This window comes from Ictidomys tridecemlineatus, chromosome 10 (genome assembly GCF_052094955.1).
Source record: "Ictidomys tridecemlineatus isolate mIctTri1 chromosome 10, mIctTri1.hap1, whole genome shotgun sequence".
NCBI classification, from domain to species: domain Eukaryota; kingdom Metazoa; phylum Chordata; class Mammalia; order Rodentia; family Sciuridae; genus Ictidomys; species Ictidomys tridecemlineatus.
Window position 1 is genome coordinate 71274754 of NC_135486.1, and position 143688 is coordinate 71418441.

Below are 143688 nucleotides of genomic sequence, written 5' to 3' on the forward strand. Positions count from 1 at the left end.
AGCAACTAGCTTACTAAATTGCTAATCAACTAGTGAGACCCTAAGCAACTTAGCAAGATCCTGTATCAAAAAGGACTAGGGATGTGGCTCAGTGGTAAAGTGCCCCTGGGTTCAATCCTCAGGACCATACACATAAGAAAAGTGAGGGAAATGCCAGGCATGGTGGTGCACACCTGTCATCCCAGCAGTTCTGGAGGCTGAGACAAGAGGATTATGAGTTCAAAGCCAGCCTCAGCAAAAGTGAGGCATTAAGCAACTCAGTGAGATACTGTCTCTAAAAAAGACATACAAAATAGGGCTGGGGATGTGGCTCAGTGGTAGAGTGCCCCTGAGTTCTATCCCTTATACCCTACCCAACGGCCACCAAAAAAAAAAAAAAAAAAAAAAGTGAGGAAATATTTTTCATTCTTTTTTGTTTTGGAGATGGGATCTCACTGTGCTGCCCAGTCTCGTCTCGATCTTGAAAGGCAAATATTAAATCCTCTTGCCTCAGCCTCTCTAATAACAGACTGTTGGTGCATACCACCACACCCAGCAGATTTTTTTTTAATTTTTAATTATTTTTTTAAAAAAGTTTTTAGATGGATTCACTGCGTTGCCCAAGTTGCCCTTAAACTCTAGATCTTGCTTTAGCCTTCTGGATAGCCGGGGTCACAATCTGACTTTACCTGAGGAAATGAATAATTTCTACTTTAATAATGAATACCAGATTTCCTGTAGACCTCATATGGACAATTGCTTTATAAAATTTATGAATACACTTACCTCAGCCAGAAGGGTGGCATATAATTTCTACATTTTGCTACATTTCACCAATTATTATTTTTATAACAATGACTCTGCAGGAATCAGTTGATAACAGCATTTGGACAAAGCATATTTTTTTTGACAAAAATAAATCTTCCTCCTCACATGTCCTTTCAGGCTTCCCACCAGTCACCCACACAGCCTTTCATTGTGCATAGCAAGTCCCCTCCTGCTAATGACAACCTTTGGGGCAAACCCAGAAGTAGTTTGCAAAGACTGAAATAACATCTCTAATTGGTGGTGCCATCAAATTTGCTGTGCTCTTCAGTAGCCCACCCAAGTTTGTGCTAAAACACATCATCTTCCCAGGGTGCAAAGGGGAAGAAGAGGCTGTGGTGTGCTGTTGAGCTTTTTGATATTTCAAAAATATGAATTAAAAATCAGGTTAAGGGAGACAGAGATAGATAGAACCTGCTTTTCCCAGTTGTTTCTTCTACATAGAGCAAGGGAAATTTTGTGTGTGTGTGTATAATTGTTTTATACCAGTTAACATCAAAGAAGTTTATTAAATGCTTCTATGAGTTTTTTTTAAGTATTAGATATTACAAAACTATGTGGACATGGTTCTAAAATATGTGAACATTGATGCTAGTAAACAGATGAAGGTCTAATATATTTGGCCTGAAAATACACATTTGGGGCTTAGAGAAATGATAACTTTTTCTCCTTACAACTTGTATCACCTTAAACAAAAAATTAAAATGAAAATTCCAAAGCACAAATGCTTTATTGAAGCCATTTCCATACCTAAACTTCAACTTAAAATGTGGGGTTTGCATGGTTTCCTATCCCCCCCCCTTTTTTTTCCTTTTGGTATTAAGGATTGAACCCAGGGGTGCTTTGCCACTGAGCTACATCCCCAGCCCTTTTTTAAATTTTAACTTATTTACTTGGTACCAGGGATTGAATCCAGCAGTGCTTAACCACACTGAGGTATATTTCCAAACCTTTTTATTTTTTATGTGAGATAGGGTCTCACTAAATTGCATAAAGCCTTGCTAAGTTGCTGATGCTGACTTTGAACTTGAGATCCTCCTGTCTCAGACTCCTGAACCACTAGGATTACAGTTGTGTACCACACCCAGCTTATTTTTTGTTTTGAGACACAGTCTCACTAAATTGCTGAAGCTGCCCTCCAACTTGTGATCCTCCTACTTCAGCCTCTAAAGTCATTGGGATTACAGCATGTGCCACTGTGTCCTGCAGTTTTCCTGATCTTGAAAGGCAAATATTAAGCCAAAGGTAGATCCCTAAGCATCCTTGATCAGGTGGCAAAGACATGACATTGAACTGACCTACAAAACAAGTAAGTTCATTTAGTAAAACGTTTTAAAATTTACTCAAAGCAAATGTTTTAGACAAGCATTTGCTTTGAGTAAGTTTTATGGATCAGGATAAGAGAGCACCTTAAATATACCAGCTTTGAGTCATTTTGAACAGGCCCTAAAAAGCCATGAGAGCTGTTCCTTATCACACAGGTGGCCATCTCTGAGCTGGTAGCATGCAAACCCAATCGCCTTCTTGTTAGCCCTCTGCTTTTCCAGCTGCTCCAACACGATATATTCTTTTTGTTGAGATAAAGTAGAAATAGCTGGGATCTTGTGGGAAAAGTTGTTACCTTCCTGGTAAAAAAGGAATGTATGGCTGGTGCTACTTCTTTATTCCCAGCTTCAACCTTGAATGTGTGGACTGATGCCTGGACACACAGCAGTGATCTGACAGCGACTTCCCAGGTCATCGTGGTTAATAGAATAGCACATAACTGAGCCTCGCTTGCCTCTGGGCTTCTTATACAAGAAGAGACACCTTTTGTTAAGTGACAGTAAATTGCGGTTTCTATTACTTTAAAACAAAGAATCCCTAACTGATAATGGAATTAGCTGTCTGAAGAGTGTCTTCAGTGAACAGATCCTAAAATGTTGCATCAGCTAAGTGAAGAAGGTGATAGGCAGGGGAGTTTCTACTGATTTGAGGATGGAAGTTTAGGAAACCTTGACATTAGATGGTAAATAGTTACACTGTCACCTATTGACAGACCCAGAAATTAAAGCTACAGTGTAAAGGGAAACAGAAAAGTTAGATTGTTGATTTATTTATTAAGTGAAGTCTCTGCTATTGGCCTGCAATCTAAATTGACTAAGGTCCCAAGTATGGAGACTTGCAAAGAGTGAGAAAAACCTCAATGTGTCCGAATATGGAGCCAATTTAAACAAGGTCAATTAAAAGTTGTCATTCTTTATTTGATGTGTTGGAACAGACTACTTGTCTTTTAGCTGCAATTGACTGAATCACGAGGATCTAAATCTAGCCTTAAAGAAGACTGAATAGCATCCATATATGTAAGAGTCAGTAAGTTGAACGGATTAACTTGCCACGACTCTGGGCTAGTCTTCTAAACCCTTAAGGAGGTGGTGTGTTCTATATAAAGAGGACTTGGACAGGCTTCTGAAAAGTCCAAACCAGTTCTCTTTCCAAAACCTTTCTGTATTTTACTTTTTAGAAACATTAAGTTTCTAAACTTTTGCAACAAATCAATAAGACAATCAGAAATCTACTGGAGGAGGGGTTCCAGGAGTTCATCCCTTTCCAAACAAAAGGGACAGGCTGCTGCTATGCATAGGCCAAACACAGATGTGATGTTTGTCACTTAGCAACCATGTTGTAATCTTGAGGGAAAGGTCAAGTGAATCACAAAGAGGATAGCCTTGACATTATTGAGTCTCAAGCAGTCTCAAACTGTTGCTACCTCCAGACTTTCACCTGTGACAAAATACATCACAATTTGTTTAGGCCTCTGTAAGTTAGAATTTTATTTACATGTTGCCAAAAGCATTTCTGATACACACACACACACACACACACACTCTCACACAATGCAAGATTCCACTCTATTGGCAAAGACCATTAGGTTAAGTTAGTGAACCTCTCTGAACCAATACTGGTTTCACATCATAAGCTTCTTACCCTGGAGGGAGGTTTGGGATGAATGAGGAGGCCGCTCCCCACGCTCAAATAATCCCCTCAGTCTGATGCCTGAACTCCTGCCTGCAGAGCCGCACAGGATTTGGGTGTGGTGTCTAAACAAACACACAGCCAGAATGGGGTCCTGCAGCTGCTGTCAGAAGGTTAGCACCCCAAACCTTGTCCGACTGTGGTTTATCCAATACTGATCCTCTATCCCAGAATCCTTATCTATTTCCACAGATCTCCCTTTCAGAATTCTTATAGTCCTCTTCAAGCATTCCATTTTTGGTGCCTTTAAAACAACGGTTTTCTCTTCGCCTTATCTGCAAGTCACTCCTGCAAGTCTCTGGCCTTTTCTACCCGACCCTTCTCCACCTGCGTCTAGGGAGCCCCTCAGTGCTCGCACAGTGCAGACCAGTCTTCAGCATTCCTCTCCCCGAGCTGGGCTCCGCCTATTGCGGTAAAAGCAGCGCTTTTGCGATGACTGCGCGACCAGGAAGACATGCGAGTGCCGAGCAGCCACTGGTGATCTCTAGGACCAGCAGAGTGTGTGGTGCGGACCTTTGTTCTTTACCTTTTTTTGTGGGCGTGGCGGGGTGTATGTGTGTGCTGAGAATTGAACCCCGGGGATGCTACTGCTGGGCTACATCCCCAACCTTTTAAATTTTTCTTTTCATTTTTCTTTCTTTCCTCTCCCTCTCTTTCTTTCACTCCTTCTTTCTACAAGTCTCTGGCCTTGAACTTACCATTCTCCTGCCTCAGCTCCCCAAGTCGCTGGGATTTTTTTCTATACCTTTTGTTCGTCTGCATTAAACCCAGTGTTTCTGGTGGGGCGGGGGATGTTTTTCTTTCTCTGGAACAGAGAGAAAATCATATGATGTAAAGATATAAAGATCCCAAAGATGCACAGGCACTTTACCATCACATCCTTCCCACCTTTGGCCGCCTTTGCGCCCGACTCCCTCACTTCCTGTCTCATTTCACTGTCTAGTCAGTAGTTAAATTGGAAGGGTCCTTTCCTAATTCCAGATTAAGCAGAAGGAAAACGCTGCTAGACTGATCTCTTTAGCTGGAATTTTGGCAATGATTTATTTGCATACCAGAATTAATGAAGCCCCGCAATTATTCTATGAGGAAAGGAGCGATTTGGTTTTCTTACATCTGCCCTAACATAGCTGTGGGGCAAAGGTGACAAAGAAGGTTGCTGTTCACTTTTCCACACTCGGTTGATGGTAGCCTGAACCAGGGCATGGTCGAGTGCAGTGATGACTATAGCAGGCACCCACTAGTTAACGCCTCCCCCATCCTGACACTGAATAAAGGTCGGTGGGTCTGGAAACCTGAGTGGCTAGGGCTTTCTCCAGTGGGTGACAGAACTCCTGGCATAGTGGCTCCAACACTATCCTTTTTTGTCAGAAAGTATTAATTTCTAGGTAAACTCTTTTCCTTTAAGGGTCCCTCACTTGTTGGTAATGACATAATTGTTTCTTTATTGGGTAAGTTTCTTTTGATATTGGAGAAGTTTCTATGTAAGTAGAGAAATGTGAAGTAAACTCACTGTTGATATTTTAGGGTTAAATTTAGATCATATATATGTACTTGGCTTTTGTGTCGCCCTGGGATTGAAACCAGGGCCTTGATCATGTTAGGCAATGTGTTACCACTGAGCTACATGCCCAGTCCTGTATTTTGCATTTCAAGAATTTGAAATTTTAAGAGAATAGAGCATATTGGAGTATGCTACATTTAATTTGTGATTCCAATTTAAATTGAAAAATTGAGTAATTGATATTGATTTGTGATTTAAACTAAAAAATTAAATATAATTTAAATATTATGAGCAGTATGGGATCAAGAGAAGTTAAAAGTGACCATATTTAATTGATTAAGTATAGTTTGAGCAAACTGAAGTAATTAAAAGGACAAAAATATTATTTTCATAAATGCAGTTAAACTCTTTAAGGAAGTTCAAATAACTAAATTTCTGATAACTAAATTTCAGTTATCAATGTTTCCCTTAACAGTGACTATTAATTTTTTCTATTTTATAAAATAAAGTTATAAATACAATCACAGAGTTTTAAGTTGAACATAGGAGCTTAAGAAAAAGGATTGGGGGCTGGAGATGTAGCCTAGGAGTAGAGTGTTTGCTTGGCATGCAATAGCATGCACAAGGCCCTGGGTTTGATCTCAAGCACTGAAAAAAAAATTCAAATTTTGAATTTGAATAAAATGAATATTGATCAAAAATTAAAATAATTCAAGCAGTCTTTTGTATATATAAAAGCCACCCTTAATTATAATAAAAACATAAAACTTGATTTTTTTTTTACAGTTTTTAAAAGTCATTTGATTCTTACATTTGGCCAATGTCAAATACTCTGCATTTCATGGGGAAGGAAATCGGTAAAGGAAGGAAAAGAGCAGAAGCCCCGAAAGGACAACAATGGCCTGTGTTGGATTTGGTCATCTCCTCTCCCCTTTCTTTCTTTCTTTCTGTTTTTTTTTTTTTTCTTTTTAATAGTTTTAGTTGTAGATGGACATAATCCTTTGTTTATTTGTTTTTTTTTTTTTTTTTTTTAATACTGTGGTGCTAGGGATTGAACCCATTGCCTCACGTGTGATCTACCACTGAGCCACAACCCCAGCCCACATCCTCTCCCCTTTCACACACTGGCCTGGCTCTTGTCTGTTGTTGGTTTGGCCGTTGTTAGTACAGGTAAAATGAAATGCTATAATAATTACCTTTTTCTTCTGGAAGTGTCCTATGGTTTGGATATGAGGTGTCCCCTAAAACCTCCTGTTATGCAGGAATATTCATAGGTGAAATGGTTGGATTTTGAGAACTGTAACCTAATCAGTCCATCCTACTAGTTTGAATGGACCAAGTGGGTGTAGGCAGTTGGAGTGTGGCTGGAGGAGGTGGTCATTGAGGGTGTGCTCTGGAAGGGTGCGTCTTCCTTGTACCCCCTCATCCCCTCTTTTCACTCTCTTTGCTTCTTGGCCACCATGTCTTGACAGCTTTCCTCTATTACACCCTTTCCCAACAATGTTCTGATTCCCTTGGGCCCAGAGCAATGGACTAGGTTGACTATGTGCTACACTCTGAATTGTGAGCCCAAATACACTTGCCCTCCTCTAGTTCATTGAGTGTTTTGATCACAGTAATGAGAAGCTAACGCAAGATGACTATATGGTTAATTTGAAATCACTGTTTGTCTTCAGAAGACAGTATCCTATTCTTGGAAGTAAGGCTATGGAAAGCAATCACTTAGCCCCAGAGACTGATCCTGATTGGTGGGGAAAAGCCAGCCAGGCTCCTTAGCCATAAACAGAGAACTAAGACTCTATTCACAGAGGCCAAAGGCCCTGGGTTCCCAGCTAAGCTAACACCTGAGAACTGTGATGTCGTGACCTTAGGACATGGCTGGAGGAAAAAACAGAGTTGCCGGGAGAAAGGCCTAGACTGAGGGCTCTGTTCTGTCCTTGTCTGGCTGAGCAACCAGGGCAAGTCACTCCCCTAGCTGAGGCCAACTTCATCCTGAAATGGGGTGAATGTTTGCCTCTCCCTGAATCACAAGTTTGTCAGGGTGCTATGAAAAAAAAAAAAAGACAATCATGAAATCTCTCTATAACATTAAAAAGAAAGAGAAAACTTCACAGCAAAAGAAATGAGAGAAGAGCCAGGTATAATGGTGCATGCCTGTAATCCCAGCAGCTCAAGAAGCTGAGGCAGAAGAATCGAAAGTTCAGAGCCAATCTCAGCAATTTAGTGAGGCCCTAAGCAACTTAGCAAGACCCTGTCTCAAAATAAAAAATAAGGTCTAGGGTTGTGGCTCACTGGCTAAGTGCCACTGAGTAAAATCCTTGGTACAAAAGAAAATGAAGAAAAAACAATCTACAGAGTGGAGGAAAATATCTGCAAACTATACATCTGACAAGGAGTTGATATCCAAAATATATAAAGAGCTCCAGAGAGTGGGATTGGAGGCAAAGAGAAGAGGAAAGAATGAAAAAGAAAAACATTTAAAATTAGATAGTAGGCTGGGTGTGGTGTTGTCACCTGTAACCCTTGAAACTCCAGAGGCTGAGGCAGAGGATCACAAGTTCAAGGCCAGCCTCAGCACCTTAGCAGGACCCTGTCTCAAAATACAAAATAAAAAGGACTGGGGATGTAGCTCAGTGGTAGAGTGTCCCTGGGTTCAATCCCCAATATCAATCAATCAATCAATAAAAAAGAAAAGAAAGAAAAATAAGAACAAGAAAGCCTGGTTTCCATACTTAATGCTAGGACAAGCCTTCCAAGAGAAGACTGGTTCCAGTTGAGAGTCCCTCAGAGCTCTGATGCTTTCAATGGCTCCATCTTCAGTGCAACCCTATCCTTTGGTTCAGTGGCTTCAAAGGCCCCAAGCAAACTGTGTGAACAGCTTAGAGCTTTCCACTCACTTTGAAGCCTCCCAGGAGTTACTCTTCCCCTCTGCGGTGTGTCAGCTGAGGGGCATGCATTCCCAGCTGCCCTGGCTGTGGCTGCTGAAGTTGCAAGGACAGCTGAACAATAGGCACAGCGAGCTCCCCTCCATCAGGAACATTAATCACAGATTTGAACTACATCCTGATCCTGGAAATTTCACCTAGGGGCAGGAGAAAGGATAATTGATTGCATTCCACCAGAGCCAAGGCTGTACATAGAAGCTCAGTTCAAACAGGAAGATTAATTGGGAGAAAACTGATACATTCTCCGAGAGGCATCTTTCATAGAGGCCAGTCAGGCTCTCCTGGGTGTACTGGGGAGCCCACACACTCACTGCTTGGGCTCATTCCCTCCCAAGGTAATCCTGTGTTATCAATTAACAGCTATTTATTTGGTTTAAAAAATTATTGTGTATAGTTGGGTGTGGTGGGCATGCCTGTGATCCCAGTGGCTTGGGAGGCTGAAACAAGGGGATCACAAATTTGAGGCCAGCCTCAGCATTTTAGTGAGGCCCTAAGCAACTTTGCAAGACTTTGTCTTAAAATAAAAAATAGTGCTGGAGATATAAATTAGTGGTAAAGTGACTCTAAGTTTGATCCCCAGTACACCCTTCCGAAAAAAATTCTCTCTAGTGGCAGAATTCTAATAAGACTCCCAGATTTACAGGGAGTTCTTGTATATAAACCTCTGCCTGAGTATTTAGTCCAGTGCCAACTAGGTCTGGCCCTGAAGGGATTTGCAGATATAACTAGATGCCAATCAGGTGACCTTAAGATAGGAAGAAAATATAGGTGCCTGAGTTCTGTAAGGCTGAGTTTTCTCCAGCAGGACCCAAAAACTGAGGTCAGAGTTCAAAGTACAGGAAGGACTCAACTGCCCCTTGCCACTTCAAGAGGGATGGTGCCACATAGCAAGGAATGAGAGTGACTTCTAGTAGTGAACCCTGATAATAGCCAACATGGGAAAAACAGAAGAGTGAGGGGAATAAGGTGTTCTTTTTTGTGATTTGTGGTTCTGTGGGTAGGTCTACCAAAAGGGAGGACTGCCCTGTATAGGGGATCTTGAACCCCATGCATTTCCTCTTTAGTTCTCAAAGCACCAAAAGTAACAGAACTACTGCTCTGGTTATCTGGGAACTCTGCCAGAAGGCTAGAGATGCAGATCCTTGGGACCTACCCAGCACTTACTTACTCAGTGAGAAACCAGGGTGTGGCTCCAGGAGCTGCTTAAACAGCCCTTCAGGTGATTCTCATGTCTACTCAGTTTTGAGAGCCTCCGTAACCAAATCACTACTTAAGGTGACCATTTGTAAAACAGAACAAAAGGAGGTAGAGGTTGGGGAGCCCGTGTTGAGCCTGACCGGCCATTCTTGTAGCTTACCCGCACTTCCTAGCAATTATGTTAGATTTTAAAAACACTTTGATATGCTAAGAGTGCCTTAGGAGCAGAGGAGTATTCAAATCAATATCCATTAGAGTGAGAACAGAAATGTCAGTGGGCATATGTCAAAGTTCGGTGAGTAATGGTGAAATTACATGGTTCTGTGACTCATAGCATATTGTTGAAGAAGCCTCGGGATATATTGTCTTCTCTTTCATTTCTTTCTTCTTTTCTGGTACTGGGGATTAAACCCAGCCGTGCTTTACCACTGAGCCACATTCTTAGCCCTTTTTATTTTTTATTTTGAGAAGATATTTCACTAAATTGCTTTGAGCCTTTCTAAATGCTGGCTGGCCAAAACTTGCAATCCTCCTGCCTCAGCCTCCGTAGTTGATGGAATAACAGGTGTGCACCACTGTGCTCAACTTGGTGAGATACTCTCCATTTAAAATGGTTTCAAATATTTTTCCTGGCTGCAAATTAGAGGAACTTCCCCACCATCATGTCCACTTCCCTCCAGAACTGGCTGTGAGTAGATGGGTCTTCAGCCCTGGCTAGCCCTGAAGACTCAGTTCTCTACTGCCTGCCCATCACAGGGTAAATCTGCTGAGGCTGCTCCTTCCAGGAAAAATCTGTGTGCTGTTATCTGAACAGGGAAGAGAAAGAAGCCAGCAAACAGTTACATTGTTATTTTTCTTCCACATGGAATTAAACAGATTCAAAGTAGAGAGATCAGAACACAATAGTCTGAACTGTTTTTATTCATAACTTTTCTGAAACCACATGTGTAGGTTTTTTACTTACCGATAACCAGTTCTGGAGCCCAGACAGACAGCCTACAGTCCACTCCAATTCTGACCCAGCCTGAAGTAAGATGTCACAATTTCAAAAGTTCAGTACCACAAGACCCAAGGAAATATTGGTACCCAGCTTACCCTCACTTCTGTCCAATTTGGCTACAAACTTCCTTCACCCACCAGCCTCCCACCTTTTGCTTCATGTTTAGTTTTGCTAGAACAGCTCACAAAGCACAAGAAATCATTTTGCTATTACTTTGGTTTATTACAAAGGACACAACTTGGGAGCAGCCACCAGGAAGAGATGCAGAGGGCAAGGTAAGTGGGAGTAGGGCAGGAGTGTCTATGCCCTCCAAGTGTTCACCAACCATGGAGTTCTCTGAGTTCCCTCTTTAGGGTTTTTAAAATTTTTTTTTAAGAGAGAGAGAATTTTAATATTTAGTTTTTAGTTTTCAGTAGACACACATCTTTGTTTTGTATGTGGTGCTAAGGATCGAACCCGGGCTGTACACATGCCAGGTGAGCACTCTACCACTTGAGCCACATCCCCAGCCCCCCTCTTTAGGGTTTTGAATGGAGGCTTCACTGACTATGCATGATGGGTCAAACCATTCACTGATGGTGATTAAATCCATTTCCAGCCCCTCTTCCCTCCCCCAAGTCAGGGGCTTGAGCTGAAAGTTCCAACCCTTTCATTAGGCCTTAGTTTTTCTGGCCACCAGCTCCTATGCTGAAGCCACAGTTCCCAGTTCTCACAGGAGCATATAAAGGACACTTATCACTCTGGAAATTCCAGGGGCATCAGAAGTGTTGGGTCAGGAACTTGGATCAAAGACCGAGTACCATATATTTTTCTTCCTGTATCACACCAGCCACGTTTTTCTGTGAACAAGTGAGTCCATGGGGGCAAGGTGCCAACTAGAAGGAATGAGACCCACCTACATCAGAGGGCAGTACTGTGGCTTTACTATATCAGCCACTGCAGCACATCTGACCCAATCTTTATCTAGACCAGGTGGCTTTAGATAAAATTTGCATTCTGTGGCTACCAAGTCCCTGGAGCTAAGTCCATGTTCACTTGACATTATAATTCAGCTAGGGAAAAGGGCAGAGGAAGCTGATCATCATTGATAGCACTGAATCTGGGTCTGGCTCCAGGAAAACCCACTTCCTGCTTTGTCACCCACATTCTCAATGAAGGTGGGCTGAGAGCACATGACCCAGCTCTCCAGCCAGGTCCAGGAGGCAATGTTTGTTCAGAAGGCCCTGCAGCTGTATTCCAGGTTAAGTAACAAGATACTGTCTAAGGCCATATTATTTCCTTCTCATTGGCATTATCTTTCTTCAAAATGTAGGGAAAGGTGGTGCACACCTCTAATCTCAATGACTCAGGAGGTTGAGGCAGGAGGATTGTGAGTTCAAGGTTAGCTCAGGGAATTTGGCAAGATTCTGTCTCAAAATAATAAAAATTTTTGAAAAGGGGCTGGGAGGGATGAGGATGTAGCTCAGTACTTGCCCAGCATGCCTGAGGCTCTGGGTTCAATCACCAACACTGGGGAGGGGGGAAGTAGGGGTAGTACCACAGTGGTAGAGAATACCTGGGTTCAATCCCCCATAGGCGAAATGCAGGCGAGTCATGTCAATGGTTACCCATAAAACATCACAGGCTAAGAAACCAATTCTAATAAAAAAGAAGAAAAATGCCACCATGCTTACTGGCTGTTAACTTTCTAACTCAGCTCACCAGGGTTGTTCTTTTTTTTTTCACTACATGGAGAGTGGGCCAATTGCTGTCTGCATGGGCGTTTTAAGTATAAGATGAGGACACTGTTACTAAAATCACTTCTTCAAAGTGCAAAATATAATAGCACTCCTCACAGGAATTAAATTACCTCTTAACGGACCCAAAAGAGGATTTATCTTTGAGACGTTTGGGTTCCCTAAACCATAAGACATTTCCTCAGGTGCTGGCCTTTACAAAGGCAAAATAAGTCATAGGGTGAGGGCGACCCCGCCCTCCCCGCTGAGCCCAAGTGACACTAATAACTTCTCTTGATGGATTTACTGAACCCCATAAGGGACTGTTTCAGGCTCTGGGGAAAGAGTAGTGACAAAAGAGAAAACAAAGATTCCCTTCGCGGGTCTTAAAAACAAGCAATTGTTAAGTTTATTGGAGTGGCAAGTGCCAGGGCAAGATGCAGAGCGCCGGGAAAGTGCTAAACGGCTGAGGGAAGGTTACCCATTAGAAACTAACGTCCTTTCTTGGCTACTCCCGCCAGCCCTCTAATTTGAATACGAATTAGCCATTTGGGTCCCCTGTGCCCGTCTTCTGTGCCCAAAGAATAGGAAGGTAACAATGGGATAGAATTCCCCAAGTCCCTTTCCAGGATGACCGCCCGAGGGAGACTATGAAAAGTGCTGGTTTTCTTCCTGCGCAGGAGGGTTCCTTCCGTTTTATAGCATCTGCAAAGACTGGCAGCAGCTCCAGGACCCCAGCGATTCCGCTTCTGGGGGTGTCAGGGCGGGACCCAGCGCCGCACCCCGGCCTCACAGCGCAGCCTGAAGGCGACCGGAGCGCACGGGTGACGCCTCCCGCGCTTCCTGCTTCGCCGCGGGGCCTCCTCCGCGCCGTGACGCGCCAGGCTTTGACCAAATATGTTCCTTTCCCCTCCCTCGTCTGCCCCATCACCCACAGGCACCCCGAACCGCGGGGTTGCCGTTTGGACGTAGGCTTGCCTGTGTGTCGCGGGCCAGCCCCGCGGGGAGCGCCCCCTGCGCGATGCCTTTCAGGAAAGGTAGGGTCCCCCCTGGAACACCCCGCCCTCTGCTCCGGGGACCTGCGTGGTGCCTGCGGGCAAGGGCGGGCTCGGGTCCCTGTCAGGTGCGGAAGCCCGGCTCTCGGGGACAACATCCGTGCAGGGGCTGATGCTGAGACCGCGCCGCTCTGTCCCCGCGGGTCCCACTTTGTCCCCTCGTTTCTGCACTGTCTCTCCAGCCCTTGCCTTGCCTTGCCTTGGCCCTTTCGCCCCCTCACTGTCCCCTCCGGCGACTCCGCGGCGACACCACGTGCCGTAGCAGGCGGCACACAGCGCCGGGAGTGAGTCGCAGCACTTTCAGCGAATCCCGAATCCCGGAATCTCGCTGCTTAAGTCCTAAGATGCAGACGGAATAGAGGTCGGGAATTTTAGGGTACTCGCTGCGGACGGTTGATTCTGGTGGCTGGAGCTGTGCCGCTTAGTGCGGCTTAGAGCTGGGCTGCGGAGGGGAGGTGGCCACTCAGATGCAAAGCAGATCTGTGTCAGTCCCGTCATTGCCCGTTCTCGCCTTCGGACCCCGGGGAAGTCCACCTAGGCTCAGTGCCTTCCTTGGCAAAAATGAGCGCACGAAAAAGGATTGCTGTGTAAGGACCGGGCGACAGGGCACAGCGAAGTAGACCAATGCCCGAGTGAGGTCAGCCTGGCAGCCGCAGGCAGTACTCATCTCATTCTGTTTCTACGGGCGCTGCGTTCTGCCGTGGCCCCTGCATCTGGACTCATTCCCCATGGCTTTCTCTGCACCTGGTGCAAAGACTCCCAGAAAAGCCCAGAAATGTCTATAGGCTCCTGGCAAGGGTCTCCTGTGCATTTGGCCCCATTTTAAGGTAGGGCAGTGGAGACCCAGTGACTCCCTCAATCACAGCTTAAGAGCTGGGCTGGAAAAGGTGTATCAGGGTGAAATTACATAAAAAGAGAAGAAATATGGTGATAGGGTAAAAGAGAAAAGGAATACAACCACAGAGCCACCTTCAGAGCACAGCCCAGGGATAGATGTGGGGGGCAACAGAAATGCTGGAAGAGGGGGGCTCCTTTCACATTCAAACCAGGTCTGTGTGACTCCTGCGTTTTCTTTTTGTGTTGAGAGAGCTTAGGCTCAGGTTACCCTTTGTCACTCAGGACCCAAGACTCTCCACTCTTCTGGGTACTTAGTGAGTTCTGGAACTGTGTCCTGTGACTCTCTGATCCCTCCAACCAACTTCTTTGTCTCTTATAATTTGGGTCAGTTGTCAGGTTAGTTAGTGCTTTGGTTGCTGGGAAGCTGTATTGGCCTTTGTCCCTTAAGCAGAGGGTACTAAGGTACCATTGTAAACTCCTGGCTGTGAACAGGGCTGACTTATGCTCCCTGGAGATAGGGAGTTAGGGAAGGTGGTGAGAAGGCAAAGTGCTGGTCAAAGAGCAGGGGTGGAGTTCTGTCCCATCCTCAGTCAGCTGTTATACTTAGGCCCACTGTGACTGAACTCAGTGCCTCTGTTGTTCCATGTGTAAGGGGGGCACCTGGTCTCTTGGCTGTCCCCAGGCTCTCAGAGTCCTGCAGTGTGAAGAATCACTTGTCAAGGAGTTCATCACTTCTCTTGCTAGCTTTGACCTGTGGTTGCTGGTTGCAAACTCCTAGAAGGCAAAGACATCTGTTCACTTGTCACAGGGTTTGGGGGTTTGCCTTATGAAGATGTCACTTTATGAAAGTACATCTTAGAGTATTATTAGATTACATAGGTCAGAACATGTGCAAACTGCCCCATGAGTTAAGCTTTGCTTCTGTTTGTTGTTTTACTGAAAAGGATTGTAGCATGGTAAAGAGAGGATCACCTTCCCTTCCATGGATGCTACTTCCTGAAGGTCCTGGCATGTGAGAAACAGAGCTTGCTTGGAATCAGTGCTAAGTATTCCAGAAACTCTGGTGTGAGCCAACGCACAAATTCTGACAGGCTTTGAGTTGGAAGTAGCGCTTCCCAGATTGATTGAGTGGTGAGCTCTTATTTAGCAAGTGGGAATTGCAGGAAACGAAGGTGTGGTTCTCTTGGTGTCCTGAAGCACTGTCCCTCTGAAGCTGCCTGGAGGGGACAGAGCCCATAGTGAGAGGGAACACAGCACCCTATCTCTGTGCTGTTCAGAGGATGGGGAGGTATATGTATACATACTCTTCTATGCTTTTTGAGTTTTGAGCCCTCTGAATGTATTAACTATTTAACATGTGATTTAAAAAATAGGAAATGAAAAGACTTTGCTGCCTTCCTCCCAAAATCAGCCAGATGGAGAAGGCTTCCTCAGTGGGACAGAAGCCCAGAAGGATGGCTGCTAATCCCTTTTCATGAGGCATTTCTGTGTCTTGACAAGCCTTAGACTTGGGATCAGCTTTGTCAGGGGCCTGGCAGAAAACACCAAGTAACGGGCAAGCTGAAAAAAGTTTAATGAAGGGCATATTACAAAGGACTGGGGAAAGTATAGGGAGGCCCCAGGGGTTACTGCAGAACCCTGGGCATTCTGTCCCATGTCTAAAATGTTGAGGGGCAGAACAGTTACTGAGGACAGCTGCTTGATGGGAGCCTTCTCAGAGAATGCAGGCAGCTTATAGGCCAGAAAGTAGGAGCTGGGAGAACTGACACCCATACCTTATCCTCTGCCCCTCTGATCTCATGGCATTGACAGTCAGAGGGCCAGAGCCTGATGGTGTTGTCCATACAGGTTAGCCTGCTGGGACATGGTGCTGGATACCGGAGAGTGGATCTGGTGGGACAACAGATAATTACTCAAAGATCTTAGGTCCTGGCAAGGCATGGTGGCACATACCTATAATCCTAGAGACCCTGGAAGGTGAGGCAGAGATGAAGGCCAGCCTGAGCAACTTAGTGAGACCCTCAAAAAATTAAAAGAACTGGGGATTTAGCTCAATGTTTTAATCCCTTGTCCCAGGGAAAAAAGAAAAAAATAATTATGTCCTGTGCCTTGCCTTTGGAACAAACCCAATGACATCTACTGAATTTCATTAGAGCATTCATTTATTTATTTTTTTTTGTGAGAGAGGAGAGAGAGAGATAGAGATAGAGATAGAGAGAGAGAGAGAGAGAGAGAGAGAGAGAGAGAATTTTTTTTTAATATTTATTTTTTAGTTCTCAGCAGACACAACATCTTTGTTGGTATGTGGTGCTGAGGATCGAACCTGGGCCGCACGCATGCCAGGCGAGCGCGCTACCGCTTGAGCCACATCCCCAGCCCTCATTCATTTATTTTTTCATTCATTCTTTTTTTTTCCACTGGGGATTAAACCCAGGGGTTTTTTATAATAAAGTACATAACCAGCCCTTTTTTTAAATACTTATTTATTTATTTATTTTTGTGTAGTGCTGAGGATGGAACCCAGTGCCTCACACATGCTAGGCAAGTTCTCTTTTTTTTTTTAAAGAGAGAGAGAGAGAATTTTTTAATATTTATTTTTTAGTTCTCGGGGGACACAACATCTTTGTTTTTGTATGTGGTGATGAGGACCGAACCCAGGCCGTACTCATGCCAGGCGAGCGCACCACCGCTTGAGCCACATCCCCAGCCCATAACCAGCTCTTTTTAAAAGATATTTTTAATTTTGAGACAGTGTCTTGCTAAATTGCTTAGGGCCTTGCTAAGTTGCTGAGATTGGTCTAAATTTGCAGTACTCCTGCCTCAGCCCCCCAAGATGCTGGGATTACAGATATGTGCCATCGTGCCCAGCTCTCATTCCTTCACTCTCTACATTGAGCACTTACTATGTGCCAGCATGGGCCAGACACTGGGTGAACACAGAAATATGGGGTCCCTACCTTGGAGTTCATCTCCTATGTTCCCCTACAAGTGCCAGGAAGAGTTATTCAGAACACAGAAGTTCTGAGTAAAAAGGTCCCAGCTAAGGAGACTGGACTCTGGATTGAGAGGGATGTGGCCCTGGTTAACCTCACTGGACTGTTGCAGACTGTGGTTCTGGTGGCTGGAACTGAGCCAGAGGGACTTAAACCTGGTATTCTATTTTTCCAACATGGACCAAAATACTGTGGTACATGCTAGGTAGAAACTGTAATTTGGGGCAGAATAAATGGGAGCAGCTGGAATCGAGCCACATTGCCCTTGCTCACTTAAGGCTCAAGGAGCAGCTATGGAGGAAAGATGATAGGACTCCGTGTTCAGTGCGCACTTCTTTTACTGTCTGGTCTTCAGGGTGACCTGGGCTGCAGCTGGAGGGAAGGGTGCCTCCCTGGCTGAGCTGTCTGGGAGAAGTGGGTCTCTAGAAGTTGATTCAATTGGTTTGAATACCGAGAAGTTCGTGTCCTAACATGAAACATGAAAGAGATCCGAGAGAACAAAAAGGAGCAGGAAGCACATCAACTAGACCTGGAAGGAAAGCCATAAATGTCATGATTCAGTCTGGGAGGCTGTGAGGGAGGCTGAGGCACTTTGTCCTCTATGAGAATTTTGCCCCTTAAAAAATGAATCTCTTCAGTGGTATAGGTGTGGCTCAGCCTGGGGACAGGGGTCTTGAGGTCTTTCTCATGTCTAGAGTTCTATAAAAATATCTTTGGAAAATGATTTTCTAAGTTTTCTTTGTATGTCCCCACTGTCATAAGGAACAACATGGAATAATAGCTGAATGTTCTAATATTGTTCTAATAACAATAAGAAAACTAAACTTAGGCGATCCCTTCTGAATGCTGGGAACTGTGCAAAGTACTTTATGTGTTTCCATTTACCCACCCACCCAGCAGCCCTCAAAAGTTCTTAGTATTATTGCTTCCGTTTGAATGGTAAAAGGAGACTGAAAGACATTAAGTAACTTGCTGAGGTACCTCAGCAAAATCATGTGATAAAAAGAGGTGGGGCTTAAACCTCTTATTCTGCCTTTCCAACAAGGACCACACTGCTATGACATAACACAACATGATATGACATGTGATATCAGGCAGAAATCATGTACAAGAATTCCGCCAATAACAGTCAGCAAGGTTTTACATTAGGGACAAGCAGAGAGCATTCAGACGCCTCAGTCTTCTGGATCTGTGGGAGGTGCATGCAGATGGAAGCAGACAGAAACAGCCCCGTGTTCTGCATCTTCCTTGGCAGGATGAGGGGGTCCCCAGGCACTGCTGTCATAGGTGCTAAACTCATAAACCCCAGTTGGGATATTGTGGAGAATGAGCCATCTGAATGTCAAGGCCATGGCCTCACGATGCAATAACTGGTCACCCTTTGACCACAGAGGTTCGATGGTTGCTAAGGGAGCATGAGGGACAATAAGTGACAGTGTCACCTCCAGGGATGTAGCATTTCTGGAATTTCCGTAGGCCAGATGCTTGCAACAGGAGCTCAACAAAAGCTATGCCAGCATTTTTGGACCCCCCCAATTTTTTGTTTCCTCACTGGTGCAAAGAGCAGATCCTGAAAAGACATCCTTGAGAAGGGAAGCAGGCCAGTCACTGATTTTCTCACCCCTTTCCTGGGCCCTCTGCAGTGCCAGGTACTGTCCTCCACTCTTTTCCTTAGTAGGGTATGTTCTGGGGACTCTCTGTTCTCTTGGTATCTAGGAACCTGCTGGCCATGAATTGGGTTCCTTGGTAATTTCAGAGACTTTCTGTAACACCAACTTTAACATGCTCCCCTGGGAAAGGATACCCAAGGAATGACATCAGTTTTGGGAGGGCACCTGACTACCCAACTTAGCCAAGTTTCTTTTCAGATCAGGGTCTTCTGTCTCTAGGTTTCCTTTCCGCTGCTAATCACCTGAATTCCCTGCTGACAATGTCTTTCCAGGCCTTTAATTATTTAGCTGTGTCCACCTAACATTTCCTCATCACTCTGAAGTGTTCAGGTAGATTCCTCAGTGTCTAACAGTATGCACCCAGGACCTCCACTGTGTGTGCTGGCTCACCTGTTTCTTCCCTCCTCAGACCCAGCCCACCTTACCAAGTGCCTACCACACGTCATGCTGTATTACATGCACACACAAATCCATGCACATACACGCTTAACCCCCTTTTTAAAAATATATTTTTTAGTTGTAGGTAGACACAATATCTTTTTATATTTGTATGTGGTGGTGAGGATTGATGCATGATAGGCAAGCACTCTACCACTGAGCCACAATTACAGCCCACATGTGCATACTTCTGACTACTCCTGAAGACCCTTCCTAAGTCCACATCTTTTCTGACACCTTTTCTGTTTACTCTAAGCATATGGCAGCTTTTACAAGTATATCCTATCCCATAACCATAATTTAATATTCATTTGTTCTCAAAATGCTTCCTGCATCCAGTTTTGTAAACTATTTTAGTTGGGGTCCCTAACTCATATGGGCCAGGTGGTAGCGAGTGCTTCATAAACTCTGTACTTTGTTAATCTTTATTAATCCATCAACAACTCCATTTTCTTTTGGAATGGGTAGCTGCAGAGCCAAGTTAGGATCTTTATAAGCCCTAAATACGGTGTCATGTCCCCAAATATAATTTAAAACAAAGACAATGTCAATAAAAGGAGATGTCAAGTTCTAAACGACATCACTATCTGGTGCCACCAGCATGAGCATGGCCAGCATGCTGGTTAATTCATACTTGGGGGGACTCCTTCAGGTTGGTTTCTTGTAGAGAGCTAAAAATACAAGCTGCTTATGAAGTCCTCAGGAACTGCAGATGTCTGAAATTCCCAAGCTCACATTACATTCCTTTCACCCCTGCAATGAACTGTGAGTCTCTCCCTTAATTTCCTAGGCCAATGGAAATTCCCTGGGTAAGGCCGCCTCTTCATCTGTGATCTAGTACCCACCAGATAGACACTAGTGGTCTTCCTGTTGCATTAGTATCTGTTGTTAATGCCCCTTGGGATTGGAAGGCTCATCACTGTGTTACCCATCTTTCCCATCTGAATGTATGTAGATGAAACTGGAAGTGAATACAGGGGAGATAAGCTACAAAAGTCAATTCAAGAAGGGCAGGGGCTGCTGGGGCTGGGGCTCAGCAGTAGAGCACTTGCCTGGCATGAGTGGGGCACTGGGTTCGATTCTCAGCACCACATGTAAATAAATAAAATAAAGGTCTATCAACAACCAAAAAAAGTGGGGGCTGGGGATGTAGCTCATTAGTAGAGTGCTTGCCTCGTATGCACAAGGCCCTGGGTTCAATCCCCAGCACCACACACACACACACACACAAAAAAAAAAAAAAAGAAAGGCAGGGGACCATAGAGGTGGTGCCAGCTACTTGGGAAGCTGAGGCAGGAGGATCACAAGTTCAAGGCCAACCTTAGCAACTCAGCGACTTCTTGTCTCAAAATAAAAATAAAAAAGGGGCTGGGAGTATAGCTCATTGGTAGAGCATCCCTCAGTTCAATCCCTAGTATTGGGAAGAAAGGAGGAGGAGGAGAAAAGAAGAAGAGGGGGGGGGCTGGGGATGTGGCTCAAGCGGTAGCGCGCTCGCCTGGCATGCGTGCGGCCCGGGTTCGATCCTCAGCACCACATACCAACAAAGATGTTGTGTCCGCCGAGAACTAAAAAATAAATATTAAAAATTCTCTCTCTCTCTCTCCTCTTTCACTCTCTCTTTAAAAAAGAAAAAAGAAAAAAAAAAAAAACAAGAAGAGAGGGCACAGGCAATGGGGTGAGGTCATGTCTATTCCTTAACACCAGCCCTTGCTTGCTCTTCTTCAGGAGTTATGTTTTGAGGGAATGAAAGAGCCTTAGGGTTTTTTTTTTTTTTTTTTAAATTTCATCTGCCCAACATAAGGAAGGGCTCCTGGGTGACCAAATGTAGAAGCCACTCACTCATTCCACAGGCCCATGGTCATGTTTGCAGATCAGTCAGTTTACAAGTACATTAATCATTTGCCCTTGTGGGACAGTCCTGGAAGCTGCTCAGGCAGGTTGGCACAGGCAGTGGAGGCTGTGATGCGCCATGAGAGGCTGGCTGAAGCACTGGAGCAGTGTCAGGAATGTATACAAAGGTGCCATGGTATCAGGGAGCAAATAGTGGCCTGGGAGCCAGGAAACCAGGTCATGACAGGTTCACCATCATTGGGTGTCAGTTGGGTGATCTCAAGAAAGCCACCACGGTCACTGGCCTCTGTTTACCCATCTATCAAAAAAGGAGGTGAGCTAAGATTCCCTTCAGCTCTGGTTGTGACACTGATGTTCCCTAGTTGTTTGGATGCTTGTTACATACACCAGATGTCCATCCTCCCAACTTTGTGGCTAGGCTGCAGGAGACAAAAGGAGTTCCATTTGCACCTGTCCTCCAGAGTCTTTGTCCTGGGCACTTTGTCCTGGTATCTGTTGGTATCTCCAGGTGAAAGGTTAAGTTCTCAGGCAAGTGGCGAAAAAAGAGGTCATGACTGCTTTGGATTCCATGTGCTTGTCTGGCTTTGACTTGAGGACTGAAATTTACATGAAAAGGGCATCTGTTTAGTCAGCTTTTCATGGCTGTGACCAAAAGACTGACAAGAACAACACAGAGAAGGAAATGTTTATTTCAGCTCCCAGTTTACAGATTCAGTCCATGATTTGCTGGTAGTTCTGGGCTCGAGGTTGGGCAGAACATCATGGTGGAAGGATGTGGCAGAACAAAGCAGCTCAGGATACGGCAACTAGGAAGCAGAGAGAGTCTTGCTCACCAGGGACAAAATATAAACTCCTGAGTCATACCGCTGGTAACCTACTTCCTTACAGCCCAGTGAATCCATATCAGTAGGTTAATCCACTACTGAGGTTTCACCTCATAACTAATCATTTCACCGCTGAAAATTCTCACATTGTCTCTCACAATGAGCTTCATGGATGCAAAGCACATTATCCATATCTCTCTTACTAAGCCTTGTGGAACTGTCTTTTTTGTCAGGCCTCCCCAAGCATAAATCTATAGTTCTTCAGATGGCTTCACTGAAAAGCATCTTTTTTTTTTTTTTTTTTGCCTTCAGTACTGAGGATTGAATCCAGGGGCACTCTACCATTGAGCTACATCCCCGGGTTTTTTTTTTTTTTTTTGAGACAGTCTAGTTAAGTTGCTCAGGCTGGCTTAGTACTTTGAACTTTTAATCTTCTGGCCTCAGCCTCCCAAGTTGCTGGGATTACAGGCCTGACCACTGTGCTCAGCAACAAAGCATCCTTTGATAGATTCAAAGAATCTAAAGTCATCTAGAAGCAGGTCCCACTTGCCTTTCTTCAGGAGGGGATGACTATGCATTTTTACAAATGGCTGGAGGAAGAGATTTAATTATTTTTGAAAGTTGGAAGCCTTAGTATTTTCTTTACATGCTTAATTTGTAGGTAAATTAGAAAATACAGAAAATGAAGATGAACACAAAAATTGCTCATCTTTTTATGACCTGCAGAGGAATAATCCCCAAATTTCCTGCTGGGTGATTAAGACAGTGGAGGGGAACAACACTGAGGAGGGCAATGGAGGATCAGCCTCAATTTGTTGACTGTCCCTCTTCCTGTTTCCCCCAAACCTGTGTATGGCTCCTGACTGTTTTGTGTGCAGGGTCTGAGCATGGCAGCCAGCTCCAGTCCAGGCCCTGGTGGAGGAAGCAAAGGGATGTGTGAAGAACAGAAGGGTCAGGGGGTTGTCCTGCTGCTCCTGGAGTGGCCTCTCCAGATGTTCTCCCAAAGGCATTCTGATGTGACTGCTCTGCAAATACTTCTCTGGCCTGAGGGTTAACTAACTTTGTCAGAAAGGAGAGCCCCTCTAGCCCTATCCTTGGCCAGATGGATAATAAGTGGATTTCCAGAGGCACCAGGACCCTTGTTTTGGCTCTATTCCCTCACATGCCTGCAGGCTGAGGTGCTGCTGGTGCTTTTTCTTCTTTTTTCCTCACAGTACTGGGAATTGGACCTAGGGGTGCTCTACCACTGAGCTACATCCCCAGCCCTTTGATTTATTTTAAAAGAGGGTTTCATTAAGTTGCCCAGGCTGGCCTTGAACTTGCAATTTTTCTGCCTCAGCCTGTGTACAAGGTGAGAGTACAAGTTTTAACCTGATTACTGGCTCTGCTGATGCTTTTGATGAATTCTGCTCTCTCCCAAGATACTGGTTTGGTGCTTTGACTGTCTGCTTAGGATGTTGACCCTGGTAATGGGATCCTGGAAGCTCTCCCCTTGATGATACATAAGCCATCCTAGAGGCTTGTCCAGTTCAAGGGGTAGATAAAAAGTCTAATCAGTCAGTGGGTGGTAAACAGGAAGTTGAGTAGGTACCTCAAAGGAAGTATGGACTTTGAAACAGGAAGAGAGAAAAAGAAGGTCTAGCCTGGGCACAAGAAAGAACGCTGGATGCTGACAGACTTCAGAGAAAGGTTTGCCCTGTGACTGTCAATGTGGCCAGATGCTGGCTTAGATCCATGGGTGCCAGACTCCTGAGGCTCTTGTTCTGTCTGTACATTATAATCAACTGGAAATCTTTTAAGGGAGTTCAGTTCCCCGGAAATTCTGATTAATAGTTTTGGATTGATGCTTGGACAAAAAAGTTTCATGAAATAATACTTAGACTATATAGTACACTCTGACATTTTCTAGTTTATTCAATTTCATTGAAAAAGAGGCTGCTTCTATTCCAGTAAATTGACCTCAAGATTGCTAATGGACTATAATCCACCATCTGAAGCTACTCTTCTGTGTGTGCTAATTCTGCAGAGGCTGGGAGCTATAACCTCCCTCCTCAGGCTCCCCTGCATCTAGGACTCTGTATGATTTAGGTCTGTGGCAAGTTCTGGAAGGTCCAAGGAAGATAGAAGCCCTGCCACAGAGCTTTGCTCCTGACCCTCCTGGAAGCTTTCTCAACCACGCTGTCACGGGAGGGAGCAGTGGATCTGGGTAAAGTGGGAGTAGGTACCACAATAATCAGCTGTCTGCAAGGGCCAAATTTCCTTAGGATATTTACAAAAAAGAATTTTGTGAACACACTAAGAAAAAGAAGGTTACAGACCAAGTAGCTGAGAAAATTTGGTAGAAAAAACAAGAAACACAACAGGAAGCCACTCGGCTTCTCTTTCCTGCTAGTGCCTACCCTAGTCCGTGATGAGACTGAAGTCACTTCCCTAAGTTCTGCTATGAATTGGGTGTTTCCTAAAGTCCCATATTTTGAAGGCTTGGTCCCCAGCTCGTGGTACTATTGAGAGGTAGTGGGGCCTTGGAGTGAGTTAAGTCACTGGTGTGCCCTTGAAGGGGATATTGGGACCCCAGCCCCTTCCTCTTCTTATCTTTGCTTCCTGGCTGTCATGAAGTGAACAGTTCCTTCCCCTACATGCTTCCACTGTGATGTATTATGCTGCCACAGCCCAAGAGCCACAGAGCCAACTGTTAATGGGCTGACCAACAGTCAAAAATAAACTTTATCCTTTTTTTTTTGGTGTTACAGGGGATTGAACCTATAAGGTCTCTATCACTGAGCCACACCCCCAGCCCTTTTTATTTTTTTTGCAGTGCTAGAAATTAATCCCAGGGCCTCATGCATGGTAGGCAAATGCTTTACCAATGAGCTGTATAAAAAGCCCTTTATTTTGAGACAGGGTCTTGCTAACTGCCCAGGCTGGCAACTGCCTCAACCTCCCAAATTGCTGGGATAATAGGCATGCACCACCTAGCTAACCTTTCCTCTTTATAAGCTGAGTATTTTTCACAGCAACAGAAAGTTGACTAACACACCTACTAATGGCAAGTAATCCAGGCCCAGGGGTAAGTGTTGAGGACACAGAAGTGAATAAAACAGATAAACACCCTGGATGACCAACAGTAAACAGACAAGCAAGTGAATACAGTGTGTCCAGTGGGTCCAAGTACTAGGAAAGAAATAGCAGCAAAGAGGCGGGAGAGGGAGAAGGAACATTGGGGTGGGAGGGCTGCTGTTGTGAGTAGGATGATCGCTGCCAGGTGGCAAATAGGCAGAGACTGAAGGGAGGAAGTGGACAGTGTCCAGTAGGGAAGCGTGAGGCAAAGGCCTGTGGCTGGAGCAGGCAGACTGAGCATTGGAGGCATCTGTGCAGCAGCAGCACAGTGTGTGTGGGAGCTGGGTGGATGAGGGCTTAGGGAGGTGGTGGGCAGGTCATTTAGGTCCTCATCTGCCATGGTAAGGCCTTTGTTTCTTACCCAGAGGGCAGTACAAAGCCCTTGGAGGGCTGTAGTGGAGATATAACATGAACTAACTTGATGTTGTAAAACATTATGTTCATGGTTATTCTCCTGAGCACAGATTGTAGGGTGATGGCAGTGAAGCAGGGTGCGCAGGTAGGAGTCACTAGGCATCATGCAGGTGACTTTGATCCGAAATGACGTATCTATGGAAATAATTAGAAGTGGGATGAGAGGGAGTGCATCAATATGAATTTTAAAGAAGCTGAGAACACTAGTTTCTTTCTAAACAGCTGCACAAGAATTGAGGTGGCATAGTGCAGAGAGACCCATTGGCTATAAGGGCAGCAGCCACTTCTTCCATCCATCTTTGGTGGATTCCTTGAAGAGCCTGTATGAGGTCACTGTGACCTCCCTGAGCACCAGTTCAGGGTCAGTGCATAGTTCAAAAGTATTGGACTCAACAAAATAGCCTTCCAGAAAGATCCACTATGCTGAGGGACAATTACCAGACAGACTTCATTTTAAGTAGAAAGTGGCCCCTAGGCTGGGTCCTAGCAGTGTACAGTGGTGCCATCCAGCGGTGGGAAAAAGGTGGGTGGGGAGGAGGGGAGAGAGTGAGAGAAGGAAGAAACTGGTTTTCGAATTCAGGGCTGATGATCACTGCTACACATAAGAACCTAGGAAAGTTCCAGTGTGGTTTACTTATAGGTACTGAGCATGATACCATCCAGTGTGGGAGGAAAGCATTTACTACGTTTCCCAGATTCCCATGTTTCTGTGTATTGTCAATTAAATTTCTGTTCTTTCCTTCATTTCCATAAACTGTGAAGGGCTCCATTGAGGTGAAGGGTAAAACCCCCCTCAGGAAGGCTTCCTGAGTCAAATCAGCCCAGCCTGGAGCTGACTAAGACTCCAAACTGAGTGACCAGTTTATTCTGGTTTCCAGGACTTGCCAGATTTTAGCACCAAAGTCATAATTCTAGAGACCCTTTTTTTCCAGGCAAACCAGGGCAGTTGATCACTTTGACCTCCAGCTAACCTTTGTGCCACAGACTTGGTGACAGCTAGATGTCCTGGGAATCAATTAAAAACCTCATTCATGATTGAAAAATAAAAAAGAAAGAACCCAAGTTAATTTTATGGCTGTGGACTACCAACCTGAAATTATGGAAGATATTTTCCTAATCAATTTTGCTAGACTGGATTTATTAGAAAATCAAAACAAGAATTTTTATCATCAACTTATTGCTTCATAACAGCAAAGTAATCTCAATCTGATTTTCTTTGTAAAAAATTTAGACTCGAATGTCATCCCTTTATAATAAAAATGAGTCAGCATGTACTCCCTCAGACATCAAATCTGCTATTGTCACATCATTTCCTGTGGCCTAGATATAAATGGAGAATGATAAAGGGAATCTACTTCAAGCTGAAATCATGTTTTGTTTAAATCCTGGATTATATATAAAAGCTTTTTCATGGAAAGTATTTGAATGAAGTGAAAAGGTCATACTGTCACTACTGCTTTATAGGAATAGATGTCTTAACTGTATAAACTTTTAAAAATCCATTTTGGAATGAACACCAATAAGTAAATCCTAATCCATATTATAGAAGAGCCAACTCTACTTAGCAATGAGACAGTCCTTTTTCTCTCCGAGGCAGTGTACTTTCTCTGTTTTTATAACAACTAATGAGTGACTTAGGTGACTTAATGCCTTTTGAAAACTAGGCAGTGAAACATAAAAAAATTTGAATGTCATAACATTGGAGTTTAATAAATAATAAAGAAATTTAACCTCTTTAGTGACAGGAAGATGAAGATCAAGACTACAATGAGAGACACATTTGACCCCTATTTGGCTGGCAGAAATGAAAAGGTGAGATAATTTCACATCTTGTTCAAAATGTGGGTTAAAAAGGTCCCTTATAAATTGTTAGTGGGAGTGGAAATTGAGTACCTTGGAGATAGTTTGGTATTATCTTGTAAAATTGAAATTTACACATCCTAAAATCAGCAATACCATTTGTAGGTGTAGGTGGGTTACTGAGAGAAACAGATGTTAGATGTGATGTTCATAATAATAATAATAATAATAATAAACACTTTGATAGGAGGATAAATAATTCTTGGTATGTTAACTCAGGGGACATATGTTTCTCTTTATTTTGTAGTACTAGGAATTTAACTCAAGGATGCTCTACCATTCAACTATACCCTCAGCCCTTTTTTATTTTTGAAATAGGGTCTCACTAAATTTTGGAGGCTAGCCTCAAACATGCTATCCTCTTGCCTCACCCTCCCAAATAGCTGGGATTACAGGTGTGCACCACCATGGCCTTTATTATTTTTTGCAATACTGGCAAATTGAACCCAGGGGCGCTCTGCAACCGAGTTACATCCCCAGCCCCCTCCCCCCTTTTATTTAATATTTTTAATATTTATTTTTTAGTTGTAGTTGGACACAATATATTTATTTATTTTTATGTGGTGCCGAGACTCGAACCCAGGGCCTCACACATGATAAGTGAGCACTTTACTTCTGAGCCACAATCCAGCCCCTCCCCAGCCCCTTTTTAATTTTTTGAGACAGGGTCTCAATGAATTGCCCAGGCTGCCTCAAACTTGTGATCAATCCTCTTGCCTCATCCTCCTGAGTACATGGGATTACATGCATGTGCCACTGCACCTGGTTTGCATCAGCATTTTAAAAAAGGAAAAGCCACTCAATCCAGGAGACATGCCTTTAAGGAGATGGAAAATATTTTAATGCCAGCAGTTGGCATTCTATTGTAAAGAAGAGCTTTCCTCCCCATCAACATTTTGACATGTTAATTTTGTTATTTATAATAGTAGTTATATTATCAGCATGGACTCAGGGATTTTAAAAATTATTGTTCCATGTGTTACAACTTACTTGGGACATTATTCCTTTTGATGCTCAAATTGTTCCAAATTTGGCTGGGAGCTTCTTCGAGCTGGCTATTGTGCTCTTTTGGTACATCCTCATCATTTTTTTTTAGCTCCCCTTTATTTACTTATTTTTGCGGTACCTGGGATGGAATACTAGGGTGCTCTATGACTGAGCTATATCTCCAGCCCTTTTTAATTTTTATTTTGAGAAAGGGTCTTACTAAGTTAACAGAGCTGACCTAGAACTTGTGATCCTCCTGACTCAGCCTCCAGAGTCTCTAGGATTACAAGGCATGCCCACCATGCCTGGCATTGAGCTCTTTAATTCCTGGTGTAATCAGATGTTGCAGGCTTGACTTGCACTTCCCAGTCTCAGCCTGGGATCAGCCACTCTTCAAAGAAACAGCTTGCTTTTAGTGGAAAATGATACTTAGAAGCCAGGATCTGGGCTTTCTTGCTTCTGGGATATCTTTGCAGATGTAGAAGATATATTTTTAAAAAACATAAATTCACTTATTAGAATAAATAAATCTTGAAAAAGTAAAATAGTGTTAAATTCATACTGATCTCTTATTCCAGTTCAGCAACACACAGTTTACCAACACACAGTTCTTGTTCTCTCCTTTCCCCTTTCATATCTGTATTTCCATTTATTTTTATGTTTTCCCTCGGAATATTGTCTTCATCTTGGATCTCCTTTGCTGCTGGCTGTATTCATTAGAAAAATAACATTCCTCAGGATAACAGCTGACCCCCACCCCAATGAGCGATGGCACTGCGTAGAGAGAGATCACACATTCAGTACGTCTTCCTGGGACTTTATAAAATATACAGGAAGGAGTCTGGAAGTACCACTAGCAATATTTTATGCTCTTTCAATTATGGCATAATAAGCGTATAAAATTTTGATACTTCAAGGCAAAAGAGAGAGAGAGAGAAAGAGACGTCTATACAGACTGAATGTTAACCCTTAAGGCCTACCTATACCTGTTGGGAGTCGGGCATTGCGGGGAGGGAGATGAAGAAATATTGGAGACGACCAAGGACCAAGAGATGGGCACAGCGCGGGCGCTCCCGCAGAAGGTCAGGACGCTGTCTGTTCAGGGACCTCCCCCCTCCATGCTATGGGGATACTGAGGCGCCCCCACTAAAGTCTCCCGCGATGAAGTCAGGGGGCCTCACTGTGCCGCACTGCAGAGCATCCCTCCGGAGGTCAGCCGAGGACTTGTGACGGCGGCGGCGGCGGCAGGAAGGGGCGGGGCCTGGAAAGGTTAATCCGCGCGGATTGGCTGCGGCGCGCGGTGCACGAGCCAGTCATCGCGCGCCTCGCCCCGCCGCGGTCGCGCCGCACGCCGTGTTCACGTGCTGCCGCGCCCTACCCGGCGTGCACCGCGCCGCCTGCCGGCTCCGTGAGCACGGCGTGGACCTGGAGCGGGCCTGGCGTGGCCTGCCGGCTGCTTGGTCTCCACGCCCTCCTCCTGCGGTCAGGTGTTTTCCTGGCCGGGGGTTATTTTCTGAGAACCCTTGGGAGCGACTGTGCTTTGTAAACACTCTAAATGAGTCGCACAGGTGCCAAGTCCCCGAGTTGGATGGGGCCGGGATGGGCGTGCGAGCCGCGGAAGAGGAAAACAGTTACTCTGAGTTTCTGTTGTTGCGCTGGGCGTCTTGGACCGGGGAGGTTGCGTAAGAGCACGGAGTGTGTTTATCTTCGGCTTGAGAGTAATACAACTGTTTGGATCTAGGGTGATGCGCATCCGCGGCTGGTGGACACAATGTTGTGAATAATATCCGTGTAAACCACCCACTGAGACCCCCGGGAAGAGAGTGGGGGCCAGAAAGCACAGCTGTGTTCTGGGTGCAAATTCTGAGAACCCACAGACTGCTCCTAGCCCTGGTTTGGGGTCCAGACCCCCGCCAAGGACCTAGAATGAATTAGGTTTGTGGCAACACCTGAGTCTTCTTAAAGAGGGCCTGAAGTTGATTTGGGGAGAGTTGCTAAGCTGGGGAGGGGTCAGGAGATGTCATGTGAAGTGTAGTTGAAAGAAGTGGAGATATTTAACCCAGACAAGGCAGCACTTAGGGACATGTGACCTATGTCTGCTAGTATTGGAGAGACTGTGTAAATAAGAGGTTAGACTAATCTCAAGAGGTTAGACATCTTGTTCTCCCTCTGGACAAAACAGATTTTTAAAATTATTTTACAAGAGGTGAATTTGAGGTCAGTTATAAATACTGAGTAGAAATGAACACTTAGGAAGTTAGATCCTGGAGCCAGGTACTGATAGATGTTTTTACTTACTAGCGAGAGAATAGTGGAGCTGAGATTCAATTTTTTTCATCTGCCAAACTCCAAAGCCTTTGCCTTTCCAGGATGCATCTATTTCAATAGAAGAGGTTACTTTGTGAATAATGAAATAGCAGAATGGTTTCTGGATTGATGATCTCACTGTACTGGAGGATTTGTCTGCCTCTGTTAACCTGTGTGATGTTTATCTCAGGTAAAGAGGGAGATTGTCCTGGGCTAGGGGAAGATGCCAGGGCTAGTTACTTAGATGGAAGAGGCATCCAGTCTCACTAGAAAGTTAGACCTTCATTGGTGGATATCTTGTTCTTATAAGTCTTGTAGCAGTTACTAATCTTGACTTTGAGTTTAACAAATGTGATCATAGTTATCTCATTGCCTTCCATTTATCTCATTTCCTCCTAGCCTACTCCTCAACCCTCACCCTGACACTTCTTCCCTTTTTCCTCCCCATCTGCCTTTATCAGACTAGAAATGAGACCCATCTAAGGACCAGAGTGAGTAAATTTTACCTGACTACAGTGTAGCCTTTAGGTAACACCATATATAGCAACCTGTAAATTCAGGGAGAAATGCCCATGCTGGTTTGATTCAGCTCTGTGGTCCCCAGGGGTGGGACATTTAAGACAGCCTGAAAAAAAAAACAACAATGAAAAAGTCATAATAGAATAAGAGCAACTAAAAAAAAAAAAAAAAGACTTAGCCTGTATGGATGCATAATGGAGATAACCTTCTATAAGGGTTTGAATTTAATTTGTTTTATGAATTAAGAGCTTCATACTTTGTTTTTTTTAATTTATTTTTAATTTTTTTGTGGGGGCAGTGGGTGTTGGGGATTGAATCTGGAGTTGCTCTATCTTTGAGCCACACCCCTAGCCCTCCACCCCTTTTTTTGAGACATCATCTGACTATGTTGTTGAGGCTAGCCTCAAACTTGCTATCCTCTTGCCTCAGCATCCCAAGTAGCTAGGATTGTAGGATTACAGGTGTGCACCACTGTGCCTAGCTAATAGCTTCATAGTTTCTGAAAATAAGCACTTTAGAAGTCTTTTTCTCAAGGGGAATCAAACTCGGGAACACTCAACTGAGCCACATCCCCAGCCCTATTTTGTATTTTATTTAGAGACAGGGTCTCACTGAGTTTCTTAGCACCTCGCTGTTGCTGAAGCTGTTTTTGAACTCTTGATCCTCCTGTCTCTCCCCTGAGCTTCTGGGATTACAGGCCTGCACTACTGTGCCTGGCTAAAAATCATTTGGTCTCTACTGAGGTTAATTAAATTGTCAAATATAAACTATTTTAACATCCATTGGAAGAAGATGGGAGTTACAGTATGTGTATAAAGAGGAAATACCTGTTTTTTTCTTGGTTCCTGGCAGGCCTGGTTACAGTTTCTTATCAAGGAAATGCCAACTAATTCCTTTTCCTCTGGAGGGATGTGCTCAAGGCAGTTTTGGTGTCTAGTCCTGTCTCTGCACGGAGCACTACTTTAAGAGTTCCATAAGATAGTTCTGAAGATTCTCTTTCCTTCCTTTCTGGAGGTCTCCTGTACTATTCATTCCCCTTGGTCTCTTTCCTATCCTCTGCTCTCAGGGTATTAAGGAAGTAGAGATACTGAGGCAGCCACACTCAGCCCTAAGCAATACTGTAGAGAAGGTGAAATGGTGTTTCTGTTTCTACTGCCTCTTTCTCCCCTTGGAAAGTCCCAAGATTTTTCTTCTTTTTCTGCTGTCAAGAGTCCATATTCCATATTTGTATCATCTTTGAATAGTAAATAGTTGTTTAGTTTGCAGATTGATCTCTAAGGTTGTTAACCCTAAGATGATGTTAATGATGGGCTTAAGGACATCAGCAGTTTAGAGGTGTTGGGACCTAGGTTTAGTCACATTGTGTTATTTCCCTTGCCTGACCCAGTGTTCATTTTCATACAAAAGGGCAGCTCAGGTAGGGACAGCCATGAAGATAGTGGGAGGCCTAGATAGTAATGAGTCAGCTGAACTGTAGAATCTTCTGCTCTGCTCCCACTTACTGAGGTAGATTTCTGGTCTTGCTGACCATTTTGTATTCATGAGACATCATGAAGTGTGCTGCCTCATACATGTATAAAGGTAGGGATTTGTTCAATAGGTTTGAATTCCAGGCTTTGTGGTAGAGTGCATATAAAAGAGGCAGAATGGTGGAATGTTGAATATAGGCCTGGAGTCAGCTTCCTGAGTTCAGGTAGGGCCCCACTTCTAAGCAGCTGTGTGGGTTTAGAGAATGTCCCTAGTCTCTCTGCTTCAGTTCCTTAATCTGCCAGTCTCACAGGGTTGTGAAGATTAAATGAGCTACTATACACCAGGTGCTTCAGCCTCCTTGCAGATGCTTGGTGCTTTCTCAGTGGTTATTTCCAGTCTTAAGAGGAGTTCACAGTCCACCAGTGACAGTTCTTCAGTTTCTTCAACCACCTTCTTTATGTGAGTTTAATAGCTGGGAAATAAAAAGACAGGATGGTGAGCACAGCAGCTGCCCCTGCCCCTAGGTATGAACTGTTTTTTCATTTAGCCTCCTTGAAGTGGGGGAAAGGGGTGAATCAGGCCATCTCTAGTGTCTAAAAACTTTCCTCACTCCTCCCAAAGTGCCTCTTCTTGTCTTTCCAGAAGTTTTCTAACAGGATCTCCATTCCTTTTTTTTTTTTTTTTTAAATTTATTTTTTTAGTTCTCGGCGGACACAACATCTTTGTTGGTATGTGGTGCTGAGGATCGAACCTGGGCCGCACACATGCCAGGCGAGCGCGCTACCACTTGAGCCTCATCCCCAGCCCAGGATCTCCATTCTTGAACTTCTTGAAACACTGACCTGCTTGGGCAGTAGATAAACCAGGCGTGGGAGTGGAGAGCGAGCATCATCTCCATTTTTTCTCTTGGTCTTAAAGAAGTGTAATGTGGTCTTCCTGGCTACAAAGCAGGGCAGGATCTTAGTTTTAATGAACAGAGGGATACAGGTGGCTTACAACTTGGCCATGATAGTAGGAGATAGGTGTCATTGATGAGTACATAATAGACCTAGTTTCCTTGGGATATTTGATTTTGATCTTGGGATATGCATATCTGTTCCCCAGACTCCTCATGTAATCCTTGGGTTGGATGCAGATGAGCTTGCCATTGCCCTTTGGTACAGTAGAGACAGTGGGCAAGGAACAGGGAGTGTAACCAAAAGCTTGGTCCTCGCCCTCACACCAATCCAATAATGAAGACAAGGTCTTGAGAAAAAGGAAAAAGAAGATTTATTGCTTTGCTAGGAAAGGAGAAACATAGGGGACTCCTGTCCCAAAGGCTTTGATTCTGCCCATTAGTAGAAACAGGGTGGCTTTTATACAGGTGATTCAGAGAAAATGAGATTAGGGAGGCGATATCAGGAAGGAGAAGTTTAGGGAGAAGAAGATTGGGAAAAAGTAAAACAAACATACAAACAAACATATAAGCTTCAAAGCTACAAGGGATATAGTCTAAGCATCAAGTGAACCCCATTACAGGAAGAGGAGGCTGCTGGTGTCTGGAGGGGCTTATAAATATGTGGAATCTTTAAAAGTGATCCTAAGCATTTGACATCTCTAAATGTTTATGGGCTAGGGAGAAATTCTAGTTATTGAGCTGTGTGAATAAAACTGACCGTGTGGCTCAGAGACTGGAGGAGACTGGCTCCCGTCTAACTCCCAATTTTACAAAGTTTATTTCTTGCATATGCATTTCCTTCAGTTTTTCCCAGCTTCTTTTATTTCAGGTTCTTGGATATTTTTTTTTTTTTAAGAGAGAGAGAGAGGAAGAGAGAGAGAATTTTTAAAAAAATATTTATTTATTTATTTAGTTCTCAGCGGACACAACATCTTTTGTTTGTATGTGGTGCTGAGGATCGAACCCGGGCCGCACACATGCCAGGTGAGTGCGCTACCACTTGAGCCACATCCCCAGCCCAGGTTCTTGGATATTGAGAAGATTGAAGTATTGATAGTATGTCTTACCCTCTAGAAAGACTTTTTTTTAATTTTCTACTTGTAGTGACCTCAAGTTTGTAACATTCTGGGAATCTTTTTTGCATTGAATTTCTTCTGTTTGGGATTTTTTTTTTTTTTTTTTTGAAGTGGGAGTAGGTCTTTAAAGGGCAGTGTGCCTTGGGCCCACCCTATGGTTCTTTAATGAAGAGACTATCAGGGTCTTTTGTTTTTGTTTCTTATTTATTTTTTAGTTGTTGATGGACACATTACCTTTATTTTATTTATTTTTATGTGGTGCTGAGGATCGAATCCAGGGCCTCACAGGGCTAGCAAGGGCTCGATCACTTGAGGTACAACCCCGGCCCTGTTTTTAATTTTTTAAAGCAAAAGAATCTTGTTTACCAGAGCTCCAGAAATAGAAACTTAATCCCCAAACATTAGGTGGTGTTCCTAGAAGCAATTTTAAAACCTGTCCTTTAGGTAGTCACTTTATCTTGAGTGACTTCTAAGATTGTTCAGTGATCTAAAATGAGAACAGAAACTGCTTTAACACTAAGGAAGTGGGGATGGAGGTTGGGTAGAAGCTGGGAAAACCACTTTATGTGAAGCTGAGTGGATGGATCAGAGGAGCAACAGCCTGGCAGAAAGTGCTTTCAGAAAAGCTGGAAGAGATTCCAGATCCAGGGCCAGAATCTGCACAGAGGACTTTCCTCTTAATCCAGCAGCTGGGAAGGCAGTACATGCCTCAAGTCCTTCCTTTGTAGGAAAAAAAAAGATATTACAACTTATATTTTCATTTTAAGTTTACTCCTTTTTATTTATTTATGTTTTATTGTGCACATAAAGTATCAGTGCAGCAGTATGTATATAATTTACAAATAAATATCTTATTTGAGGTTGTAGTTTGTGGTCTGAAAAATTTGGATACCTCTGCTCAAAGTAGTGATGAGAGGGTAGGGAGAACACCAGCACTCCTCAAGCTTTAATGCCTGGGAATCATCTGGAGAATGTGTTCAAATGCAAATCCTTGTTCCATAGGTCCTGGCTCTAGCCCAAAGTTCTGCAGTTGGAGGCTGACTCAGAAAGCATGAATTAGTGCTTTTCCCATTTTTTGCTGTGGAACTCCATTTAGAGTCTTAGTCATCAAGGGAAACCCCAAAACCACTGGGTATCAGGGACAGACGCTATGACGTCTCCTCCTGGAACACCTAGTGCTGTCCTAGAGACTGAGGAAGCCCCTGCTCAATGCTTACTTCCTTAGTGCAGGAGAATTTGCTGGGATCATTTCCCATCAGGGTTGTGTCATGTGCTTCCTCATGTTGATTTGCTTCTTGGTCCAGATGACTTCTTCAGCCTGCTTCGGGGGAGGAGAAGGTACTGGTGAGGAGGAGTGGGCACCGGGCGGCTCAGGGGAGCAGGGAGCAGGAGTCAGGAGCCGCAGCAAGGTTCCTCTTCCACTCTCCGTGCTGGGCAGACATGAGTGCTTTACTTTCCTTCTTGCCTCAGACTTAGTAGTCTGTCACACAGATGCTTCCTGTGGGAGCTAACACTGGGAAAGCACACTTAAACACTTCCTTAAAATTGTAGTTCCACCTGGCTGTATTCTTTTACCATTCTCTGTATGAACTGAGCCACGGGTTACTTCACCGATGAAGTAACTTATCTAAGATCACAAGGCAGAACAGGTACTATTTCTTTCTGGTACTTCTATTTTAATTAAAAACTGCCTCTGTTTGGGAGTCAGATTATTAGATTTGAGTTTTGAGATTTAAATTCTCATTAATCAAGTAAGTACAAACTGTCCAGTACTATCCAAGAATTCAGAGATGATTGTGACATAGTGCTCGGCCTTAAGGACTCATGGTCTGCGGAGAGAGACAGGTCAGTAAGGATGTGTTTACAGACTGTTGAGTGCGGTGATGGGTAAGGTCACTACACCAAAGGAATCTTGGGAGGATTCCATTTCTCAAAGAAGCAGGGTCTGAGAAGATTAGCTGAAGGGAGTGTCCAAGCTGAACCCTGTCAGGTGAATAACCAGCTAGGTACAGATTGGGGAGGGTGTTACCAGCTGGAGGATCAGTATGCAAACATCAGGAACATCTCAATTAAACCAAAAGAGAAATGATGATAATCTGAATAAAGAAGTCTAATTACTTATGCTTGTTTACTGTCTGCCTTCTTGATGTATTGAGCCATTTGCCATGAAATACCTCCCTTTAATGTAGTGAGTATTCTTCGTTTTGATTTTTTTTTGGGGGGAGTGGGGATACTGGGTATTGAACCTGCACAGGTGCTTTATCACTGAACTGCAACCCCAGTCCTTTTTATATCGAGATAGATTCTCACTAGGTTGCTTGAGGCTCTTCCTGTCTCAGGCTCCAGAGTGGCTAGGATTGCAGGCATGTGCCACCATAGCTGGCTGGACTATTTAATGCAATTATTAACTGTCTTCAAGCGCACAAGAAACAAAAGTCCCTGTCCTTCCTTATTCCTCTTGGGAGAAAGGTGAGGGACAGGTGTTAGAGGAAGCTATTTTTTCAGTCTATTCTGAACCCTGCAAGTGTAGGTTTAAGTGTGGCCTGCTTTCTAATGATTTCCTCAGTGACAGGCACTGACCTGATGACTCTCTGTGCATGGAATTCGCAGAGGGGAGTCTTCAGGTTTGGGGTGCTGGTCACCACACTGTTATGTTTTAAATCTTTTTTGCCACCATGGATTGAATCCAGTTGCTCAACCACTGAGCTACATCCCCAGCCTTTTCTAAATTTTTAAATTTTGAGACAGGGTCGCCCTGAGTTGCTCAGGGCTTTGCTGAGTTGCTCAGGTCGCTTTGAATTGCTAAGACTGGCTTTGAACTTGCTATCCTCCTGTCTCAGCCTCCCAAACTGCTGGAATTATAGGTGTGCACCACTATGCCCAAACATTGTACTTCTTGTGGCAGGGGCTGGTGGGGAACAGAGTCAGCCATGGGAACTACTGTACCTGCTCTGTACCTACCATGGGGCCTCTGTTTTTTTCCTCTTTAATCTCATTCTACCCTAAAAACCCCACTGACTTCATGGTGGCATCTTAGGATGAAGAACTTGTCAATTTACAAAGGGTTTACTTATAAAAGAGGTTCATCGGGAAGTCTCTTGAGAGCAGAATTTCTACCTTTCACTCCAAGCCTAGAGTATACTGGCCAGGAGCAGTTTGACACATCCTCAGTGTGGGAAAGGTGAACATCCTCTGTCTACATCATTTGCATGGACAAATAGTCGCATGCCCTCTTGGTGTGTCCTGTCCCTAGGCAGAGCAGTTTCCCCACAAGTTTCTCAGATCCCTAACAAGTCCTAGTGGCCAATAGGAACGGACTCCTTCATGGTCAAGCTGTGAGAACCAATTTCTAACATTCTAAATCTGAGCCAAAGGTGCTGGGTTCTAAGGACCCAGGGCACCATGACTTGGTGATGAGTCACTTAAGATATTAAGGGCATATGCAGGCCCTTTAAAAGGTTCTTTTCCCTTGTGATCAATGGGGAGATAGAATAAAAACATTCATCTTAAAAGACTGAGGTGGGTAAGGACTGGAGCAATTGACAAGTTCATCCAAGGCCAGATACCTTGTCCGGGAAGAAAAAGAGAACTAGATCTTCCACTTGTGACTGAGATGCTGGGATGTATCTGTCCTGTCTCTCCCCAAAAGCAGGTTGCATTAGTCAGCTTTTTGTGGTTGTGACCAAAATGCCTGACAAGAACAACTTGGAAGAGGAAAAGTTTATTTTGGCTCACAGTTTGAGAGGTTCAGTTCATGATCAGCCAGCTCCATTGCTTGGGGCCTGTAGTGAGGCAGAACATCATGGTGGAAGGGTGTGGTGGAAGAATGCCCTTAGCTCCTGATGGCCAGAAAGCAGAGAAGGAGAGGGGAAGAGGCTGCATGGGTAGTTTCTGGGCAGGGAAAAATAGAACCAAAATATTGTTTCAGGAAGATTAGACTGTGGTGTGTACAGTGTATTGGAAAGGAGAGGCAGCAGAGAAGGAGAATGGGAAGAGATGACCTAGGGCTCTAAGTTAGACTTTTTTTTTTTTAAAAAAGAGAGAGAGAATTTTTAATATTTATTTTTTAGTTCTCGGCTGACACAACATCTTTGTTGATATGTGGTGCTGAGGATCGAACCCAGGCCGCACGCATGTCAGGCGAGCGCGCTACCGCTTGAGCCACATCCCCAGCCCTCTAAGTTAGACTTTTAGAGACAAAATATGAGTGGCGATGGCAGGGATGGAAAAACATAAATAACTGATAAAGAAAACATGGTTGGGCAAGGTGGTACACACCTATAATCCCAGAAACTCAAGAGGCTTTGGAACGAGGATCACAAGTTAGAGGCCAGCTTCAGCAATTTAGCAGGACCCTTAATAACTTAGCAAGACATGGTCTTAAAATAAAAAATGAAAAGGACTGAGGATGTGGCTTAGTGGTAAAGCACCCCTGGTTTTAGGACCAAAATAACATGAAATTAAATACTTTAAAAAATGAATAAAAAAATCAAAAAGAATGGGGATGTAATTCAGTAATAAAGCACCCCTGGGTTCAATCCCCAGTACAAAAGAAAAAGGAAGAAAACTAAAAGAAAACATATGAGATAGGATTTGGTGACAAATCAGATGTGGGGATGGGAGGGGCAAGGTACTATGTAATGTCAGACCTTCCTCCAAAGCCTAAACTGTTAGGTCATCCTCGTAAGCCTTAGTTTCCTCATCTGAGGGTAAGGGTGTTGGATCTCTGATTCATTCTGGTTTTCTAATTCTAAACACATCATTCCACTGATCCAGATCTGTTTACCAGAAGAAACTGCGACTTCCCTGACCTTCCCCTACCTAGTTGTTTAGCTTAGTTTCTTAATCCCGGGTAAGAGTTCCTAGAAAAGTTATCTTCAGTAAATAACAAACAAGCTGAGTTCCCGTCGGTCTCACAATGCTCTGTCCACCTGCCTGACTGCATCACCCCAGCAGGCAGGGGACGTGCGGCCGCCAGCTCAAGTTCTGCAGGGTGAGGGATTCCATAGCCCGGGCTGACCTCCCAGTCCTGTTGGCTGAGGGCTGCCGGCCAAGGAAACCAAGACCTGAGCCTTGCTTGCCAGGCTTGTCTGCTTGTGGGGAGCCGGGCGACTGGACCACAGGTACCCGGTTGACTTGGGCAAGAGCCAAAGCCTGCATGAGACCTGATAACCTGGAATTAAGTCCTTCCTCTTCATTTCCACTAGAGAAAATGAGGCGCTCAGCAGTACCGTGTGTTCAGGGTTTGGTTCACTTCAGGGCCTGGGAGGCTACGTGGGCTCAGGGATCCTTTTCCACGAGGCTCTGCTGGTGGTGCTTAGCAGTGGTCCTTGTGAGTGTGAGAAGCATGAGCCTCAGGAATAGCTTCTGTTTTCTTTTCACTTGAGATGAAATTATCCCTGGCTTCTCAGTTTTACTTCCTCTTTAATTCATGTGCACAAAGAAAATGTCTCTTTCTAGAAGGGAGAAATTTGAAGTTGCTATTAACTGGTGATAAATCTTAGAAAATTGGGAGCTTTCATCTCAGTCTTGTTCCACCACCTGTTGAATTTTACAACTCTTAGTGTTGGTGTAACAGTAAGAATCCCCACTTATCAAGTACTTAGTATGTGCCAAGCAGTACTCTGAGCATTTGTGTGTAGGAACTATCCAAGCTCATGAAATTATGGTGCTAATGAATATCACCCCCATTTTACAGATGGCACAGCTAAGGCATGGGTAGGAGTGAACTAGCTCAGGAATATAGCTCATCAGTGCCAGAGCTGGAACATGAATCCAAGCTCTGGCTCCAGAGCCCCTTGAGCTTCTCCTGAAATCTGTCTATGTGTGTAATGCACACTGGGGAAATGATGCAGTGTATTCCATCAACGTGAATAACTAATCTGTGCTGTCTTCGTGCAGTGAAGGTCTATAGAAGGACCCAGAAGAACAAATCAAAGCTGTCAGGCCAGTAGAAGAATCCTGTGGGCAAATTGTTGAGTGAGTGAAGCCACCAGAAGACATAATGTGCAGTTCCACTGATAGGAAGTTCAAAAACATACCAAGGACTCCACATTGTCAAGACCCTGGTTTCCGAACAGATGGTGATGGGAAAGGGCCCCAGAGCTCTAGTGCTGACCTGGTTTTGGAGCCAGGTGAGGGTTTCACTTTGGAGTTATCAGGCTGTGCATTTTATATGGATGTAATACTCCAATAACGTTTATTTAAACAATGAACTGGGGGATGGGGGCATAGTTCAGTGGTAGATCCTTGCCCAGCATGTACAAGGCCTTGGATTCAGTCCCCATTATTGGCGGGGGGGGGGGGAACCAAAATGGGTGACAGGAAACCTGGGTTTTATTCCTAACAAACTTGTCAATGACTCAAACAAGTCACATCTGGGATACAAATGGCTTGGACTATCAATACATTGCAGCTCCTATGGCATCTCTTCATACAAACCTAACCTAAAATCTGACTATCAAAAACAGATCTAAGGTGGTGAAGGGACACAGCCTGTAATTCCAGCTTCTCAGGAGGCTGAGGCAGGAGGATTGCAAATTCTGGGCTAGCCTCAGCAAATTAGCAGGACGCCGTCTCAATACAATTAAAAAAATGGGTTGGGGGTGTACTCAATGGTAGAGTCTCCTAGGTTCAATCCCTAGTATTGCAAAAAAAAAAAAATCAATACAACAAATAAGTAAAAATAAAAAATAAAATTAAACAGCAGATCTGTGAATTCAGGAGGGGAGTTAGCCTGGGCTCTGGCGAGTGGACAGGAACACCCTGGTTTCAGGCTTTTGCCACTGCAAAAAGTGAACTTCTTGCACCAAGAGGCCACCTCCCAGGGCCTGGCCAACTCTGGGACCCTGGGATCTCCTGATAGCCAGTGTCCTCTTTCAGCTCTTAACTGTTCCCTAGGGGTTTCCTGGAGGCGCATTACTTGGCTCTGCAGAAGCATGTCATAGGTGGGGCTTGGCTTACCTCTGGTATTCCTCAGAGGGGACAGAACAAAAACACAGAAGGTCCCTGGTGACAGATCCACCATTCACATCTCAGTATGCATTCCTCTTGTCAGATAGTTTTTTTCTCTTACATATTCAATAAAATGGAGCTCAATAAAGTAGGGCTTTTGATACAGGGATAGTGTGGAGATTGGTTTTTGGAGCATGGAAAGCTACTGGGAAATGGAGCAGATGACGGAAAGCTGTGTGCACCTCGGAGGGTAGACTGAGGGTGGACACATGTGGATGGCCATATGTGGGTTACAAGGAGGGACAAGTCAGGATGGATACTGTGAAGACCTCAGATGGGAGGGGCAAGGTACTCAGAGAAAACCCCAAGTCTGCAAAGTTGGTTTGGTCCCAACCTTGGTAATAATAGGGAATCTAAAGTCCAGTGATGCCCAGACTTCAGGAAAGAACCTTCTTTATTCAGATACTCCTGTGTCCTTCAGTCTCAGTGGCTTTGGACCACTATGAGATCCCACAGGCTCGTGCCCACCTGCACAGCCGGCCTGTCTGCCTGCCTTCTTTCCCTCCTTCCTTCACTCAACAGATATTGATTGTGCATTATGTACTGGGCTGGTTCTAGATATCAAGGATCTGTCTGTGACAGAAACAGATAGAAACATCTCAGTCTTCATGGGGAGACATGAACATAAACGAGATAATAGGCAAAACACCTAGGATGTTACGGGTGACAGGGGCCTAGGAGAAGGGAGTCAAGCATCAGTGAGCGTAAGTTCTAGATGGTGAGGCCAGGAAGCCTAGTTGAGAGGTGACTCATAGGCCAGAAGCCAGAGGACCTACCTGGGAAGATCAGGGATGGGAGGAGCATCCCAGGCTGCTGTAGGGGCTGTGTGGCCAGAGCCTATCCCCAAGGTCCCTTTCCTCTTCGCCCTCAGGACCAAACATAGCAGTGTCCAGAGAGGGCTCTGGAATGCACCTGGGCATTATTTTGGTGTGGGGCCTGGGGTGGGCATCTTTGCCTTGACTTTGATCTCTGTGTAATGAAGAGGTGGACTTGTCATTAAGGCAATGGAAGCCTGCACTTTGCTAGTTGAAACTGGGGGAAGGTTGAGGGGAGAAGGGCCCTCTGGGGCCCTTCTGTGTGTCTGTCCCACCTCCTCTGTCCAGTTGTCTCTCCTGGTCTTCTGCTTCTGGAAAGTGGGTTAATAGGACAGGTACAGAGAGCACTGGTCACTACCTTTGAAACTGACTGCCTCTGAAAATGGCCTCAGTCCCAGTTTCCCACCAGCTATGGCCTCTGTGCCTCTCTGCCATTTGGGTGTCCTTGAATAGGTATTTCATCTCTCTGAAATTGTTTTCTTATCTCCAGAATAGCAATAACCTCTACCTGGTTAGGTAGTTCTGAAGATTAGAGACAATCTATTTAAAGTACCCAACACAGTGCCTGGTACATTCAATAAAAGGCAGCTATTATTAATATATCAGCAATTAATAAAAACAACAAACACTTCTTAAGATCTGTTGTCTCTTGTTTTACCAGGTAGGAAAATGAGGGCACAAAGAAGTTAAGCTATTTCTCCAAGGTCATGCATCTAGTAAGTGGGGAAGCTGGAATTTGAACCCAGGCAGTCTGGTTCTCATTTGGGGAGGGGCGACTGATGAAAGGGGAGCTGGCAAAAGCCTGAAATCATACATGCTGTGCTGCTTTTGAGCTGTTTGTCCAAGTTCTTTATTCTTTGCTTAGACCTTTCTGATTACGTATCAACTAACAGTTTGGAGTGGGGACATAGCTTAGTTGGTAGAGTGCTCGCATGCACAAGGTCCTGAGTTCAATCCCCAGCACCACCCCCACCAAAAAAATTAACAGTTTGTTTGTTTCCTTCTGTGCTGAAAGACTCACCTCTACAAGGAGAAGAAATGGGACAGGAGGCTAAAAAATACATCACTCTGGTAATTGACCAAGAAGTGCTTGGGGAATGATCAGAGAATTTTTCTTCCACTGTGGGATATTGTCATCCTTGGACACGTTCAGAGGGCTGGTGTGGAGGCCCTGGAAGGTGGTAGATAAGGCAGAGAAGAGAAAGAACCCCCCTACTGCCCACCTTCCACTGTCTCTGGCTTTGCTTTCCACAGGTGAACCAAGGAGCTCAGGCCACCTGAGCAGGATGGGAAGGCCTGCTATTGTCTGAGCAGCTGGCACCCAGAGAACAGAGAGAGAGAGTGTGTGTGTTTGTAGAGGGGACAGGAGGCAGGCAGAAGAAACCTCATTCAGGCCCACTGTAACCAAATGTGCTGGCTACAGGGTGGAGCCTTAATCCCAATGTGTGCTCTCATTTGGCAAGTGGTGAGGAGACCATTGAGCCACCTGAGTGACAGCCAAGTATATGACATACCTGGATTCTGCGCTGGGGGTGGAGCTCAGTGGGAGAGTGCTGCTTTCAACCTCCAGCTCTGCAAAGGAGGGTGAGGAGGATGGGGGGAGGAGGGAAGGAGGAGGAGGAGGAGGAGGAGAAGAAATGATTGGACTCTTCATATTCAGATTCTAATTGTTCAGCTTCTAAAAATACCTGTGATTAGTTTGGATGGATGGATGAATGTGGTAGCCCAAATTCCGGGCCCATAGATGGGTCTAAAGCAATCATATCAAAGGGAGAAAAAGTAAAACATTTTTTTGTTGATAATAACAGTACAAGACCTATTGTAAAAAAGGAAATACCAAGAAAGAAAGACATCATCCACAATTCCACACCAGAGGCATACATTATCAACATCACAATTTCATTCTGCTTTTATTTTTAGACCTTTATTTTTAAATATTTATTTATTTATGTATTTATTAGTTCTAATCAGTTATTCATGACAGTAGAAAGCTCTTGAATTCACTGTACACAAATGAAGCCGAATTTTTCACTTCTGGTTGTGCATGAAGTAGAATCACACCATTCATGCAATCATATTTGTACTTAGGGTAATGATATCCATCTCATTCCACCATGTTTCCTACCCTTTTGCCCCCTCTCCCCTGCTCTTTGCTCCATCCAAAGTTCCTCCACTTAGCGCCCCCCCCCCACCGCCCATGGATTAGCATCCACTTATCAGAGAAAACATTTGGCTCCTGTTTTTTTGAGATTGACTTACTTCACTTAGCATGATATTCTCCAACTCCATTCATTTTCCTACAAATGCCATAATTTTATTCTCTTTTAATGCTGAGTAATATTCCACTGTGTATGTGTCTACAGTATCTTTACTCATTCATCTATTGAAAGGCATCTAGGTTGCTTCCACAGATTAGCAATTGTGAATTGTGCTGCTATAAACGTTGAAGTGGCTGCATTACTATAGTATGCTGATTTTAAGTCCTTTGGGTATAGACCGAGGAGTGGGATAGCTGGGTCAAATGGTGGTTCCATTCCAAGTTTTCTAAAGAATCTCCATACTGCTTTACAGATCAGTTGCACCAATTTTCAGTCCCACCAGCAATGTATAAGTGTGCCTTTCCCCCCACATCCTTGCCAACACTTATTATTGCTTCATACCTTATTTATTTATTTATTTTTATGTGGTACTGAGGATTGAACCCAGGGCCTTACACATGATAGGAAAGCACTCTACCACTGAGCTACAGTTCCAGCCCCTGCTTTTTTTGTGGGGGGTGGGGGCGGGTTACCTGGGATTGAATTCAGAGGCACTTAGCCACTGAGCCACACCCCAGCCCCATTTTGTATTTTATTTAGAGACAGGGTCTTACTGAGTTGCTTAGTGCCTCGCCCATTACTGAGGCTGGCTTTGAACTCACGATCCTCCTGCCTCAGCCTCCCCAGCCACTGGGATTACAGGCATGTGCCACCATGCATGGCTCTTGATTTTGTCTTCAAATTGTCATGCTTTTAGTGATTCAGAGGATGTTTTACCCTGGGTATCAGTTCTCTGCTAAACAACAAAAGTGTGGAACATGTGCCTGAAACTGAGACATGCCCTGATGTAATATAGAGGCCATTGCTGACATTCTTTAAAAGACAAACGTTTGGAAGTGAAAACAAGGACAAGAATAAACATTTGCACATCCGTGTTCATAGTGGCACTGTTCACAGCAGCAAAGAGTTGGGAGAAACTCAAAGAGTCCATCAAAGGCCAGGAATGGTGGCTCACATATAAGCCCAGCTACTTGGGAGTGTGAGGCAGGAGGATTGTAAGTTTGAGGCCAGCCTGGACAGCTTAGCAAGACTCTGACTCAAAATAAAAAATAAAAAGGGCTGAAGATGTAGCTCAGTGGTAGACCATCCCTGAGTTTGCTCTCTAATACTTAAAGAAAAGAAGAAAAGGAGTCCATCAAAGGATGATGGGATAACCAAAAGATGATCTGTATACATGATGGAATATTGTACAGCCTTTAAAAGAGAGAAGTTCTGACACATGCTACAATATAGTTAATCCTGGACAAAGTCATGCTGAGTGAAGTAAGCCAGTCATAACAATACTAATATCTTACATGAAGAGATATCATGAAGTAGAGTCACACCATTCACACCATGCTACTGCATCGGTGGTTACCAGGAATTGGAGGAGTTTCCTGTTTAATGGGGATGTAGTTTCAGCCAGGAATGTGAGAATGTTCTGGAAGCAGATGGTGGTGATGGCTGTGTGACAATTTGAATGGACTTAATCCCTCTGAACTATATGTTTAAAGATGATTAAAGTGGTAAATTTTACTTATGTATATTGTAGAGAAATATACATAAGTAAAATTTACCACTTTAATCAAAAAAGAAAAAAGAGCTGGAGTGGGGTTCCTGCTTTCTGCCTTCACACCTTGCCTAGGGAGATTCTTTCCCCTCCTGGAGTTCTTCCTCTAACTCCTCCCCTGGCTTCTCTGGCCAGGGTAGCAGCAGGTGTGTGACAGGTGAGCCTGAGAGTGAGAACACATCATCCTGCAGCTGATACTGGGCAGGAAGAAGGGCAGGGTGGTGCCAGCCTCTATGTCCTGGTGCTGTCCATGTCAAGGGGAAGCAGGAGTCTCTCCAAGATCTCACGGGCCTTCCCTCCGTGTTCTGCTCCAAAGTGCAAAGCACTAGGCAGAGTAGCAAGCACTGATCTAGTGGGCTACACACAGGCCTTGACTGTGTGATGCAGCCTTTTTAAAGGCTGTATAATATTCCATCATGTCACCCTCAGTCAGGTCTCCTCTAGGCTTCTACCATGCCCTGACTGAGAGTCCCTTGGTTGTATGGCAGGGGGAGCCAGCAGAAGGGGAAGCAGGACCATCCTGCACCTCACCGACTCAGCTGGATGATGTCCCAATGTGGGTGAAGTTTGCCATCTAGTCTGAGTCCTGGGGCCAGGGCAGTGGGGGCAGAGGGCAGAGCCTTTGCCAGATACCGTGATGCCTTTCCCAACTCCCCAGGGCCCCACTTGCTTCACAGCAGGGGCAGCCAGAACTGCTGCTGGTCCCCACAGACTCGTCCTGTGGCAGGCCTGGCAGGCGCTGGGGCTCCAAAGCACCATGCATACTCGCACGCACACATGTGCACACTCACCCAACCCCATCACTAGGAGATTCAGTCTTTCTTGGCCTCACTTGCTTTTCTTCCTGGGAACTTCCATTGGGTCTCCAGCAGGGAACTTTCTCTGGAAACTCCCTGGGAGTTGAGTATCTTAAGAATGTATCCAGGGATGGTATATAGCTCAGTTGGTAGAGTACTTGCCTCACATGCACAAGGCCCTGGGTTCAGTCCCTAGCACACACAAAAAAGTAATCTCAACTTTTGGGCTGGGAATATTGCCTCACATACACAGGCCCTGGGTTCAATCCCCAGCACACACCCCCAAAAGAACGTATCCAGGCTTCTTTCAGAAGGTCAGCTCGGGTTTAAGTTCTCCAAAAGCTACAAACAAAAAAGCCGTTCCGTGTTGCTTCAATGGCTTCTCTGAAGCCACGTGGAAAAGTCTCAGGCTCAGCATGGACACCAACCTTAGGGGTCTGCTTGTTCTAGACTTTTCTCACCAGTCTGTAGAAGCCACTGAAGTCTTGTTCCCTGACGGCTCCCAGCACATCGGGCTCTTGTTTCCTCAACAAGGAATACAATCCTTGCAGCTGGTTATCACTGCCCAGCCTGAAGCTCGATGACAAGACAGTGTTGTGGCTGGGATGGTGGATATGCCAGCTTTCACATGGCTAGACTTTCCATTCACTTGAGAAGCTTTTAAAAAATTGCCAAGCCTGAGCCCCTTTCCAGGGATGTGACCTTATTTGGCCATGATGGGCTTTACGCATTTTTAGAAGTCCCCCAGATGTTCCAGGAACAGGGGTTCCCTTGATTCTTTGACTATATCCCTGGTTGCTTTGAAACTTAACATTTTTTTTTCTTTTCCCCAGCCTTCTTCTCCTTGACCTTCTTTTTCCTAAACTTTTCTCTGATCTTCTCCTCCCTGATCTTCTTTTCCCTGATCTTCTCCTTCCTGATCTCTCTTCCCTAATCTCATTTTCTCTGAACCACCTCTTTAAAACGCTTACCCTGTTCCTGCTGATGGGCAGAATTACAGCCTTTGGGACAGGAGTCCCCTGTGTGTGTTTCTCTTTTGCTAGCAAAGCGATACACCGTCGTCTTCTTTTTTTTTTCTCAAAAAAGTGTCCTTGTTATTGCATTGGCATTGGGGACAAGGACAGAGCTTTCTGCAACATCCACCCCCCACCCCCGCCCCCGCCCTGACCTAGGGTGGAACCCAAGGTCCCATGATAGGCAAGTGCTTTACCATTGAACTACATCCCTAGTCTTTTTTTTTTTTTTTTTTGGTGGTGGTACTGGGGATTGAACCCAGGGCCTTGTGCATGTGAAACAAGCACTCTACTAACTACTGAGCTACATCCCTCCCCTGTCCTTTTAAAACAATTTTTATTTTGAGTTAGATCTCACTAAGTTAGTTGCCCAGCCTGGCCTCAAACTTGCTATTCTGCCTCAGCCTCCCAGGTAGCTGGGAGTATAGGTGTGTGCCACCACACTGAGCTTCCCAGATGATTCTTATGTGCCTCTGTCTGGTGTTGGAAATCATTGCTCTCTGTCATGTTCAGCTTCAGTAGTCAGCTTTGCGTGTTCACTCTTTTTCTCCCCCAAGATTTTTTTTTGGGGGGGGATACTAGGAATTGAACCCTGGGGCATTTTATCACTGAACTAAAAGCCCTTTTCTTTCTTTCTTTCTTTCTTTCTTTCTTTCTTTCTTTCTTTCTTTCTTTCTTTCTTTCTTTCTTTCTTTCTTTCTCTCTCTCTCTCTCTCTCTCTCTCTCTCTCTCTCTCTCTCTCTCTCTTTCTTTCTTTCTTTCTTTCTTTCTTTCTATTTTGAGACTAGATCTCACTAAATTGCTTAGGGCTTCACTAAATTGCTGAGGCTGGCCTTGAACTTTAGATCCTCCTGTCTCAACCTCCATAATTGTTGGGATTACAGGCACGTGCCACCACACCTGGTGGCTTTCAGCAAATCAGGCTGGAGCTCGATTTATCCAAGTCCAGACAAAAAAACCTGACTTAAATAGCCAGAGGGCCAAGTTCTTGTTTTCCAGGAGGACTCTTTTGGAAGAGAGTACAGCCAGAGGGCTTCCTAGTGACCTCGAGACACATGGCTATGCCTTCCAGCTCTGTCCATGGATAAACCTCCAAGTTGTTTATCAGTCAACTCATTGATCATTTAACAGGAGTGAGGATTAGATCCTTGTATGAAAAACATGTTTTAACAAGGATGAGGAGAACAGGGCATCAAGGGAGTAAGGAAGACAGGAGGGGGAGATCTGAGTCTCCAATTTGTTCTCCTCTGGTCTCACCAGTCTCCAGCCTGCTGTTGCTGGTCCAGTGGTCCATCCTGAGGCTCAGCTGAGTCACTGTTGGGCTCAGACTGTCACCTGGTTGTATTAGATCATTATTTTCTCCTCCCGCCTGGTGACTTGACTTGACTGGTTTGGAAGTGCTGGAGTCCTGGCCAGGTTTTCTAGGGCAGGTCTGATTGAAGTGCTGGGGACTCCTCTCGATATCAGAGATACAATGGGCCAAAATAAAAAGTTATTTGGTGGTGCCATTTTTGGTGGTAGATGTTAGGGAATTGATTTCAAGTTGAACTGTCTTGTTTTTGAGTATATTGTTAATATTCTAATTGTAAAATACCCATGGATAAATCTACGATATGAATAATGTATTTATGTTGACGGTAAATATCAAGAGTGGCTTAAAAGCTCTGAGCTGACAAAGGAGGGTGGCTCAGTCCCTTCACCACTCATTCCTGCAGATAGGACGAGAAGCCACCTGCCCCGAAGTAGGGGGCCTCTGCTCCCTGCTTCTGCCACACCCAGCTTTAGTCAGCTGACAGTGTGGGGTGGGTGCAGGGGTTGCAGTGACATATGCTAACACGCTGCTTCACCTCCAGAGTTTATAATATGGTTAAATTTACTTTAGTTGTGTAAGGAAAGATAACTTTTTGACAGGTGAATTCAAGAAGGTATTGTAGCTGAGCATGGTGGTGCAGACCTGCAATCCTAGTAACTCCAGAGGCCGAGGCAGGAGGATCTCAAGTTCTAGGCTAGGGTGGGCAAATTAGGGAGACCCTGTCTCAAAATAAAACAAAAAGGGTTGGGGATGTAGCTGAGTGGTAGAGTGTCTGTCCCTGGGTTCAATCCCCAGCATTGCAAAAAGAAAAGAAAAAGAAGAGTGTTTGTTAAAATTGTGCTGTGTAGGGGCTGGGGATGTGGCTCAAGCAGTAGCACGCTCGCCTGGCATGTGCCAGGTGCTGGGTTCGATCCTCAGCACCAGAGAAAAATAAAATAAAGATGTTGTGTCCACCGAAAACTAAAAAATAAATATAAAAAAATTCTCTCTCTCTCTCTCAAAAAAAAAAAAAAAAAAGAATTGTACTGTGGAAAAAGGACATTATAGCAGTGACAGCTAGCATAACCTGAAACTCATTCTGCCATCTTCCTTAATAGTAGCATCCTGGGCAGTTGGCCCGGCTCAGAGGCCACATTTGCCTCCATTTCCCAGCAAGAGGTGACTCCATGGCTAAATCTGATCAGGGACAGAAATGTGGAAGTGTTATGTGGATTTCTGAAAAGTCATCTTCAAAGTGAAAAGGTCAGGGCTCTTCTGTCTGCCCCACCTCCAGCAGTTTCTTGGTATTTAAGTAGTGTTGCATGGACTATATAGTTTATATTCTGCTATGTAATATGTAGTAAAGATGAGATGTCTTAGGATGCTTCTCTACACTACAAATGATGGTTTCACATGTGGCAGGTTTTTGTTTTTGTTTGGTACCAGGGATTAAACCTAGGGGTGGCTAACCACTGAGCCACATCCCCAGTCCTTTTTATTTTTTATTTTGACACAGGGTCTTGCTAAGTTGCTTAGGGCCTCACTAAGTTGCTGAGACTGACTTTGAACTCTCTATATCCTTCTGCCTCAGCCTCCAGAGCTGTGGGGATTACAGGCATGTGTCCCTGCACCCAGCTGTATGGAAGATCTTTCAAGTAAATGGAAAATCGAATTAAGTGTACTTGTCGTTATTTTTCAACATGGGCTATTGAATGATCAGAGTTACCTCAATTCCTTGTTTATTCAAAATCCATAAGAATTTTGACTAGAGCTGGGGATGTGGCTCAAGCAGTAGCGTGCTCACCTGGCATGCGTGCGGCCCGGGTTCGATCCTCAGCACCACATACAAACAAAGATGTTGTGTCTGCTGAAAACTAAAAAAAGATAAAAAATAAAAAAAAATAAGTAAATAAATATTAAAAATAAAAAAAAGAATTTTGACTAAATGTATGCACTTTTGCCAAATCTGAGGGAGAGATTTTTGAGGTGAATGTGCACAATTATTAAGCTTTGATGCTCTGTGTGAACTTTAACATTCTTGAGTTTTGACTTTGCGTTTTGTAATAATTTCAGGCTTAATAAAAAATTGCAAAAATAGTGCAAAAGGTTCCTGGATAGCCTTAACCCAGATTCTGCAAATGTTGACATTTGACTGCATTAGCTTCTTCATTATTTCCTTCCCTCTTTTTCTTTCTTCCTTTCTTTCTTTCTTTCTTTCTTTCTTTCTTTCTTTCTTTCTTTCTTTCTTTCTTTCTTTCTTTCCTTCCTTCCTTCCTTCCTTCCTTCCTTCCTTCCTTCCTTCCTTCCTTTCTTTCTTTCTATCCATCCACCCACCCACCCACCCACCTATATATCTCTGTCTTATCTCAGAGAAAGAGATACAGAAGATGTGTGTGGGGGTATGTGTACAGAGAGAAATACAATTGCTCTTTGGAACTGTTTGAGAGCTGGGTGCAGACATGATTTCTTCTGCTTTAAATAAAAACAAGGACAGTTGTATGATCAAAATCAGAAAAGCAGTATTGATACTGTAATATTATCTAATAAGCAGACTTTCTGTCTCACCAATTTCCTGCTGATATTCTTATTTATAGAAAGAGAACAGCATTTTGACCGACTCAGGATTTTATCCAGGCTCTCAAGTTTGGGCGAGTTGTCATGCCACTTCTGTTTCCTTCATCTAGAACAGCCTTTCCTCTTTCCTGCCTCTCACGTTCTTGGTTTTTTTGAAGAGTATATACATTTAAAAAAAATAATTAAAAATTAAAGTGTGGTAAAACTTGTAGCACAAAATGTACCATCTTGACCATTTTTAAGTGCGCAATTCAGTTGGGCTAAGTATCTTCACATTATTGTGCAACAGACCTCCAGAATTTTCCTTCTTGCAAAACTAAAATTTTTCCCATTAAACAATTCCTCATTTCCTCCTCCCACCCTGACAAACACCACTCTTTTTTTTCTCTATGAATCTGACTAATCTAACTATCTCATAAACATAGAAATCATAGAGTATTTGTCCATTTTGTGACTGGCTAATTTCACTTAGCATAATGCCTTTTAGGTTCATTGATGTTGTAGCATGTGCCAAATTTCCATTCTTTTGAAAGGTGAATACTATTCCGTTTTCTGTGCATTCTATATTTTGCCTTTGCCTGTGCCTGTGGACGCGTGGCTGTTTCCTCCTCTTTGTTATTGTGAATAATGCTGAACATATGTGTGCAAATATCTCTTAGGATTCAGACCACTTGTTCCTTAGAATATCAATTTGTATCTGCCTATAACTTCTTTTTTGGGGGAGGGAGGTTCTGGTTATTGAACTCAGGGGCACTCAACCACTGAGCCACATCCACAGCCCTATTTTGTATTTTATTTGGAGACAAGGTCTCACTGAGTTGCTTAGCACCTCACTGTTGTTGAGGCTAGCTTTGAACTCAATCCTCCTGCCTCAGCCTCCCGAGCCGCTGGGATTACAGGTGTATGCCACCACACCTGGCTGCCTGTAACTTCTTTATGATTAGATTCATGGGCTGTGAGTTCGACAGGCATGCCAGAAGGCATGGTGTTCCCTTCTTAGGTTGGTGAGGTTAATTGATCACTTACTCAAGGATGGCATCTAGCGTGCTTCTCTGCTGTGGGGCTGCTATTTTCCCCTTTATGATTAGTAAGTGTTTTGCGAGGAGACCACTTTGAGACTCTGCAAGTATTCTGGGATTTTTAAAAATCAAACTTCTACCCACTTTATGATTCTTGTGTGAAACAATAATTCCTATGGTGATTTCCAAATGGCGACTTACAAAGCCCAGCCTTCCTTCTTCATTTGTTTATTGGTGCTCCGATAAAGAAGCTTTCCCTTCTTCATTAGTTTGATTTACATTTGAATGGATTTGTGGGTTCTTATTTGTGGGTTATAATTTTTTACTATCATTATTTCATTGTATCAGATTTGGCTGGTGGGAAGTAGGCTCTTGTCATTTTTTGACACATCTTCCTCATCATCTCATTAACTTGTATTTTAGCATCAGTTTTTCCTATGCACCGTACTTTTAAACAGTGACCAATTCTAGGTACACACTAAATAACTCATATTAAATCAGTTGCAAACTCTAAATGGCCAAAGACCCAAGGCAGCTATAGGGAAAAGGCTTAAAGAAACATGTATTAAAAATTCATTCATTATTAGGCGTGGTGGGGTATGCCTGTAACCCCGGTGTCTGGGGAGGCTGAGCCCAGCCTCAGTAATTTAGCAAGACCCTATCTCTAAATTTTAAAAATGAGGCTTGGAAATATAGGTCAGTAGTAGAGCTCCCCTGGGTTCAGTCCTCAGTACTGCTGGAGAAGAAATCCAAGCATTCATTGAATAAAAATTAGAAAATAAAATAGAACTGTCTCTAGTTGGAGTGTGAACCCCATGTGACACTTTGGAGTCCTTCCAGCAGGGATGGCTCAAGAGCCATTGCATTCTGAGGGGCTTGTCAAAGGAATGTCTCACCCAGTGTCTTCTGGACCCTTCTTGCTACCAGAGTTGGTAAATTATACGGCTAAATGCCAGATCAGCAGTTTTATACCTGATTTCCACAACATTGCAGTTACAGGCCCAAAGACTTTAACTCCAAGAAGAGCCCTGAGATGTTCTAAATCTGACGTGCAGGCAAGTGTCTTGTGAAAGTCACAGAGTAGGTGAGAGGTAGAGCTGGGATGGGGGTTCAGCACCCCACGACCAAAATCACAGGATCCTTCATTTGCAGGGCTCTGTAGAAGCCAGCTAGTTTGATTCCAGCTGTGTGGGCACCTTCTAGAGGGTTTGGATAGACCAGCATCTGGCTTCAATTCATGATACAGCAGGTGCTCGCTATTTCTCTGGCCTGTCGTTATCCATTATACAGGAAAGCTTCTGCTAGGGTTTGGATCTGGGATGTCCCCCCAAATCCCATGTATTGAAGGATTGGTCCCCAGCCTGTGGTGCTCTTGGAAGGTAATGGAATCTGGGAGGTGGAGCCTCGTGGGAGGAAGATAGGTCATTGCGGGGGGGGGGGGGGGGGGGGGCATGCCCTTGAAGGGATATTGGGACCTAGGCTTCTCTTTCTTTTACTTCCCAGCAGCCATGAGCTAAGTAGCTTCCTCCACCACACAGTGATGCCATGATGTCCTGCCTTGCCACCACCGCGAGAGCAACTGGGCCTACTGATCTTGGCACAGTAACAGAAAGCTGCCTAACACAACATGTCCTTGTACCTTTGAACCAGCGTCTGATTTCTGCTTATGGGGCAACATAATGCAAAACGACTAACTGCCCATGTATTTGTAAGCAGCCGTCATTTTATCTCTCAGTCATTTTATCTCACAGTCTTGTTCTTTATCTCACGTCCTGGTTGTTCAGCTGTTCTTCACAGGATGGTGTCTTTTTAGCTGGTTGCCTTCCTCGGGAGGAGTGTGTTGACATTCCCCTAAAAGGAGTCACCCAGAACTGCACAGGGTCCTTCTCCCCAGTGCCATCACAGATGGTCTTTTTCTGTGGTTTGAACGCTGTGCCTGGACAGAGCTCAGCTGGTTGAAGTCATCCAACAGTTAGTCAGTGTTACTTTCCAAAACTGCTCTTTTTTTTCAGCTCGATTTGGCTCTATTTTTAGGATGTTTTCCACTGGGAGAAAGAAGGAAGACAGGGGCGCAGAGCAGGGAAAGCCGACTCTGGTCTACCAGCCCCAAGTTGCTCCGCTGCCTATGTCGGCAGCCACCAGCTCAGTCAGCTCTTGCTACACCCGCGCCTGTCCCCTGCTTTCTCAATGTGGCTTCTTTGTGCGTCATCAGGGCACACTTTTCCGCACTCAGCAGAAGGGACGGTCTGATTCCAGTTTCTCTTCTCCCCAGTTTAGCAATCTCTGGACTCTTCCTGTCAGCCTCATGTGGTGTGTGTGTGTGTGTGTGTGCGCGCGCTCACATGCATGTGCAAGTGTGCAAACACCTATGTGTTGGGGGGATGTCATTGATCTGCTGAGGAAGCCAAGAGGTGGAAACCAAATTGCAGAGCTCTCAAGAATGGAAGAAATTCACTCAGACATGAGTCACCCACCTGGGATGGACATGGACAGTTTACAAATACTAGTTTTTTATTTTATTTCATGGAGAACAATGGGAGTCATTGATCTTTGCCATCTGAGGAGTGGAGGAGATGCTTAAAGACCATCTGGATGCCTCATCAGCAGATAGGAGAACAAAGGTCCAGACCAGGTCCAGACAGGTCAGGGCCAGGGTTGGGGCTCCAGACCCCCGGGCCATATCCCCAACCCCACACCACAGTTTCTTCCCTGTTCTCCCATTCCTTCTGGACAAAGCTGGGAGCTGCATTAAACTCAGATCATAATGGTTGATTGTTTAACCTATAATTGCTTTTTTTTCATCTGGCACTGAAAATTTAACCCAGGGTTTTGGCACATTCTAGGCAAGTGCTCTGCCACTGGGCTATATCATCAGCCACCGCCTTTTTTAAAATTTTATTTTGAGACATGTTCTAAGTTGCCCAGGCTGACCTTGAACTTATGATCCTCTGTCTCAGCCTCCCAAATATCTAGGATTACAGGCTTGCTTGACCATGCCCTACTCTACCAGAATTGCTTGTGTATGTGTGTGTGTGTGTGTGTGTTGCTGAGGTGTGAATCTAGGGCCTTGTGCATGCCAGGAAAGCACTCTACCACTGAGCCACAACCACAGCCACAGTCCCTAGAACTGCTTTTTGTTATAGTATTTTGGGTCCTTGGCTCATTTTGGCATTTCCTGTAGGTCTAATGGTGTTTTTCAACATTGATCTCTCCCTAGATCCCAACTCTTTCAACACCATGAAGCAAATTCACTCTTTAGTGAACAGCACAGTCTCTTTGCCATCTGCTGTGAGAGAAGTCTTTCCACCATCCTAAAGTCAAGGTGTGCTCCTTAACATGCAGAGCACATGGGAATGCAATGCTGCTTACAGATACTTGAGATGAGCATCTGCTGTTGGAAGGGGCATAGGTATATTTTGTTTTTCAAGGTGGTTTTTTTTTTTTTTTGTACTAGGGGTGCTTAACCATTAAGCTACATCCTCAGCCTTTTTTTTTTTTTTCCAATTTAGAGATTGAGTCTCACTGAGTTGCATAGGGTTGCTAAATTACTGGAGCTGGCTTTGAATTTGTGATCCTCCTACCTTAGCCTCCAGAGCCACTGGGATTACAGGCCAGCGCCATTGTTCCTGGCCATTGGTGTATTCTTTTTCCAGGTGCAGAGGGAGAATGAAGCATGGAGATTTGAGGAAGATCAATGTCTTTCTATCCATTAGTGCTGTCTACAAACAGAGCTGAAATTCTGGGGGGTTGGAGGCTCTTGGGCATTATGGCTGTCCAGTTGGCTACATCCCACCTTAAGCATCTGTCTGCCCTCTGTATCCACCATGACTGATGGCTGAGAGATAGTTTGTCTTACCAGTGAATAAACAACCTAAACTATCAAAACAGTGATGCCAGGAAACGTCAACTGGTCCCCCTTCTACCGACCCATATACAATTTATCTACTGATGCCTTAGAAAACTTTTCACCTGGTGAAGGTCATAGAGCATTTTTCTTATGGAAAAGATAGTTTTCTACTCTTTCTTATTTTCCATCCATGATTTGAGAGACCTCAGACAGGAGACATAAGAGTATGGTCTAGCAATTAATTGTGGCCAACATGGCTTAATCTACCCTAGAACAGGTCTTTACCCTGAGCTGTCCTATCAGTTTATATGGTCTTACCACATTTCTTGATTTTATTTCAATTTCTCTTGGTGTTATCTATGGGTCTACAGAATATTGCTGCTGAAAAACTTTTCTGTCAAGAAACAAAGCCAATTGTTTTCTAAGATATCCTTCTATTGAAAATCAAGATTACGGGTCGACAGAGAGCTGGCTGGACCCTCAGTCATGCCTCCCTGGGTAGCTGGTCATACCTGCCTGAGGTCATTTTGGTCCAACATCTGGCCCTCAGGTTTTCCTGTTTAGAAGTTGGATTTTGACAGTACACACAGATACAGTTCAGCTCAGGGAAACTGAGTTCCAAATCAAACTGGTTATGAGAATCAAAGTATTAAGCTGTTTTCTGTTACTTTGATGAAATAGCTGAAGCTTGGTAGCTTTATAAGAAGAGAGGTTTATTTGGCTCATGGTTCTTGTCTAAGGTCAAGGGGCTGCACCTAGTGAGACAGCACAAAATGTCACATGGCAAGAGGAAAGGAGTATATATATGTGTGTGTGTGTGTGTGTGTGTGTGTGTGTGTGTGTGTGTATGTGTGTATGTGTGTTTTCCTCTTTTGATCTCTTCTTTTTCTTTTTTGGTCCTGGGGATTGAACCCAGGAGATCTCTACTACTGAGCCACATCCCAAACTCTTCCTTCCTTCCTTCCTTCCTTCCTTCCTTGGTACTAGCAATTAAACCTAGAGACACCCTACCACTAAACTCTTTTTTTTATTTTGAGACAGAGTCCCACAAAGTTGCTTAAGTTTGCTAAGTTGCTGAGGCTGGTCTTGAACTTGTGATCCTCTTGCCTCAGCCTCCCAAATTGCTGGGATTACAAGGGGAGCACCACTGCACCTAGAAAATTAGAGCATCTTAAACTCTCTGAGAAATACAATAGCCCCTCCTGATTCATGTCTTCAATTTCCTCAGTTTTAGTTACCTGAGAATTGTAAAGGGAAAATTCCAGAAATAAATAATTCATGAGTGTTAGATACTTTTCACTATAGTATGTTTTTAAAATTGTTCTTTTTCATTATTAGTTATTACTGTTAACCTCTTACTGTGCCCAAATTGTAAATTAGACCTTCTCATAGGTGTGTATGTATAGAAAAAATACAGTCTATATACAGTCTGGCAGTATCTGAAGTTTCACACATCCACTGGGGGTCTTGGAGCATATCCTCTGTGTTTAAGTGGTGATTGCTATATACAAGAAGACCAAGGCTGCCTCCACATTTTTTTTTCTGTTTTAATGGTGATTCATCATTAACATTAATGCCATTTCTTTTTATAAAACTGTCATTTCTTATTAAATCGACCTTAGTATACTTGCAAAGTATGTGCTATTTCTACACCACATCTACACCACGCTCTCCAGGTGTGACTGCTAAAGCATACAGGTGCATGAGTCTCTCTGAGAGGCTGGGTCGAACTTTCATGTGAGAACACTTCCCATTGAAACATTATTTGGAAATTTTAAATTATTAATCTATGTGATTGTTTCTTTTTTATTGGTGTCTTATAATTATACCTATTAGTGAGATTCATTGTATCATATATAGTTTCTTAAGATGATTCTTATTTGTACATTATAAGTGAATACTAGATAACTCAGAGATTATTTTAATCCGCTTTTTTACTGCTGTGACTAAAAGACCTGACAAGAACAATCTTAGAGAAAAGTTTATTGGGGAGCTCACAGTTTCCGAGGTTTCAGTCCATAGACAGCCGGCTCCATTCTCAGAACTTGAGGTAAAGCAGAACACCATGGTAGAAGAGTGTGGTGGAGGGAAGTGGTTCACACCCAGATCAGACAGCAGAGAGACTGTGATCCACCTTCTCCAGCCACACCCTACCCACCTTCAGCCACTACCCAGATAATCCCATCAGGGGATTAATTCACTGATTGGGTTAAAGCTCTCATAACCCAATCATTTCTCCTCTAAACCTTTGCGACATTGTTTCACTCATGAGCTTTGGGAAGACACCTCATATCCATATATAACAGACTGTCACCTAAAACTCTTGGATCCAGACTTTTGTTATTAGCCTTATCATTGGGAAGGAAATATTGAGCATTCTAGTTGCAAAGTGATTGAATTGGGACAAACACAAAAGAATACCAAACTAGCTGAAGATTTTGTTTTTTATTCCTCAGCCCAACGGCTATGTGACTACAGGATATTTATTTAATATTTCTGAGTCTCAGTTTCAACTCAAGGAGGAAAGGTAGGGGCGGGGCGTGTGTGTATGTGTGTGTCTGTATGTGTTGAGGAGACACTGACATTCAAAAGCGAATTCTTAATTCAGAGAAGGCACATAACTTGCTTGACTTGATCGCCCTGGTCCAGCTGATGCTTAGTGAATACTTTTTGCATGCAGAAATGAGAGATCTTGACTTTGGGTTCCATGTGCCTTCAGACTCAGTGAGGAAAAAAACTGAAGAACAATGAGATGCATGTGAAATTCCCAGGTAATCTGCCTCCAGTTAAGGGAACTTAACATCCGGTATGGACTTCCCTTTCACCTGCATTCTTACCTCTTCCTCTCTGAGTTCCCAGCCTGATCCATGGACCTTTCTCCCTTTATTCTTCAGCTATAAGCTCTTGGGCATAGGAACTCTTTCTTGGTAACAGTCCCTGTGAAGCTCGGTTTAATACCAGGATGATGTCTCTGTGATCACTTTCTTTTGGCTGGATCCACGTGGTAACTGAGATTCCTCTGTCATTTCTTCCTTGCAGGTTCTGAGACACAGCTACAGCTTGAATGTCTAGTAATTGCTAGCTACCTGCAGTAGTCAACTATTTTTGAGACACTTTTCACCCCAGGGAAAGAGGCTTAGCATAAACTTCTCAGAATCCTCTACAGAATTCTTTGACTATTTCTTTCTGTCTTAAGCTTGTCCACTGGGGACAGGACACAAACCCACTGATATTTTCCTAAAGATCTATGCAAAGTTGAGAAATAGAACCCGTCCTCATTAAAACATAGCCAAAGCTTTATTCTCTTTTTCCATAGGTGCAGGATTCATGCAAATTCCATGTGTACATGTGTGTGTCATTTGTAAGAAACAATGGTGTTGTCAACACATGCAGATCAGTATGGAGTTCTTGACCATTTTTCTGCCAAGTCTTTCCCCCTCAATGCCCAAATCTACACAATCTATATACCCCCCTCCAGAATTTGAGCAAACAGAGATATCACTGCTTTAAATATTTTTTAAAAAGTTACCTTTTTGTTTTAAAACAACTATAGACTTTAAAGAAGTTGCAAAGTAAGAGTCCCATGAACCTTTCACCCAGCTTCCTCCAATGTTGACATATTATGTAACTGTAGTAAAATATGAAAACCAGTCAACTGATGTTGGTATTACACTGCTAACTAGATCATAGGACATCTGATTTTAAAAAAGCATGACGATTTTTGAACTCACAATATAATACTTTTTTAACAAAAATACTCTTATGTCTTGATGTTGGGTAAGGAGCCTTATCCAGACCCTAATATCCTCTTGAAGCAGCAGGGTAGGGTGATGCTAGATATGAAACACTAAGGCAGTTTCAGGAGCATGATCCCAAGCTCAGGAGTGTCATTAAAAAAAGGCAAAGACCATACCAGGTGGAGTAACATGCACTAAGAAGAAGGAAATGGAAACTTGGGTTTGGTGGGATGTGGTTCGCACAATTTGAGTTGATTGACCCAGAGCAAGGCTTTGGCCACAGTGGACCCTCTTTACATCTCAATGAGATAGTGAAGTCTACTTGGTTGGAGAAAAAAGTAATGACCTGTGTAGAAAAAGAATGGATTCTTTCCTTTTTAAAATAGATGTGACTTTTAGAGCCATTTTAGGTTCACTACCAGATCAATAAACATCTCTGCCCCTCCTTACTACAGCATCTATAGTTGGAATCTTACAGTCAGTAGCTTTTTCAGTTTGGCTTTTTTTTTTCATTTAGTGATATGCATTTAAGGCTTCTTTACATCTTTTAGTGGCTTGATGGCTCATTTCTTCTTAGCACTGAGTCATACTCCATTGTCTGGATGTACCACAGTTTGTTCACTCATCTAACAAAGGATATCTTGATTGCTTCCATGTTTTGGCATATATGAATAAAGTTGCTAGGAGTTCATGAATTGCTTTTGTTTTTTAAAAAATATTTATTTTTTAGTTTTAGGTGGATACAATATCTTTATTTTGTTTTTATGTGGTGCTGAGAATCGAACCCAGTGCCTCATGCATGCTAGCTAGGTGAGCACTTGAGCCACATCTCCAGCCCCTCATGAATTGTTTTTTGAATTGAATGTGTGACATTGTATGGGTGGTCTTGAGTCTCTATTCCCATTCATGTAAGTTACAAATATTTTATTTAAAAAACCCCTCCCCCTCTTCGGATGGATGGTGATAGAAGGGTTTGGTTTTGCTGTTTATGTGGTATCTCAAATTTACTCTCTCATCCATGGGATTTTTTAGAGGAGAGAATAATGACACTTTGTGTCTAATTAGCAACTTCTGATTGCTCACAGCCTGCCACAGCTTGTTACCCTCTTTCTCTCCCTGGGGAGGAGGTAAGGCACTGGCATGGTTTAATCGATTAAATCTAACTAGTTGGTGCAGGATCATGCAAATGATGTCACTTACTGCTGTCGTGATAGTCGTGGCTTGGAGTGCTGGTAAGGGTTAGATGACACCGGCCAGCAGAGCAAACTAGGAGTAAAAGTCACGGAGGAAAACTACTTCCATGTCCTTTCTCTAAGAGTGGAACTGGCTCAGTGAATTCTGCTCTGCAAGCACTCCACCAAGCACTTGGTAACGTTTTAAGTAATTGCCCTGCTAATGTCTTGTCTACACAATGACGGTCTTTCTCTGCTCTTTGCTTCCAAACATCTTAATTGTTCTGGGTGAGATCACTGTCGGATCTTCCCCTGCTTGAGGATTCCTCTCAGCAACCTGGGTTAGGGTGGATCTTCAATGAATGAGTCTCCCAGTCTGCTGTCTGTGTCAAGTAGAAGATACCTACTCCCCAAACAAACACTGTTCCTGACTGGCTTTCTTCCTTAATCTTTGACCTGCTTCCCTGACCTCTCTAATCGCCAAACCTCCTTTTACTCCTTCACATGAAGCATGGGATTTTGTCTAGATGGACTTGAAGACCTCATGGCTTAAATAAGGTAGAGGGCTGTGACCCAGAATCAAAAAGAAATCCTGTCTGCCCAAGCCCTTGGAGTTGTTCTGGCTGTAAAAATATCATGTACTAAAGAAATGGTTACAATCTTGGCACCCTTTTCTGACAGGCTGCACTCATTGTATCTTTCCAGTTTGGGGACTTGGGAGTTGGTGGAGCTCTTGAAGGCCATGTTTGAGAAGATAGGGAGCCATTAGCAGAACTAGGTAAAAGAGTTAGGAGGCTCTCTACACCAGCAAACTCAAAACAGCAAGTACTTGGAATATAGTTACAGTTGGGTTACTTCTAAGCAATTTGGTAGTGAAGTAGTTTTATCTCCCTGGGCTGTCATTTAGTCAGGCCTGTAAAGGCTTCCAGCATTTCAAGCTGGCCATTAAAAACTCTCTCAAGTGTGAATTTGTCCTTGTCCCTCATGCACTCTGATTGCATTTACCTATCCTAAGCAGCAGGGGGATTAAATTGACTTCTGTTTGCTTGCTGCATAGCTGGTGCAGGAGGTGACTGGGCAAGAACCAGTCTTTTTTCTGGAGGTCCACAGCTTTATTGACACACAGGCAGGGAAAGTGCCCTGTCTGCACTGGGACCTCTGAGGATGTCAACTGTCTAGTTGCCTGATTGCCAACCCTGGTCAGATGCTGTTATCTAGGTCAAGAGATTAAAGATGTGCCTCCTCTGGCACAGATCCCCACCCTTGACTCCCCTGAGCTGAAACCAATATTGTGTTCAAAATCTTGGAGGGGGGGAAGAATGCCACCTGGTCTGCTTACCTGGCCTATAAGTGTGCAAAATCTTAGTGGGCAAGCAGCAGGCCAGCAGGTGCAGGGTGCTGCCTTGGGCAGTCTGACTCCCTCACTGACTCCTGCAAATCCTAATGCTTGGAATGCTTCCTTGTGGTGCTGGTACACGCTGACTTGTTTTCCCCTTTGGGTCAGCCCACTCTTATTTTGGGAGTGGTGTGGGGATCTCTTCTCACGTGGGAATTCTAGGGTGTCACCTCTGGCATTTGCTCCCACTGCAGAAAAACAAGTACAAATGCAATGCATCAGGTTTCTGAACAGCTGCCGAGCACGGAAATCAGACAGTCAGCAAAGTTATGTGGGGAGCTGGGGCTCGGGGGAGGGCGGCGCGCCAGGGTGGGGTGAGGGAGTCGGGGTCGGAACCCAGAGACCCCGGGGACACGGGCCAGGTAGGTGCCTGGGCGCTCAGGGCCCCTCCGGGCGACCCGGATGCTGGAGAGGGCGGAGGCCCGGGCGGGGCTGGAGAGTGGGGCGGGAGCAGCTGTGCCCGCCGCCAGGGAGCGGACGCCCTCCCAGACGAGCATGCAGGACGTGAGCGACGTGTGGCAGCCTCTGCGCAGACTTTTCCACTGCACTGTGGGTTTCAGCGAGCGCCGTCTCCTTCCCTCCAATCACAGCCCAGCCTCTGCGCAAAGTGTGCACCCCTCCGCAAGGCAGGGCTACGCTTCTATGCCGAGACTTCGCTTGCTAAAGCCATTCATGTTGTGCCCCTGCTAGGGCGGTGGTCCTCATCCTGAGTTCTCCAGACCTTCACCGAACAGCCTCAGATCTGACTACAAGGCTGTCATTTATCACGAGCCGATGCAAACCGTGAGGACCGATAAAGCATGGCTCGGACATATCAAAATGTGGCGAGGGAAGGCTGTAGTGTGTGCAGGGAAAACAACATACAATTTGAGTTTGCACTACCAAGGTGTTGCCGCTTAATAGTTACTCAGGAGTTTATAGTCTGGTAATGGATTTCAGGTGGGAATGAAGTCCCAATTTTATTTACTACACGGAGAAAGCTCAGAGGTCTGGGCTGCAGGGGTTGACATCGCACTAGACAGCGCACCACGTTGCTCTTCTCCCAGCACAATTCAGGTTAGGGACCAGAAATTATTCGGAATTATTCAGGTCTTCTTAAGGGGTAACCAGAGAAAGGTCTAACAAGGGTGAAGAGCAAGCCAGGGCTCCGCGTTCTCTTAGGACCTGGGACTAGATAGCAGGAGCAGGGCGTGCTGCTGCTGCCCGCCCGCAGGGGGCGCTAGCAGGCCGCCTCCTGGCTCGCCTATCTTCTTCCCACGTGAAAGGGGGCTGGGACGCAAAGAATGCGGCCCGCCCAGAGCTGACGTGAGCTGTGCTGCCGGCCCGGATACTTTAAAAGGCCGGGCGCTGCGTGTGGCATCCTGGTAAAGCTGGAGAGCAGGCAAGCGGGCGTGCTGTGCGGCGGGATCGCGGCTGTCATTGCGCCCGAGCATCCCGGGGCTTTCCAGAGCAGACAAGCCGGCCGTGCTGGCAGCCACAGCTCTGCGCTCCTCGCAGATTCCGCCGATCCCCCTACGGGCTAGCGTCCAGGACTTAGCACAAAGCACGTTTCCCAAAGCAGCACAGCGAGCGCCCGACCGCGCGCCGGCGCACGCACCCCTACTTTCCTTTGTTCCCGGGGTCGGCGGCCGTCCTTCTCCCCACGTCGGAATCTCCTCCCGGGGTGGCGGGCCGCCGAGTGCAGCTGCGAAGATGCCCTTGGAACTGACACAGAGCCGGGTGCAGAAGATATGGGTACCCGTCGACCACCGGCCCTCGTTGCCCAGATGTGAGTGCGGCTGCGCGGGGGCCACGCTGCAGTTTGCGCCGCGCGCAGGGCCAGGCCATTGTGTGCGGCCGCTTTGTGCCGGTGCTCTTCTGCTGGAAGCGCGCTCGTGCGGGCGCGGTCGGCGGGGCGGGGGCGGCGGCAGGCTGCGCCTCCGTGGATGGACGGCGGGGGCGCTGTGGTCCCGGAAACGGCGAGCGTGCCCGGGACCCGGCTGCGAGAGCTGAGGCGGCGGAAAGCGTGCGCCTAGGGGACTCCGGGGAGGTCGGTCCGGGCACTCCGTGCCGGCACCAGCGGCTGACTGCCGCCGGGGCGTGGCCCGCCGCTCCTTCGCTCCTCTCCTCCGGGCACCCTCGGGTTCCCCGTCTCCCTACCTTCCTCCGTTCTCTGCATTTCCATCTCCTCTCTCCCCTTGCCATGCATTTGTCTTCTCTGTCACCTGCACATTGCTCTTTCTGTCTCCTCTTTCTTTGCCCTCACCATAAATTTATGTTTTCTCTTCGTTCTCGATTCCTGTCCCCCACTCCTCTGTCTCTGTATTTCCATCCCTCTGCACTTTCCACGACTTCAGGAACGCCCAGGCTGGGGGCGACAGCCATCCGGAACCAAGCCTTTTGCTCTGGGTTTGGGAAGGGTCCCTGGGTTGGTGGCTGCGCGGTTGGTGGCGTTTCACAAGTGCACACACACACAGCAAATTTCCGAGCTCGGAATTTGCTGGCAGTTCGCCTCCTTGCCGCGCCAGACGCCCTGGGTAAACGATTTGGAGGTTCCCTTGGGCTCCATCTATAGCTGCAGAGAGTCGTCTCTTGGGCGGCTGAATGGTAGTTGAAATGGCTCTAAGGCGGTGCTGCCCTTTCAGGTAAGTCGTTCAGAAAAGCCCAACAAGTGCAGAAGGACGAGCTACGTGCTGGGCGTTTTACTTAGCCCAGGTCGGTAGCCTGAGAGGCAAGGGTGGGATCCAGGTGCAAAATTCTGGTGGCTTGCGGTCATCTGAGGGCACCTTAGTTCCAGGTTGCCACGTTTCTCAGGATGGCCACCGCTGACAGTGACAGCTCACTTGGAGGTTTGCTGGGTCTGAGTCACGACTTCTCAGCCCGAGACCTGCTCCCAGTGGGTGGCGCTGGCCCAGCCAGCAGGTCCTTTCTGTTGGCTTGTGGGTTTGCAGGGAAGAGCTATCCTGCTCTCTTCCTGGGCAGGGTAGCCAGGAGGGACTGGCAGGCTTCTCTCTTTTCTCAGCCTTTTCAGATAATCTGAGGCTTGTTTACTAATCTGGGGCTGGGTGAGGTCTTGATTGTCTTTCTATAAAAATACCCCCAGGGAGATTTGCCCAGGGTCAGATGCAGAAACAAGTCTTGTCCCTTTTGAACTTTTGAATACAGTGTCATCTGTAGAGTACTTAATAACCTGCAATCGGCCACACAATATATGAGTTGTTTTCCTGTATCCATGTAAGTCCAGGTGATGGTGTGTATGTATGCACACACACTCCCTGAATGGTTTGGGTCTGAGAGGAACATCCTGTGTTTCTGAGTGGACACTGAGGTTGGTTGGCATTAGTGCAGTGGTGATTATGACAGACTGGCAGCATGCAGGAAGACATTTTTCAGGCTTCAGAATTCAATCCATTAGTCTCCCTGAGCCTGCACGTATCTCACGCAGATGAGAGATCTGCCCAAGAAGAAGAATCATTGTCAGAACCATTCAGAGCTTGAGGGGGAGGTGTGTCTGCCAAAGCAGATGGATTAAGATGCTTGTCCGTGTCCCGCCCGCTCCTGGAATCCTTGTGTGTGGCTCTGGGGTGGAGTCTCCAACACATTCCTTCTTACAAAAATATCTGCAGCCTGGGTATTTATTACATATCCTTATTTCAAGAAGTGGTGTCTTTCCTAGTTTATATAGTTATATTTGTCTTTTACTGGACTGGGGGAAGGTGAACACTTCTTCTCTAGTAGCATTTGGAACACTGGGTGGGATTTCTTTCTCCTAAACCTGTTACCATCTTCATCATCTTCATCAGACCTCCTTGGAGGTCTGCAGCAGATCCCTCTGAGGTTTATTACTAATGGAGGACAGAGGCTGGAGTTGTGGCTCAGTGGTAGAGTGCTGGTCTCATATGCACGAGCCACTGGGTTTGATCCTCAGCACCACATAAATGTAAAATGGGATATTGGGTCCACCTAAAACTAAAAAAATATATATTAAAAAAAGGACACAGGGAATGTTTCTGTTCAGGTACAAAGAACAGTACAACAGCAAAAAGCCCCAGATGGATGAGCCCAAGATGAGTGATATTACTGCCCCTGAAGCATCTGAATTCGGTGCCCTGTTGTCCCACTAACTGTGGTAAGAACTTTGCAAAATTCACAGCTTCCATCAAATGCAAATGAAGACTTGCCGAATTTGTGAATCAGCTGAATTGATTAGAAGTAAGTTCTTGGTTAGCAAGGGTCTCCTTTTTAGTTTATCATCACTAAGAATTGAGCACCTCCCTTCTGATCTAGATGGTTTATTAGTCACTTAGAACCTGTTTCCTTGTCGGTAAGGTAAGTTACATTCTGTCTACTTAATTGGGGGTGAAGATATCTGTCCCTCTCAGTGCTGTGGTCCTGAGTTAAGATCTAGCACTTAGGCATTAGATAAGTTGTCATTTCATTGGAGCTTAGAGGGTATTATCACTGGTCAGTGCAGTGCCTTAAACAGTAGGTATAAAGACCACATCTTTTTTTCCTAAAATATGCGTGCATGAGACAAAGCCAGTTTATCTTTGCTTAGGATTTAGAACAGGCTGCAGAGGATTGACTGCAGTGAAGATAGGGGGATGTGATAAATTTTCTTCTAGAAGTTATTCCTGTTGATGGCATTGTAACTTAGGGAAGATGGGTCAGTATTCCAGAGAAATCCGTGCCTTGTCCTCAAGTGACCCCTGCAGTGATTCTCAGCTGAGGCTGCCCATTAAAATCATTTGGGTGAGATTTGGAAAAAAAAAAAAAAATCCATACTGGAGCCTCAAACCAAGTTCAGAATTGCCCCAGTCAGAACCCAGTTAACTTAATTTTTAAAAACTACTTAGGCTTAACCACTTAGGAGAGTCACTCATTTGGGAAGGAGTAGGTGAAGGATTCTGAGAGGGAAAGACCTAAACTGAGCCGTTTGTCATTCAGATAGCCATAATGGCCCATAGGTTCAGAGGACACTGAAGTGAGCAATTCATGTGAATTATGCTGCAGTTCATTCTTACAATAGTGTCTATGGAGCATCCCTCCATTGTACAGAAAAGGAGGTGGAGACACTGAGACAGGAACTTATCCAAGGAAGTGGGGAGGCCAGGCTTCAAACTGTTTATTGACTTCATGTCCTCTGTGTTTCCCATTCTGCTATTGTATTGCCTCCTAAGGTTGCTGAAGAGTCACTATAAAATACCTATTGCCACTGCCTAAGATCATATGGGGCTGTGAAGGTTTAAGATTAGGTTGACATTGGTTAAAATACATATGCAAAGTAATTCATGTATGCCAATGCCATTAAACAGTCCAGAAGAGGTTTTGAAAGAGGTGTCTGTTAGCTGCATTCTGCTGCTGTTCAGTAGACAGCATGCTTCTCTGTGCTGACATTCTGGTCTCCCAAGAGCCAGCTGGGTTCGGTTTGTTTTTCCAGAAACAACTTCTTAGGGTGGTTGTGTATTGCAAGGTCAAAGCAGGTCTTTTTGCACAACTTGATGCTACCCTTGCTTAAGGGTAGGTCAAGGTGGTCCCTGTTAATGAACACAATCTCAGTTTCCTTACATGCTTGAGGGAAATGGGTCCCTTCTTGGTTCATAGCTCTCATAAACAGTCCCTTACATTTCTTCCCCTTGAACTTGTTAATTGAAGTGTCTCACCTAAGAACAGATGACTTAGCATCTTTTTATTGTTAAGGTTAACATTTTGCAGAGCCTCCGAGTAGAAGTAAGTTCAAGGGAGGGGAGGGAGACACGGCAGAGGGTCTTGCCAACCATCTATTTTGTAATGGTGAGTCTAGTGTCAGGAGGGCAGTTGAGGGCAGCTGTCCAGTGTCTGCTTTTGTCCACATGTTGCATGTTCACAGAGAGGCTATTCACTTCATCCAGGGAGTGATGTAGGACAGATAAGATAAGGTTGGACATCCGAGGAGTTTTCATGAAGCTGCAGCAGTCCAGAAGGGCTTCAGGAGGAGAGCTGGATTGGGGCTCAGGGCTGCAGCCTTTCACCCTAGTCATTTTCGAGACAAGCACTGTCTAGGTGGGGGATCTGCCCGTCTGACGACTTTTTTCATAGTGTATTTCCCCAGTCACTGTCACTGCAGATGCATGCTGACTTGCTAGCCCTCTCGCTTTCATTTGAAGTCCAGTGTAAGTTTACAGGGCACAGGTAGCCAGCTTGTGCTGTGAACTAACAGAATAGTATGGCCAGCTATTGTATACTCAGGGCTTCGCTCAGTGGTACCCACCACTTGGTGACATTGACCCAGGTTCTTCCACACATCTTCCTGCCCAAGCATCCAGAGCATGTGTCTTGTGAACATATAGGGTGGAGGTTCATTCTTGAGACTTGGTGATTTTCTGTGAATTCTTACTCAGGGACCGTGGCCTTCACCATCAGCAATACTTTTAGCCTGAGTCTCCCAGGCTGTAATCAGTGGTCTTTAGACAAGGGCTTCCTTCTCCATTACATAGTGAACATGTGTATTCTCTCATACTTTTTTTGGGGGGGTGGGTACCAGGGATTGAACTCAGGAGCACTCAACCACTGAGCCACATCTGTAGCACTTTTTAAAATTTAGCGACAGGGTCTCACTGAATTGCTTAGCGCCTTGCTAAATTGCTGAGGCTGGCTTTGAACTCATGATCCTCCTGCCTTAGCCCCCACAAGCTGCTGGGGTTATAGGTGTGCCCCATGACGCCCAGCTTCAAAGACTGTCAAAAATTTAGAATGTTATGCATTTATACAAAATGAAGTGAAAAAGACTAGTATACCTTATAAAATCTTGTGTTAAAGTCAGTACTCGTTATGCCTCATCCTTTGTGCTATAGGAGAAGAAAAGGCAGGGATCCAGGGAGGGCAGTGACACAGGTGTCAGGATAGATGGTAAAAAGGGACCATACAGAAGAGACGAGACTGAGGGTCTAAGGGGATTCCGGCAGGGATAGGAGATTATAAACTCATGCAGGAACTTGAGATGTACTTTGAGTTTAAAAAAGGGTAATGGGGTGCGGGGGGGGGGGGGATGAAGAATAGTAGCCAGAGATTTAGTTGAAAGGACATGTGGTTCCCTCCTTTGGCTGAGATCAGGGGACTTTGGGTGGAGGGAAGCTGCAGCCCCCTTTGAATCTCAGGCAAGAAGCCCACCCAATGGGAAGAATGGCTTCCACCTTGTCAAGGAGAGAGTGATGGTTTCTTTGGATTTGAAATTCAACCTGACCTTTTGCCTAAAGGCATTGACTACTGTGGTGATCGTTTTTTTTTGTTTGTTTTCTGCCTCCCAGATAGTCTACTGCCAGAGGAGATTTGTTCCTGCGATTAGTGGATAGACATAATCCCCGAGTTGATAAATCAGTCAGCTTCTGCCCCTGCTTCCTTGGCCTGATTCCAAGAGAGATATTCCATGTGTGCACAGCTGTGTGTCTCCGTGCATGTCTGGATGCTCTTGGGTGGTGGCCTGTGGGGTCACCTGATGGGGATGGGTGCTGGTCTCGGGGAGGGATCAGTGGATGGATATTGTTTCAGGGCATAGGTGAGAAGAGGTCAGCTGTAGCCCCTCTGTGATTTGTTAACTGCAGCTGCCCGTATTATTGGGGTTGGGGTTGGGGTGTGTCCTATGCCCCCCTGGATCTTAGGGAGGCTGCCCTCTCTCTGGGGATAGCTATGTGGCCCCTTGGTGTTTGCACAGCTCAAGTGCTTATCACCTATGGGACTCACCTTGTCAGCGATAAGCATCTGTTTTCTAGGAATCTGTTTGTTCTAGGGCCTCTGGAAACTGAGGGAATGTGACCACAGGCCTTCAGTGGCTTCTGAGCCTCTGGGAGGCTGTGATGGCCCTACTTGGTCCTCCTAACTCAGATCCTGAATATTAATGAGTAGGAATGGGAAGCAAAGCACCTGCCTGCCTGCCACTCAGGCACTCCACCTCAACCCAGCCCAGGCCCAGGGGCACATCCTGGAGTCCCTCTGTGGTGTGTTCAAGGTGACCTCGGTTGTGATTGTGTTGGGTGTCCCACTTGGGCCTGTCCTCAGGGCTTGGCATTCCTTCCTTCCCACCCAGCTACCTTCCATCTTAGGCTTCCCCTGGAGTCTGGGCTTCTGTCCAATTCTAATGACCGCCTGGGCTGGATGTAGGGCTTTCATAGCTCCTTCTGCAGGTCATGGGCCTGTGCCAGGAAGGGATAAGGACAGCTGGGCTGGAGTTGGCAGGTGGCCTTTGGCTTTTGGGAGCTGGCTTGTCACTGGGATACAGGAATTCCAGGAGTCTCAGGGGCAAGATGATGGTCCTAGACCTTCAGTTTCTAGAATAGGCTTCTTTTAGCTGCTTTATGAAAACCTCCTTCCCTGTGTTCTGTCTTGTCGAGACTCTGAGGCATATGGGACAGTCACTCAGCCGCGGGGGGCCAGAAGGGAAATCAGCATTCTGGGTCCCTGACCTACTTTCATTTGATAAGCTCTGACTTTTAGAAATTGGCTGTTCGATTTTTTTTTTTTTTTTTTTTAAAGAAATCCTTCCTGGACTTCCTATGAGGAGGTTAGAAAGTTGACAATTGGCTTCTCTCTGTCTTTTGGCTCACTGGACCACCTATCTTGTCCCTTTGCTACCTGCCCCCTAATTTGCACACTGGTTGTAAAGGGCCTCTCCCCACTGCTGACTTTCCCCTCCCTGGGCTAGGGTCCCTTCCTCACACCCCCCAGGAACGCTGTTCCACCCTGCTGTTGGTAACTGGGATCCCTGGCTGGGTCAAGACCCTTTCCTGTCAGATTGAGAATTTGGGACTGGTACTATTTTTGCCACCTTTGTAACTGAAAGGGAGACTGAGCTCAAGGCCTCACTGGGGCTTTGGCCACCACAGGGCCCTGGTCTGCTGGCTTGTTGGTCTAGGGGCTTTGGAACCGGGAGTAAATTATGTAATTCAGTGTCATTCTTCTAAATTTGTTGTTGGGCATCGGACTCTGTTCATGAACTTGTGTCAACTGACCTGTGACCCATCTCTTGACTTCTCTTTCCAGCTTGTGGGCCGAAGCTGACCAACTCCCCGACGGTGATTGTCATGGTGGGCCTCCCTGCCCGAGGCAAAACTTACATCTCCAAGAAGTTGACTCGCTACCTCAACTGGATTGGTGTCCCAACAAAAGGTCAGTGGGGTCCCCAGCTAGGCTGTTCTGTTGAGTGCTGCAGCCTTGCAAGCCAGACCCCCCTCAGCTGTAAAAAAAACTTGACCTTCACCTCCAGTAACTCCTGCCTGTGAGCAGGGGCAGGAGTGGCCTGTTCTGGGGCTTGGAGTCTGATCCCAGTCCCATCCCAGCTGTGTCCCCACCATACTGAGTCAACCGCCCCTCCTTATCCTTTAGATTTTGTCTCATCGAAACTCCTCCACGAAGCTGTCTCTGGCCATGTCATTCTGTGTGCATCTTTCATGAAATTAGTGTGGCCCATAGTTGGACATTCCTCTGACCTCCAGTGCTCCATACTTTCATGCTGTCAGTGATACTTTTATGAATCTCTGTCTGGTCTTCCCAACTAAATGAGAAATATCTTGAGGATGAGGGACAGTGTTTTATATTTGTTGTCTCCTGTTATGCCCAGTCAATTTTTCTTTTGGTTCTGGGGCTTGAACCCAGGGCTTTGTGCACTCTACCACTGAGCAACGTACCTACTGCCCCTTAACTATCCCCTTGGCACCATTATGATGCCCACTCACTTGGGGACCAAAGGCAGAAATCATTATTCCTATTTTTGCTAGACCTGTGGCCATCCCCTCTTCCACCATGTCATGATTGACTGGAGGCTGGCCACGTAAGATGCCTCAGGTAGAGCCAGTGGCAGTGGGTACTGTAATTTGTTCTGGGAAACAGAGCTGCTTGCCTCTAGGCAGTGGGTGATGACCTGGGACTGGGAGGTCCACCCTCTGGCTTCCATGCTGGATGTCGTTGTAGTCACTGGTGTGTGTTGGTGGGGAGTTGGTTTTCACTTTTGGATGAGATGTGTTTGCAGTTGGCTGTGGGCCTCTGCCTCTTGCTGGGTCATCCAGGGCTGTCCTTGTCTCTCTGTCTAGTGTTCAATGTGGGTGAGTACCGCCGTGAGGCCGTGAAGCAGTACAGCTCTTACAACTTCTTCCGCCCCGACAATGAGGAAGCCATGAAAGTGCGAAAGTAAGATGCGGGCTGTTTGTTCGGGGTGTTGGTTTGCTCAGTGTCCAAGCCAGATTCTCTAAGAGGGAGGGAGAGCAGGCCTGCAGTGCACTGGTGGTCTTCAACTCCGTCCAGTGTTAGGGTAAGCCTCTCGGCGTCTCTGAGACTAGTTTGATCAGTTCCCAGATGTCCTGAGGGAGCCGATGTGGGACAGACCAACAACAGCAGCCACATCCTGAGAGTGAACAAAGTCCTTTTCTTTGGAAATCGTCTGTTTGTGTTTGCAAAGGATTTCTTGTTAAGCCCGAGGCCTCCTGAAGCCCTTGGGCGCTGGTGTTCAGCAGGTGGCTGCACCTTTAGACTCAGCAGGGGAGCTTGTAAAGATTCTCATGCCGATGCAGGGCTCCACCCAGGCCAGCCTGGTGAGGATCTGTGGGTGGGCTCTGGTGTCATTTTAGTAGCTCCCCCGGGAGAGATTCCAGTGTGTAGCCAGGAGTGAGCACCATCTCCCAAGGGCGCCTTTAACTGTCTACACTGGGCCTCCGACTGGAAGCCTCTAGGCCCAGAGAGGCCTGGCGGGCACCTGGCAGCATAGAACTTGAAGGGCAGGTTCTCGTATTGGGCGAGTGGGGGTGCTCGGGCTTCCCCATGCATGACCTGCGCTGAAGTGCGGCTTCTCTTCTGTGTTGCAGGCAGTGTGCCTTGGCTGCCTTGAGAGATGTCAAAAGCTACCTGACAAAGGAAGGGGGACAAATTGCAGTAAGTCTGGGGAATACAGCGGCGTGGTCTCTTGTCCCCAGCAGGGTGGTGTCCTCACTGGCCAGAGTGGTGCTGAGAGCCCTCGTGGGGATAATAGAGAACCAAGAGCCTCTGGCCCTGAGGGTTAAGAGAAGCAGGTGATTCAGGAAGGTGGTCTGGGGATGGCCTGAGATGCGGCCCTGCTCTTCTGTCTCCTGCCCCTTTCTGGGCAGCTGGATACCTTCATGGCAGGGTCTGGGTTGCTGCCAGCACTATAGCCAGTGTCCCTCTGTGTCCACCCTCTCACTTCATGTCCCTGCTGGTTTGTTTGCTTTTCCCACTCCTCCCCTCCTGTCCCTGATAGCTGCAGCTGTGAGAGAGGGAAGGGCCACTGGGAGCGTATCCCTGTTCCCTGCAGGACAGACTCTCCTGAAGCACATTTTTAGGCTTATTGTTGGTAAATATTGTCAAACTCAGATTCTTCTTCCTCACTTTTCTCTATCAGGTGTTTGATGCCACCAACACTACTCGAGAGAGAAGACACATGATCCTGCATTTTGCCAAAGAAAATGACTTCAAGGTGAGCCAAACTTCTCACTTTGTCCCAATAAGCTCTGGGAAGAGGAGGACACCTCAGAGCCCAGCTCCTTCCCTGATCCCTGCTGGGTCCTTTGCCTCCTGCCACCTGAGTTTTGCTGTCTATAGATAAAGCCTTCCTGAGGCCAGGCTCAGGTTGGGGAGGTGCTCCTCTGTGGGGGAGGGGAGGGATCCACTGCAGGCAGGTGATTGTTTTATGTCTTTGGGACAGTCGTCCTTGCTTCTCGTAGGTAGTAGTGACGTTGGAATTGGCCCTTTGTGATGTTCGTTGTGTTAATATATCTGCCTCACTTCTACCAGGCGTTTTTCATTGAGTCCGTGTGTGATGACCCTACAGTTGTGGCCTCCAACATCATGGTAAGACCATCAGGAAGCCCCATGCACTTGCAGCCACACTGACTGCAAGGACATTTGTAATCTTAGAAAAGTAGGAGCCCAGGTTGTGAGGTAGACATGGGGCAGGGGCAGAAGGACACCGGGATGTGTACCTCAGGAGCTTGCTGTCCTGGCTGGCTCTACCCAGGGTCCTTGAGGAGACTTGGCAGGACAGTCTTGTTGGGGACATGAGAGATTTCCAGTGAGGAGATGGAGAGCAGTTTCTGCAGGTGACAGGAGCTTGGCAGTAGAGTGGCCACGGGTCTGTCTGGGATCCAGGGCAGCTGACCCCTCTAGATGGGACAGGAAGCAGCGGGCTGATCTCCTGTGCTGAGAAAGTCTCTTGGGTTGTGTATAAGCACAGGTCTCTAGGACTTGGCCTACTGAAGGCAGGGTCCCCAGGCTTGGGAAGAAGGACTGTAGTAAAGCTATTCTCCTGCTAGTGCAAAAATCTAACAGACTTCTCCAATGTGAGAGGGAGCTAGAGGGTACTTGGCAGCATAATTTGATTAATTCTTAAATTTTATCACTTGATAGCAATGTATTGTACATAGAAATGGTTTGTGTGAGGACTTTCTCTTAAGTCACCTCTTCGTATTGTAGACCATTTTCTTTCTAGCTTAAACATATCAGAATAAGACAAATTCATAAAGAAGAGCAGTTCTTTTTGGAGAGTGAATGCTGTGGTATTGCTGCATACAAATAGATCTTTTTTGTGTATGTGTGGTGCTGGTGATGAAACCCAAGGATGTTCTGCCACTGAGTTAGATCCCCGGCTCTATTTTATTTTATTTTGAGACAGTGTCTCACTAAGTTGTCAAGGCTGGTCTTACACTTGCCATCCTCCTGTCTCTAGTCCCTGGGGATTTCAGGCATGTGCCCCTGCGCCCGGCACAAATACGCATTTTTAAAGGGGATTCTAAACACACATTAGCTTCTGATACTGGTCCTTTGCTCCAAGGCAGAGGATATATTTACAGGTGTTGGCAAGAAGTGAGTTCATATTTCAGGAAGAGCTCTTTGAATTGAGGAAAACCTGTTCAAATGAGTTTTAGTGGGTCCAAAGGAAGAGGCTCAAAGTACAAGGAAACAGAAGTTGCAATAATCTGAACAAAGGCCTTTGCTGTTTCTTTGGCTTGACTTTCCTTGTTCCATTTGGTAGAGAAGTCAGGTGCAGCTGGGAAACCATTTTCCCCAGTAAGTTGTTACCAATGTGCTTAGCTAGCAGGTTTTTTTTTTTTTTTTTTAGATGTTCATAGACCTTTTTTAAATTCATTTATTTACATGTGGTGCTGAGAATCGAACCCAGTGCCTCACACATGCTAGGCAAGTGCTCTACCACTGAGCCACAACCCCAGCCCTTAGTTATCAGTTTATCTTTTATCTTTTAGTGTTAATGCAGCTGGTCATTTCCCCCAACCCTTTGGGTACAGAAGTCTCTTGCTTTGGTTAAATCTTGAAGCAGCTTTGCAGGTTAGGTGTGAGAGCTGGTGAACTTAGATTTATTTATTTTTTTATTGTGTGATACATGTTACCATTTTAACTGGCCTTACCAGGCCTTTCTGTCTGCCCATCTGTAACTGCACCATGAAACACCAGCTACCCGCTCACTGACTTGGAGCCCTGAAGTGCCACTGTCTCCTAGTTGTGATGGTTGTCAAGGAGAAAGGAAGCACAGGCATTAAAAAAATCCTGAATTTCCCCTAAAATCTGCCTGGTTCCTTGGACCTACTGTGCCATTACAGGAGAGGGCAGCCCTTGGAGAGGTGTGGCCCCAGGTCTAGTTAGACAAGCAGTTAGTCACAGACAGCCACAAGTGGGTGCTGCCTCTGTCCAAGTGAACGGATAGCACACTCAAGGTCAGGGGCATCCCTAGCAACTATTAATGTGCCTTTTGACTTGCTCCTGGTGTGGGGAACATTACAAATGCTTATGTGGGATTTAGCTCAATTGAGGGCCAGGCTATCTGGTGGTGACTCAGTTACGGGACTGATCCTGACTCGGTGGTCTATTGAGGTGTTCATTATGGGATCCTTGTGGATTTCCTGTGTCTGTCCTTGCCGCCGGTGATTCTGTCTCCCCTGGGCATTCTCCCAATGTAATCATGGGGCTCTGAGTCAACCCCCAGTTTCTTTCTTTTTTTTTTTTTCCCCCTCTTAAACGCTGGGTAGGATAATCTTTATTCTGAGCCTTTCTGGGCTTTCCCCTTTTGAAAGCTCCAAATCCTGCTTTATCTAAGCAGAAAGCCTCCCAGCGTGATTCATCAGCTGCCTCTTTGTGGCATTACAGGAAGTTAAAATCTCCAGCCCGGATTACAAAGACTGCAACTCGGCAGAAGCCATGGACGACTTTATGAAGAGAATCAGTTGCTATGAAGCCAGCTATCAGCCACTGGACCCTGATAAATGTGACAGGTAATTCCAAGAGGTGTCTGTCTCTGAATTGCCTCAATTAGGGCTTTTAATGTTCGCTTGATGTTCCCACAAAGCATTTGCCCCTGAATACTTCCATAAACTCTCCTTAATAAAATCCTGTGCCTGTACACATGGCATAACGCATCCCACTATTTATAGTGTACCAATAAAAAATGAAATTATTAAAATGTCTTTAAAAAAATCTTGATTACAAACAATACAAACATTTTTGACAGCTCGTAGAGGTGGAGGAGGGGTACCCATTTGAGCCCTGTTTTGCTCCTATCCCCTGAGACTTCCTTCATTTCTTTTCCATTCTCTTGCTTTTCTCTCCCCCCTTCTCCTGGGTGGCCAGCCAGCTTCTTGGCCAGACCCTCTGTGGGAACCAGCCTTACCCTTACTCTCTGGCTCCTGGAGGGGAAGACAGAGTCTGCCCTGTAGTGTTCGGTCCCGCATTGCCATTTTCCCAGGGAGCAAGTCTCTGGAAGCCAGCCGAGGCCCAGGGGTGGGTGTGTTGATGGTGCTGTCCAGGGAGGCCCGAGGGGTGGTCCTCAGTGGTGTTTCTTTGTAGGGACTTATCATTGATCAAAGTAATCGACGTTGGCCGGAGGTTCTTGGTGAACAGAGTTCAGGACCACATCCAGAGCCGCATTGTCTACTACCTAATGAATATCCATGTGCAGCCCCGCACCATCTACCTGTGCCGGCATGGCGAGAATGAGTTCAACCTCCAGGGCAAGATTGGCGGGGACTCAGGCCTGTCCAGCCGAGGCAAGAAGGTAGGAGGAGAGTGGAGAGCAGGGGCTGGGGGCTGATGGGTGGCAGGAAGGGGCTGGCTCCCATGTGTAGAAGGGTAGTGGGGAGTGCCTTGTCTCCTGTCATTGCCTCACTATGGTATATGTGTGTTTGTGTGTGAGTGTGTGGACTAGGAGGGGACAAGCAGAGCTACGTCTCCTGGGCTCTGAGGAGCTTGTATCCTATGGGATCAGCCACCCTCAGTACTGTGGGTCCGTGTCAGCCCAGCCCAGCCCAGCCCAGCCCAGCATGGGGGGTGTGAACCCTGCAGGAGCCCGCATCACTGTGCCCCTTCTCCCTGTCAATTGTCAGTTTGCCAATGCCCTGAGCAAGTTTGTGGAGGAGCAGAACCTGAAGGACCTCCGGGTGTGGACCAGCCAGCTGAAGAGCACCATCCAGACGGCAGAGGCGCTGAAGCTCCCCTATGAGCAATGGAAGGCGCTCAACGAGATCGATGCCGTGAGTCCCTGGATCAGCGTGGCATGGTGGGGCGGGGTGGGGGCAGAGAGGTACCCATGTCCCTGGGGCATCCTGGGTGGCTTCCGAAGGTCTCCTGTAGAGCCTCCTGCCGTGGTCCCTTTGGGTGTGTTCCCTGGAGTGACCGCGGGTGTTTCCTTCAGGGTGTGTGTGAGGAGCTGACCTACGAGGAGATCAGGGACACCTACCCTGAGGAGTATGCGCTGCGTGAGCAGGACAAGTACTACTACCGCTACCCCACAGGCGAGGTGAGCTGGGGGATTGCCTCCTGTCCTGTGCTGTTTGTGGGCCTTTGTTCGTTTCTTATGAGGAGGTTGGGTAGGTGGTGAGTGCTGTGGGTGGGCTTGGCATAGAGAGGGCTGTGGCTCCCCATTCTGTTCCCTGCAGGCTCCTTGTTACCTCTGCCAAGGTTCCACTTAGGAACTTTGCTGTTGGTTTGACTTTCCTTGTTCCACAGCCTTAGGGGAAGTGCAGTTATATTTTCCCATAAGAGAAAGTGGAGGGTGCATGGATTTGACTCTATACTCTTAGTGACGTGGGACGAGGCTTCGCTCGGCACCAGAGCTTGAGATAGCAGACAGGCCAGGCCCCAGGATGTCATCTAGTATCACTGGTGCTGGGGTCTGAGATAATGCTGGCAGAGGGCATTTCCCCTTGTGCAGCCGGTCACCCTGTGGTACTGTGGGAGCCTGGCCAGGCCCCTGGTGGACACCTAGTGGGTGCCCTTCCTGAACATGCCCTTTGAGCATTTGTCATACCGCAGTCCCTCTTGTCTCATGCTGGCCCTTGCTCACTGGGCTGCTGGTTAGGAGGAAAAGGAAGGAGGGTAGGAGGGGCCCAGGTGAAGAGGTGCTTTGCAGATCTTTATTTAGAGACAAAACCATACCCCTTTTTTTACATTTATTGACGAATTTATCAATTTTAACCATGTTAAAATATGTGAGTCAGTGGGTTTCAGTAGACAGTTGTCCCTTGGTATCTTCAGGGAATTGTCTCAGAACTCCCTGAAGATACCAAACCCTGTAGATAGTTGCTCAAGATTTTATTTGCATATAATCTACACACATCCTCCCCTGTACTTGAAATTATCTCTGGATTGCTTACAATACCAGCATAATGTAAGTGCTCTGTAAACAGTTGTTAAACAGTTGTTTAGGGAATAATGACAACTAAAAAAAAAAAATCTGCATTCAGTCAGTCAGATGCAGTTTTTCCTCCCTACACTAGGTGTTGAACCCAGGCCTCCCACATTCGAGGCAAGTACTTTACCCTTGAACTATACCCCCCAGCCCTTTTTTATTTTATCTTGAGATGATCTTGCTCTGTTGCTAAAGCTGGTCTCCAATTTGTGATCCTTCTGAGTCACTGGGATTACAGGTGTGCCATTGTTCCCAGCTGCAGACTGATATCACCTGAATATTTTCAATCTGCAATTGGTTGTGGAACCCATAGAGTCAAGAGGCTAGCTGTATTCACAGTGCCATGTCACCGTCACCACTCATTCCAGAACATTTCCCTCACCCCTAAAGGAGACCTCAAACTTGTTAGCAGTCATTCCAGATTCCCCCAACTCCTGCCCCTGGCAGTCATGAACTTATTTTCTGCCTCTGGAGTTGTCTGTTCTGGGCATTTTGTAGAAGTGGAGTCATGCAGTAAATATTGACTTTTGTGCTTGGCTTCTTTGGCTCAACATAAAAGGTTTTGAGGTTCTTCCATATTGGGGTGTGTCATTCATTCCTCTTTATGGCTGAATAATATTCTGTTGTACAGTCTGCACTTCCTCAACCACCTCTGTCCCTCATCCCCCAGGAGAGGTGAAGGAAGAGGAAGGCACTCAGAGAAGCTGGCAGGTGTATGTTCCCCTCAGGATTTGGCAGTGCTCTTCCCTAGGTGCCCTCTGCTCTAACGTGGAGTCCCATTTGTGTGCTTAGTCCTACCAGGACCTGGTCCAGCGTTTGGAGCCTGTGATCATGGAGCTGGAGCGCCAGGAGAATGTGCTGGTCATCTGTCACCAGGCTGTCCTGCGCTGCCTGCTGGCCTACTTCCTGGATAAGAGTGCAGGTTCGGTCAGGCAGTCTGTGGCCTTGGGAAGGAGTGGGAAGAAATCTGGCCCTTGAGTGCAGGTGGCTACAGACCCGTGGTTGCCCACCCTGCTGCGTGTCTGAGTGTTAGGAGAAGCAGGACAGGGCTCTGGCTCCCAGCCTGCAGCAGGATCCTCTCCTCCCAGAGCCACCTTGCTGTCTCTTGGGAACACTGCTCATCAGGTCAAACACAGCCTACCAGAAGCCCTCAGCTCCATACATAGAAGGGCCTTTGGGTGTGTGTGTGTGGGGGGGGGGTGGGGATGTATCTCTTCTCATCGGTCCATTTCCAAAGAACAAAGAGCACAGAGAATGCTAATGAGAATCTCACGCCCAAGACCCAGATGAATCCCTAGACAGACCTGAATTTTTAGGAAAATAGTTTTTTTTTTTTTTTTTTTTTAAAAAAAAGAGAGAGTGTGGGTTTTGGGTTTGTTTTTATTATATTCTTTTGGATAGGTGTTTTTTCCTAGGGCCACCCGCCTTGGACAGGATGACCTGAATATTGGAATGAGATGCCCTTTCCCCAGAACGGCTTCTGGGGCTCCTGGTGTGGGCCCACAGATATCCCTTGATTCTTCCTTCTGCCTCAAGTCTTGTACCTAATTGTGGGATCATCTCTCTTTTTTTCAGAAGAGATGCCCTACCTGAAATGCCCCCTTCACACTGTCTTGAAACTGACACCCGTCGCTTATGGTGAGTAGCAGCCCTTGCCAAGCAGTGCCTCTGGGGTCTGTGTCTCTTGGTGGCCCCGGGAGTTGTAGGCAGGACTGTCCCTTTAAAAGAAGCTGTTCTCTCCCCCATCCTTCGTCCCCCCAGGTTGCCGTGTGGAATCCATCTACCTGAATGTGGAGTCCGTGAGCACACACCGGGAGAGGTCAGAGGTGAGTGGAGGTCTCTCAATGGACGATGCCCTCTTCCTGGCCTTCATCATGGGAGGCCTGAGGAAGGCCCCATGCAGTTCTCACGGAGCAGCTTGGCCTGGGTGGCTTCCCTGGTCAGGACCTCTGTGCTCCTGTCCGTCTTTCCTGTGGCTTCTTGGGATCTGTTTATTCCTTTTCTTTCTTTCCCTGCTCTCTCTCCCCCCCATTTCTCCTTGACTGGAGAAGTGCGATCATCTCCCGTTGAAACCTCACCCTAGCACAGTGTCTGTGGCTTTTTTCAGCCCCTAAAACTGCTTTCAAGTTCCAGAGTCCTGGCTCTGACAGGATCAGCCCATCTTCAGGTCATCTGCATGTGCTTAGGTTCAGAATCAGCAGGAGTTTAGGTGGGAGACCAGCAGGAAGGATTTCAGGATACCCAGAGCTTGGTCGTTTTTGTCTTCTTCGGGGAGCGCTAAGATTTTGGGGTCACTCAGGGCAAGTCTCTTACTGAGCAGATTTCATCTCTGTCCAGGAGTGCATTGTAAAAGCGAGTTTGAATTTGTTTTCTACAGGCTGTCAAAATGCGTGCTTTGCTAGTGTAGTCTTATACCGACCGTGACTTTCTGTGGAGTCCCCCATCTAAGGAGCTTGGCCATCAGAGTTTGGCATGAAGAACACATGAGACGTTAGCCAGTTTACTGCCCAGCTTCATCTGTGGAGTGAAACGAGAGGCCCATGTTCCTCCGCCGCCTCGCCCTGCCTCTGTAGCCCTCTCCCCCTCTGAATGAGTTCACTGAATCTGCACTGCCTTAGCCCTGTGAGGACAGCCCTGGCCTGGCTGCGGCCTGCTGCTCCAGACCTGGGGTCTCAGAATACTCGCTTGCGGAGCACCAGAGTGGTGCAGTGACAGAGAGGCCTCAGGGCAGAGGCTCTGGGCCAGGGCCTGTGGGAGTGATGGTGTCTGATCCTAGCTGGCAGACTCTGCCTGATGCTGATTTTCCTAATTTTGGTCTCCTGGCTGGTTTGGAAGCCCCCGAGTCCTGTCCTCTGGCAGGGTCTGGCTCACGAGAGTGTTCAGCAGGTGCACATGCGTTGCAGGTCCTGGGCGAAGGGAACTGGCACCGACACCTTTCTCTCTCCCTTTCCTTTGAGCCTCAGACCCAAGTGTTTCTCTTGGGCTCCCCTCTGGGGCCCTTTGGGGGCTGGAAGCAAGGTTCTTTTCTCTGACCTCCTTCTCTGCTGTGATTGAAATTATTCTTCTCCCTACTGTGCTCACATTGTCTCTGTCACGTGGATGCCCTTTGGAATGATCCAGGGAAGGAATGGGAGGGAATCACCCCTGTCCCCGTTCGGAGGTCGTGGCACAAACACGGCCCACTGCCACTCACTTGGTCCAACTGTGGTTGTGTCCATAAAACTCAGGAGTAGGGGGACTTTCATGTGGCTTATCTCCCTCCCTTTACTCCCTGTAACTGTCGCCTTCTCTCTTTTGTCTTTGTCTCGCTTAGGATGCAAAGAAGGGACCTAACCCGCTCATGAGACGCAATAGTGTCACCCCACTAGCCAGCCCCGAGCCCACCAAAAAGCCTCGCATCAACAGCTTTGAGGAGCATGTGGCTTCCACTTCTGCTGCCCTGCCCAGCTGCCTGCCCCCGGAGGTGCCCACGCAGCTGCCCGGACAAGTCAGTGACTCCCCTTTCCTACCTGCCTGCGAGGGAGCGTGGCTGGGGCAATGGCCCTGGACCCGGGATGTGTCATGTTTGTGAGTGAGTGGAGTCTGTGAGAGTGTGTGTGTGCATGGGTGCACATGTACGTGTGTTGGGGGAGAACACAAGAAGCCCCCTCTGAAGACCTTTCCTTGCTGACAACTGTAACTGCATGTGTCCTTCTGAGGTTGTGATCTTTCCTGGCAGAACTGGACAGAGCAGAAGAAATAGTGAAATGCCCAAGTCCTGTTTACGTTGGTGATAGTTGTTTCTAAAATGGAGTCGATGGCCGTCCCCTAGTCCTGAAGTCTGTCCACGTGGACAGTGGACATCTTTTCTGTCCTACCCCATAACTGGGTGTTTCTCTGACTCGTCCTCCTTGCTGTCATTCCCATTACAGAAGAGCTGGCCCTGGTGTCTGTCCAGAGCCAGTGTGGTCCCCTTAGATCCAGGCAGCCTGTGCAGGCTGGATAGCCAGGAAGGAGCTACTTCCTCACACAGGTGGTCAAAACCAAAACAAATCCAACCCACCTGCATTTCACTATTTTCACTAGCTCAGAAAAGTAAAGGCTGCAAGTTTTTGTTTTGGAGGCATTAAGATTTGTTTGCAGAAAACAAATACTTTCCTAAAAGGTAGCCAAGAAGCTTTGCAAATGTGTGAGATATAAAAACTCCTGGGTTCCAATTTAGGTGCCACCCAGAGGGGTCCCTCATCTCTGCCCCTATGCTTTATCTGTCACAAATCAATATAGACTGAATTTTGAATGGTCTTTGTTTGTGACCTCAATGCTAGGGTGCCCTGGCAAGTCCCCAACTCTTCCTGCCTTCCCCAGAGCTTCCTTAAGTTTCCTGGTGTCTGGGATGTGATGTGGGAAGAGTGCTGCAGCCTCTACAGGTCATTTAACTTTCCCTGGCCTCGGTGTTCCCATCTGTGGAATGGGGGAATAATACCATAGAAGGCAGATCAGATGCGGTGATTTTTTTTTTTTTTCCCCATGCCTCTAACCTGTTGTCTGGCACACACAGCTGAATACAACGAGACAGCAGTGTGTCTGGCATTCTGTCTGTAGTTCTGCCACTAGCATGAATGTGGCTCTTAATGGCCCTGACCCTCAGTCTCTTTGGCTTTGCTGATGAGGAGTGGGATAAAATTCCTTTCAGGTCTCAAATCTGAGGGTTTTTAAATGAAAATCAAGCAGAACTGAAATAGTCTTTCTCCGGCATTTTATTCTGGTATATCCCTGGGTCGTCTTTGGAAGTGCAGAGGTGGCTCTCACAGATACTTGAGGATACTTGCCTCAGCAGGGGCAGGTGACATCTTGAGCTGCACTGTCTCTGATCATGTAGGACACTGTGGCAGGAGCCCTGTCCTAGCTCCCCACTTCAGAGCTGCCCCGGCTTTGACAGGACGGTCCTCCAGGATGGCCCAATCCCAGAGCAGTGGGCTGGGCCAGGTGTGGGGGTTAGCCAGGGCTTGTCCTGCCAGGTGACGTTCTGCCTCCTGACTGACTGCTCTCTTTCTCTCTCTACTTTTTCTCCTGCAGCCTTTGCTAGGGAAGGCCTGTCTGTAAGTATTTCTCTGAATAATTCTGCTGCTTATACTCCTTCCTTCCTGCTTGCCAGTTTGGCCTCCTGCCTGTTAGAACACTGAGGATAAAGACAGGTTTTGTAGGAGTCTGAAGTCTCCCTTGGGGGAGGAGGAGATGGGCATGGAGGAGGGAGGAGGGAGATTAGGAACATTTTATCGAGGAATACAAGAGGGATTGTGGCCAACCAAGGTTCCTCATGGGCCCCTGCTGTCAAATCCACGTGTGCCCTCTGAGGGTACCAGTTTGGTGACACACTGGGTCTAGGCTACCATTGCTTTTTATGTCCCCACCCCACCCCAAGAATCCTTTCATTTTGAAAGGACAGTTTAGCCAGAGCCTAATCTTCAAAACAAGGACACACCTGGTGGAGTGTGGCAGGTTGGACTGGAGCCCTGCTTCCTTTCCCTCCCTCCAAGGAGCCCCATTGCTCCAGAAAGATCTTCGTGGACCCTGTACTTGGGGATCCTGTTGTTCTTTAGGAGAACCCACTCAGCCCTAAGTTGCACTCGGGACTGGGTGCAGCTTTGACATCAGACCGTGGGGTTGCCTTTCCCCTTCCCCTGGAGGGCTCTGCTGGAAGCTCTGGTTCAGCATGGGCTCTGGCAGCCACTGGGGAGAGAACGCAGTGCTTCCACTGCTCTGGTGAGTCCTGGCTGCAGACCGTGCCAAGGCCTTCGTATTGCAGAGTTTTAATAGCTGCCACTGTACAATGCCACCCTCCCCACTTCAGTGACACCTTCCCCATTGATTCCCTCTGCACTCATTAGGTTACCTTCATGAGTTGATGTTGAAACTGGGGATGGTTCAGCTGGACAGCAGGAGGAGCTTGGCAGCATGCCTGGGCTCTGGTGGCTCTGCAGTCAGAGGTACCTCCTAGGGCGGTACAGCTCACAGAGAATGCGATGGCTCATTCCCCCACCTCTCTGGTCCTTAAATAACCATAGGAGGTGGCCGGGCCAGTTTCTCCCCTGCTTAACAGATGGGGGCTGATGTCAGACAACCTGCCCACAGCCGTCCAGCTGGTATGCAGCCGAACTCAGTACCAGATGGACTTCCTGCCTCGGAAGGCTGGTGTCTTCCTCTCTGCCAGCCTCTCAGAACAGCTGGGATACTTGCCCTAGGTCCTTACAGCCTGTGGGGTACTCCTAGCTGCTTTTGGTTTCTAGTTAGGTCCCAGAGCCTCTCACCTGCAGCTGCTTCCTTGGTTAATGATGGCCTTGTTCTTTAACATCTATCTTCTAAGAGCAAGAGGCCTCACAGTGTGCAGTATCCTTTGTCCCTTTGGAGCCAGGATCCAGCACATGGGCTACTGGAGGACCAGGGTTCTTATATGACGGCCTGCCTTTAGGCTCTGAGCCTATGGTCTTGCACATGCTGTGTTCCTTTTCAAAGAAGGCTCCTAAAGTCTAGCCCCGCTTATGAGTGTAACCCCATGAATTGGATCATAGATAGGTCTGATTCTAGGAATTGATCTGGACCCCGAGACCAAAATTTATTATTAGAATCTGACCTTGCCAGGTTTGCATCTTGGTTCTACTACCAGCCCTGACATTGGAACTCTGGGCAAGTTAAAGCAATTCTAGGACCTAACTTCATCATCTGTAAAATGGAGAGAACTTTATAAGTTTTTTTTTTTTTTTTTTTTTTTTTTGTGGTGGTATGGAGATTGTACCAAGGAATGCTCTACTACTGAGCTAAACCCCCAAACCTTTTTCATTTTTATTGTGAGACAGAGTTGCTTCATTGCCCAGGCTGACCTCAAACTTACCAATCACTGGGTTTATAGGCATGTATGTGCCTGTGCCTGGCTTATAAGGCATTTTAGTAATGAGAATGCAGATAAAACACTTAGCAATATATCTAGCACCTATGCAGGGCCTGATGGACAGTGGCTGCTGTTATTATTAGGGAGGGACTTGGTACCCTGGGCTTCAGTGGACACTTCCTGGCCTCTTCGGGTCTGAATCTGCATTTTGGTGCTCCTGTGTTTCTGCCTCAGCCTGGTGGTTTTTCTGCCCGTGAGCAGCTAGAGTGCTCAGACTTGGGTGGAAGGGATCCCCCGGGTGTGGGGCCAGTGATCTTGGTTTCATGGCTAAATTGGCCTGATGGTTCAGACCCTGTGCTCTGCAGTGTCTTCCTGGGGGCTGTGCAATCCATGTGAGGTGGAGAGACCACCTGGCATTCATGATTCGTTTTAGAATTTCATATGCACTCTAGAAAAAATACTACTGAAAGATTTTTTTTTCTTTTCCAACCTGTTTGTTTTTTTTTTTTTTTCTCTTCCCCACTATGCTTGAAAGACGAACTGTCTGTCACATTTTCTCAAAGTTTTCTCCTTACTAACCTTGGAAAGGTAAATGCCTGGTGCATGTCCCTCTGTCCCCTCCTGCATCTCCAAGTCATGGCATCTTAGCTGTAGGGCATCTCGATCTGTGTGCAGAAGGCCATTGTGGTGTATTTGGCTCATGTGTCAGTACCCAAGGGTATTATGAGCAGTGCTATCGTTGTGAGGTCTGTCTTCTCTCTCTGTGTGTGTCCTGAGCCAGGGGCCTCATGACTGAATGACATACACATGACCTGCCTTGTGGCACTCCGTGTTGTCTTGCGTTGTCTTCATACATGAAAGCCGGGGGCCTATGGTGTCCATGGTAGAGCAAGGCTACGACCCCTCACTCTTAGATTCCATGGCTCTCTAGATGTGAAGTCTAGGCCACTTCCAGAGACCCACCCTATCATGGAGGGTGTCAGCTGCCTGGGTTCCTGAGTCCTACTTGGACCTGGGTGGTAGTTCTGGCGCTGTCCAGACCTGTGAGGCTCCTCTCTAAAGCTGTCTCCAGCTGGGGTGCTCAGGGTGAGAGTGTGAGAGGTGATCCTGCATACGTGTCTGCCTGGGATCTGTTCTCTTCTCAGTGTTGTTGGAGACACTGAGAGTCGGAGAGAATACTATAAAAATTGTGTTTCTTTTTTTTCTTGAGGGGCAGATTAGGGAGTTCAGGGAGAGACCCCTGCTTTGCAGTGGCAGCAATCATGTGTCCCTAAGTGATTGAAGAATATTTTTAAGGAGGTTTTGATACAAGCCAGTGCCTTAGGGATAGCACTTCCTCCTAGGGTCACTTTGATCAGAGCTAGAGCCTCCTCTGCTTGGCTCCTTGCCATGTCCAGCCATCCCAGTTAATCCCCTGTGCACTCCTCTTGAGCGCTGGGCCCAGATCCCAGACACCAGGGCCCAAACCTGAGTCAGGAAACGGGACCTGTGCTGCTTCAGGTCCCCCAGCTCAACCTGGCCTGCCTGTGGCCAGCAGGGAGTCCCTGTGTGGGTGCAGAGAACAGCCCTGGGTTCCTATTTGATCCACTGGAGCTTCGGGGTCCTGAGCCACATGCCTGTCCCATCTTCCTTCCCCACTTCCTTCTGGCAGGAAACCAGCCTGTGTCCGCCCCGTCTCTCTGAGCTGGGGTTATTCTCTGTCATGTTCTGGATCTATCTGGGCACTCTTCCACCTGTTTTGTGATGATGCCTCTCTTGGGTTTTGTTCTTTGTTGGGATAGAGGGAGGGGAAGACGTCTCATTGGCATGGCTTTGAGCCTTGTGCTAGAGAAATGCAGTTGGATACAAGTCCTGATTCCTTCCCCCACCCCCTCTGTCTCCTGAAAACAGAACATGAAAGGCTCCCGGAGTGGCGCCGACTCCTCCAGGGAACACTGAAGCAGACACATCCGGTTCCGTTCCATTTCCACTTCTGCAGCTTAGCTTGTGCCCACCTGTCTGCCTGAGGCCAAAACAATCCCCAGGACTTCTGGACCAGGCGGGGGTGGATGAGAAAGGGAGACTGCTGGCTGGAGAGCAGCTGCACCCCACGGTTCCCGGATGGCCAAGGAGACAACAGCCATGTGGATCCCTGCTCAGGCCACGTGCGGGCCTCCCCGCCCTCCATGCTCCAGGGCCTTCCAGGGTGTCTGGTCTCAAGTTCTTCCATCAGGCTTGAGGAGGACAGTGTGTAGAGGAGGTGAGAGGTGGGACCCCAATGGACCCCACTATTTGGTTTTGTTTCTGTGATCCTGGCCTGGCATTTGCTTAGCTGGTGAGATTCGACTAGCAGAGAATCCTGAAGTTAAAGGAGGGCAGATCCTAGCTGCGGAAGGTGGAGACTCACGTGGCTCTTTGGTGCATCTTGGCCTGGGAAGGTGCCTCATGGAGAGAGACTTGGCTGCATGCAGAGTTGGGACTTCTCCTGAGAAGTCGCAGAGCTGATGTTCACCTGTCAACAGAGCAGTGACGTGCTCGGACTTCCTGTATGTCCACCTGCCTCCTCAGCCCTGAGTTCAAGGACAGACTGGCTTGTGTAGGCAAAAGGAGGTGTTTTGCAAAAACACAACAGATGAGCAGGGCTCCCCCCTCCCCAAGGGTCTTGGGGTCCCTTTGTTCCCTACATGGACCTGGAGGTGCCTGAGTGCATTGCTGTCCCGGAGCTGCTTGCTTTTGCACATTTTAAGGTGACCTGAAAGTCACACCTCTTCAGGACTTAGAGGCTGGAGCGTTAGGCCTTCAGGGGCTTGGAGCCTCTGCATATGAGGAGTCGGGCAGACCCATGAGATGGGGAAGCTCAGAGCATTTGCATTGTTGCAAAGCCAACTCTGTGCAATGGCATGGAGAAGAGCCAGCCTCCCTCCTTCTGGGCGCTTGTCACCACCCATGTCCCTAACTGGGGTCAAAAGTCCCAGCTAGGCCCATTTTAGGCTGCTTCCTCCAAGAGGTTGTCTGTCAAGTGTCTGCTGTGTCCCTGGCACCACTCTGGGTACCTTGGGGATCTCAAGAGTGGAATGTCATCTTTGCCTTGTGTCGATGGCATCTGTGACATGTTTGCAGGTACTGCTTGCAGGGATTATGGGACATGTGGTTCTAGATGCCTATAGTTTCTGTCTGTTAGTCTCTCTTCCCTTGTTGCCTCAAAAAATGGGGTAGGAGAGGGTATCTTACAGAAGAAACTCAGCAGTACAGTTTGTCCAAATGACCCTTTAAGGATGTCTCAAAGCTGGTGCCAAAGGTCACTTTTCTTCCCACCTTCTGCTGTGGATCCTGGGACCATGCCCTTTAAAGGGACAGGCCTGGGGTGAGGGTGGAGACCCAGACACCTGAAGCTGAGCATGGAGAGAAGAGCTGCTTTGTTCGTTGAGAGGAGCCCTTTAGAGACTGCATGTTTCCCTAACTGGGATTAAGTGGGACACGGGGACACGCTTTAGATACTGCACGATTGAGGTTCGTATTTTTCACACCTTACCCTTCAATTCCTTCCTGCCCCACCCCCTACCCTTTTTTAATTGGCAGTCTTCCAGAGAGCAGGACTATCTAGGTGTACAGTCCTTACAGCGTAAGACTTGGGGTCCTTCCTTTCCCCAGTATTTTGAGTCAGGTCAGGTTGTGTGTGCGGCACATGCATGTGCATGAGTATTTAGGCTGCTCATATTTTTGGACCTGAGAGCCCTGTAGCTTTGCACCTGAGGGTGGTCTCGTAGCTGCCACCCTGGCCCTATCCTTTATGAGCTGATACAGGTAGGGACTCCTTGAGGGTGTGTTCCCCGCTCACCCCTGGGGACCCGGAATCACATGAAGAGGATTTTGCCTAACATAGGACTTTAGTTTGGTGGGAGACTAGATGGGGAGAGCATGTGGATAAGGTCAGGGAGAGATCTTGGAGAAGGGAGAATTCTGCTTCATTTGAAAGCCAGTAACCTGACTTTTGAAGGGGTGTCGGTTGGTGGGTGCATCTGACATGCAGTCCTGGAACCTCTGCTTCTCCTGTCTTACCCCCACCCCAACCTCCAACCCCCCCAAAAGAAAACAAAACTGGGACCAATTTTTTAAACTTTATGCCATATTTGTTTTTTTGGGTAAGTTTCCCCCTTTCCTTTAACCATGGGCAAAGCATTCTGGGGAAGAAAAACTGTTTGAACCACACCAATGATATTTTCGTTTGTAATACTTGAAATTTATTTTTTTATTATTTTGATAGCAGATGTGCTATTTATTTATTTAATATGTATAAGGGAGCCTAAAAAATAGAAAGCTGTATAGATGGGGTTTAATTGTTAACGGTTTTGGGGGCCTCTTATGTATGACTTATGACTCCTGTGTTCTGTATATTTGTCTGAATTAATGACCTGGAATGAAGCTGTGCTAGCTTTTAAACAGGGGATGCCTTTGAGAAATTTGTATATTTTGCATTTGCCGGATCAATAAAAATAACTGTTTGAAATACACTGATGAAGTGGACCCTTGTTTGGTTTGGGGGGAAGAAAGGAGAATCTTTTGACCTCTCAGCTCTTGACCTACCCTACTTCATTGTCTTCCTTTAAACATGACATTCAAATGCAGACTATGTGCTGCCTACACTGTGGGAGAGTAAGATGTGTCAATTTTAAACTAAGAGAACTTTTTTTTTTTTTGAAGGGCTGAGGATTGAACCCAGGCAAGGCCTTCTGTAAGCTAGCAAGCACCCTATTAGTGAGCTACATCCTCAGTTTTGTTTTGTTTTAATTAACACAGAGTCTTGCTTAGGTTGCTAAGAATCTTCCAAAATCCTGAGGCTGGCCTAAAACTTGTTAATGCTCATGCTTCAGCTTCTCAAGTTGCTTGGATTACAGATGTGTGTCACTGTTTGGCTTAGACTTTATTTTTTTCTTCAATAAGACATTTAAAACATTTTTTTTTTTTAGTTATACATGACAGTAGAATGTATTTTGACATTATACATATATGAATTACAATTTCTCATTCTTCTGGTTGTATATGATGTGGAATTACTTTGATTAGATATTCATATATGAAACATAGGGAAGTGATTTATTCTATTGTCTTACCTATTCCCATCCCCCCTCTCTTCCTTCACCCCCCTTTGTCTAATCTAAAGTACTTCTATTCTCTCCTACCACCACCCTTATTGTGAGTTAGCATCCACATATCAGAGCATTCAATCTTTGTTTTTTGGGGGGATTGGTTTATTTCACTAAGCAAGATAGTTTCCAATTCCATCTATTTACTGGCAAATGCCATGATTTCTTCTCTTTATCCTTTATCCATCTGTTGAAGGGCATCTAGTTTGGTTCTATAGTTTAGCTATTATGAATTGAGCTGCTACAAACATTGATGTGGGAACGTCACTGTAGTATGCTGATTTTAAGTTCTTTGAGTATATGCCCAGGAGTAAGATAATTGGGTCAAATGGTGGTTCCATTTCTAGTTTTTAGACTTCATTTTTAGAGTAGTTTTAGGTTGACTGTAAGTTCCTGTGTAGGGTTCCTGTATATGCTGCCTGGTCCTACATTGTCTCCTTGCTTATTCACATCTTGTGTCAGTGTCGCCTGTGTGTTGGGACTGATAGACTGAAGTGGGTACGTTATTAGGAGCTAGAGAACATGGCCTGCCTTAGGGTTCATGCTTGTGTTGTGCAGTTCTTTGGGTTTGACAGATGCATGGTGCTGTCTGTCATTGGCGCTTGGGACGGTGGCCTGTCGGTATTAGTCCCTTTGTTCCATACCCCTTCTCCTCCTTTTTCAACAGTGGGTCTCAGGCCAGCACTGTGTCACATAACAGGCCCCACAGCACTGTAGGAAGCCATATTTCATTTTAGTTCCTCTCATTTCCCACCATTCCCCACCTGCTTCTAGTCATTTCCAAACAGAGAAATATTTGATTACCTTCAGTGATTTCTTTGAATTTTTGGCAACTAATAAGAGGCAGAGACCTTTTTTTCACCCTGGAGCCTTGGTCTTCATCTCTGCAGATTAGACCAAGTTAAGGGCTGGTTGAGCACTTGTGGGCTCCATCTAAGCACCCACTGAAGCATCCCAGAAATAGTTCTGACTCCCAGATCAGTCTCTCTCCATCCATCCCTTCCACTTTGCCAACACTAGCTGTGAGGAGAACAGGCACCCTCATTTGCCATGTCCGTAAATGAATCCTGGATCTGGAAACAGCATGATAGGGAGTGTAGTATTTGATGAACTTGAGGCCACGTTCCCTGAGTTCTAGGCCATGTTTAAGTTCACATTAGACTTTGAGTGCAGGGGACATTGTAGTGATCTTGATAGTCTTTGTCCCCAAATCTGGCCCAGTCTTTAAGATTATCTTCCAAGAAAATTTGAAGACCCCTGTAAAAGATGATGTATACATACTTTAAAGTACAGAGCCACTGGGTTGTGGGAAGCTGCAATGGATCCAGGACCTTTGGGGCAAGCTCTGAGATTCACTTGGGTGGCCTTGGGCTGGATCTCCCACCATCCACTAAACTAAATGTTGAAGAATGAGTAAATAGGCAGATGGCTTTCGATTTGTATTTCAAACTAATTTGAAGGTGAAATTTGTTGCAAATAGTTTCTTAGCATGCTGTTTTCCTTTGATTTACAATGGCTTTTGATGACCTTGATCTCCAAACATTTTTACTTTGGAATCTCAGTAATTCCTTTGTAGTTTCTTTTGCTTTTTTTTTTTAAACTTGGTGTTTTCCCAACCAGGACTAGATATCCACCAATACTCTTTTTAATAGTCTGATTTTTAAAAAACACTTAAGTGATGTGTATGGTGTGGTGCTATGACCAGATCACCACCTCCCCCCACTCTTATTTAACCACATCTTCTGGTGCTGCTGGCTACGTAATTTGAAGTCAAGGCATTCTCAGTGGTGTCTATTGAAGAGCAGAAAATGAGGCTGAGGGTGGAGTGGGACCCCTGTGTTGAAGTTCCTGCTGGGCTCAGCCTTGGTCTAGAGTGAGGGCCATTTTGCTTTGAGGACACCAGGCTCTCCCAGTCCAGGCTCCAAGAAGAGGGACACCTGCAGCTCCATTTTCTTTAGAGATCCTTGCATGGGGCAACCAGCCTTCCTAAGCACCCACTCGCTCACTCCACGCTCTGCTGGTCCCACTGCTGCTTCCACGCATCTCATCACAGTGTTCACGACTCGACTCGTTCTGTCAACCTTCCAAGCTGAAGTTGCTGGCAACAGGCACCAGCTTCCGCCGTTGGGAGAGCGATTGTTTGCAGTCCACCTGGCCCTGGAGACGTGAGCTTTTTCCGCTTTGAACAGTGCTTCACTTCATAGTTGACAGGGCCCTGCTTGGGGACAGCTGGATTATGCCAGTCCTGACCCATCAGCCTTTTGACCCCTTTGCTGGGGCCCCAGCCAAATGGGACGTGCCCGAGCAGTTAGATGTCAGGGCTCATCTGCGTGAATGAATTCAGTTGTTCTTAATCAGAGTGGCACAACACAGTCTCCTAGAGAGGTTTCCCCAGTGCACACATCCTGGTCTCCCTCCAGGAGCTTGGGGTTTGTAACTGAATGCATTACAAATCGGTGTTTTTTGGGGGGAGGGTTTGAGGTGTTCTAAGATCCTGAGAGAGAGAGTAGGTGAGAATCACTGGCCCAGACTGATCATCATAAGTAAAAGGGAGAGTAGGGAATATCCCTCCACACCAGGTCAGAAGCAGACAACAGGATGGTGATTGCCAAGGGCTGGGGGAGGGAAACGTGGGGGTTGTTTTATGGGGAGAAAGTTTCAGTTATGCATGATTAAAAAGCTGTAGAGATCTGCTGGGCAACATGAACCTGTAGTTAACAGTACCTTATGTGCACTTCAAAACATGCCCAGAGACCTGATCTCAACTTCTTACCACACATCTAAAATATCCAAGAAAACCACAGAATAAAAGGACATTTCAGGAGGTGAAAAATATGTTTAGTATGTTGGTTGTGGTGATGGTATCATGGGTGCGTGCCTAATGTTTTGGTAGACCAATTGTAGCCCAAAAATAAAACAAAGAACACTAAAAACACACAAAGAACCACCACCACAACAAATGCGTGGATTCTATTGCAAATGTCTGTCACTGTGGGACACAATCTTCTTTATGCAGGTCCCTGGGGTGGGGGTGGGGCCTCATGGTGCAAGAAAAACTTCCACTGCCCAGCAGTTTACTGTTTTGGGTGAGAGGGGTTGGTGAATGTGGAAGCATGGTTTCTTAAAATGTAAATGTGTGTCTTTTCTCCTCATGGCTGTACTGTCTTCCAAAAATCACTGTCTCCCTAACATTTAAATCAGGTGGTCAGGGCTGATTTCTGACCTCAGAGGTTTCTGCCAGGTAGAAAGCTGAAGCAACCTAAAGCACCAAACCCCATCTCCCACTCTCTTAATTGTCTTTATTTATTTATTTTAAGAGTTTTGGGTTTACAGAAAAATTGAGCAGAAATTCTGTGTTTCATAGAAGGCTAAAGATTGCGATAGAGAGGGTTCAGAATTTCCATCTCAGGATAGAGGCCAAAGTCTCGGCCTCCTGGAGTACCAGCACACCATTCTGGCTCCATTTGCTGTGTGATCCCAGTTCCTTACACTCTTTCTCATTCATTTTGCTCTTGCCTCTCGGCCTAATGCTCAGTCCTTGAACATGGGAACGTGAGTCCAACTCAGGGCCTTTGGGCTCACCATTCCCTGAGCCTGGAAGGTCTCCCCAGGTATACAAGGCTCTCACTCCACTCTTCCTCTTGATCTCCATTCAGATGTCACTGTATCAGAAAGGCCTTCCAAGGCTATGTAAAAAAAAATAAATAAATAAAAATAAAACAACAACAACAAAAAGCAAGGCCCCCCTGTCTTCTAAGTCACTGTATCTCCCCTGCCCTGTATTATTTTTCTATATGTCACTGTTTCACAGAGTTTGTAGTAACTTATTTTCCACCACTAGATTGCAGGCTCTTTGAGAGCAGAACAGCTCACTGCCCTTCTTGCTGCCTGGAAAAGTCCCTGGTGGGCGCCTGGCAGGCTCTCGGTAAGTATGGTTGAACACATAATTGGTCTTAAGCAAGAGACAGACCAGGTGTTGAAAGTACACACTGAGGAATTAATGTGGCTTGGTGAAGGAAGTTTAGGACAACTAAAGGAAAGCTGAGCAAAATTTTATTGAAAAAGATGTTAATAATAAATTCAAAGCCTTGTTGAGTTTTGAAATTCTGAATTACAGAATAAATTTTGAGTTCTGAAGATTGTTTTATAATATTCACTTTAAGCTCACATTCTTCAATTCAGCGTGTCTGAGGTAGATTAAAGTAGCCTCCAATTTCCTGAAATACAACATAGGCAGCAATTACCATCTGATCCACACACCAGAGGTGTTATCTGCAGCAAAATTCATGTGAGTATATAGCTTAGGTACATGACCTCTAAAATTAGTGATAAAAGCAAGTAACTAGAAGCTTGTATAGTTAGGGGGTTTATGCAGTGTGTATTTTTCTCTCCTCCTTACTTCTCTAAAACAGATCATCATGTTTTGGTATACTTTCCAAGGGGTGTATCTGCCACAGATAGATCCTCACCGTTCATATTTTCTCTTTTCTAAAAAAGCCAGAAAAGTTTTCTTACATTTATAATAGTCTTTCTTTGCTTTTAGGAAATGAATGAATGAATAGGACAAGCCCCTCATCCACTCCAGAGGCAAATAAATAAATATAAATAAAGCAAGCAGATGTCCAATGAGTATCTAAAAGTAGGATACAGCTTGGCATAAGCCTTTACTTGGAATCTTTATTACCTTAACAACTTTGTGACCTGCTTAGCTCTGCCTATAGGTACACTAATCATTTAAGGAGTATTCTTCTAACAACTGCTAATACAAGCTTTATTATCCCTAAATTTGCCTTACCTATCTCATCCCCTTTCAAGACTGGGGCAGGATTTTCAGGGCATTTACAGTATCATGTTCCAGACTCCTGGAGTGGGACCTATGTCTCCTGTCATTGCCTATACCTTCCCTGAACAGTGTAGCTTTGCAGGCACATGGTCTCACAGTGAGATTGTCCCCTGCACGGGATCAATCATCTCATGGGGACCCAACTTCCCCCTTCTAAATCACAGGTCTGATAGGTAACATTCTGCATCCTGCACAGCAAATGAAGACTGCCCTCTCAAGTGATAAGGACTTTTCTGGAGCCACCCATAGAATGAGAACTGAGAGGATGATCAACCAGGATTGGTTTGATCAAGACTTCTTCATTACTCATACCTCTCACCTGCCTTCATTACACATACCTCTCACCTTTCTTCCTCTAAGCCTAAAGAAATCTCATGACAGTAATTGGAAGACAGGACTGAGATGCTTGATTTCACTTTGCCTTCCCAGTATGGTCCTAGTGATGAAGGCTCCTTTCCTGCTTGCCATCCTTCCCTTTTCTGTTTGGCTTTTGGGATGAGCAGCAGGACCTCGTCCATTGGAATCCCTGGTATCAGAGTTTTATTCATCTCAGAGAATGCAAAGCCCACTCAAGTCACACCGCACCAGTCTCACAGCAAATAACGTGGTGACAAAATTCCCATGTGGGAATTCCCATTCTTCTTTTTCAGGTGACTTATGTCTTGTGAGTTAGCTTTTCAGGCTGTGACCAGAATATCTGACATAAACAACTTAAAGTAGAAAAGATTTATTTTGGCTCACAGTTTCTGAGGTTTTAATTCTCAGCTGACTGGCTCCATTGATTTGGAAAGGGATGGTGGGAGAAAACTGCTAAGTTCATGGTAGCTTGGAAGCAGAGAAAAATAGATCGAAGGAGAGAAAGGGGCCATAACAAAATATACCCTTCTAGGGCAGGCCCCCAGGGACCTCATTCCTTCCCCGAGGCTCCACTTCCTTACAGTTTCTACCATCTCCCATTAATTCATTGAAATGATTAATCCACCAAGTGGATTAATCCACTAATGAGGTTAAAAGCCCTCATGATGCAATCATTTCCGAAACGTACCACCTCTGGACATTTGAAGCCAAACTTTAAGTAAATGAGCATTGGCAGACATTCCGGATCTCAACCATAATAGTTGCACCACCTCCCAAGAGGAGCTCCACAGGCTGGTGACCAAGGGTTTAACACAGGCCTTTGGGGGACATTCTAGATCTTAACCAAAGGTAAATGCCTTTGATCTAAACTAAAAGACAAATGCCTTTTTGTCTTTTACCAACCAAATTGCTTTTCACTTGATTAATCAAACATCATATTCTTGGTTGCCATTTTGATCATATGATATTTATCAGTTGCTACAGTTACTGCCAAGGGGAAAAACAGAACCTACTAACTATGTCTTCCCCTTTGAATCCCAACTCTTGATCCTCAACAGTCAGAAGAGGACACATCATCTCCCCAGTCTCTTCTAAGAACCTGAATTCAGTTTCTTTCCTTCCCCAAGGCCATTCTCTGCCCAGACAACCATTTGGACAGAGTCCTTCAAACTGGCAGCTTAAAAGGAAAAATTTCTAAGAAGTAAAGGAAATAGCAATAGTGTCTAGCAATTCCCAGATTTTAAATTCCATATGCATCCTTTTGTAGAATGGATGTACCTAAGAATGCATGGCTTGCCCACTTCAAATCTTACCAAATTGCATTGCCCTAGCAATGTAGAATACCTCAAGGGCCAGAGACAGAGTAAGACTCTCTCAGTGGTTAATCAAGGTACATAAACCTTGGGATTTGTATCTTACACCTGCCTTTGGTGTAAGATAGAGTCATTTTGTTAGAAATTATTCTGCATGGCCTATGGTGAAGTGGTGGAAGTAATGATAATTTTATTTCTGTGTCTTGGTCTCATGTTTTCTACTACTCTCAAAGGATATATCCCGTTTGAATGAGAGTTCCTTAAGAGCAAAGCAGAGAACATTAATAAGAAATATTGAATGCTAAATACTAAAAACATATTTAATCGTAGCAGTTACTATTGGTAGTGAGAACTGTAAAAGAGATGGGGCCTAGTTGAAGAAAGCAAGTCACCTGTGGCATGCCCATGATGCATATATCTTGTCCTAAGGCCCCTTCCTTGCGCTCTCTCTCTCTCTCTCTCTCTCTCTCTCTCTCTCTCTCTCTCTCTCTCTCTCTCTCTCTCTTTCTCTCTCTCTCTCTCTTTCTCTGCTTTCTGGCTGCCATGAGCTGAGTGGCTTTCCTCCAGCATGCCTTTGCACCATAATGTTCTCCCTCACCTCGGGCCCAAAGCAATAGAGTCAGCTGACCATGGACTGACACCTCTGAGACCATGAGTCAACATAAACTTTTCCTCCTTTAAGTTATTTTTTCTTTTCAAGAATTTTGTCACAGTGATGAAAAGCTGACTGAAACAAAGTAAGAGCAGAAGTATTCTTTAGAAATGTAATGAATTTTTTTTTTTTTAGGACTAATGGAACTTCAAGAAACATTAAAAAATACCAACAGATAAAACTTCTATGTCTTTTCTCAGTCTACTATGAAATTTTAGGTTCATGGTGTCTCAAAGGACTAAGTAAAAATTTACACACACACAAACACACACATGCACACATACACCTCACAGAGACAATGCTACAAGGAAAAGATGTTAAAATAGGTAGCTCTCAATAAAAGTAATGAGTTATTTTGTTGTTCGGTTTCCACTCTTGCAACTTTTCTGTATGTTGAAAATTATTTCTAAATAAGAAATAAAAACTTTTACCTGAATTCTTTGAGTATCTCTCTGCATCATTTTATATGATTGTTAATACCTATATTTATCACCAATCTTCCTTTTACTTTCTTTTTAATATATAGTAATGTCTACCTCCTGGTAACAAAAATTGAAATTATGTGCTAGCTGCTAGAACCTGTGTAGATTGTATCCGAGTTTTCTTTTTCATTAAATATGTGTAGGGAAAAATCTGAACTTCATGGTTAGTGAAAGGAAATGAGTTACCTCTGTTTTCTATATTCATTTAATCGTTTCCTGAAGCCCCAAATTAAGCTTGATGCACTCATATACACTTTTACTATATATATAATTTATAGAACATCTCCTCCATAAATAACTTACATTTTTATGTACACACTATAGTGAATGATTATAAAATAACTAATAATACAGTAATTTATCTTGTTTTATAACACGAATCTTAAATTATTTCTATCATTGTATTTTTATTTTTAATGGATCATTTTTAGTATTCTTATGCAATGTAGTCCACTAATACCTTTCATATGGGGTATTTATAATATGCTTCAAAATGCATAGTTTCTATTTCTAGTGACTCCCTTCCCTTCTGGAAGGTCTAGTGATATCTTATTGTGGTTTTAATAATCACCTCACTAAAAACTAATGATGTTTCATGTGCTTACCCATCCATCTCTCTTCTTTGGTGAAGTATCTACTCAAAGCTTTTGTTCATTTAAAAAAATTGGGTTATTTGTTTTCTTATCATTGAATTTTGAGGGTTTTTTTTTATTTGTTCTGGACAGAAGTGACTTGTGAGCATTTTCTTTCTGTCAATGACTTGTTTTGTTTTCGTAACACTGCCTTTCAAAAGGCAGAAGTTCTCATTTTTGATGGCATTTAATTTGTCAATTTTTTCATAGATCATGCTTTTAGCAGTATAGCTAATAAATGCCTAACTCAAGATCATAAAGACTTCTGTCTATATTTTCTTGAAAAAGTTTCATAGTTTTAGGCTTTACATTTAGGTCCATAATCTATCTATAATAGTACATATTAGTAATTTACTGCTACATAACAAAATTCCACCAACTTAGCAACTTAAAACAACATGTGATCATCTTCCACTTTCTGTGGGTCAGAAGGCCCGACATGTGATAGCTGAGTTTTTTTGCTCAGAGTCTCACAAAACCAAAGTCATCTGGAATGTGTTCTTATCTGGAGCTTGGTGCCTCTTTCAGGCTGGTGGAAAAATTCAGTTCCTTGTGGTTGTAGGGCTGAGGTCCTGTTTTTTTTCTTGTTGGCCGATGACTGAGAGCCACCCTCAGCTCCTAGACGTTGCACTCAGGTCCTAACAACATTGCTGTCTCACAACCTGGCTGCTTACAATACCTATTAAAAACCATCGGAAGTATCTTTTCCCAGATGGCTATGGCAGATTTTTTTGCAGCTGAAAGAGAAGTTATATAATGTAGGGTAATCATGGGAATGATTATGCTATTAACTTTTTGCCCTATATTTAACCTAATCAAAGAAGTGACTATTCTGTGATATTCCTAGGTCTGGAAAGGTGATTTAGCAAGGACATATATACAGGGGAAGGAATTTGGGGGATCTTCTTCTTCTTTTTTTAAAGAGAGAGTGAGAGAGAGAGGGGGACAGAGAGAGAGAGAGAGAATTTTAACATTTATTTATTTTTTCTTAGTTCTCGGCAGACACAGCATCTTCGTTTGTATGTGGTGCTGAGGATCGAACCCGGGCCGCACGCACGCTAGGCGAGCGCGCTACTGCTTGAGCTACATCCCCAGCCCATTGGGGGATCTTCTTGTAATTCTTTCTACCACAGAATAAGAGGCGTGGATTTCTAGCTTAATGCTATCTTTTATAAACAGAAGTTCTTTATTCAATGTGCTTAAATTTTTTTATTTTTCCCTTTTATGGTTTTCTTTTTAAAAATATATATGTATCTAACCCTTTTATACTCCAAGGTCATAAGAGGACTCTATTACAGTCTCATCTAACAGTTTTACAGTGTTGTCTGCTGCATTTAGGTTTCTATCTGGTGAGAACTGATTTTTGTGAATAGTGCTATATGGAAGTCTGATTTTACTTTTTCCTTATAGGCAACAAGATGTTTCAGCATACACTGAAACATCCACCTTTCCTCATTCCGAAATGCCTAGACTGAAGCTAGTGTTCAATTTAGGAAACAGTTGACATAGTTATCCTTTTGAGTCTTATGATCTATGAACATGATATATATATATCTCCATTTGTTTTTTTGATACATTTTATAATTTCCTTCTTCACAGAATGTAAAGAAATTTTACCACATTAAATCTGATCAATGTCTTTTGTTTTTCCTGTTAATGATAAAGTCATTGACCAAATGAGCACTGTGAGTCATTGCAGCAGGCAGATGCCCCTTAAAGGGACTTCAAAGGCTAAAAGAAAGGATGCTGCTGAGTCCATGAGGGAAAAGAATGGGCACCAAACTTTTATAATATTCTCCAATTCCATGGAATTTCAGCCCTGAAAGCCTGATAAGTGTTTATAAATTGGTCAAAAGGCTTGTGGTCTTGAAGCAATGTCTGAAGTCTTTCGAGTGGAGTGGAAACGGCTCCTGTTGTCCCTGAAAATACTGCTGCCGCACTATGGGTTGCAAATTCTAGGACGCTGTTGTGCCTTTGGAGAAGGCAAGAAAAATCCTCTTGTAGACCAAACATAGTGCCAGGGTGGTAGTTTTCTGCATCAATGGGGGAAAGATTCTGTAATAAAAGTGTCAAAATCCATCCCTCCTTGATTTCAGAGCTACTGCTGACAAAGGAAATGTGAGATGGCTACATTGTAGCAGCCACACAAGTCATACTTCATTTCACCAACATTTGTAATGTGAGGTGACATATATTGTTTTGAAGATGTTAGAATCAGTGGTCTCTTTGGGTGAACTTCTGACCCCATCACGTGGCTTAAGATCTTGAATTTTTTTTTTTTCTTGTCATACGAGCTGAGCCTGGTGATATGGGGGCTGATTGTTTTTTTTTTTTTTTACAACTTTCCTAATTTCTTCCATTGTTACTAGTTTGTTAATTTCTCTCTTTCAGAGTCAATTTTGATAACTGGATTTCTATGGCCCTGGGTCCTGGCCCCATGCCCCAAGCAGCTGACCTGCAGGACAGTGGCGAGTGTGGCTATATCATCTGCTATTCTTCACTTTCTGTTTTTTCTTTTAAAAACAATATTTTAAAATCTCCACATCATCGCCACGGCTTTCATGCAGTGAGTGTTTGTAGAGACTTACCCAGGACTAGATGTTTAGGATACCTGAATTCTGGAGGTAACTTGGTTCCTCACTAACTGTTAGACTGAAGTCCATGTAACTAAGGAAAAAACTTGTATTCCTGGTGCTAGGATTCTGGACATTTACAAGTTAACTTTCCTAGATTTCTTAGATGCGTGAGACTAGATGGTTCTTGAAATATATATATATATTTTTAATTTTGAAATAACTTTCCAGAAGTTGCAAATATGGTAGAGAGACTCCCATACATCCTTCTGCCAGTTTCTCCTAAAGTCAGTATCATATAAAAATGTGGTGCACTTATCAAAACTAAGAGTTAATATCCTGAGGGCTGGGATTGTGGCTCAGCGGTAGAGCACTCGCCTAGCACGGGCGGGACCTGGGCTCAATCCTCAGCAATACATAAAAATAAAGGCATGGTTTTGTATCCATCTACACCTAAAAAAATAAATATTTTTTAAAAAGAGTTAATATCCTTAGAATACAATTAATATATAAAATTATAAACTTTTGTCAGGTTTTACCAGCTTTAGTTACTATCCAGCCTAGAGGGACTGTAATTATTCCTGTGAGATTTCTACAGTCTGTCTGGGGGGAGGCTGTACCCACAAAAAGTATCTCTTGAATGCCTGGTATAGGCAGGTCCTTGTTCTAAGAATTGGAAAATAGAAAATATTTAAAGACTCGGTAGCACACTTATTAGCTAAGGGTCTAACTGGTTTACTACAAACTTTCAAGACCTTAGAGTTCTTCCAAGAAATCTGTGTGAAGAAAGCAAGTGTCTCAGAGGCATCTCATTAAAAGGGAAACCAAAAAGAGACCTCTTTAGAAACTGCATTGAAATGGTTGGAGATGGAGGGCTGCTGACTCCAGGCAGAGCTGGTCCTGGGACAATGAATCTAGCTCCAGAGTTTAAGGGACACTCAACCCAAGACTTTCTTTACATTATAATCGAATCCCAGAATGCACCATTGATGAAGTCAATTAGGAACCACAAACAGAGAGAGAGGAACAGAGGCACACTAAGATAGCTGCAGAGATACCCTCTTGCCTCTGAAAGGGAACAGGGCTAAGCCTTGACCATGCTGGCCTCTGGGTGCCCCACCTGAGCCAACCATTTCCTTCTTGGCTCTTCCTCGGGGCCAAGACTGTTTTCTGCTGGGACTTTTTTTTTTTCTTTTTCTTTTCTTTTTTCATCTAATTGGCATGTCCCAAATGGGGTGGGGAAGAAGGTGTGAGAGAAATTATTTATTCTGTCATTCTGTAACTTCCAGGGCTTTCTATCTATTTCCCCCAGCTCACTGAGGGGAGAAGTTGGCCTCATCGGATTGGTGGTGCCTTTGTGGACCCCAGGTGTCCAGTGCAGAACAGACATTAACTCACTTGCCAGGACTAAGAACGTGGCCCACACAGGGAGCCCTACATGAAGAACTGAACTCTCTATTCTCCATCCTCTACCATGGGTCACAGGAATATGGCTTCTGTCAAAGAGAAGGGAAATTTCTGCAGACACCTAGTCCTTCTGGACCAATTTGATGGCTCACTCTCTTTTTGAGAAACAGGAGCCTTCGTCCAATTTGGACCAGGGCTGAGAGTATGGGCACAGGACCCAATAAAAGCTGCCTTATGCAGGTACTCTGGGTCAGGTGACCCTAAAGCATATCTCAGCCCAGTCAAGGATCTGAACTTTCTCACAGAGGAATAAACTGGTTCAACTGTAAGCAGGTGATATCTGAACAGGTAGTTCCTTCTTGGTCTTTCAAATCAGCAGGTCACAAAAGAGTAGGATAGAATCAGAAACTCAAGGGCAGTTGAGGACAGATGCCATCACTCACAGACAGTGCCATGTACAGAGAAACACTGGGTTCAGTCAGGTTCGTTCACTCATTCAGAGTTTATGACGTTTCTGTTATTGTCCAAGAATGTACTAGATGCCAGGAGGAACTTTTGCAAGAGTGAGAAAACACATTGGTTCCTATCAAAGAGAAGCATGAACTCATAAGATGACCTATATTGAGTCTTAGAACCCCAGATTGCTAGAGCAGAGACCTTCAAGATCTGCTAGCTCAACTCTCCTACCTCAGAGATGAGATGTTGAGGCCCACAGAGCAAAGGTGACTTGAGGTGTCACGGCAGCTGGGACTGAAACAACCCTTGATCTCTTTCTTTACAGTGAGTTACTTTCCTGGTAAACAGTGCCCCAGGATGTATCAGAGACTTGTCGTGGCATTGAGAAAAAAAAATGCTCTAAACTGCCAGATGCAGCAACAGCTACTAACTGAGGCCAATTTCCTTCTTCCTTCTGTGGGCCCACTCTTCTTCCCTTTTCTCACAGAGGGTCTGTCTGTGCTGTCCCTTCAGCCTCCACTCACCCCGTTGTCCTCGTGGGCTGCTGTTGGATGGTGTCTGTCCCCCTGCTAGATCCCCAAAGTCCCCTGTTTAAGCAGTGAGTTTGCCACGCCACTTGCAGGAGAAAACTTTGGCAATTTTTTTTTTCCTAAAGAAAAGATGGAAGCAATTTACATTCAAATCAAAACCACAAAACACAATCCTTTAATCCCAGGACAATCATTTTAGGCAGGCTCTAGAACATCAGAGAAAAATGTCAGTTTTGCGAATTGGGTGCCAAAGGAGCCTCCAGGAAGGGCAACAACTCCCATGTGGAACCCAGAGACTGGGGCGCTTGCTTCCCTTCCCTGTTCCTCTGGCTTCATGTTCCTGGAAATGCCACTACGTCACCAAGTGAGGTGGAAGGCGAAAGCCCTTATGGAGCTAGACCTTGGCTTGATTCAGTCCCTGGAAGTAGAAACAAAGTGTCCAAAGCAACTATCCTCATCATCCACCTTGCTGGCAGAGATCTCACCTCCTGGTACTTGGATGTTAACACCCATGATGGCAGGGCAGTATTTCTGTTGGGTGGAAAACTTGAGTTCAGCTAAACAGGAGGGAGGAAGTGTTGTCAGCTAAATTAAAAGGAGGCAATATTTCTTCTATTTCTGGGGCCAAATCTTGATCTGAAATGGAAAAGCTTTGCCTCTCAGACAGCCTGATTTAATTGTTGAACAAAGCCCTCTTCTTGTGGGGAAGAAAGACAAGGATGCCAACGATTAGCCCTCTGAATGTAGGTCTGTCCAAACAATAGGGAGGAAATCGGCAGTGACATCCATCCGCCCACTGCTTTTCGGTTAGTCCAGGCCAAGGCAAAACAAAGGAAAACACATGCCGTTGGTTCAAGAGTTCAGCTCTCTCTGCAGCAAGAGAAAAGCTCACTTCCCTTTCCCTGGGCACTCTAGATCTCCGTTCCCACTCGGCCGCTGTGGCATCTTCTGGACCCCCTCTAACAAATCCTCTCTCTTTGGGGGAAACTTTTATGAACTTAACTTGATTTTCTCACCAGGGAATGTCAGAAGGGTCCTAAAGAACTAGCAAGAATAACATCTGAATGCCTGCAGGGTGTTTTAGACTCATAGTCTTACATTCAACTGTCCTCTTGACTTGGTGAGCTTGTTATTGCCCTAGCTTCAGCCATCATACCAAAGAAAATCCAGGCTCAGCGGTTAAAAACTTTTGTTCCTCATCACACAGGTGATGACAGGTAGAGCAGGGAGTTACCAGGTCGCTATGGTTCCCAGGTGAGCATGAAGCCGAGTGTCTTTGTTGTATTGCTGGATCCAGTTTGATTAGAGAAAAATCTGTGAGTCTCCAGGAAGGCAAGAGAGCCCAAGGGAGCAGAGGGTCTTGTGAGATGAGAAAACTGACCTTTCGTTTTTATTGATATGATTTTCCTGGTAATGATTCACTTCCAGTTTTTCTGGGTCAGTATAAATGTATAAACATTAATTTTTCTGGCTTGAAAACATCATTCTCTCTTCTTTCTTTCTTTTTTTTTTTTCAGTATTAAATTTGTGGCTTAAAAAAAATGTGTTCTGTCTTTGGTGCTGAGTTCCTAGAGACTGGTTCCCTTGGGAGTGGCTGAACCCATCACCCCATGCGCATGCGCTGGATACCTGCCACAGGTGAACGCTGTGTTGGGTGCTATGGAAAAGGCAAGGCAAACTAGAAGTCAGCAGCAGAAAGGATACAATCTGAATTATTTTAATACATAAAATGTGAGGTATGGCATGGGTCCGGTGAACTAAACCAGAGCTTCTCAATGTCACTGCTTTCTCAGTCCACCGGTGGCCTTCCAAAGAGATCATTTGGGTTGGTCTGGATGCCTGCTTTACTTAACTTTATCATCACTGTGATCAAAAGACCTGGCAAGAACAATTTTAGAGGAGGAAAGGTTTAATCTGGGGCTCACAGTTTCAGGGGTCTCAATCTCTAAATGGCTGACTGCATTGCTCTGGGTCCAAAGTGTGGTAGGAAATCATGATGGAAATGTGTGGAGGAGGAAAGCAGCTCAGGACATGGCACCAGGAAGCAGAGAGAGAGAGAGAGAGAGAGAGAGAGAGAGAGAGGCATCTCCACTCGCCAGGGAAAAAATATATACCCCAAAGGCACACCACAGCGACCCATCTCCTCCAGTCACACGCTACCTGCTTGCAGCCACGACCTAGTTAATTCCTCTCAGTGGATTAATGCACAGATTACATTAAGGCTTTCATAGCCCAATCAGTTTACCTCTGAGCTTTCTTGCACTGTCTCACACATGAGCTTTTGGGGGACATCTCACATCTAAACCATAACATTGCCCTTTGCCCCTTGTCCCCATGGATATTTAAAAAAGTTCCCTAGATGATTCTAACATGACAAAGTTGAGAACCTTTGAACCAGACAGAATAAGTTAAAATAGCCTTTCCAGTTGTAAGATCTTGTAAAGTGAAAAGAATGTAAACAAATCTTGAATGTTCAGAGGGCAGAGAGAAGGGTGAGTAGAAAGCACTAGACTTATCTAGTTTGCTTCAGTTAATCTTGGTAAAATTCCTGTTTCTCCCTCAGTCTGTGGCAGACTATCCACATCCATCGTGACTCAGCCATGGCCTCTGGAGCGGTGACCAACTGAATCCACCTGGGAAGAGTCTCAGTCTCTCTGGAATTCTTTGAATCCACAGCCCTTCAGTGGCTTTTGGGGGGTGGAGCACACTGGGGATTGAACCCAGGGTTACTATACCACTGAACTACATCCCCCACACTTTTTCTACTTTTATTTTGAGACAGGGTCTTGCTCAGTCACTGAGGCTGGCCTCCAACTTGTGACCCTCCTGCATCCATCTCCAAATTGCTGAAATTGCAGGTGAGTACCACCACACCTGACCCCCAGTGGCTTTTAGAGAAATATGTGTTTGTTTATCCAGTTTTCTTTTCCTCTTTCAGTTGTCATAGTGGTGGGTCTGTTACAACATCCTACATTCCAGAGAGAAGGCAAACTTTCCCCTTTAGGCATCAGAGGAAACTGCAAGAGCTGGTGTGTGAACTGATGTGTGGGAAAGATGGATTTGTTGGCAAAGGCAGGAAGAGGTCCATCTAGGAGAGCCGGGATACGTGCAAAGGATGCTGTGACAACGAACAAAATAGGAAAGATGACACGGGGGAGCACTTTCAAGTTGTCAGACAGATTCAAATCTGTGTCTGTCCAACTGCAGAGCCCAAGCTTTTGGTCATCCGGTCTGTGAAGTTGTATCCCCGAGAGTGGCTGATAGAGAACTAAAACTCTTTGGTTTAAGTGGTTCTCCTGGTGTATTTGTGAGACATACTTTGGGCTTTGGGGCTTCTGCATTCAACTTTGTTTTACCTGAGAATGGCTAAGAAGATTCCCAAAACTCATGTCAGACTCATGACTTTCATTGTAAGTTTCCTTTGCAAGTTTTTAAAACGTAGCTTGTGATGAACAAGAGTATAGACTGTCTAAAATTAAATTTATCGTAACTATACAAAACACATGGCATTGTACATATTTGGGGGGGAACTAGGTGATATTCCCATATGTATATACATTTTATACATTGTGTACAGTGCATACTTTCTGATTGGTAACTGGATAAATTAAGCATGAAAATCTTTTTTAAAGTTCTTTTTTTTTTAAATTGTCAATGGACCTTTATTTTATTTATTTGTATGTAGTGCTGAGAATCTAATCCAGTACCTCACACATTCTAGGCAAGCGCTCTACCATAACCCCGGCCCCCAAGCATGAAAATCTTGTTCTAATAAAAAAGTTTCTTTCTTTTTCTCCATTGACTTAGCTTCTAGAAATCTGTCTTGAGGCATAATTGCAGACAAAGTCTTATGTGGAAAGTTATGTATAATGAGCACAAATTCAGAAAGGACTGAAATGTCTTATATAAAAGAATGATATATAATATACATATATAATAATACATATGACTATAAACAATATGTGAATCATCTCACATGGGGCCATCAACATGGGATTGGTTAAAATAATTATGGCATAGTTATGCTATGGAAAACTGTAATAGTTCAAAACAATGAAATAAACATACATGCATCAATTTGAAAAATCTCTGATCAATATTGTTATATAGTGTGATGCATCCATGTCTCTCTAGCTGTGTATGTGTGCCAATGCCTAGAAAATACAAGAAGGACCCATATACTTTTAATAAAGGTAAATTAGTTTTGTAGAATGTGTATATATGTGTGGGGGAATGACAAAGTAGGAATTTTTATAGTTTACTCTGTATATTTCTGTTTTAGTTAGCTTTTGTGTCATTGTGACCAAAATACTTGACAAGAACATCTTACAGGAAAAAACTTTATTTGGGGTTTACGGTTTCAGAGGTCTTAGTCCATATATGGCTGATTCCACTGCTGTAGGCCCAAGTGAGACAAACATCATGGTGGAAAGGTCCAGTGAAGAAAGCTGCTCAGATCAGCTCAGGTTGGGGGTCAGGGAGGAGAGAGAAAGAGAGTGGAGCAGGGGGGCTGAGTCACTGCAGGGAAGATGTACCCTTCCAGGGCATGTCCCCAATGACCGTCTCCAGCCATATCCACCAGCTTACAGTTACCACTCAGTTCATTCAAACTAGAGGCTGATTAGGTCACAGCTTTCACAATTCAATCATTTAACCTCTGAATATTCTCGAAGTAACACAGAAAATCTCATATCAAAACCATAACAACTATATTTGGATCTTTTACAATAAGAACATTTGTATCTATTGTGTAATTAAAAAAAATAAGATCTTTACTCCTTTTTATTTAAATATTTTTTTCTTATAAGACTTTTATTCTATTTATTTATTTTTATGTGGTATTGAGGATTGAACCCAGGGTCTCACACATAGCTCTTTCTGTCTTTTTAAAAAGGCATGACTTTCAGTTTTCTTTCTTTGCAACTTCTTTGAAAGCTTGGATACATATCGAAAGGTGAAAAAGACATTATCCTCTCTTTTCTAGGAAACTGAAGTGGTGTTATAAAATTTTGTGACTGATTAGGTAATTGCTTTCAGGTGAACCAGCTACCCAGTGAGGTCAAAAGCAAGTTTGTTAAGGTCCTGTCACCATGGGGGACAGGGCGTGGTATCCTAAAGTAGCTGGATCTGTTCCAGGCCAGGGTGACAGCTACCAGCCAGCTGGTGGGGCGTGTTCTGTGGTTTGAGTCCTTATCTCAGAAACACCTACCACCATATTTAGTTCCAGCTTTCTTTTACTCTGACGGCTGGTGCCAAGAAGAGAAAGAAAATGAGGTGTTGGCCCTGCCTGGCAGAGGGGGATGTGAGGCAAGGAGGAAAGTCTGTGGTTTCCCTAGCAGGAGAAGGAAGGTAGCATGGAGACAGCCTTTGCTTGAAGGTGACGTGCTCACTGGGATGAGCAACAGAGGGTCTTTTAATCCATGCACTTTTGGATGTCTACTGTTTCTTCTTCATCTTCCTCTGATTGTCAGTCAAGACAACCTACCAAGTGCTTCTTCTTGTTTAGGAGTTAAAGCATGGAATTAGTTGCTAGAAGGGACCCTGGGCCCAATTCTCTGACTGGCAGGAAAGTACCTAGATTCCCGGAGAGGGGAATCCCAGCATCCAAGGCCAGAACTGGGATCACACCAATATTCTGGTTCCCACACTGGGACTTGTACCCCTTCTTCACTTCTCTGACTTTGTTGCAAGTGCCTCCAATGTGATTTCTGGCTGAAAGAAACTGCATTAACCTGAGCTGATGACGAGAACTTAGAGCTGTCCTTGTTCTGCGGTCCTTTGAGACTTTCTAGGGTCAATGTCAGTTGTGTAAAAAGTTTGAGTGCCTTTACTTCTGTGCTTTTCTGTGCTTATACAGGCCAATTGAAATGATCACATTCCTTTAACTTTGTAAGAACATGACCTAGAATTATTTGTAATTAATTCTCTGGAGCCCCATTTATAGAATTATGGTGTGTGAGTGTGTGTGTGTGTGTGTGTGTGTGTGTGTGCGTGTGTGGTTTCATTTATTTTTATTTCTTTCTAATTCCCATTTAAATGAAATAGTCAATTGTTTTTTTTTAAATTATTTTTTACAGTATTGGGAATTGAACCCAGAACCTGGCATATGCTAGGCAAGCACTGAACTACATCCCCAGCTCTTTCTAAATTTTATTTTAGTACAGGGTCTTGCCAAATTTGCCCAGGCTTGTCTCAAATTTATGATCCTTTGCCTCAGGCTCCTGAGTAGCTGGGATAACAGACATATGTGACTGTGCCTAGCTCAATTTTTTTTTAATATTTATTTTTTAGTTGTAGTTGGACTCAATATCTTTATTTTTATTTATTTATTTTTTTATGTGGTGCTGAGGATCGAACCCAGGGCCTTGCACATGCTAGGTGAGCGCTCTGCCAGTGAGCCACAACCTCAGCCCTCAATCAATTATTTTAAAGAACCAATCGATTATAATATAAAAAAGCAAGCTATATTTTTCTGAATATAATTATTTCAACAGGTGGCTTCTTTCTCTGAGGCAACTTGATGATGAGGGCTTTCCCTGAGCCAGTTTGTATGTGTGCGTCTGGCTGGTGATGCTCCGGTTTCTAGGCCTGGAGAGTTGGCCTGGGAAGCCCTGATGCTAACCTGATGGAAAAGTGCCCCCACTGCTTCCCCTTTGGGGGCTTCAGATTCACTGTGTGTGAGAAAAACGTGACCGCAGCATTCTATTACCATTATTGCCATCGCCGTAATTAAAGAGACCCTGGCAGGATGGTAGGGCAGCCTTGACATTTAGCCTGTTCTCTCCGGTCTTCTTTGTGTTTCTAATAATATTGGCAACAGTGTTCTAGTGGAAAGAGCCCCAGGCCAGGAGTAGGGGAAGCAGACTTGCCACTAATGAGTTGATTTGGGGTCAGCCATGTCAATTCAGAAAACTTGTAATTCCTTCCTCAACTCCATCATGGCCTGACCTTAGGTTCTCCTCGAAATCTCAAGAGTTTAGGCCCCATCCCCTTAGAACTCAGTTTACTTTTTATTCTTGGCATTGAGATTGCAATAGTTTCCTGGAGAAGACTTCATTACTCTTCTTCCTAAACAACTTGACCCAAACCCCTTCAACTAGAAAACATGAACTCACAGCACTAATTGAGAATCTGTTTTCAGGATAGGAAAGGCGGTGATTAGGGTACATAAGAGGTGTAGGTAAGTCTAGTTTTAGACTTTGTCATCCCTGATTGGAAGAAAGAGAGGGGGAGAGAGGGAAAGAGAAAGGGGGGGGCGGCGGGGAGAAGATAGCATCTGAGCTTCCAGGCATGTGTATGATAACCTGGAGAGGACCCTCTCTACATCTGCCCCCAGCTGGTCCCAGGGTTGTGACAGTTCCCAGGTCAGCAACACCATCTCATATTCTGTCTTCTGGCCAGCTGTCATGCAAGTTGGGAGTGGTAACTGTCACACCTCTTTTCTCACATGATGCTGTGTTGTAAGTGCACTGACTTCATTCATTGCCCTGGAAAGAAACCTTCAAAAATGAGGTGGGGCTCCTACCAGGCATATTTGATGTGAATGGAGCTGTTGTAACCCTGAGACTTCCTTTAGAAACTATTCAGCAAGTAGAAATCTGTATTTAAAAAATGAGAAGGATTTTCAGGTAAACCTATCCATGAGGAGGGAGAAAAGAAAGAGTCAAATTATTGCTGTGTTAGGTTTTCTGTGCAAAGAGACCTGGGTGAAGGGAGCCTGGTGATTCCCCAGCGTGAATTTAGTTTATTTCCAGAGTTCTCCTAAACAAAAGGGTTCTCAGTAGATTTCCATATGTCCCAGCTCCTCCTTTCAAAAAAGAAATATTCAATCTTTTCAGAGCCTTTTCGTTTTTGGAAATTTCCAGAAATTTTCACAGCATCATCATAAATGAAGTCTTTCACCAGGCATAGTGGCATACACCTGTAATCCCAGGGGTTTGGGAGGCTGAGGCAGGAGGATTAAAAAGTTCAAGTCTAGCCTCAGCAACTCAGCAATGCCCTGTCTCAAAATAAAAAATAAAAAGGGCCGGGGATGTGGCTTAGTGGTTAAGCCCTGCTTGGTTCAATATCTGTTAGCAAAAATTAAAATAATAAACAAAATCTTTCCATCATCATTTCATCTTTAGTTGGGGCCCATCCCAGGAGCTGGAAAGAGGCAAATCGCATAGTTTCTCAGACCTAGACCCTTTCTGAGTCATTGATCTCAAAATACATGAGCAGGATCTAGCCTGTCATGTCCAGGGTGTGTGATAACCATTGATTACTTAGGAATCTGAGACCAGGGTGGTTCAGGAAGTTGTGTGGGCTGAACTTTCTGATCTTAACTCCAGGAAAAACAAACAAGCCTCCTGAGTCATTTATCTTCAGGGTCGATAATAAAGGTAGTGGGTTCCTTTCAGCCGTGTTTACATTCTTATTTTTAAACTCTGATAGCCTGAGGCCAGACAACTGACTTGACCACCAAAGCACCTCACTGAGTGGCTAGAGCCAGGCAAGATGAAGGACTCTGGTGTAGGACCAGTGTGCAGATCCCTATCCAGCCTGGTCTGGGGTAGGAAAAGTCAGAAACAACGATCTCTTAACAGGGGACGGGTTAGGTAAACGATGGCACATCAAGTACGCTGGAATAGTGAGCATCTTGGGTCATGTGCCCAGACACACCCTACCTTGAGAATGTCTGTGCTTGTAATTTATTATGGAAGTGTTCCCTGGACAACCCAGTCAAGGAGTAGAAAGGCAGGTCAGGAAGGTAGCAGAAGCAAGTCAGGCTGTGATTTCAGATCAAGTCTTGACACCACCTGATCCTTTGGGGAGATTCTGGAGTGAACATTGTGCCATCTGGGAAGGGGGGCTTTCACAATGCTTTGGGCCCTCCTGGTTCGCACTTGCTGAAAAATGACTTCAGAAGCCCAGGGGCAGGTCTCAGAAAGACAGCTGCAGTGGAAGCAGCTGAGCCAGAGAAGCCTGGGAGGGCCACACTGAAACGGGGAAAGGGTTGGGGGCACAGGGGCATCGTGTCCGCATTACCACACAGTCACCAGAAGATAAGGAAATAGGGATGTAAGTGCCTCACCCAAAGTTCTTAACGATGATGAGCACTACGTGAAAAAAGCAAGTTACTCAATAGTATGTATAGTTCAATCTCATTTTTTAAAATCAAGAAATGTGTATATATGTTTGTTTGCTGGCCAGGAAAAAAAAAATCTAGAAAGGAAAGGGACCTGAATGTTTATTGTGTTTCCAAGGAAGGAGGGGTAAACGGAGACACTCAGATTTTACAAGCAAAGGTGTTTTGTTTTATAATAGGAATTAAAACAAAATGAGACAGCACAGGAGGCTCTGCCATGAGATGGGAGCAGACACCTGTGCAGACGATAGACTTCTCTGTCTCCAGTCCCAGCAACCACAGAGGCAATGGGAGGTGGACCACAGGCACCGCTTGGTGAATTTAGTGATGTTTCCTTTGAAGGATCAAAACTTTGAAGTCTGCAATTAGATAGAATATTGGCCTGGAAATTGTGGCTTCGCCGGTCTCCATTCCCAGTGCCTGTCATTTTAGGCCGTCTTAGGAAAACATGCTCTTAGCTGAATGCCTCCTCTTCCTGCTTCAGTCTCCACTGGATGTTCATTAGTTTGGCTTCTGCTCCTGGTGGGTGGAGACTGTCTGGGTAGAAAAACAGCTCTCGGATTTTTGCTGCAACCTGACTTAGTAGCCTTGGCATTACATTAATTTTGCAAGTGAATTGAACTCTCTTCTCACCTAGATCTTAGAGACCCAGGTTGAGATAAGGGTTTTCCTCTCGTTGTTAAACATCCGCAGAAATGCTCACTAACTTCCATTACTGCAAAGTCTGAAATAAAACCTTTGGCATAAGGAGTTATGCCAAGCTCTGGGAAAAGAGAATTGCGTGGAGGGAAGGTCTATACTCTTTAGGACTGCAAGATTTGCTTTAGAGCTCTCTGATCTTAGTACATCCATCCCCCACCCAGCCATCCACCCAGCCATCCACCCAGCCGCCCAACTGTCCATCCACATAACCATATACATTATTATTTTTCCTACACACACATGCCTACTATGTGCTGTCCAGATGGTGCTGATTGCTCTGAGAGGCTGCCATGAGATTGTTTCTGGAGGTTAGAACCAAAGTGTGCTGGGGAGGTGCTTGCACCTTTCTTTCTTCTCTCCTCTTGTCTTTGACTCTCCCTCTATCGAGGTCCATTGCTGACTTCAGGGGGGAACCAACTAGCATAGCAGAAAAGAAGAGTCCAGTCCCAGAATCACAGCACAGAGCTCATTCTGATTCTTTTCCCATTTCTCTCCAGTGTCACCTTTGTCAAAAACCTAGAAGGTTTGTTTCTGTGCTTCCTATTATGCCCCTTTGATTTATGTGTTTAATCTTGCACCAGTATCATACTGCCTTAATATAGTTTAAAAATAAGGTTTAACATCTGGTAAATAATTTCACTTTGTTCTTTTTCAAGATTGTCTCGACTATTTTTTAAATTTAATGTTTTTAAACATGGTGCCATTTTTTAAGGAAAAAAAAACCCTTGATTTTGTTTGTTTGCTTGCTTGTTTGTTTATTTATTTATTTATAATGTGCTGGGGATAGAACCCAGTGCCTCATAGGTACTAGGAAAGCGCTTTACCCCTGAGCCACACCCCTGACCTTAATTAAGTTTAATATTTAAGATTCCTTTTTAGTTATATATAACACTAGCACATTATCACAAAACCTTAGAACACAACTAGCTCCAATTTAGAGTTCAGCACCCCATCCTACTACTCCACCAATTCCTCATCAATCCATTTACAGTTTACTTTTTTTTTTTTAATTAATGTCCTGATGTCTTGACTTTCTTGGCCAATTAGATTTCCTTTTGATTCTGGAAGAAGAATTTAATTTTCATTAAAATCTTACGGGAGTTTTTATTTAGATGACATTAACTCTAAATGACTTTGGAAAGAAAGTCATTTGACATCCTTACAACACTGAATTTTACAATCCATGAATATGGCTTATTCTTTGACTTATTTATCTACACCCCCAGTCCTTTTCTTAAATTTTTAAATTTTAAGACAAGGTCTCTCTAAATTTCTGAGGGTCTCACTAAGTTGCCAGGCTGGCCTCAAACTTGAAATCCTCCTGCCTCAGTCTCCCAAATTGCTGGGGTTACAGACATGACCCTAGACACCCAGTCCATTCTTAGGTATTTGTTTTCAAATTTTTTATTCTGAAATATTTTTAAACTTAAAGGAAAGCTACAAGAATAGTATGAAGACATTCCTTGTTCCCTTTTCCCAGATTGAAAATTTTTTAAAAAGCCCCATTTGCTTGATTTTTCTTTCTCATTCTAATAATATATATTATTTTCAATTTTCTGTTTTTCCTTAGTTTGAGAGTAGATTGCATAAATCAGACTATTTTGCCCCTTAACATTTCAGTGTGTATCTTCTAAGAACTGTGGCACAATTATCAAACTTAGGGAATTTAATCTTGAAGAGAATACCTTCATTTAATGCAGTCTGAATTACAGTTTCATCAGTTGTTCTAATAATGTCCTGTACAGCTTGTTAAACTAGCAGCGCAGGAACTAGTTTATAATATATATTTGCATCAGTTGTCGTTCTGTTCCTTTTCATTAGTTTGGCACAGTTTCTAAGTTTTCTTTGTTTTTCTTTCATTGCATTGACAATTTTGAATTTTGACACTCCAGTTTTCTTACTTAATGTTTCTCAGTTTGGATTTGTCTCCTATTTCCTCAGGGTTACATTTGTTAAGTCTCCTTGATGAAGTATTGCATAAGTCATATTGTGTCTCTGAGGTATGGTGTCTGATGGCATGTGGTGTGCACCTGCCTCTGGTTGGTAGTGATCCCAACTGCCTGCGAAGGGTGTCATTCAGTTTTCCATTGTCTATACTCACCACTTCCCCCTCAAGGCCAATAAGCAATCTATGGGGAAACAAGGAGACCATGCAAACACCTTACCCTTCATCGCACTTCCCTGTATTTTTTAACTTCCTTTGATAATTCTTGCTCTGTCAATCTTCAACATAATGATTGCAAAAATATGATTTTTTTTGAATTTTAATATTTATTTATTTTTTAGTTCTCGGCGGACACAACATCTTTGTTGGTATGTGGTCCTGAGGATGGAACCCGGGCTGCACGAATGCCAGGTGAGCGCGCTACCGCTTGAGCCACATCCCCAGCCTCCCCCCACAAAAAAAGGATGATTTTTGAACTCTACCACTTCTGCAGTTTTCATATAGCATTTGATTGGCAGAAAGAGTCTTCCCTTGTTCCCAGTTTACTTTTTTGTTTGTTTTTTTTTCAATTATTATTTTATAGACTCATAGATTCCTGTTACTATTAAGCAGTTAAGATCCATTTCTGTTCTCAATGTTTTTTGGTTGCTCAAATTGTCCCAGATTTGGGAAGCTGGAACATCTTCAAGTTGGCTCCTGGATCCTTTTACACATTGTCCTCTTTTTTTTTTTTTTTTTTGTGAGTGTTTTCCTGCTTTCTGGCTCAATAAGGTAGTCCAGGCTCAACCTGTGCCTTCCCTGTCTCAGCCATGTATCCGACAAGCCCTTGTTACTGGATGTGGTTGCAAATGAGTCATTGACACTCATTTGTGGTGGTGACACACATTGGGGTGTCACTGCTTCTGGGGTCTTTCAGTGGCCAGAGCTAGTATAAATATATATGTGTATATAACTATATAATGGCTATGATATGTGTGTAGGTGTGCATATGTAATTATTAGAAATACAAGTTTTCATTGACATCTCCAATCCAGTTCAATTCTTAGAGGTATTTTTTTCCACTTTTTTAAAAAATTGGGGTACTCTAGATATATATAATGATGGGATTCTTTGTTATATATTTGCACATGCAATTCTTAGGGTTTTCCTCTGCCATCACCCAGCACTGTCTGCATAATTTGTGGAGTTCAGTGCAAAATAAAATGTGGGAGCCTGTGCTCAAAATTTATTTAGGATTTCAAGGCAGCATCAGCCAAGCATTAAACCAAGCAGGACAAGCTTGGCTTGGTGGCACGCACCTATAATCCCAGCAGCTTGGGAGCTGAGCCAGGAGGATTGCCAGTTCAAAGCCAGCCTTAGCAGCTTAGTGAGGCCCTAAGCAACTTAGTGAGACCCTGTCTCTAAATAAAATATAAAAAAGGGTTGGGGATGTGGCTTGGTGGTTAAGCTCCCCTGGGTTCAATCCCTTGTACTAAAACAAACAAATAAATAAAATCAAGCAGGACAGACGGTGTCCCTGCTTGAGTCTTCTGTACCAGCCCTGCCATTCTATATTTGTATCTCTCTTCTTTAGGTGAAAATCTCTTTTCTTTACTCAGTTGCAACACAGACATATTTTCTAAAATGCATGTTTTCTGAGATATGTGTAAAATGAAAAGGCAGAATCCTTTATTTAAAAAGCAGGAAAAGCCCCATGCAGTGGTTTAAAGCCAGCCTCAGCAATTTATTGAGATCCTAAGCAACTTAGTGAGAACCTGTCTCTAAATAAAATATAAAAAAGGGCTGTGGATGTGGCTTAGTGGTTGAGTGCCCCAGGGTTCCATTCCTGGTTACCAAAAAAGGCAGGGACAAAGTGTCATTAAAGGTATTGAAACATAAAGCCTTTTTCTTTCTTTTGTGGTCTTTCTAATTGTCATTTTTTTAAAAAAATATTATTTAATGTCATACAAAGAAAAGAAAAATTTAAATTTAAATTATTAGCATGAGTTCTACAATTCACTCATACTATGCAGTGACAGGTTTTGTTGTTTTTTGTTTTGTTTTGTTTTTGTACTGGGGATTGAACCCAGGGGCACTTTGCCACTGAGCCATATCCCCAGCACTATATATTTTTTATTTTGAAATAGGGTCTCACTAAGTTGCTTAGGGTCTTGCTAAATTTCTGAGGCTGTCCAGGAAATTGCAATCCTCCTGGCTCAGCCTCCTGTGTCCCCGGGATTACAGGCAGATATGTGCCTTTGTGCCTGGTATTCTGACAGTTTTAAGCACAAGCATAAGAGCCTTTAACTCATAAGACCCACCAGAAGCACACAATTAATATTTCCTAGATTGTACATCCACATGTATTTCATTCTTGCCAGGACAATAAAAGCACACTTCACAAGACTAACTCAAGTGTCCTTATTTCATGGGCTGATATGCACATATTCTACCAACACTGTCTTTGGCTTACTGATGAATATGGAAGAATGAGAGAAAAAAGGAACTCTGGGTTTCTCATCTCCCCCTTTCCACCTAAGAAAGGCTACGGTAGAGCTACTTGGTGGTTAGCATTTCTTGGAAAACCATGGCTCTCTTTATGCAGCAGAAGCAAGTTTTGCATCAAATAACAAGTGGGCCTTGGAGTGACAGTGTCCTCACTTACCTAGTTGTAGGTATAACACCTTGTCCTTTTGCTCACTTTGAATCTCATGAATTCCCATGTATTATGGCATCAGACTATATTTTCCCAACATCAATTCAAAGATAAAATTAAGAATTTCAAGAGAATTTCATCCTCCTGCAGAGTGTGAAACCAAGCCCAGCATCCTTGAGAGCATAGCACCCTGTATGACAGTATAGTTCATAGTCTCCTAGTTTTCAAGGATTTCTTGTCTCCCCTCCTCCTCCATTCTTCACTCCTGTGGTCTTGAAGCCACGCTGGTGGAGCCCAAGTGGTAGCTTTGTGGAGATTCATGCACATTTCTCTGCATAACTTGAAGCTATTCTGTATCCCACTCCTGATGAAAGTATGTGTGTTGTATTCCTTAATGATCTCAGGCTTCTTTTGGGATGTCATGTGGAGCATTTTCAATTCACGTGACTGCTTATGTGCCTCACATGAGGGACATTTTTTTGTGTGTGGTTAAAATGATCTTTTAAAAACAAAACACTTGAATTAAAACTTCTTTTGGACTGCATAATGCATTCAGAAAGTTCAAACATAAAGAAGTTTAGGTGTCATTTGAAAATTTTATTTTGTAATTATTTATTTCTGTTACGTAGAAATAGTATTACTTATTAATAATTGTCTTTATTCACTTACTAGCTCTGGTAGTTCATCTGTGATGTGTTTTTGTTTGCTTGTTTGTTTGCTTTTTATATATACCAATGACATAGTCAGAGAATGATGATATTTTTATTTCTTCCCTCCAGATTTTTATACTTTAGTTTTCTTGCTTCATTGCTCTAGGGCCCTCCAGTAATGTTGTATGCAAAGGTGAGAGTGGCCATTCTTGAACTTACAACGAAAGCTTATTGCCAATAAGGTGCTTTTTGTTAAAGAACCTTTTTATAATAAAAATGATTTTTTTTCTATGTTGGTTGTTGGAAATTGACCAAGGCCTGTGCCTCCTAGGAGTACTGAGACACATCCCCAATAGTAGGAGTTTATCTTCTCTTCCTTTTTTTCTATGCAAATTTTAAAGAAATGACCAATATTTAGTGAATTTTATCAAATTCCTTTTCTGCATCTATTGAGAAGTCATATGATCGTGACTGATTTTTGATTCTTAGGAAAACATGGCATTTTGGGAATCTCTCCAGATTGGCTGTGATGTATTAACTTCTTTGTATGTTGCTGGATGTTGTTTATCCTCACTTAAAATTTTGTGTCTGTTCACGAGTGAGATAGGTTTGAAGCTTTCCATTCTTGTGATATTATTAAAAGGTTTTGGGTCATGGGCTGACCTAATAAAACAGAGTTGGAGATGAGTGTTTTTCTTTTCTTGAATAGTTTGTATAAAAGTCACATTATTTCTTCTCTAAATGTTTGGTAGAATTCCCAGGGAATCCATCTGGACCCAGATCTTTCTTTTAAGGAGGTTTTTAATTGTGGATTCAGTTACTTTAGTTGTTATGTAACTATTATATTTTCCTATTTTACCATGCCAATTTGGGCAAATTTTATTTCCCTGGTCATTTGATCATTCATCTAAGTTTCCACAATTTTTAAAGAATAGATCATAATGTTTTCTTAGTATATATTTATGATTGGTAGAATTTTCAGTGCTATATACTTTTAAAATTCTTTACATAGTGTGCATATAGTATCTCTTTTTCAACTATTTATTTATTTATTTATTCATTTATTCATGGTACCAGGGATTGAACTCAGGGATGCTCTACTACTGAGCCACCCCCGGCCCTTTTTATTTTATTTTATTTTATTTTGAGATAGGATTTCATTAAATTGCCGAGGCTGCACTTGAACTTGCCATCCTCCTGCCTCACCTTCTTGGTTGCTGAGATTAAATGTGTGCACCACTGTTGTCTGCCCCTTTCAGCACTTTAAAGATACCATCTTATTGTCTATAGTGGAGAAGCCAGTTTTCAGTTAATTTTAGGTCTTTACAAAGTAATTTGCCTTTTCTCCCTTGTTTTATTCAAGGTATTCCTTTTGACTTTCACTTTTGGTGTCTATTGTGGTGTGTCTGTGTGTAGGTTTCTCCTTCTGTTTATTCTGTGGAAGTTGGGTTTCTTGAATTTGAGTTTGGCTATTCATCACGTTGAGTGATTTCTCAGCCACTATTTCTTTTTCTTTTTTGGTGAGGCAGGTTACTGAGGATTGTACTCAGGGTCACTCAACCACTGAGCCACATCCCCAGCCCTATTTTGTATTTTACTGAGATACAGGGAGGGTCTCACTGAGTTGCTTAGTGCCTCACCATTGCTGAGGCTGGCTTTGAACTTATGATCCTCCTGTCTCAGCTGATCCTCCTGAGCTGCTGGGATTATAGGCATGTGCCACTGCGCCTGGCCACCGTTTCTTAAATATTGCGTTTCTCCCTGTTTCTTCCCCTGCAGTTCTGGAATCCCTTATGCATGTTATACTAGAAGTTCTCAGTGCATACTTTTACTTGTTATGCATTTTGATGTGTCTTTCAGCTTTTTGTTGCTCTATGCTTTATTCTAGATATTCTTCCATTCTAGTTTATTGATTCTCTCTTCAATCTATTCATTGAATTATTAATTTTGGTTATTGTGGTTTGGACTCCACATTTTTCACTAGTTCTGGTCCTTTCTTTCTTTTTTTTTTTTCTTTTCTATTTCTGAAATGGCTCTTGCAATGTTGCCCAGGCTGGTCTGGAAATCCTGGGCTGGAGTGATATTCCCACAGCCTCCTGAATAGCTGGGATTATAGCCCTGTACCACTGTTCCCAGTTTCCTTGTTTCTTGTTTAAGGAAATAATTTCCATTTATCCATTGAAATTCTTAGCCTTGTCTTTTATCTCCTTGAACATATTAAATATTGAAAAGTTTGTGTTTCAATTTAAACTAGCCAACTATGAAGCCAGCCCAGGTGTCTATCAATGAAAGAATGGATAAAGGAAATACACACACACACACACACACACACACACACACACACACACAATGGAGTTTGATTCAGCCATAGAGTGAAGAATGGAATTATGTCATTTATAAGAAAATGGATGACTCTAGAGACCATCATGTTAAGTGAAGTAAGTCAAACTCAGAAGGTTAAGAGTTGTATGTTTTCTTCCTATGTGGAATCTAGAGAGAAAAAAGGAAAAGGTGTATGTGTGTGTGGGATCTTATGAAAACGGAATAGAGATCAGTAGACTAGAAGAAAGGGACCATGGAGAGGGAGGAGAGGAGAGAAATGGGAAATACAGGGGAATGATACTGGCCAAACTATATTGTTATATTGTGGGCATGTATGTAATGACAGATACCACCATTATGTACAACTATGATGCACCAATAAAGAAATATGGGAAGAAAAAATAAAAATACATTATGACCAAAACAAACAAACAACAACAACAACAACAAAACCACAAACAAAACAGAAAACTTTTGTGTTTATTAGGTCGAGCCTTGTGGTCTGTTTTTACTATGTATTATTTCGGCAAATTTTCTATTATGTCATTGTGTCTCTCCGTGTGACTTGTTGCTTTTAGTTGTGTGCAGGGTACTATTTTTATGAAATTATTGTTTTAGTCAACTTTTCCACTGCTGTGACTTGAAGATCTGACAATTTTAGGGCAGAAGAGGCTTACTTAGGGGCTCACAGTTTCAGAGGTCTCAGTCCATATACAGCCGGCTCCATTCCTCAGGGCCCCAGGTGAGGCCGAACATCATGGTTGAAGAGTATGGCAGAAGGAAGTAGCTCACACGATGACCAGAAAGCAGAGTTAGAGACTCCACTTGCCAGATTCCAAATATACACTCAAAGTCACACCCCAAAGGACTCGCCTCCTCCAGCCACACCCTACCTGCTTTCAGTTTCCACCAAGTGAATCCTATCAGGAGATTGATCAATCACTGATTGAGTGAAGGCTCTCACCAATCATTTCTCCTCTGTAACCTTCTTGCATTGTCTCACACATGAGCTCTTTGGTGACACCTAATATCTAAATTATAACAATTATTTATATAAATCATTCATGGAATAGTGTCTTCTTTTAGAGAAATTTCGTATTTTGTTTGTCACGTACCTGAGGACACGATCCATCTAGTTGTCCATTGTGCTCCTTGAAACTAAGCAGCAGTTCCTCATGTCACTCTCACTTTTATGGTGTCATTCTATGAGGTTCCGAACCCAAGTGAGAGACATTCACCATGTCCTGCCTGATTTCTGTCCCTGAACTTCAACTCTTCATGATTCTATCGGAATCACTGTTCAGCATTTCAGCCAACACCTCTGGAATGAGCAAACACTTAAATGTAAGCTCACCTTCCCAGACTGGGCCACCTTCCCTGGGACAGCAATCCTTCCTTATAGTTTTAGTTTCTAATATGTCCAGATTTTTTTTTTTCCATTTACCCAGCAGTTCTAGTTGTTCTCAACAGGATCTTTGATTGGAATGACCTGTTCTCCACTATTGACAGTGGAAGTCTTATTATTTCCATTTTATAGATGAGGATACTGATACATGGAGAGCATAAATTACTTTCCCTAAACAAATTAAGACTGAATTATAGACTCGGTGACCTAGGATGGTTTAGGCTTGTCATAGGGAGCAGCACATAAAAATTTCTCTTCCTTTTACAGACTCTAGAGTTTGTTTTATCTGTGGTAATGAGATGGTGCTGAAAGTGCTGTGGGTATAGATTTGCCATAAGCAAGACATTGCGGAGAGGAAGCTGGGAGGGACTTAGAGTGGAGGGATAGGAGGAAAAATGGGTTTGTGTATGTGGAGAGAAGAGGTGGTAAAGGTTCAGCCATTCCTTGGGTAGACACTAAGTGGCTTATATTCTTGGCCATTGGTTGAGTCACTTGTACCTGGACAATTCAGAAGCCAGCAGCAGGTCAGAAGGTGAAGAGGGTCATCTGATATGACTCTGACAAAAATCTTTTTTTTTTAATCTACATTTTTCTGAAAAAGGATGTTTAGGGATTTAGGAACATGGGATAAGAATCGTGTATTCTAGTCTCTGGTATGCTATGACCCAGGACAAGTGGCTTTACCTTCTTACAAGGCAATATTATTTTCCTAATGGAAACAATATTCTTACTTTTTCCTATTTCATATGAAATGGGCACTATAGCTAATATTACTCCCATGAAGCAGGAGTCATGTTTTTGAGATCACTGTGTCATTCCAATGGTTTAAGCCCTTCTATGTTTCCCTATTATTCTTGGGTTTAATGATAAACCCCCAAAGCAGAGCTCACCATGTCCGGGGCGGGGGTCTGGCCCTTCCCTACTTCCCCATTCTCAATTCACACACACACTTCTCCAGTTGTATGGACTTCCTTGAGCCTGGCCTTTGCTATACTCCCTCCACTGATATGCTTCCCCTTTCCATCTGAACCCAGGAAGCTCCTAATGCAGTGTCATGGCACCTGGGAGTCTTTCCAACCTCATAGCTGAATCAGCCCTAGGAATGCACTAATTGGATTACAGGCCCTTCTCTAGGATTCCCAGAGTTGCAGATTTACATTTATTGGTGTGATTATTTGCTTTGTGCTGGTTCTCTCACTAGACTTGAGCACCTTAAGGGTAGGACTGTGCCAACTTTGGCTCAACACTATCCCCTGCATCTAGTCCACTGCCTGGGGGATAGCAAGCACTCAGAAAATATTTGTCAAATAAATGAATAAAGGAAAGAAATGCTATTAATTTTGTTGTAACCATAGACTTTTGCCAATTTATCGGTTTGTTTTCTAGGGCTAGGGAAAGCGCATTCAGGGACAGATTACTGAGATGATCTTCAAGTGTCCTTGACTGAAAGTAATTAGTATTCAACCACTTCTATCATCAGGAACCCAGTTTCAAGTGCCAAAAGAAAATGTGTTTGGCATTTTAAATGGGTTCTTCTGGAAACATCAGCGTCGATAAAAGATTGCTGAAGTATCCAAGCACAGTTGAGTGTCTGCATTGCTTCCACATTTCAGATTGGGCAAGGTCGACTACTGAAAAAAGAGTTTTACCTTTTAGTTTCCTTCCTGGGTGTGTGGGATAGCTTAGAAGTTCAGGCTCTGTGCCTTTAACCACCAAAAGATTCTGAGAATGGCCTGCTAGGAGCATGGGAGCCAAGAGGCAAGAAGTCAAACTTCAGCTGCAGCTATTGAACAGCAGGATGAACAGAACAGCGTGGTAAGAGTACTTGGAGAAGGCCTAGGAAGCCAAAAGTTCTTTCAAAGACACAAAGTCACTTCCAGGCAGGTAATACAATGAGCTGCAGAAGCACAGTGTTCCATTCAGGCACATTTGAGTTTTAGTCCTGGGTCAGTCCCTTCTAACTGTGTGACCCTGGGACAAGATGTTCAACCTCCTGAGCCTGTGAGTGATTGGGTCACTCCGCCTCCACTCTAAATGTGAGTCACTAAATAAGGTTATTGTGCAGGATAAAGGAGGCAGTCTACATCCAGTCTTTAATACAAACGAATGTTCAGTAAAGGTAGTTGGAATATTATTACCCCAAATAGCCCTAGGGTGGGAAGGTGGTGTGGCCTGTGGGTGTCTGTAAGCCAGGTTGCTGTGTGCTTTTCACCCCCCCCCACATATGTTTAAAGCTAAATTCAAGTGAATAGGCAATTTTGGAGAGTAGGAAGTATTGTAAAAGGGCAATAGTTTATCAGAAAAGTGGATGTGGAAGTGGGAGAGGCATTCATTTATTTACTTGGGAAACATTTACCAGTCTCTACCATGTATGGGAATCTGTGCTTGGCACTGAGAATATAATAGTGGTCAAGACAGACAATAACAACTCTCTGCAGACTATTCCTTGAGATTCTTTATGATTTAGTAGGGAAGTTGGATGTGAAACAATGAATATGTTCTTAATTGCCATTGTGCACGTATTTTGAAAAAGCATGAAGAGCCCTGAATTTATGGGGTGGGGGTGGAGAGGAAGCAATAACCAGTTTGGTTTGATGAATGGCCAGGGAACAGATGCTCAGAGATGATAAATGTCACTTTGGAACCTGCAGTCTCCCTGACCCCTCCCTTGGCTTCATGCTTTCTAGTGAAGGTGATCATTTTAATTGTCTTATTAGAATAATGGGATACTGAGTTTATTTTAACACTAAGTGATATATTGGATTTATGGATTCCAGCCAATGTATTAAAATAGGTATATCTGGGCCCAGCAACTCTCGCTTGGATTAGTTTTCATTAGAGTTATTTCTTACACTGGATTTGTGAATGCCAATGCCTATATGGAAAGATTTCATTTCAGCTGCCTTGAGAACAGGTCAGATGGAAGAAAGAGTATTTCAGGATTAAACACTTGGTCCGATGTCAAGATTTGTCACAGAGATTCTTAGAGGAAAACAAAGGATGAAAATGTATTTCCCATTTTTCCTAAAGTGTTTGAATATCTTCTATCCAGGAAGGGGAGTCAAGATGGCAGCCATTTTCTTGGTGATCACCAGTGGGATTGCTGCCATCTGACTTGTATAGTATGCATTATTATAATGGCTGTAAAAATTAGAAGAAGAGAGATCAAAGCAGGTGCCAACCAAAGTAATTTAAAAAAAAAATGATGCCAAGCTGGGCGTGGTATCACATGCCTGTAATCCCAGCGGTTTAGGAGGCTGAGCCAGGAGGATCGCAAGTTCGAAGCCAGTCTCAGCAATGAAGAGGTGCCAAGCAACTCAGTGAGACCCTGTCTCTAAATAAAATACAAAATAGGGCTGGGGATGTGGCTCAGTGGTCAAGCGCCCCTGAGTTCTATCCCTGAGGGTTTGTTTCTCTGTTCCTCTTCTGGCTGCAGGTGAGTGGGGAGCTCTGTGTTCTGATGGGGTCACTCCGCCTCCACTCAGAATGTGCTTGTGGAAAGTTGGCTTCCTGCTCCCAGCTGCCATGTATAAAGCACTTCTAATTCTGAACCAGGTGACATGAAACCTGTGTCCTACTCGCAATTCTGTCAGTCACTCTGGGCTGGAGGCTCCTCATAAGGAAAACATGGGGATCGGACTGGAGTATGCTATGGATCAAACAGTGTGCCCCAAAGAAGATATGTTGGAGTCTGAATCACCAGCACCCCAAAGAGTGACCTTGTTTAGAGATAGGGTCTTTGTAGAGATAATTCAGTTAAAGATGAGATGATTAAAATGGCCCTAATCCAGTATGACTGATGGAGCCGGAATGGGGAGAAGATGGCCACCTACTGGCCAAGGAGAGAGATCTGGAATAGATCACAGTGTCAGAGGAACTGACCCTGCCCACACCTGGGCCTTGACCTTCAGCATCTAGCACTAGCAGACAATAGATGTTTGGTTAAGGCATCCTGTCTGGGGAACTTTGTCACTGCAGACTTAGCACGCTAACATAATGTCCTTAAGCTCTTTCATGCTGTGCACCCCTCTGGTAGTCTAGGGTTTTCTCTGGACCCCTTCTCACAAAAAGGTTTAAATGTGTAAAATAAAATGTGTTGGATTACATAGAAAAGAACTTCCAATGTGAAACACAATGATGCAAATTGCCAAACATAAAATGTGTGATATAGTAGTAGATGTTTCACTTTATTAAGACATTGAGGATCAGTAAGGTAGAGAAGTCGACTCGGGGAGGGAGATGGGGAGGCAAAGGGAAGGTATTAGAGAATGAGATTGGTCAAATTATGTTATATGCATGTATGAATATGGCCTAATGAATCCCACTATTATGTATAGTTATAATGCACCAATAAAAACAATAACAAACAAAATACATTAAATAGCAAGATATAGTATAAATCTAAAAAATCTCATGGCTTCATAGTAGAAGGGAGGGGTGATAAGATTTTAAGATATCTGCATCAACATAATGTCACATGAGCATATTATGATCTTTATTGGTGACAGGCACAGATGCTGCTAATGTAGTATGCTGCCTACATTCATAATAAAATGCTAAGTATCAGTCATTGGTTAGTGGAAGCCAAGATCTTTATCAACCTATTCTTGAATTCCATCCATTCCTGGACTGGATGAGGTTTAAAGATCTTTTGAGGTCTATGACTAATGATTCTGGGTTATTCCACTCTGAGGAAGATGCCTGTTTTTCCTTGCCTGGGGCCACCTAACTCTTTAGCTGGGGATTTGGGGACTTTGTATAGGGGCCAGAGCTTACACCCACCCTTTTTTTGTCATGGCAATAAGACCTCTTTTGCTTCTGGAAAGTTGCTCCTTTCTCAGTCCTACACACCATTGCTGCTACTCCTGGAGATTTCTCTGCATAGCTTGTCTATGACTCAGCGAAGGAGGTGCATTGTGGTGCCCAGAGCCAGTTACCTATTTCAGCTCTGCTGTGTGACTCAGCCAGGCCTTCCTGGACCTGGCATAGACAGGAAGTAGCTGATGATCCATCACAGGAACCCCATCCCTTGCCTTGTGATGGAGTCATCAACCCGTGACTCAAGGGCCTTGGATCTGCTGGGCTCCATGCGCATACATATGATTGATTGCCCAGGTGCTGGATTCTGGGAATTTTCTTACGTGCTCATCTAGTGAATGCTGATAACCACACAATCACTTGTTCCCCATACAGGTTCTTACCATGCAAAAAGGAAACACCCGTTTCGATCTTGTGCTTTAAATGGAAGGATAATATCACCATACAAGGAAGTTCATTTCTTTATGGCATATAGGAGACTCCTGTTCTCTGTTTCTCATGCAGAGACTACATGTTCTCAGTCTTGAGGACCACTATTACCATAGTCCATGGATTCTAAGCACACTTGTTTCTTGCTTGAGTCTCTCTGAAATAAAGACGTATGTTACAATTCATGGCATTTTGTATTCGAAATAACAAAATACAATACATAAGGGAGGCTCTTAGAAGATCAAGAGGATTTTTGTAAAAACAGGGCTACAGCTTTTGCTCATCTAAGAGACATCTTTGGTCACTTTAGGTCAATTATTATTTAAATGCTGCCTTTATTTTGTAGAATTTTGGCCTTTGAAACAGGATCATGGTGGCATGTTATATAAATAAAAAAAAAACCAAATTGATGATTCTTCAATATGGATATGAATGGAAGAACTATTATCTATTAGTATGCATGGATCATAAATTATTTAAATCATAATTTAGGAAATGTATAAAAGTACAAAATATATGCTTGTGCATCTGTTTAATAAAAGGACCATCTTCATCAAAGGAAAAAAAAAATGATGCTCAGGAGGCTGTCATTTGACAGTCTGGCAGGACAGTTACAGGTTCACTTCAGACATCAGCTTTATGACTCCAGCTTGAACTCTGTTAAGTACCCATGAAATCCTTGCTTTCTCAGGTCAAGCTGAGAATTTGTAGCTATTGGCAGGGTTAAATAGTTTCCACTGAAGGAGAATGCTAGCGTTTTAATTCTAATTTTAAAATTTTTTGAAATAATTATAGATTCAAGATGTTGTTCCTCCCACCACCAAAATGGAAAGGGAATTGCTTGTCCCCCTTTATTTAGTTACCCCCAATATAACATCTTATAGAATTATATTACAACATCACCACCAGGATATTGGGTCCACAGAACTTATTCAGATTTCCCATTTTGTGTGTTTTGTACGTGTGCGTGTGTAGTCCTATATAATTTTATCACACTGTAGATTTTTGTAGCAACCTCCAAAGTCAAGGTGTGAAACTGCTTCATCAAGATAAGGTTCATTCAAGGTGCCCCTTTACAACTATATACCCCTCCCATTCCTACCTCCTGGCAACTGATAGTCTGTTCTCCATCTGTATGGCTTTGTCATTTCAAAAATGTTACATAAAGGGAATCATATAGTACATAACCTTCAACGGACTTTTCTCTTGGCATAATTCATTTGAGATCCATCCAAGTTATTGTATGTATTAATAATTTTTTTTGGTACTGGGATTTGAACTCAGGGGCACTGACCATTGAGCCACATCCCCAGCCCTATTTTGTATTTTATTTAGAGATAGAGTCTCACTGAGTTGCCTAGCACCTTGCTTTTGTTGAAGCTGGCTTTGAACTCTTGATCCTCCTGCCTCAGCCTCGGAGCCACTGGAATTATAGGCATATACCACTGTGCCTGGCTTCTTCTTCTTCTACTTCTATTTTTTAATTGGTGTGTAGGAAGCATTCCATATGTGTTTGTCACTGCTTATTTTTAATCTTTTATCTTCTGAAGAACATTTGGGGATTTTTTCCAGTTTGGTGCTGTTATGAACAGAATTGCTATTTGCATGGTAATTTTGAAGCTAAAGTTGATGCAGACTTGTAGGTCAAAGTTTTGCTGAGGGAAGACTACATTTTATACACATTCTTATCCTCTAGTATTTAGCACAGTATTTGCACACAGACACGCAAAAAGGTTTGAGTGAATGAATTGCTATGTAAGAGCCCTTCAGGCAGACAGCATGGAGGTGTGAGAGTTAAAATCACAGGTTTTGAACTCGGGGCAGACTAGTACTGTAGGCCTGATGTTTCTCTCCTCCTCCATGTATAGTTCCTCATCTGTAAGATGAAGTTAAAAACAGAACTGCTATTAGCACTTTGCTTTTGCTGAGGCTGGCTTTGAACTCCTGGTCCTCCTGCCTCAGCCTTTGTACATCCGTTGTGAGAATCAGGAGGAAATGAATAAAGTTCTTAGTGTGTATCTGTCATATGGCAATTGCTGAATAAATGTAAGTTGTTGTTATTATTGATCATTAGTCCACCCAAATTCATAATAATAAAATAGTTAATAATCTTGTATAGCTTTTATTCTGAAATAATTTTATCTTTCAAGTTAAGACATACCATTACATAGCATATATTTATGCTCATTTAAGTTTTATACTCACATATATGTAAATATTTAAAATATCTTAACTGCCTTCTTTTTTAAGTGATAATTCTAGCTTAATATTATAATATTATCTTTCGAGTATGAGCATATGCAAATGTCTATCAAGCATATGCTTGTACAGAGAAATTTGCAAGGAATGAAATGTTCTTTTCTACATAGCCGTTCAGGGTTTTCCCCATCAACCCTGGAAAGTAGCATCTGCTCTTATAAAAGTGAGTTGAGCAGATTTTCTTTCCCCTTTTCATAATACTATTAATGCATTTGAACAAGAAGCAGGTGTCTGGCTCCTGCCCCCAGAAATATGGTTGGTGCAGAACACCTGGAGGGGAAGGAGGCTCTCTTCCTCTTGCCTGCTGTGACAACAACCTGTGTGCCTAGGGTCACGTTCTGAGGGGGCGTGTCTTTCCACTGACCTCCTAGAATGTCAGTAGAGCTCTCTGAATCACAGAGAACCTCCCACCAGACAGCATGAGGCAGCAATTAGAAACTAACCATTAACTAGCTGCTGGAGCAGCAGGAGATGAGAAGACCAGTGATATTTTACCATTGCGTAAATGAAGCTGGAGTCATTGAGCTGCCTCTCAAGGCTCTTCTGTGAGGGAGGGACTGGGCTATGCTCTGGTAGCTTTCTAGGGATGAATTAGACATCATGTCAGAGACTGGCAGGATGCAGGTGTGGGGAAGGTTGTTAAGGAATGCTTGTTGGAAGAATCCCGGCTCTGTGGGTGGAAGCAATGTCAATAGATATGACAAGGCACAGGATTTCACAGCCTTTTCACACTGCCCCCACCACGCAGCTGCTATATCTGACTTGTTACCTTGAGGCTGTGATATCTTAGCTCAGCTGCTTCTGCAATCTAAAATGCCTTTCTCTGGAACATTCCACCCAGCCGTCAAGACCCAGTTCTGTTATATATCTCCATGATAACTTCCAGCCTCTACCAGACAGAGTTGTTTTCCCCCCCTTCTCTGGTGATACAGCTCATTGTTATGCTGCATATACTGTTACATTGTTTTATTTTGATTTGTAACTATCCACCTTCCTCCTCTGGACTGAGAGCCTCTGGTCAGCCAGACTGGTTCATGTTGTGTCCTTAGGAAACTTGTGTGGTCTTGGGTCTATGGAAGGCATCTGACAAGTGCTGGCTAATTTGTCTTTTCTAAAGGCAAGGAAATGCCCGGCCTCTTGGAGGAACTGGGGTGAACAGTTGAAAGGGACCATGGCAGCAGCTGTTAGTGCTCATGAACATCCTGGTGCTCCTCTGCTTCCTGGGTGTGCAGTTAGACCACGTTATCGTGTTTTCTCACCGCCTTTGCATTTAGATCTGACATAGCGTCAAACTCTGGCCAATGGGGCTATGTCTGCGTTACTACAAACCCTAGCTAAAAAAAAAAAAATCCTATGTATGAACTACTTCACTCTGTCTTCTGTCTGCTTGCTGATAAGAAAGGATCACGATGCTCTCCAGGAGGCCAGAACCACAAGAAAGAATTCAAGACCCTGCCTGGAAAACGAGGTAATGGTGGTGGTGGTAGTGGAGGGGCATCTGATCAGGAAAACCCAGATAGGCTTCACATGAGCAAAACATACCCACCCACCCACCCTCCCTCCCGTCCTTCCTTCCTTCCTTCCTTCCTTCCTCTTCCTTCCTTCCTCCCTCCCTCCCTCCTCTCTCTCTCTCTCTCTCTCTCTCTCTCTCTCTCTCTCTCTCTTTCTTTCTTTCTTTCTTTACTTTCTTTCGTACTAGGGATTGAACTCAGAGTGCTCTACCACTGAGTGACATCCCCAGCCCTTTTTATTTTCTATTTTGAGACAGGATCTCACTAAGTTGCTGAGGCTGACTTCAAACTTGCAAGCCTCTTGCCCCAGCCTCCTGAGTCACTGGGATTACAGGCCTGCTTGGCAAGACATATATACTTTTAATGGATGAAGGTCTTGAATGATCAGGATTGGTTTCCTATAGCAGTCTGCAATACTTCTCTAATGAATGCTTCTGTAATGAATACTTCTCTAATAGATGTAGAAATCATCTCAATCTAGCTACAAGTGAAGCTTGGAAACATAGTTTTGATTCAGAGTAACCACATACCAGGCTGAAAATTTGGCATAGTAATAGGAGAAAATAACACAGATTTGGATCACATAGGGTGAAAGGTAAAACAGCTCTCTGAGGTTTCAAAGAGGTTTCACTTCCAACTGATATTTATATTCTGCTGTTAAAGCCCCCAACCCTCACTAAAACAAATTCATGACCTTGAAATCCAAGGAAATCAAAATAAAACTTTTTTTTTTTCAGCCCAAAGCAAAAACCCTGGGGAACTCAAAGTAGGAATCCATTCCTTGCACCACAACAAACAAGTGTTTACTCAAAAGAGGAGAAAACAATCCACATGAGTTTACCTAAGATTAGGTCTTATTCTGTAACCAGTGAACTCAAGCATCAAGTTCAGTGCAGGTATAAAACCGGACATTAAGTTCCATGTTTTTTTTTCCTCCCTAAGTCTGAGATTGTGACTGTCAACCTAAAATAATGACAGAGAGACCAGGCCTCCAAGTCAAAGTGTTCATTTGGGAACACCAAGTGGTCACAATCTGGGATACATATGCTAAAGAGGACTACAGATACATCTGAGGAGGAGAGGGTAAGAGGAAGAAAGATAGATGAGCAACGAGGACTGTGTTGGTTACAGGAGCTCATCACTGGAGATGTCGTCACTTCATTAGTGGAGACAGCGTGCCAGGCAAATCTTCTTGTGCGAGCAGCTGGTGATCCTTATGTGGTTAGTCGCCCTTGTGGGCTAGCTGCTCTTGTGTGACTACTAGGAGACTGTTTTGGGGAAAATTTCTAGTGCACTTACATATATTTTTTGGTATTGGCACAGTACGTGTGTGCCCTTCCTACATGTCCTTCTGGTACCCATGTATTACAATTAGACAGTAAGTGTCTTTGTTTTGGTATTGATAACATTCATGAGACCATGAAATCTAGACCTTCCATGTGTGGGTGTGATGGATTTTCTCCTATGCCCTGTTTTTTCCTCCTGCACTATTTTTTTTTTTATTTGAACAGTGCTATTCTGTGCCTATTGCTGTGGGAGGTGTGTGTGTGTGTGTGGGGGGGGTAGATGGAGCATGACTGAAAGAGAAAAATTTCTTTAGATTTTTTTTTTGTTGTTGTTGTTGTTTTTCAAAGCCCATATCCTTATGGGAATGTCAGGGAGGCTTAGATGTCTTAAAGACAGCAGGCTGCCTCCATGCCTACTGACTAAAATACATTCTCCGGACTGGAGGGCAGAGGAGAGTGGAGGATAGGCAAGGAATGAAATGAGGCACACAAGAGAGGAACTCTACATACCACTGGGCTAGAGTCTCAGGGGCTGTCATACCCCAGGGAAGTAGTGGCTGACCATTATATCAAGGCCCTGAGGATCACCGCCAGCTTCTGGAAAGTTCTGTTGGTTGTTCTTTTGAGAAGCAGCAGGATCACTCCTGAGCCCTTGGGCACGCATGGAAACAAGAGAAGGAGCTGTGCAGGGGCCTCTGATCAGAGGCAGACCATCAGTGTCCATAGCTGGGGCCAGTGAGCACTTAGCAAATACCAGCGTGGAGATCAGTTGCAACACCGTCTGCCTATCCCACCTGCCATGTCTTACTGTCTCTCCCCAGAGCATGGACATCAGCACAGGCAAACGGGAGGGTCCCACATCATCTGAGGTTGTTTCCCCACACTAGAAATATATGGATTGGAATAGAAATTAAGCTTGTTTAGAAAAAAAATGGGCATTTTTTTTTCTTTAGCCTGTTGACAGTATGGAAAATATGAATTGATTTTCCAGGGTAGAACCAACCTTGCTTATCTGCAATAAATTCCTCTAGGTTGTGGTATATGATTCCCACCTCTCTCCCCCTTGTTGGATTCTACTTGATAATATTTTGTTGAGGATTTTCACATATCCGTACATTAATGACAGATATGGGTCTGAAGTTTTCCTTTCTTTTAGTGTCTTTAGTTTTGGTATTTGGGAATGCTGGCCTCATAGAAAGAGTTAGGAAATTTCCTCTGCTTCTGTTTTTAAGAACAGATGGTAGAGGGCTGGGATTGTGGCTCAATGGTAGAGCACTTGCCTTGCATGTGTGAGGCACTGGGTTTGATCCTCAGCACCATATAAAAATAAATAAATAAAGATATTGTGTCCATCTACAACTAATAAATATATAAACAGGTGGTAGAGAATTGGTATCATTTATTCCCTAAAAGTTTGATACATTTAATCAATAAAACCATCTAGGGGCTGGGGATATCTCAAGCAGTAGCACGCTGGCCTGGCAAGCTCTGGATTGGATCCTCAGCACCACATCTTTGTTTCCAATTGAGAATTTTATAATTCTGTGTTCTCTCTTAGCATATATATGCTTTTTAAAAAAACTTTGTTAGTTATCCTACCATTTCCAGGATAACTAATCCAAAATTATACCATTTCACATGTAGTGCAGGGTGTCTCACAATAGAGTGTTCCCAATTCTTCCCTCCTGACTCTTATGCCATTGCTATCAGTAACTCCACTTATCCACAAAATGCAATCACCAAATTCATTATTACCATCATTTTGAACAAAAATTTTAGTTAGAGCAATCATGAATAAGAAAAACAAAAGACCTTATTTATCTTCACTTATTTCTTCTCCAATATTTTTCTTTATGTAGAGCTAGTTTCTGATCTACATTATTTTCTACCTCTCTGAACTTCTTTTAATTCTTTATGTAAGGCAAGTCTATTGGAGACACATTTCTCCAATGTTTGTCTGAGAAAGTCATAATTTCTTCTTTACTTTTGCAAGATAATTTTATTGGATACAGGGGCTAGGGTTATGGCTCAGCAGTAGAACATTCGCCTAGCACGTACGAGGCGCTAGCACGTATGAGGCGCTGGGTTCAATCCTCAGCACCACAAAACAATAAATAAAATAAAGGCATTGTTTCCAACTATAACTAAAAAAAATTTAAAAAAAATTTTATTGGATACAGAATGCTAGGTTGATTATTTTTCTTCTAACGTTTTAAAAATTTCATTCCACTTTCTTCTTGTTTGGATTCTTTTCTTCAGAAAGTCCAATGTAATTCTTATCCTAGTTTCTCTATAGGTAAGGTGTTATTTAAGCTATTGCTATTTCAAGTATTATTTTTCTGTTCCTTTCTCTCTTTTTCTTCTAGTATTCTCATTTAATGTGTGTTGCATCATTTATAATTATTTCCCAGTTCTTATTCTGCTCCATCTTTTAAATTACTTTTTCTCTTTGCATTTAAATTTTGAAAGTTACTGTTGACTCCTATTCAGGTTCATTGATTCTTTCTTTAGCTGCATTTAATCTACAGATAAGTCCCTTAAACATTCTTTATTTCTGTTACAGTGGTTTTTTTATTTTAGTAATTTCCTTTTGACTCTTCTTTTTAGAGTTTCTGTCTTTCTGTCTCCTTCTTTAGAGTTACCTGTATGGTCTTGCATGTTGCCTATCTTTTTCCTTTAGAATATTAGTTAGAGTTCTTTTAAGTTCCTTGTTGGCTTATTCCAAAATCTCCACAAAATGCGAGTTTTGTTATGAGGTTTTCTTTGTCTCTTTAGGCTGTGTGTGTGTGTGTGTGTGTGTGTGTGTGTGTGTGTGTGTGTCTTTTATCATGCCTTGTAATTTTTGCTGAAAGTCAGATATGATATGTCAGGTAAAAGTCACTGAAGTAGATAGGACTTTAGTGTGAGGTTTATGTTGATCTGGCTAGGAGGTAAGCTGTATTTACCATTTGCTGTAGCTATGGCATTAAAGGCTAAAATCTTCTCTGATGTTCTTTTTGCTTCCTCTGGTGTCAGAAACTCCCTAAATAGGGTCTCAGGCATGCAGGTTTTTAACAAATGTATATTTCCCTGTTATTACACAGGAGTGCTATTAATGTGTTAGTAAGGTATGGGGCAGAGAGAAAGCATTCTTTGGTTCTCTGATTAAGCGCCGGTCTTTCAGAGAGCCCGAGTTGGGTATTTCTCTTCACCCGGGTCAGTTAGGCTTTGGTGAAATCCCAGAAAATTAGACTCTGAGGGCAAATGTTGTTAAAGGGAGCAGAGATCGGCTTATATTTCCAAATAGTTACTTTTCTTCCTCCCCTGTGTGGAGATCCCCCAATGAGTGACTCTTCTGGGGTTTTAAATTCTCAAGTTAGACTATACTGAGCCTCCTGCAACCAGCCAATGACAGTTTGATGTGTTCCTATCCATGCTGGCTCCAGCTGCCGGTTTCTGCATTGGCTCCCTAGAGGCTGTAATTCTCTGTATTTTCCTGTCTGTCTCCAGTTTTTGGTACACTGATTTGTCCCATGACCTCAGTTCTCTGATGTATCTGAGAGTTGTTGATTTTTCAGTTTGTTCAGTTTTTTCTTGCTGGAAGGACAAGAGGGATGGCTTCCGAGTTTTTTTTCTGAAAGTTGACATTCCCTTCTCTCCTTCCTCCCTTTCTTTTTCACTGCACCTGAGTTTGTAGACTGAGATTTGTATCCAATAAAGACTGACCTCTGCAAGTATTGTGCATATCTCTTTGGCAGCTATTCAATTCATAAAAAAGAACTCCAAGACCTAGTTTATAGGAACTTGAGGCAAAGGGAAGATTAAAACATGGACTCACCCATGCATGGTATGGGGAAAATAGCAGCAAAATATTTCTTTCTTTTTTTCTTTTGGCACTGGGGATTGAACCCAGAGCCTTGTACCTGCTATGCAAGCATCAGCAAAATCTTGAGGTAGAATCTGGGTCTTCTACCACACCAATCAGGCTTGCCTGGACATAATTAAGAAGTGGGAATTTTTAGTGCCTGATGATCTCTCTTTGTGGACCAGCACAGTGTAAGGTGAAATTCAAAGTTTGGCTGAGTATTGGAGGGTGGCCCAGTGCCTGAACCCTGTGTATATGTCTCCCATGAAAGGTCCTCCATGAATATCTAATATTCATGGAGGACCTTTCATGGGGGACATAATTTGTGCAGTTTCCTGAAGAAATTAGAATGTGTTCCCTGTCCCCTAGCTAGGACACAGGGATAATGTTTCAATGCTAAGGGGTAGTAGGTAAAAGATGAAAAGGCCACATCCATTAGACACTTTGCATGACAAAGCAGGGCTGCTCCAAGGCCCAGGTGACATCTGCAGATCAAAATCAGAAGGAGGGATGTCACTGAGTGGTCACCTCTTTGTCCATGCTCACATGGTCCACTGGATCTTGGCAGTGTGTGATCAGGCTGCCCTATCATGGACTCAGCCTCTAGTGAGAGCCTCCTTGGCTACATCCTGGCAGATGACATATTGTAGGAGCATGTGCACAGAGCTTGGGCATTGAATCTTCCTGTCTTCTGCAGCCACTTTGTGGAAATGGCACCTGTAGGGCTGTCTGGCAGCACCATTGGAAGGAAGGAAAATAGTTCCTGATGCAGGAGCTGTGGCTCAATGCCCCAAGAGGGGTGCAGGAAGGATGTTTCTGAGCACACATGGGGACTCATTTCAGAGCATCTGCATTTGAGCAGGAGCCTTCTTTTTCTAGCCGAGTAGTAGTTTTTTGATAATTTCTGGCATTCAGGAGGTGGTGTCAAGTGGCATGAGGATACTTCTGAGTAGACTGACTTTCTTTCTTGTAAAAAAAGGTCAGAGAGGTCTCCTTTCAGGCCTGTGAGCATTTCTTGCTTGACTTCATCACCCCAACTTTTGTTTAATGCCATGAGTCACTGGTATTCCTAAAGACCAGTCTTTCTTCCTTCTGATGACAAAGTCCTGGGGGCATTGGTCTACTCATCTGTCAAGAGCGTGGATGATTAAACATGTACATTATATATTGAAGTTAAGGTGGCTCTTTAGAATTGGGCTAGTCTCACAAGCCACTATATTTTATTCAGGTAAAGAATTTACCAGAACAAAAATAAGGGGAGAAGGAGACTTATTGACCCGATATCTATTAATCTGTTGGGTTTTTTTTTTTTTTGAGATCTATTAATCTTGTAAATCGATTTGATCTCTTGAGAAAAAATTAAAAGGAAAAGATGGGAGCCCATGCTGTGACCTAGCCAAGCCAAACACACTTTTGTTTTGGTTCTCTGAGCTCAGAACTGTTCCTCCTACAGTGAACATTACAGAATGTTCTTGGGTGCTGCCCATGGAAGCTGGCTTAAGAAAGGGTGGTGAAGAACAAAGGAAACTGCAGTTCACTTGTTCTACACTTCAGTGCATTCTTTATCTTCAGGGGCGTTCTGGAAGACCTCGGGTATCTTAGGTGCTCAAGAGCATTCCGATTGCGGATGGTTCTTAATGACTTATGTGGCCCTCCAGAGGGATCTCTGTAATACACCACAAAGTAGTTGCTCCCTGAAAACATCCTAAATCTGTTGGTGCCAAGCCACAAGTGTACCGTCTGATGTCTATAAACAATGCTGATCATTTCCAAGAGCTTACTGGGATGTACCAACCATTGTTCAGATAATTTGCAAAATGTATTGTTTTTTTTCCACTCAAACCTAAACTCTTTGAGGACATGGCTTTGCCACAGAGCCTAGAACCTGTGCTGGTGCATGGTGATTTCATTTTTTTTTTCTAATACATAAAAGAAATTAAGTTGAATCTATTGCCTCCTTTTTAGCTCGACAAATAAACTTAAATTCTATTTTTCTTGGGGTTCTGTTTTGTGGGACTGACAATGATGGTCTTGATAGTGCTGTGGTTAGCTGAAGGTTAGTGGCTCATATTGCCAGAGAGACATGTGAGTTGACCCACCCTGCCAGAATATATTCTGCATGGAATTTTTCAGATGTGCTATTTCCTTTTTTTTTTCTGTGATGATTGCATCATTGCTGTGGATGAATCAAGCTCTGGATTTTGTCTTTACTCAGAGGTAGATAGAATTTATACTCATATATCTACACCCTGCTCCCACCTTCCTGATTAGGACTTAGAGGCAGGTGTGGGTCACCAGACCAAGGAAGGTGGCATTTCCATAGTCAGGTCAGAAAGACTCATTGGCACGTGTGGGACCGCCTCATTGCCCTTAAGTGCCTCTATAGTGCTGAGTCAACGTGCAGTGAGTCATGGGCTGTTGGAAGTGAACTTGAACCTCTCCCTGGCATTGATTTTTCATGGGGCTACATTGTTAATTCCTGTTAAGGTAGATAAAGGATAATAATTATCTGGGCTCTCTTCTCTTTGACTTTACTCCACCTGTTTGTTAAGTAGGAATTGCTCATTCTTGGCTTCCCAGAAGTTTATTCAAGTTTATAGACTCTTGGTGTCACCTTGACTAGGGATCACTGATCTTGTTTCTCTGGTAACCCAATCCCCTTCCTTCTCAGCTCAGTAGAGGCAGCACCTTCCTTCTGAAACTTCCCAATTTGAAGGCAGTGATAGTCTGAACATGTTTTTTTTTTTAAATTTTATTTATTTTTTATTAGTTACACATGACAGTACAATGATCTTGACATATCATACATTTGAATCAAATGGGGTATGATATCTCAGATTTTTTATTGTACAGGTTGCAGAATCACATTGGTCATACAATCACCTATATACATACAGCAATCATAATGTCTATTTTATTCTACTGCCCTTCTTATCCCCCCTTAGTCTGAGCATGTTTTGATGGCAGCACAGATGACCCTGTTATCATTGGGATGTGTTCCCCACGGCTCATACGTTGGAAGCATGGTCCCCACTGTGGTGATGTTGGAATGTTGCGGAAGCTTTGAGAAGTGGGGAGCCTGGTGGGAAGTCATGTTAGGTCACTGGGGGCACCGCTATTTAAAAAGATTGATGAAGTTCTTCTGGAATGAGTTGGTTGTTCTTTGTGAGCGCAAGCTGCTGTAAGAGAGCAAGACTAGCCCTTTCCATTCTCTGGCTTTCTGTTTCACTATGTGATTTCTCCTTTTTGCAAGTGCTTCTGTTATGATGTCACTTGCCATCATATAATGTAGCTGAACTCGTATGGACAGGGCTGCCAGATTTTGGAATTTCAGCTTCCAAAACTGCAAGTACCTAGCCCCAGATTCTTTGTTAGAGTGATGGAAATGGACTAATACAGTGGCTATGCCTCCTTGGCCCTCTCCTTCATTCTTAAGTGCTGCGCATTTTAAGGCATGAATTTCCAGAGCTAAGCACAGTGACTGTTCATAATATTCCACTGAATTTTTTTTTTGACAGAGTTAAATGTAAAACCTGACTTAAGTTTCACTTAAGGTCACTTCTAAACATTTTCTGCCTTTTCAGAATTTCCATTGTAGTTAGAGTTCATGCCCATGAACACTGACTGATTCTCCAGTGCTTGGAATTCCTTATTTGACTTCTTAGGTCAGATGTCAGCCAATCAATGCAGAATCTATTTCTTACATTTCCTCCACTTCCATTAATGTGTCCCTTAGTGCATTCAGACCACACAATGAACCTTTCAGATTTTCCCCACAAGACAGTAAAATCTTCAAAGTGAGACTATGTGATCTTCATCTTCTCTTTCATCACTTGATACAGTGTCTGACACATAATAGGTGTTCAATAGATACTTGGATTGATTGAATAAGTAGTATATTCTAGAGGTGTGGTGAGCTCAGATCAAGTACAGTTATCAGTGAACCCCCCATCAGTGTCCTCATGCAATGCTCTTTTTCTATATGTATGAAACATTGTCAGTAGGTATCATCTTGAAAAGTCAACCCTGACTTTTCCAGAAGGTGATTCACCTTTATTCCTCTGGGGCCATAATAGCTAAAACTAGAAGGAAACTAAGCCTCACATTCCAAACCACATTTTCATGCTGTCTTATTATTAACTGCCTCACAGAAGCCCTTGCTTGAACAAAATCAGTCTTATGATACTGGGTGGAAATCAGGAGTTGTGTGCAACTGGATGCAATTGCTTCCTGGGCTTGATATCTGAATTCCTTCCAAATTCCTTCCTGGCTTTGATTTCTGGAAGCTTTGACTTGAAGAGAGAAGCCGTTGTCTTTTGAGAGAAGGGTAATTATTCAGGATTAGGAAGAGGACAGGAGCCTGGGCCTGGGAACACTGGGCAACACTGTTGTCTCTTTCTGGCAGCATCCAGAAAGGTGGGAAGGCCACTGGGGTGAATGACTTTGTGGTACACCATGGAAGCTGGTGCCTTATGACTGAAGCCACCACCTTGCTGAAGATTCCAATGCCCAAGCTCTATGCACATGCTCCTAGATGATGTCATCTGCCAGGATGGAGCCAAGGAGGCCCTCACTAGAGGTTGAATCCATGATAACACACTGCCAAGCTCCAGTGGACCATGCGAGCGTGGATAAGGAGGTGACCATTTTTTACAATCTTAGAGAATTGCTGACTGGAAGGAAGCATACACAATTGAGCTTTTCATTATCACAGTGGAAAAATGACTTGGAGTTTAATTTAGGAAATAAAATAATGTGATAATTCATGCACACCTGGATTGAAAGTTTAAGCTTTATACCTACTGCATGTGTATATATGGGAGGCACCTAGCCCAGTTTCTAGATGCTTAAGGAACTTTATAAAGATTCTTTTCCTTTGATCTTATTTGGAGATAAAGGTCTGTGTGTGTTCTTTGGTCATTTGAAATACATCCCTAAAAAACATTGCAAGTAGATCAAAGTTTTTTTTTAAACTAGCTTTATTTATTTATTTTTTTGTAAATTTTTCTCTTTCCACATTTTTTGGGTGCATTATAGTTAGACATAATGATGGGATTTATTGTTGTATATTTGTATGTGCATGCAATATGACAATATAATTTAGCCAGCATCATTCCCCGGCACTTGCCCCCTTCCATCCCACTTCCCATTCCCTTGTCCCTATTTCTTTACTGATGTCTTTTGGATTTGCATGAGATTCCCTGACTCCCCAACTTTCTTTTCCTTTTGTCTCTCTAGCTTCCACAGATGAGAGAAACCGTAAGACCTTTGACCTTAACATAAAGATCTCTATATCCATCCAAGTGACATAATTTCACTTTTCTTTATGGCTGAATGGCATATGTATATATGGGAGGCACCTAGCACAGTTTCTTGTGGGTATATACTACATTTTTTTTATTCATTCTTCCATTTGGCTGGTTCCATAGTTTGGCTGAATTGTGCTGCTGTAAACGTGGGTATCATGTGTCATTATAGCACAGTGACTTTAATTCTTCAGAATAAATTCCAAGGAGTGGTTGTTGAGAGCCACAGTTTAGTCAGAATGATGCCTGGCATTTTTGCCAGAGGGAATGGTTTAAGGTGACCCTGCTCTGGGATTAGGGCAGCTCCCGGATTAGGGCGGATCCTCTGGGAATTGGGCGGCTCTGGGATTAGGGCAGATCCTGCTGGGATTAGGGCGGATCCTGCTGTCTCCGTTCAACCTCTGTGGAGACTATTTTATGACTGTAGCTACCTATTTTCAGATCAGGAATGAGGTGTGTGGTTAAGCAGGCCTCATGGAGACAGAAGGATA

General features: G+C 44.2%; 1 protein-coding gene, 1 long non-coding RNA gene and 1 pseudogene across 13 annotated transcripts; 1 reads left to right on the top strand and 2 right to left on the bottom strand.

Annotated features, from left to right (window-relative positions):
- Positions 1-4236: 4236 nt before the first annotated feature.
- Pfkfb3 (6-phosphofructo-2-kinase/fructose-2,6-biphosphatase 3) lies at positions 4237-91080 on the top strand. 11 transcript variants are annotated; one of them, XM_040277892.2, is made up of 17 exons: positions 4237-4324; positions 72069-72194; positions 73115-73211; positions 73883-73949; positions 74434-74508; positions 74826-74882; positions 77190-77314; positions 77886-78093; positions 78422-78568; positions 78730-78834; positions 80518-80647; positions 81301-81363; positions 81487-81551; positions 83039-83212; positions 84781-84803; positions 87126-87178; positions 88481-91080. In XM_040277892.2, the coding sequence occupies exons 1-16, from the start codon at positions 4252-4254 to the stop codon at positions 87166-87168; spliced, it is 1578 nt and encodes a 525-aa protein (XP_040133826.1). In that variant the 5' UTR covers positions 4237-4251; the 3' UTR covers positions 87169-87178; positions 88481-91080. The 11 variants fall into 11 exon arrangements, with proteins under 11 accessions (XP_040133826.1, XP_040133831.1, XP_021578721.1 ...); XM_040277897.2 differs by lacking the exon at positions 4237-4324 and adding an exon at positions 12990-13214; XM_021723046.3 differs by lacking the exon at positions 4237-4324 and adding an exon at positions 64418-64842.
- On the bottom strand, positions 21691-29571 carry LOC120887448 (uncharacterized). Of its 2 annotated transcripts, none has more exons than XR_013426669.1 (2): positions 28462-29571; positions 21691-25511 (listed from the first exon to the last, which is right to left on the bottom strand). It is a non-coding gene; the product is annotated as an uncharacterized LOC120887448 (long non-coding RNA). The 2 variants fall into 2 exon arrangements; XR_013426668.1 differs by having other exon boundaries at positions 28227-29571.
- Positions 91081-101623: 10543 nt separating the features above from the next.
- LOC101976969 (mitochondrial nicotinamide adenine dinucleotide transporter SLC25A51-like) lies at positions 101624-102240 on the bottom strand (annotated as a pseudogene).
- Between the last annotated feature and the right edge of the window lie 41448 nt (positions 102241-143688).

What these genes read in the sequence shown, in the direction of transcription:
- Pfkfb3 (XM_021723046.3), top strand. Translation starts at nt 64,767, where the DNA reads ATGCCCTTGGAACTGACACAGAGCCGGGTGCAGAAGATATGGGTACCC. An exon ending in CCAAAGAAAATGACTTCAAG is followed by an intron (nt 74,509 to 74,825) that starts GTGAGCCAAACT and finishes CACTTCTACCAG; the next exon opens with GCGTTTTTCATTGAGTCCGT. An exon ending in CGCTCAACGAGATCGATGCC is followed by an intron (nt 78,569 to 78,729) that starts GTGAGTCCCTGG and finishes TGTTTCCTTCAG; the next exon opens with GGTGTGTGTGAGGAGCTGAC.